Here is a 121,896-nt window from a genome sequence, read left to right on the forward strand (position 1 = left end):
TCACACAGAGGCCCCGTTCCAGCTCAGACCCCTCCCCAGCCGTCTCAGCCGGCTTCCTTCCACCTCCAAAGCAAAGGCAGACGGTGTCAGTGTGGGCCCGCCAGCCCCAGTGACCTCAGCTAGGAACCCATGTGCTGGGAGGCTGGGGAGTATCTGCTGTTGGGGCCACCAGACCTGCTGTGGTCTGGGGGAGGGATGGATGGCTGCGGGAGAGGGGGCAGATAGATGGATGGGACCCAGCTCTGCTATGGTGATGGTTGAGCATCACCTTGTGATTAAAGGTCAGTGACTCTACGTGCTCTAACATCGACCTGCAAACTCACATTGTCTTGACATTTTCCCACCCAGCTCCACATCTGAACCTTCATCTCCTTAGCCCTCAGTAACCCAGCTGTGAAATGGGGAAAACAGACCTCCCCTTGTCTAGTTAGATTGTAAACTCCTTGGGGCAGTGACTTGCTCTCTCTCCCTGTGTGTCTGGGCAGCGCCCGGCACAATGGGGCCCTGATCTTAGCTGGGGCAGGGACTGTCTCTCACTGTCTGGGCAGTGCCCGGCCCAACGGGGCCCTGGTCTCAGTGGGGTCACCTACCTGTTTCTCTAATACAAATATAGCAAGTGGTAGGTGAGGGTGCCGGGTGGAGTTGATGGGTTCTGGGTGAGTCTGACGGATTCAGGGAAGAAAGGGGGAGGGTGTGGAGAAAAAAATGCATTAAATTGAAGAGAGACCCTAGGATGTGAACCATTGTTACTGGCTGATGTAGAGAAGGCTCCATGCAGAATCAGGGCCCAGAATGGTCAGGTTTGTTAATGCCGTGTCTCTTACCACTCCTCTCCCCGGAGGCCTCCGGCTGCAAACTCTGCCCCATAGGCCCGCAGGGGAAAGTGCTTCTGGGTTGCTAGAGAGACCAGAATCATCAGTGAATGACAATTGCTCAGCAAAGAGCTCTCTGCTGCTCCCGACTCAGAGCGGGGATGGGACGGGAATAGGGTGACCAGATAGCAAATGTGAAAGATTGGGGCGGGAGTGGGGGGTATAGGGGTGTCCCTATATAAGACAAAGCCCCAACTAACGGGACTGTCCCTATAAAATCAGGACATCTGGTCACCCTAGACGGGAAAGAGAAGTGCAGCGGGGCTGAATTTCAATGGGAGGGGATCGGTCATTGGTTAGACGGTACCAGATGGGCATCCTCTTCCCCGGCAAGTTACGACAGCCCAAGGCTGGAGCCCCCTTCAAATCCCATTTGCACACCAACGCAGGTGCATGGGATGGCTAGACAAGGTGCATCATAGCCACCCTTCCAGCCCAGGCCCCAGCCTGCATCCAAAGGACTGCCCTGTGCCCCCGCAATGCTCAAGGGGCTGGTAAAATAGGCTCTGTCTCTTCCCACTGTCATCAAACAGCCCGGGGTCCTAGTGGCTGGGGTCCCAGTTGGGCTGGGAAATGTAAAGCCAAACAGGCTGCTCACTCACCTGGGGTGGGGGCTGCTGCTCCCAGGTATCAGGAAAGCCCGAGATCCAAGCAAGCCACAAACGGAGGCCGGGTATGGGACAGGGCGCTGGGGGCTATTTCTGGGCCGGTGCCTCATCTGGGACGAGACAGCTGGTCATGGAGTGGCAGGTGGCAGAGTGACGGGGACTGGGCTGGCGGGGAGGGATATGGGCACTGACATAGGAACAGAGACCGAGGCCTGCTCTGACAGAGCTAAAGCTGGGGGATGGTGGGCTGGTCCAAACCCTGCCCTCCCAGCAGGGTCCGTGATCAGTGTACAGTAGGAAGAGAGCTGGGGAATCGAGGGAAGCCTACTGGGACACAAGCGTAGCCAGAGGGACGCCTTAATCACAACAGAGCCTCTGGGGGTATGTCTACACTGCATTGTAAACCCGGATCTAGTCTGTCGGACCCGGCCTTGAGCATCCATGCTGCATTGTAAACCCAGATCTGGTCTGTGGGATCCGGTCTTGAGCATCCACACTGCATTGTAAACCCAGATCTGGTCTATGGGACGCAGCCTTGAGCATCCACACTGCATTGTAAACCCAGATCTGGTCTGTGGGACCCAGCCTTGAGCATCCACACTGCATTGTAAACCCAGATCTGGTCTGTGGGACCCAGCCTTGAGCATCCACACTGCATTGTAAACCCAGATCTGGTCTGTGGGACCCAGCCTTGAGCATCCACACTGCATTGTAAACCCAGATCTGGTCTGTGGGACCCAGCCTTGAGCAGCCACACCGCATTGTAAACCCAGATCTGGTCTGTGGGACCCAGCCTTGAGCAGCCACACTGCATTGTAAACCCAGATCTGGTCTGTGGGATCCAGCCTTGAGCATCCACACTGCATTGTAAACCCAGATCTGGTCTGTGGGACCCAGCCTTGAGCATCCACACTGCATTGTAAACCCAGATCTAGTCTGTGGGACCCAGCCTTGTGGACATGGTGTTTCCAAGCCCATGCTTTAGCATCCCCACTGCATTGTAAACTGGCTCTGGTCTGTGGGACCCGAACTTGAGCGTCCACACTGCATTGTAAACCCAGATCTGGTCTGTAGGCCCCGGCCTTGTGGACATGGTGTTTCCAAGCCTGTGCTTGCAGTGTAAACCTGGGCTGACAACTGCTAGCCAGTCTGTACTGCACCACACAGACCTTCTGACTCCTGTCTGTGGCTTGAACTGCGTCCACACTGCAAAAATGACAGGGGCTCGGGCACCCTTGAACAAAGAACATTGGCCACGCTGACAGGACCGGGGACTTTATCCTGGGAAGCAGTGACAGATAATTGTGGCAGATAACGCGCTGGACATGAGCTCCCAGGGTGATTCTGTGACCAGAAGAGCTAATGTGATCCTGGGATGTATAAACAGGGGGATCTCGAGCCAGGCGGTTATTTTACCTCTGAATTTCGCCCTGCTGTGACCGCAGCTGGGATTCTGTCCTGGTGCCCGCAGTTCCAGAAGGATGCTGATAAATTGCAGAGGGCTCAGAGAAGGGCCACGAGAATGATAAAAAGATTAGAAAACCTGCCTTATAGTGATAGACTCCAGGAGCTCAAACTATTTAGCTTAACAAAGAGAAGGTGAAGGAGTGAGTTGATCACAGTCTGTCAGTACCTACATGGGGAACAAATATTTAACAATGGGCTCTCAAATTGAGCTCACCTGACCTCTGTGGGACCTGAGAGAGGGCAGCTGGTCCCAGAGGGGAACAGAGAGAGGAAGCTGTGGCAGGGGCTGCAGAGAGCAGGAGGTTCTTGACCAAGAAGTTGGACCGGAAACATGGAGCGAGAGGATGGAGCAGCAGGGGAGTTTGGTCAGGGAACACAGAGCCAGAGGGCAGAGCAGCAGGGGGAATGGGCCAGGAAGATGTAGCCAGAGGGCAGAGCAGCAGGGGGGTTGGGTTGGGAACATGGAGCCAGAGGGCAGAGCAGCAGGGGGGTTGGGCCGGGAACACGGAGCCAGAGGGCGGAGCAGCAGGGGGGGTTGGGCCGGATACACGGAGCCAGAGGGCAGAGCAGCAGGGGGGTTGGGCCGAGAACATGGAGCCAGAGGATGGAGCAGCAGGGGGGGGTTGGGCAGGGAACATAGAGCCAGAGGGCGGAGCAGCAGGGGGGTTGGGCTGGGAACATGGAGCCAGAGGATGGAGCAGCAGGGGGGTTGGGCCGGGAACACGGAGCCAGAGGGCAGAGCAGTGGGGGGGTTGGGCCGGGAACATGGAGCCAGAGGATGGAGCAGCAGGGGGGTTGGGCCGGGAACACGGAGCCAGAGGGCGGAGCAGTGGGGGGGTTGGGCCGGGAACATGGAGCCAGAGGGCGGAGCAGCAGGGGGGGTTGGGCCGGGAACATGGAGCCAGAGGATGGAGCAGCAGGGGGGTTGGGCCGGGAACATGGAGCCAGAAGGCGGAGCAGTGGGGGGGTTGGGCAGGGAACACGGAGCCAGAGGGCGGAGCAGCAGGGGGGATGGGCCAGGAAGATGGAGCCAGAGGGCTGAGCCCCAGGGGGTTGGGGTGGGAACATGGAGCCAGAGGGTGGAGCGCTAGGGGAGCAGCATAGGGCTTGCCTGCTGCCTCTCAAAGCCAGAGACTAGTTGGCCCTGGAAGAGAGCTGGATCCTGTCCTGGAGAAGAAAGGGCACCAGGTAGAAAGATGGGGGTGTTCTCTGCTGGGAAGAGCCGGCCCATCCACTTGGGTACTAATATAGACCAAATGCATCAGTGTGTATCTGGTGTTTAAACATCATGAAAACGAAGGGGATGCTGCATGCACTGGGTTCACTTATCTGCATCCCGACGGACTGCAACGGCCAACATTCGCACTGTGTCTACCCCTCTCACGAAATAGCCCATCGCACGAGACGGACGCCGTGTGGCGCGCAAATGAAGAACTCGAACAGCGACAGTGCGAATTTCAAAGCAAGTCATGGTTGTGGGTGATGACGGGAGATCAAAGACTCTAAATGCAGTCCTCTCTCTTAGCCCTCAAAGAAAGACTCCACGCGGGTAGGGACCCTGTCGGCTTGTTTTCCGTGAGAAGAAGCTGTAAGTACGGACACGAGTTACAATTCTTCATCTCTGGGCTGTTTGGATTCCAGAGGGCCGAATAACTGAACGGAAAGACGGAGATCCCCCGCGTTCCTCTGGGGAGCCCTGAGAGGGTTTGAGAAAGTGCCCGAGGGCGACATCTCTGCTACCATTTGGATTTATAGACCGTGACTCACCTCTACATATATTTTTACTTGCTTTAACCGCTCAGTGACTCTCATTCCTTTTACTTGGCTAATAAACCTTGAGTTAGTTATGCTACTGGGTACCAGCGTTGTCTTTGGTGTGAGATCTGAGATGCAAATTGAGCTGGGGGAGTGAGTGGTCTCTTGGGACTGGGAGTAACCTGGAATATTTTGTGATTTTCAGTGTAAGCAACCGTTGATCACACAGTCCAGCTTGCCCGGGTGGGAGGATAGCCTGGCGTGTCGAAGGAGGCTGTCTGCGACTCCCTTGTAAGACAATTGTCAAACTTTGGGAGTTCACCTTCGGCACTGGGTTGGTGAAATTGAATCACAGAACGTACCACCAGTGTGGGGTCTCTGCCCTGCTTTTGACAGTCTGCCCTGAGGTTGACACTCAAGGTCGTGAGGCACTCCAGAGAGTGGGAAAATCTGTGCTCCCGACCGAGTGCATCTGTGCTGTAACTAAAAAGGGTTTCTTTTATCAGACCGCAAGCAGCTGCCGTCTCTACCTGGGCGGCACTTCCACGTAGGGCGGCCAGGTGTCTGGTTTTCGACTGGAAAGTCCAGTTGAAAAGGGGACCTGATGGTATCCGGTCAGAGCTACTGACCGGACACCCAAAGTCCAGTTACTGCGGGTGGGGGAGGCACCTGCACCAGCCCCTACTCAGCCGGGGCTGCTTCCTACCTGCCTTGGCCGGCTGCAACTCCCAGCCCTGGCTCCACAGGCAAGTCCCTCCTGACCCAGGGGGTGGGGAGGGGAGGGAGGAGAGGGGAAAAGCAGTGAGTGACGGGGAGGGGGGAAGAGGAGCAAATGGGGGCGGAGACTTGGGGAGAAGAGGCGGGGCAGGGGCGGGGCCTATAGGGGATGAGGCGGGGCAGGGGCGAGGCAGGAGAGGTTCTGGCATTCCGGCTGGAATGTCCGGTTTTTAAATATTACGTAGTTGGCAGCCCTACTTCCGTGCCCCTCTGGCCCTGAATACATTCTGCCGTCCCCTCCTACCAGCGGGCCAGGGAGTCCTTCGCCCAGCGCCCCCGGCGGGTCCCGAAGCAGTCTGGACTAAGGCAGGCTGGTGGGCATGTGGGCCGAGTCCCTGGCAGAGTCTGGGCCCCATGCAGGGGGCAGAGACTGCAGCGGGAGTCAGACCCTTTCTCAGCTGAGCACCACTGGCCCGGGCACACTCGGGTTCGGGGCTCCAGGAGAGTCAGAGCAGGAGTGATGGGGAAAACAATGGCCCAATTTGTCATTTAATAACAGGAGCCATTGCACCACGTGCTCGGGCAGCAGCTTTGGACTCCGGTCCCCCAGCCACTGCAGCTGCCCCAGGTGCCCTCGCGGCCTCGTCTCTTCCAGGCTACTGGCCTAGCTGCGCTTCTGGGATTCCTGCCGCACGGAGATGCCGAGACGCAGCTTTGATGGCTCCCATCATCGCTCTGGCAGGGGTGGTCCCAGCCCTCTCCCCCCCCACCCGGCTCCATGTGTACCATCCCCCCACCTCTGTCCGACTCATGTTCACTCCCCCCAACCCCCAGCTTCTCTGGATCAGTGCTTGGGTCATAAACTATTTATAGAGGAGCTGGTGTCCAAACTTCCCCTCTGTCTCTGGTTACAGCTGAGTCACTAACCCCTGTTGCTGCCTGGGGTTTCTCTGCTGAGCCCCTTGCCTGGCCTGGTAGGGGTGCCTCTTTAAACAACAAGTGCACCGAGTTAAAGCCGTCCTCAGAGCTGGTCACTCCCATCTCTGGGGCCACTGTGTGCACATCTCTGGCTCATGCTTCACAGGTAACAAAACCTTTGCCCACCCTGTCATTGCTCTAGCGTGGGTGTTTGCTGCTGGGCCCCTGCTCCTCTCTGCCCAGGATCTAAGCTCAAACATCCAATGTAGCTGGACAGGGGCAGGACATCAGCACTGCAGGGGAGGGGTGGGTGTGGCAGTGAGATCACAAGGGCCTTTGGCAGGACCTCAGCCTATTGGACAAAGGTGGTGGGGAGGCGATGACCTCACAGAGAGATCTTGACATCAGCCAGGCAGGACAGGGGGGCAGGACAGGGGCCACCTCGGAGATCCCTGTGGCTTTGCTTCAGCACGTCTCCTTCTCGAGGTCTCTCCTGGAGGACTGAGAGAGCATTCACTTTCACGTACGCGAGCGCAAGGAGGACCCTCTTCGGAGTTTTCTCCTTTTCTTTCAGTGGTTTTGCTCGAAAACAGACGTCCCTGTATAGAAGGTAAGAGCCTTGGAGAGGTTTGGAACCTGTTCAGTCTGATCCATCAGGTGCCGGCTGATTTTTAGGAATGGAAAACACTGGATTGTGGGGGCAGCATTTTATTTCCGACCTAGGACTTTGTCCCTTAGAATTACTGGGGACATTGGGGTTTCTCCTTTTTGTTTTCCCTTTTCCTGTCTCTCCCTCCTTTCTCGTCTTCTCTTGCATCTTTGTCCTTTTCCCCTGCTTTCCTTTCACCACCAGGACCTGTTTGTGCGTGTGGAGTTGGGGATGGAGAGGGGGCGGGGATGGGGGGTTGCACTCCAACTCGCATTGCGGGAGGCCCTCCCAAAGACATGTGGCTGGAATGGTGCTCTAAGAGTGACTCCCTCCAGTGGTGACCCGGGTCATCTGGTGAGAACTCTCAGCTTTCTGCTTCTCAGAGTCTCAATGCTGATTGGGGGAGCTTGGGGCTATTGTGAGGGAGGAGGCTCAGGTCCTTGTTACCCTCTTTTAAGACCAAGGAAATAGGTCGTAACCAAACATGTATTTGATTGCTCTTGCCGCTTTTCTCCATTCATTGTCTTTGAGTAATTCACGATTCTCTCTCTAATGGGCTAGTTCTTCTAAAATACTTACTAAATAAGTAGGTTTTAATAAAGCCAAATGCAACCCCATACCTCCAGTAACAAAGGAGTCAGGCGGCACCCTACAGAATTGGGGACAATCCGCTGGAAAGCAGTGACCCTGAAAAGGATTTTGGGGCCATAGTGGACAAGCTGCTCAACATGATCTGTCAATGTGAAACTGTGTTAAAAAAGGTTCAAGCCATTCTTGGCTGGATAGAGTAGTGAGGATGGAAAGAGAAGAGAAACAGCATTGGTGAGACTGATGCTGGAATGTTGAATCCAGTTCTTGTGTCCACATTTTGAATATTATGTTAAAACAACTGGAGAGGGTGCAGAAAAGATTCATAACTGAGTGATGGGGATGATGCCCTATAATGAGGCATGGATAAAGCTCAATCTGTTTAGTATATACAAGAGAAGAATGAGAAGTGAGTTGCTTGACTTCATGGAGAGAAAATGTTGAGTATAAAAGGGCTCTTTTATGTCGCAGAGAAAGGCATGACAAGACCCCATGGATGGAAGCAGAAATCAGAAAAAGCATAATGACAATAAGATCCAGATTTGTAAGAGGGTGGTTTGTCATTGGCACAAAGTACCAAGAGAAATGATGGCTTCTCCATCTCTTGATCTCTTTGAATAAAGACTAGATGCCTTTCTGGAAAATGTCTGAGTAAAAGAAAAGCCCAGCTCTTCTGACATACAGGAGGCCTTAGGATACGCAGGGGATCAGATTAAATGCTCGAACAGTTCCTTCTGGCCATAAAGTCGACTAACTTGTGAAAACCTAATTGCGGCCTGGGGAAGAACCTCTGTGTTCTACTATGTAGTCGGTGTCACCCCACAAGGAAGAGTCATTGAGTGGGGTGATCCAGGGGAAGCAGCTCAAACATCCAATGTGGCTGGACAGGGGCAGGACATCAGCACTGCAGGGGAGGGGTAGGTGTGGCAGTGAGATCACAAGGGCCTTTGGCAGGACCTCAGCCTATTGGACAAAGGTGGTGGGGAGGCGATGACCTCACAGAGAGATCTTGACATCAGCCAGGCAGGACAGGGGGGCAGGACAGGGGCCACCTCGGAGATCCCTGTGGCTTTGCTTCAGCACGTCTCCTTCTCGAGGTCTCTCCTGGAGGACTGAGAGAGCATTCACTTTCACGTACGTGAGCGCAAGGAGGACCCTCTTCGGAGTTTTCTCCTTTTCTTTCAGTGGTTTTGCTTGAAAACAGACGTCCCTGTATAGAAGGTAAGAGCCTTGGAGAGGTTTGGAACCTGTTCAGTCTGATCCATCAGGTGCCGGCTGATTTTTAGGAATGGAAAACACTGGATTGTGGGGGCAGCATTTTATTTCCGACCTAGGACTTTGTCCCTTAGAATTACTGGGGACATTGGGGTTTCTCCTTTTTGTTTTCCCTTTTCCTGTCTCTCCCTCCTTTCTCGTCTTCTCTTGCATCTTTGTCCTTTTCCCCTGCTTTCCTTTCACCACCAGGACCTGTTTGTGCGTGTGGAGTTGGGGATGGAGAGGGGGCGGGGATGGGGGGTTGCACTCCAACTCGCATTGCGGGAGGCCCTCCCAAAGACATGTGGCTGGAATGGTGCTCTAAGAGTGACTCCCTCCAGTGGTGACCCGGGTCATCTGGTGAGAACTCTCAGCTTTCTGCTTCTCAGAGTCTCAATGCTGATTGGGGGAGCTTGGGGCTATTGTGAGGGAGGAGGCTCAGGTCCTTGTTACCCTCTTTTAAGACCAAGGAAATAGGTCGTAACCAAACATGTATTTGATTGCTCTTGCCGCTTTTCTCCATTCATTGTCTTTGAGTAATTCACGATTCTCTCTCTAATGGGCTAGTTCTTCTAAAATACTTACTAAATAAGTAGGTTTTAATAAAGCCAAATGCAACCCCATACCTCCAGTAACAAAGGAGTCAGGCGGCACCCTACAGAATTGGGGACAATCCGCTGGAAAGCAGTGACCCTGAAAAGGATTTTGGGGCCATAGTGGACAAGCTGCTCAACATGATCTGTCAATGTGAAACTGTGTTAAAAAAGGTTCAAGCCATTCTTGGCTGGATAGAGTAGTGAGGATGGAAAGAGAAGAGAAACAGCATTGGTGAGACTGATGCTGGAATGTTGAATCCAGTTCTTGTGTCCACATTTTGAATATTATGTTAAAACAACTGGAGAGGGTGCAGAAAAGATTCATAACTGAGTGATGGGGATGATGCCCTATAATGAGGCATGGATAAAGCTCAATCTGTTTAGTATATACAAGAGAAGAATGAGAAGTGAGTTGCTTGACTTCATGGAGAGAAAATGTTGAGTATAAAAGGGCTCTTTTATGTCGCAGAGAAAGGCATGACAAGACCCCATGGATGGAAGCAGAAATCAGAAAAAGCATAATGACAATAAGATCCAGATTTGTAAGAGGGTGGTTTGTCATTGGCACAAAGTACCAAGAGAAATGATGGCTTCTCCATCTCTTGATCTCTTTGAATAAAGACTAGATGCCTTTCTGGAAAATGTCTGAGTAAAAGAAAAGCCCAGCTCTTCTGACATACAGGAGGCCTTAGGATACGCAGGGGATCAGATTAAATGCTCGAACAGTTCCTTCTGGCCATAAAGTCGACTAACTTGTGAAAACCTAATTGCGGCCTGGGGAAGAACCTCTGTGTTCTACTATGTAGTCGGTGTCACCCCACAAGGAAGAGTCATTGAGTGGGGTGATCCAGGGGAAGCAGCTCAAACATCCAATGTGGCTGGACAGGGGCAGGACATCAGCACTGCAGGGGAGGGGTAGGTGTGGCAGTGAGATCACAAGGGCCTTTGGCAGGACCTCAGCCTATTGGACAAAGGTGGTGGGGAGGCGATGACCTCACAGAGAGATCTTGACATCAGCCAGGCAGGACAGGGGTGCAGGACAGGGGCCACCTCGGAGATCCCTGTGGCTTTGCTTCAGCACGTCTCCTTCTCGAGGTCTCTCCTGGAGGACTGAGAGAGCATTCACTTTCACGTACGCGAGCGCAAGGAGGACCCTCTTCGGAGTTTTCTCCTTTTCTTTTAGTCGTTTTGCTCGAAAACAGACGTCCCTGTAGAGAAGGTAAGAGCCTCGGAGAGGTTTGGAACCTGTTCAGTCTGATCCATCAGGTGCCGGCTGATTTTTAGGAAAGGAAAACATTAGATTGTGGGGGCAGCATTTTATTTCCGACCTAGGACTTTGTCCCTTAGAATTACTGGGGACATTGGGGTTTCTCCTTTTTGTTTTCCCTTTTCCTCTGTCCCTCCTACCTTTCTCTTCTTGCTTCCTTTGTCCTTTTCCTCTGCTCTCCTTCCACCACCAGGAGTTCTGTGGGTGGAGCGGAGGCCGGGGGGGGGGCTGTGGGAGGCCCTCACAGAGAGGTGAGGCTGGACTAGTGCTCCGAGAGTGATCCCCTCGGTGGTGACCAGGGCCATTCTTTGGGCTATTTGATGAGAACCCTTAGCCTCCCACCCCTCAAAGTCCCAACCTTGATTGGCTGAGGAGGGGGCTATTGACAGGGAGGAAACTCTGGTCTTTGTTGTTCTCTTTTCTGACCAAGCAAATAAGTCACAACCAGTTAGATGTTTGACCAATGTGGATGCTGCTCTCCATTCATTGTCTCGGAGCAGTTCATGATCCTCTCGAACATTCCAATTCTTCTGAAATAATTGCTGAATAATTACTATGAACAATTGTTGGTCTGTAGCTAATTTGAGAGCAACTCTGCTACTGACTGGCTGCATCAGCTAAGACAAGTCCCTGCTCCTTTCTCAGCCTTCGTTTCTCCTTCTGTCAAGTACGAATAACAATCCTCTCCCACCTACCTCGCCATGGGTGGATGCTGGGGATCCACTGAAGAGTGTCACTCGGAGCAGTGCAGACTAGGGGCTGTCCTATCACACTGAGCCATAGCAGATTATGACCTAATATTTGATTTAATTTGTATTTTATTGTTTTGAAATTGTGAAAAGCAGCAACTGCTTAGCTCAGACTGAAGCATCTCGTCTAATTTTCCAGAGCGTCGTGTCTCCCCTTTGAGTACGACGAGACAGTTTAATGCGCTGTGAGGGACAGGAGATGCTCTTGTTTTGCAAACAAATATTTTTGCAAAGAATTTTCATCCTACTTGTTACGATTTCAAGAAACAAAGTGGTTTCGTCTGAATGGATTTTCTGACAGAAAACGGTTTCCATGCAAATGTTCACACCTTATTTCCTGGACTTTATCACTGCCTCCAGGGGGGTTGTTGTCTGTTAGAACAGGAGTCAGGACTGTTGTCTTCTCTTTCTGGCTCCGTCACCGCTTTGCTGTGTGACACCTTGGGTAGGTCCAATGGGAACAGGGTCAATTCTCGAACTCCAGGCAGCAGGGAGCCTGGGTGAGATAAGGGATGTTAAGGCCGTCTGCGAAGGAGAAAGGGATGTTTCCAGGTGCTGAATGTCAAGAACTCTAAACTTTGCTAAAATGGCTAGTCTCGAGAAAGAAGAACTAGTTGGGGCCAAACTTTAACCATTGTCTTTTTTAAAGCCCATTCAGGGATGTGAGTCCCAGAGAGCCATAGAGAGGGGGAGCAACTTGCCCAAAGTCCCACAGATGACGAGGCAGCAATGGAAGCAGGAGTGACCCTCCCTCTCAAAGTCAGGGGGACCAGACATTAGGGCCTGGTTGCAATTGCCAGCTGTGGGAGGGAGTGTGCGGCAGTGGTTAGTGAAGGGGTCCATCCATGGCTCTGACACTCGGTGTGACCCTGAGCTGGTAGCTGAGGCCCGTTTGCCATCAGTAGGGTTGGGGTCCCATCGCTCCAGCCCAGCGGGGTTGGGAGGCTCCAGGAAGGTGTGTAAAGTGCTGGGATGTCAGGATCCTGGAGGCGCTGTGTCACCTCTGCCCTAGGGCCGTGTTCTGCACCCCCCTGCTGCTGGCTGAGTTTCTCCGTCCCTTGGCAATAAGACAGACTCTTGTTTTCACAGCCGGTCGATCGCCCTCGTGTCATCACCCTGCCTGCTGGCTGGGCAGGGTAACTCCTGAGGTCATCACCCTCTCCAGCCTGCCTTGGGCTTGGAGAGTGAGGAGGAGGGCGAGGGACGTCTGCTGACCCTGAACATCCGCCATCCATCGTACCATCACTGAGAGCACGTGAGTGGCATTCGTGTTCCTCGGTGTCTTCCCCTGTCTGTCTGGGGAGAGGAGAAACAGGGGGAGAGACTATCTCCAAAGGGGGATTTCATTTGCAAACAGCCCCCAAGAGCCCCTCACTCTTAGGCCAGGCAGGGGCTTCTCCAGAGGGGTCTCCAGTGTGTTTGGAAAGGTTCCAGCAATGGGGCTCCCAGCCCTTCCCTTGTGGGACACTGTTCCCCAGGCTGAGAGTCTCTGAGCTGGGCCAGACCCTGTGAGCTGCTGAGCCTGGAAATCAATGGGGAACGAGGAGGGCCCTGGTCTTCCGGTGCCTGGGGTCTTTGTGACTTTGACATGGAGAATGGTTTCGCAGGAGAAGTCCGGGCTCCTGGGTTCTGTTTCTTCTCTAGCCTGGGTGGGAGAGTGGCCTGGGACGACAGGAGGGGGCTGCTTGTCCAGAGTAACCGATGGTCTTTGGGACTGACCCCATTGCTGGAAAAGGATGAGACTTCCTGGCTATTGCAGCAGCAGGGATTACGAGGGGGAACGTTGGGAGCAGATCGTGCAACGAACTCCTGCCCGTGTGTGTAGATGGCTCTCCCTGCACTCCTGTGGGGGCAGAGGGGGCGGCTGTGGTTGGAGCAGGGAGGAGGAGGGCCGGAAAAGGGCCAGGAGTGAAAGGCTGCCTTGAGCCCAGACTCACCCCTGCTCCCCGCTCGGTTCCAGGATGGCCAGGCTCCTGCGGATGTTGCGGAGGAAGGTTCTGCAGGTGACCCCAGAGCCTGAGGGAAGCAGCTGCCGCCTTCCCGAGGGGCAGAGCAAGCCCTGCGTCCCCGCTGGCGGGGAAGCAGGTCCCGTCCAGGCCAGACGGCGGAAGTGCCCGGCCTTCTGGAAAAGGACCCCGGCTCCCCGCGCAGGCGCCGAGCTGGGAGAGGCCCCGACCAGGCCCCGGTGGAGCTGGCCCAGGCTGCGGTTTTGCAGACGGGACCCAGCCCAGGAGGGGCGCCGGGCAGGGTGGCTCTGGGGCTGGTTGTGTGGGCAGCAGCGGCCCCAGGAGCCCAGCCCTCCTTCCCATCAGGAGGCCTCGCCCTGCCCGGTCTCTGAGGACCTTCCAGCCCCCGCCGGCCAGGAGGGGGAAGGTCCCTGTCCCAGCACCGGCAGCTCAGCCTGGGACCGCGGCAGCACCTGTGCCTCTGGCAGCAGCCAGGCCGATGGAGGCCACTGCTTTGTGCCAGGTGAGGAGCCGGGCTGGGCTCCGGGAGGGCTGAGGACGGGATGTGAACCCCCTGGGCCCAGACGCTCTCCCAGGGATCCGGGGGGGGGTCCCCAGCCCAGGTGTCTGGCCTGAGCCCCGCGAACCCCACGGACAGCAGCAGCCGTCACACAGCTGCCCCTTCGCACGGGGACCTGGGGGTGGGGGCGTGAAGAGCTGCTGCCACCTTGGTCCTTGCTGCTCCGGGCGGGGGGAACAGGCCCCTCCCCTGGGGTCCTGGGCAGGGGAGGGGGGCTCTGCTCTGGGCTTCGGCAGCTGTTGGGGGCTGACGGCATCCCTGAGAGGGAGGTCTGGGGCCCCATCTGCCCTGGGTGCCTGAGGTGGGAAGGGGGGTCTTGAATCCTGCTCTGCCCACCACGCCCCGTCCACCCCCCAAGTGGCAGCAGGCATCACCCTGTTCCCTTCTCTCCTGGGTGCAGGGAGCCCCCTGGATTCGGAGCAGGAGGAAGGGGTGGACGTGGCCAAAGATGAAGCTGCTCTCAAGGTCATCCGAGAGCAGCTCCAGTGCAGAGATAAGGTACAAATGTTCCCCACCTGGGCTGGAACCAAGATGGCCCTGTCCCTTCCCAGCATCCCCACCCCCTGCCGAGGGTCTTGTCCCTCCTGATCCACCACCCCTAATGGGGCCCTTTTACATCCATGATGTGGGACCCCCAGATGGGGGTGTTTGTCCCACAACAGCCGAGGTCGTCTCCCCCCACAGCCACTGTCCCGGTTCCTGATCCTGCTTGTGTAGGAGTGCGGGGGGATTTGGAGAATAGGCGGGTCCCCACAATCCCCCATTGAGGCCTGAGCCCTGGAGATGGTGTGGGTGGGGCAGGAAGGTCCCTCGCTAACAGGTTCTCTCTCGCTATCCCCCACTCCTGGTGGGTCCAGGATGAGGGGCAGCAGCTCCTGTTCCTTCAGGCCATCTACCCCGCCTGTCTGGCTGCACGGGAGAGAGGGGAGGACACGCTGGAGCCGCGCTGCTGCAAGGCGGCTGTGGTGAAGAGGATCGTGGTGAGTGAGACACGCCATACGGCAGCTGGCGGGAGGAGAGAGACATGGGATTGGCAGGGGTAGGGCCAGGCTAATGGGTGGGGGCTGGGTGGTGTTGGAGGGGGCAGCAGAGGGCAGGGATTGCTGGGGCTGAAGACTTGGGAGAAGAGAAGGGAGAAATTCTGAGATTGGTGGGTAGTGGGCAGGGGGGGAATTGTGGGGCTGAGGGCAGCTGAGAGTGGGGGACAAGGAATCCCATGGGCCCAGATCGGTCAACGGGATGGGGCTGAATGGGGGCAGTTTTGACAGGGAGGAGGAGAGAAGGGGATTGGGAGTGAGCTGGGCAGGAATCCGGGAAGGGGGACAAGTTGGATGGGCAGGAAGGAATCGGGGGAGCGGGAGGTGGTGGGGGATCCTGCTGGCCATGTGGGGCACTGGCTGTGTCATCTCCTCACTGGGAGGTGTCAGTCGGGCCTGAATCTCACACGCTCCTTTGTCTCCTTCGCGTCTCACAGGAGCTCATCGAGGAGCTTCCCGACGACTCGTCACCCAGCGCCGTCCTCGCCCACTCCCTGGCTGCAGTGGGCAACCTCTGGTACGGAGACAGCCCCACCCCCCACCCCGCCGGCTCCCCTCACCCCAGTGCTGCTCAGGCCCAAGGCTGGGAGTCACCGTCACTGTCCCACCCAGGTCACCTCCCAAGAGTGGCGCCTCTGGCAGAGATGGTGGGGAGGGAAGGGTCACTCCCTCCTGGCGGGGCTCTTCTTTTCACTCCCATCCCATGACAGGGGCCTTGGGGAGGGGCTCACTCCCGGGCTCAGATACAGGAGCGGCCGCAGGCTCCAGGGAACAGGAGCTATTCCTGTCCTGCCACTGTCTGTCTGGGACGCCTTGGCCTTGTCATTCCCGAGCTCAGTGCCTCAGTTTCCATTCTCGCCAGCCTGTGCCTCTATCCCTGTGGGTTGGTGTCCGTGTTGGCGACAGTCCCACCCCCATACTGCACAGTCTAATCCCAGCTCCTCTCTCTTGCCAGCACCATGAAACCTGCCCTGGAGCCAGCCCTAGAGACCCACCTCTTGCGAGCTGCCCTTCACTCCGTCTTCACCCTGGGCACGGAGAAGGACACCACCGACATCCAGGTACCTCCTCCTCCTCCATCCTCCTCCTCTTCCAGAGTGGTCCTCGGTCCTGCTCCCTTGATTCGCTGGAGCTCCAGATTTAGGGGTGGGGTAGCGGAGATGGAACAAGCTGCAGGGTTGGATTCTTCCCTCCAGCAGGGAAGAGATTACCCCTCTCTGGGGGATTTTTTTTTTCATGGATATTTAGGTCAGAAGGGACCATTATGATCATCTAGTCCGACCTCCTGCACAACGCAGGCCACAGAACTTCACCCACCACTCCTAAAAAAGACCTCACACCTATATCTGTGCTATTGAAGTCCTCAAATTGTAGTTTGAAGACCTCAAGGAGCAGAGAATCCTCCAGCAAGTGACCCATGCCCCATGCTACAGAGGAAGGCGAAAAACCTCCAGGGCCTTCCAATCTGCCCTGGAGGAAAATTCCTTCCCGACCCCAAATATGGCGATCAGCTAAACCCTGAGCATATGGGCAAGATTCATCAGCCAGATACTACAGAAAATTCTTTCCCGGGTAACTTGGATCTTACCCCATCTAAAAACCCATCACAGGCCATTGGGCCTATTTACCATGAATATTTAATTACCAAAACCATGTTATCCCATCATACCATCTCCTCCATAAACTTATCGAGTTTAATCTTAAAGCAAGATAGATCTTTTGCCCCCACTACTTCCCTCGGAAGGCTATTCCAAAACTTCACTCCTCTGATGGTTAGAAACCTTCGTCTAATTTCTAATCTAAATTTCCTAGTGGCCAGTTTATATCCATTTGTTCTTGTGTCCACATTGGTACTGAGTTTAAATAATTCCTCTCCCTCTCTGGTATTTATCCCTCTGATATATTTATAGAGAGCAATCATATCTCCCCTCAACCTTCTTTTAGTTAGGCTAAACAAGCCAAGCTCCCTGAGTCTCCTTTCATAAGACAAGTTTTCCATTCCTCGGATCATCCTAGTAGCCCTTCTCTGTACCTGTTCCAGTTTGAATTCATCCTTCTTAAACATGGGAGACCAGAACTGCACACAGTATTCCAGGTGAGGTCTCACCAGTGCCTTATATAACGGTACTAAAACCTCCTTATCCCTACTGGAAATACCTCTCCTGATGCATCCCAAGACGACATTAGCTTTTTTCACAGCCATATCACATTGGCAGCTCATAGTCAACCTATGGTCAACCAATACTCCAAGGTCCTTTTCCTCCTCCGTTACTTCTAGTTGATGCGTCCCTAGCTTATAACTAAAATTCTTGTTATTAATCCCTAAATGCATGACCTTACACTTCTCACTATTAAATTTCATCCTATTCCTATTACTCCAGTTTACAAGGTCATCCAGATCCTCCTGTAGGGTATCCCTGTCCTTCTCTAAATTAGCAATACCTCCCAGCTTTGTATCATCTGCAAACTTTATTAGCACACTCCCACTTTTTGTGCCCAGGTCAGTAATAAAAAGATTAAATAAGATTGGTCCCAAAACTGATCCTTGAGGAACTCCACTGGTAACCTCCCTCCAACTTGACAGTTCACCTTTCAGTAGGACCCGTTGTAGTCTCCCCTTTAACCAATTCCCTATCCACCTTTCAATTTTCCTATTGATGCCCATCTTATCCAATTTAACTAATAATTCCCCATGTGGCACAGTATCAAACGCCTTACTAAAATCTAAATAAATTAGATCCACTGCGTTTCCTTTATCTAAAAAATCTGTTACTCTCTCAAAGAAGGAAATCAGGTTGGTTTGGCACGATCTACCTTTTGTAAAACCATGTTGTATTTTGTCCCATTTACCATTGACTTCAATGTCCTTAACTACCTTCTCCTTCAAAATTTTTTCCAAGACCTTGCATACTACAGATGTCAAACTAACAGGCCTATAATTACTTGGATCACTTTTTTTCCCTTTCTTAAAAATAGGAACTATGTTAGCAATTCTCCAATCATATGGTACAACCCCTGAATTTACAGATTCATTAAAAATTCTTGCTAATGGGCTTGCAATTTCTTGTGCCAATTCTTTTAATATTCTTGGATGAAGATTATCTGGGCCCCCCGATTTAGCCCCATTAAGCTGTTTGAGTTTCGCTTCTACCTCAGATATGGTGATGTCTACCTCCATATCCTCATTCCCATTTATCATGCTACCATTATCCCTAAGATCCTCTTTAGTCTTATTAAAGACTGAGGCAAAGTATTTGTTTAGATATTGGGCCATGCCTAGATTATCCTTGACCTCCACTCCATCCTCAGTTTTTAGCGGTCCCACTTCTTCTTTCTTTGTTTTCTTCCTATTTATATGACTATAGAACCTTTTACTATTGGTTTTAATTCCCTTTGCAAGGTCCAACTCTACTTGACTTTTAGCCTGTCTCACTTTATCCCTACATATTCTGACCTCAATAAGGTAGCTTTCCTTACTGATCCCTCCCTTCTTCCACTCCCTATATGCTTTCTGCTTTTTCTTAATTACCTCTCTAAGATGCTTGCTCATCCAGCTTGGTCTACAACTCCTGCCTATGAATTTTTTCCCCTTTCTTGGGATGCAGGCTTCCGATAGCTTCTGCAGCTTTAATTTAAAATAATCCCAGGCCTCCTCTACCTTTAAACCCATAAATTCTTCAGTCCAATCCACTTCCCTAACTAATTTCCTTAATTTTTGAAAGTCAGCCCTTTTGAAATCAAAAACCCTAGTTGCAGATTTATTTTTGTTAATCCTTCCATTCAGTTTGAACTGAATTAGCTCATGATCACTTGAGCCAAGATTATCCCCTACAACCATTTCCTCTATGAGATCCTCATTACTCGCCAAGACCAAATCTAAAATGGCATCCCCTCTAGTCGGTTCAGCAACTACTTGTTGAAGGAATCCATCAGCTATCGCATCTAGGAAAATCTGAGCCCTATTATTATTACTAGCACTCATCCTCCAGTCTATATCTGGGAAGTTAAAGTCTCCCATGATCACACAGTTTCCATTAGTATTTACTTTATTAAAAACATTAAAAAGGGCTCTATCCATATCCAAATTAGATCCCGGCGGTCTATAGCACACCCCAAGCACTATCCCAGGGGAGGCTCTAATAGCTTTCTTCCCCAATTTAATTATTGCCCAGACAGACTCAGTCATATCCATTTCATCGCTTCTTATTTCTTTACATTCTATCTCATCATTGATATACAGTGCTACTCCACCACCTTTACCTTTATTTCGGTCTTTCCTAAACAGCACAGACCCTTCAATACCTGTAGCCCAGTCATGACGACTATTCCACCAGGTCTCTGTTATACCTATAATATCTGGTTTCACTTCCTGCACCAGTAACTCTAGTTCCTCCATTTTATTACCTAGGCTCCTTGCATTAGTGTACAAACATCTTAATTTTTGCTGTTTGGCCTCACTCACATTCTGTACCCTATTAGGCACGGTTATTTTACTACCAGTATAACCTATTAGACTTGTATCTACACTGCCCTTCCTCCTACCTACAGCTGTATCCACTCTTACTTCATTTTCTTTCCACTCTATGCTAAATTCTGGCGTGGAGATTACCTGGACATCTCCCAACCATCTCCCCCAAATTCCTAGTTTAAAGCTCTCTTAATCAGTTGTGCCAGCCTCCATCCTAGAAGTCTATTTCCTTCCCTACTCAGATGAAGTCCATCCCGAGAGAACTGTCCTCTATCCATGAATGCCTCCCAATGGCCATACATCCCAAAGCCCTCCTTATAGCACCACTGCCTAAGCCATCTATTGATAGTCATAATCTTGTCACACCTTTGTTGCCCTTCTCTAGGAACAGGCAGAATCCCACTAAAGATCACCTGAGCCTCAATTTCCTTAAGCGTCCTCCCCAGCCTAACATAGTCTCCCTTAATATTTTCCAGTGAGAATCTAGCCGTATCATTTGTTCCCACATGAAGGATAATTAGGGGATTCTTTCCCGCTCCCTTTAGAATCCTTTTTAACCTCAGGTCTACATCCCGTATCTTAGCACCTGGAAGACAGCACACCCTCCTATTTTCTGGATCAGCTCTGGTTACAGGCCTATCTATTCTTCTCAATAAAGAGTCCCCAATCACATAGACCTGCCTTTTCCTAGTGACGGTGCTATTCTCCAGTCTATCCCCTGTTCCCTCTGGCTGCAAGTTTTTTCCATTCCCATTCTCCCTTGTAATCCTTTTTAACCCATCCTGTATCCTCCTGGGGCTCATATTTGGTGTAATCTCCATTAACTCTTCCCCTTTTCCTATAGGACTAACCGCTCTTCTCTTCTTCCTTGCCCTGTCACCTTCAGTGACTACCTGCTGAGCCCCTTCTTCATTTTCCAACTCTGCAAACCTATTCTGAAGCTCTATTTCTCCTTCACTAGCCCGTCTTTTCCTCTGCCTAGTTCTTTTAGTCACATGCTTCCACTGACCACTTTCCTCACCCAGTCTCCCCTCAGAATTCCCTAGTCCTGCTTCCATCTGCAAGTCTGAGCTTTTCCCTTCAGATACCTCATGTCTTTGCTCCATAATCTGCTCAAACCCCTTCCTAAACTCTACCAGACTTTCCACCTGCATCTCCAAACCTCTGATCTTTTCCTCCATCAGCTCTATCAGACGGCATTTCATGCAGACAAAACTCTTACCAGGTGCCCCCTCCAGGATCATGTACATACCACAGCTTCCACATCCAGTCATCTTCATTGTGTCATCTGCTACATGGGTCACTCCCACTGCCACCTCTGAATCTGTCATAGCCTTCCCACCTAAATCCTGTTAATCTGGGAAACACAAACACAAGATTTCTTTCTTTCTTTCTTTCTTTCTTTCTTTCTTTCTTTCTTTCTTTCTTTCTTTCTTTCTTTCTTTCTTTCTTTCTTCCATAAGCCGTGTTTTGCCCAGAATCCCAGCTTCCATCCATAGCAACTTGGCTGTTTCATACTCTTCTGCCTACAAGGCCCTCTGCAGAGACCTCCTAAGCTCATGGATCAAAGGTCCAGGGGTCATCAATTCTTGCGAATTGCCTGCAGTGGGATGTGAAGGAGAGAGGCCAGGATATGTGTTTGGAGTCTCCCCAGTGCTTCCCAGCGACCCCTCTTCCCATCCTGTGGCAGGTGTAGGCCCAGGTTCCCTAACTCTGACCCATGCTTTGCAGGCTCTGCATAAAGTCATCCCAGAGGTCCTGGATGCCATGCTGGGGAACCTGCTGGCAGAGTCCCCAGACACAGACAGACTCCACTTCATCTTGGAGGTGAGCCCCGTTTCACCTGAACTCTTTGGGGGACTGGTAAGGAGAGACTGGAAGATCCATTTTCCACTCTGTCCTCCTAGCTGGGTCCCCAGTGGGCCGTCCTTGGTTGGGGAGGTCAGTGCAATGCAGTGTCAGGTCCTTCCTTCTTGAGGGACAGAGGAAGGAGCTGGGACTTCAAGCCAGAGCTCTGCCTGGTTCTGCTGAGCACTAACCACAGGGCTCCTGGCTGTCTTGGGGAGTGAGAGTCTGAAAACCCACCCTTCCCCCACCCCTCCAACACACACACCCCATGAGATTCGAGAGATGGTTCTCAGAGAAGAGGCACACACTCCTTCCTAGAGAAACAGGAGGACCCCAGGGAATCAGCCCTTCCCTCTGATCTGCTCTGAAATTCCTGGGGGAATTGTGTTCTCAGTCAGTCCCTACATCCCCCCAAGGATTTTCGTAGCAGGGAAGGGTCAAGGGTTCAGTCTCCTTTCTGGTGAACTGTTCAGGAATCAGGAGTTCTGGGAGGATGGGACCATCTGCCATCAAGGCCTCAGATATTCCCCCCTGTGCAGAATGTCTCAGGCCCCTGGGGCTGGGGGCATGGGGGGATCATTTGCAAAGCAGGTGCACCTGGCCACTGAGTCTGACCTGCCTCCTTTCCCCACAGGATATCAACTTGTGGGTCGTGTCCAGGGTGTCGCAGGAGCGAGCCAGGGCCATCAGGAGCAGCACAGCCCTGCTGAGATACACGGTCACCCTCCCTGAGTTTGACGTAAGTGACCTCCGATCCCAGCTTGCTGGCTCCAGGCGGAGACGGGCTGGCTCCAGCGGGCTGCAGGATCTGCTGCGGCCGGGGCTGTGGCTTAGGAGGGTTCTTCATGGGGAGGCAGAGGCAGAGCAGGGACTGAGCAAGGCTTGAGTCAAGTTCTTCTTGTCCTGGTTCAGTGTTGTCCCTGGGCCTTTAAGGAGCCCATGCTCCACCCCTGCTTGGCATCCCAAAGCAGCTCCAGGCTCCCTTGGTAGCAGAGCAAATGAAGGGTCGATCTCAAGCTCCTCTCCCCCAGCATCTCCTGCAGAGGAGCTAAGGGGAAGGAGCCCTCTGGCCCAGGGGGGCTGACAGGAAAATGCTGATGGAGTCCCCTCTCCTCTCCCTTCCATTAGATCTCAGCCGAGTTTCCTAGGATGGGGCACCATGTGGCCCAGCTGGCTCTATTTGTCAGCGATCCAGACAAGGACATCAGCCGGCAGGCCAGGGAGGGGACTTACCGGCTCTACCAGCTGCTGCTCCGACAGAGGGGTAAGGAACCCAGCTGGGACACGGAACCCAATAGGGAACTAAGAGTGACCACAGGTGGATAATGGGACCCCAGACCATTTCTCTCAGACTGACCCCAGCTGGAGGACAAGTCTCTCTCTGCCTCTGTTCTTCTCCACTCCACTGTGGAGCCACCAATGGGGTTGGAAGGACACAGAAACTGCAACCAGAAGGAGAAAAGTCTCTCTCTCTCTCTCTCTCTTCCAGGCCTGACCATACATGACGCAGAAGATCTCTGGTGCTATGATTGGCACCAGGACAGCAGGCTCTTGGGCTACAAAAATACAGCCAGAGTGGGGGAGGTAAGGGCACTGTGCCAGGGCATGACACAGCCCGGGGAGTGGGGCTGGCTGGGTTCCCTGCAGTGGATGCCTCCTGGAGACAGGAGAAGAGCCCGCTCCTTATTTCCAGCTCAGAGCTCCTCATCCAGCAACCAGTGGGACAGGCTGGTGCTAAAGGTCCCACATTGGAACCTCGCTAGTTGCCGTGATTTGAGTGTCTTACATGGCTGCATTGCTACGTAGCATAAGGAGGATCCCCGGGTGGGTGAGTTAATATAGGATTTTGGCTCTGGGTGTCTCTCTGCTCCTTGTCCCCCTGGCTGATCCCCAAGTGTCTGAGAGGAGAGCCCTGAGTCAGTCAGTCACGATTGCTTGATCAGACCCTTGTTTAATTCCCTGCATCCTGTAGAAGCAGAGAAAGGAGGTGGGCTTTGCCCAATTCCATTGCCGATTAGGAAGCAGAATGCCCCAACCTGGGAACTGGGTAGGGGACATAGTGAGCTCCAGAGCCAATATGGACCACATGCGCCCCCCTCATATCTCCAGACCCAGCCAGGGAATGGCAGAGTATCTGGACCTCAGCCACTGTTCCAAAGAAGCACATTGTCACTGACCCAAGTTGCGGCTACTTGCTGCAGAAGTAGAAAATCAAAGACACCCCCCCGCCCCCATCTCACAACTGTGGTGAGAATATCCAAACCTTCGAACACACCGTAACACAGTGCCCCCAGCCTGGAGTAAAAGGTGAAATGGGTGATTGCCACAACATCACAGAGGAGGCCCTGGAGCGGCTCCTGGATCGACAAGGGCATCGACAGAACGCTGCTCCACAGACGCCCCGTGAGAGAGACTGTGTGAGGTTGTCCCGCCTCCCACAAGCTGAATTGCTGCAGCGGAAGAAAAGTCTCCGAGGAGCGTCTGGGATGGGGACTGGGCCATGAGTCTCCTTGTCCTTGTCAGGCTGCAGGTTGGATTCCCCTTGAAGAAACCAAGGAGATGCAGAGGCCATTCCCAGCAATGAGAGAAATCACTAAGCTGGGGTGAAGAGACCTTTGGTCTGTCAGCTCCAACCCCCTCGCCCCCCACAACACACACACACTCCTCTAGCCGCTGAGGTGCAGGAGATCTCTCTGCTGGAAGCAACACAGGGTCCCCTGTCATCTCGGTGCCCTGCACAGCAGAGTGGGCCTGCTCACACACATTAGAGATCCATTTCCAGCCCATCCTGGCCCCTGCCAGAAATTGCCCTCCCGGAAGAGCCACTGGAGGCTTTGGTCCCTCAGCATCTACGACCTTTTAATAAAGGGGCTTCCCTGAGCCCTGGGACCCTGAAAGCCTCCTGGGGAATGAACTGCCTTGTCCACAGCAGCTCTCTTCCCCGCCCTTTGGGGCACTAGACGGTGATGCCATTGTACGGCCAGGACTTGGAGGCTGGCTCTGGCCAATCTGCTTGAGCCTCGTGTCCTCTTGGTTTTAGGTCTTTGGAAAATTCTTCTCCATCGGTCAGAAAAGATCCTTCCTTCAGACAGCAGTGCTGGCTATCCACGACCCCGTGCTACGTGTCAGCCAGGCTGGGCTGGTGCTCGTCTACTCCCTCCTGGGGGAAGCCCAGCAACTGATGGGGGTCACGGTAAGCAGCTGCAATCGACTCAGGAGCTTGGGGTGGAGGCCAGGGCCTCATTCCCATCTTATCGCCATTCGCTGGCCTGGTGGCAAGGAGCCTAGTGGGGACTTCTGGACTTCATGGACTTCTCTTCTTAGGATGTGGTGCTCTGCTATCACTCCTGGAAAGGACAGGAGAGTCCCCTAAGAGCCCTCTGGGAACCTTTCCTGCCCCACAGAGCTGCACCCATTTCCCCATAGCCTAGTGTCCATGTCACCTGAGCCACCATCGAGAGTTGCTCCCTTTCCCGGCAGCCTGGGAGGCCAAGGACTGACTGGTGATGGCGACTGACCAGGAAGAGCTGAGGCACATGGGCGTGGGAAGCTGATCTTGCTGCTGGTAGGGCTGGACCCGCTCTCGAGAGATTGGGAGGATTCAGTCAGCAGGGGCTGCTGACCTGCCTCGTTCACCAGGGCTGCCATCCTGTGGCTTCAGCTTTTGTCACTGGGGTGACTTGGGGAAAGGTCTCAACCTCTCCCCATCCCACTTTACTGCTGCCAGAATCCCTCCTGCCCCCCACCACCCTGCTAGAGCCCCCTCCCTGCCCTACCTGGGTGGGGATGGAGGTGGGGGTGGAGGAGAGGGTTCTACGAACTTGAGCGGTGTCCCCAGGTGGGTTGGAGGTGGAACAGCTGTCAGGGGCACTGATGGGGAGGTGGCAGGAGCTCACCCGACAAGGAGGGGGGTTGGCACTGGAGGTCACTAGAGAGGACAGCAAGCCTCCATCCTGGGGGTCGGGAGGGTGAATCCACCACTCAGACATGAGCAGCTGCTGGGTGGAAATGATGGTGCTGGTTCCAGGTGCCCTTAATCCTCCCTGATTCCTGGGGAGTGTCTCCGTCTCTGACATGTTCTCGTTCCCCTGCAGCACGAGGATGTCACAGCCAAGGTCATGGGCCAGCTTCACATCATCAGGCACTTGCACCAGATGCCCGAGGCGCTGCAAGGGCTGTGGCTCCTCTGATGCTCTGAAAGGTTCCCCTCCCTGTTCAGCAAGTCCCGCTCCCTGCTGCAGGTACTGCTCTGTCTCACTGTAAATGCGGGGCTAGTGGAAGCGGAAATGGAGGCCCCTGGCACTCACAGAAATTCTCTGCCCTCTCTGTGGAGCCGAGTCCTTCCCTTGGCCCCCCAAATTCCTTCATCTGGGGCAGGAGCTCTTTCCCTCACACCCATACCCCTCCCCTCTTTCCTTGATCTCACCCCCATCCCATTCCCCGTGCTCCCAGGCAGAGATCTTCCTGCCCCATATGGCGCAGAAGGACCTTTGGGTCAGGGCTACAGACTGTCTGCCCAACTGAAGCTCAGGAAGCTCCACATTTGAGGAGGTGAGGATGGGACAGAGGCTCAGGGCTAGCTTCATCTCCTGCCCTTTATTCTTCCTTTGGCCCCTCTATGGGCTCTCAGAGTCTGACATGAAGAGGAGCCTCCTCCGCCCATGTCTTCTAGGCCCTGGAGCGTCTGACAGCCTCCCAGATGGGTGTAGTCAGAAGCTGAACCACCTCAGGGAGCAGTGGGGGCAGGTCCCTTGTCCGAGGAAACCAAGCAGTGGTAGTTCTCAAAGAGGCTGAGAGGGAAGACCCTGCTCCCTCATGGAGGTAAGAGCCATTGACTTCTTTGGGCATATGGGTTTCTTGGGGGAGAAATGGGATCCCTGCTGCATAGCCTGGCTGGGAGCTTCCCCCATCCCTGGGACAGAGACATCTCCAGCAATGTGCCACCCTTGTTTTTTTCCTAGCAAGAGGCTCCCCAGAGAACTCCTCAAACCTGTTCTCCTGGGAGCGTTTCTGGGAGGAGGCTCCCGTCCCTCAGTCTCCAACTCCATCATGCAGTCTCTTTCACCTAACATCTCCGCTCTCCAGTTCCACTTCCCGCAGCAGGACAAACGGACCTTCAGCTCCTAGAGAAAAGACTCTGACCTCCTTCTGATCAGCAATCGGGTTTCACCATCCCCTCAGCAAACCTGTCAGCCGGGCTGGACCGGATTTGAAGGAGGAGGATATCTAACAGGGTGGCTTGGCCTATGGCTGCCTAGCCTGGGGCTAGGCCAAATTGATGACCAAGTGAGCCCCACCTGAGAGGAAACAAGGGGAAACAGCAGCAAAAGTACAGAAGCAGAGGGAACTGTTCAGTTGACGGCCTTGGGCCAAAACCTGGAGTCCAGGGTAGGACTGGGTTCTCTCACCGTCCCTAAGGAAGGGGACACAGAAGACCATAGAAACCCAAGAAGGGCAGGCCGAGCCAAAATCAGGCTGAGGAAGAACTCCCCACGAGGGTGGAAGGCCTTGTTTCTGTTCAAGACATTTTTGGACTTTGTTTGGAAGGAGCACGACTCCAGGAAGGGGTAGACTAAAGGCCAATCACCTGGTTGGAGGGCTGAGTTCCCAGACAACAAACTGCAAGCGTGAGTATCAGCGGGGTTGCTAGCCCAGCGAGAAAGCGGTGACACGAGGCCTGGCCAGCATCTAGCGGTGAGTGAACTCTGGTACGCACCTGCTTCCATTCTGGAAACAGCCTGGTATTGGAGAGTGGTTGGGGAGAGCAGGGAGGTGGGAGGGGTTTCTGAGGCTGGGGTGAGGAGGAAGCTGTGGGGCTGGAAGGGGAAGGACATGGCCCAGCTTGTGGGAGGGATCCTGCTGGCTGTGTCTGGAGCCCAGTGTGGCCTCTTCTGTGAGAAGTTCCCATGGGTCAATGGGGCCTGAATCGCTCCTGCTCCTTTGGTCCCTTTGGGCTTCACAGGAGATGTCTGGTGAACTGCCCTTGGACTCTGGGCCCAGCACCGCTCAGAAATTATTCGCTACCTTCAGAGAGACAGGGCACAGCTCAGCCTGTTGGGTAGGCTGGAGACTCACACTTCACTCGAACACACGACACTGAGGTGCTTTGGGAAGCACAGTAACAAAGAAGAGATTTAAGTGAAACTAAGCAAGAGAAAAAGACAAATTTCAAACAGAGAAACAAAACAAAAAACACTTTGTAGTGACTTAAACTGAACGTTAACAAGTCACAATCTTTGCCTTAGCAGTTTCCAGACTAACATCTCAGCTTTCCTAACAGACCTTCTTTGATGTCCCTGTAGGGTACAAAACTTCTCTGTCGAATCCGCTGATTTGATTGCTTCGTCTTCTGGTTTCAGACCCTCTGTTCTCCTTCTGGGCTGCCCGGACCCTGACTGTAACATCTCTCTGGCCCAGCCTCTTACACAGATGCGTGCTGTAGCCAGCCCAGCGCAGGGAGCAGGGGGGACAGATGGTCTCATCCTGTCAGACCAAGAAACAGGGGTCCCAATGAGGCTTAGATGGAAGATCCCAGGCATCTCCTGGAGGTAAGAACCGTCCACTCTTCTGGGCACTTGGGGCTGTTGCAACAAAGAGGGGGCTCCTGTTCCATAGCCTATTTGTCCTCATGACTGTGGTTTTTTTTTCTCAGAGGATGCGTCCGGGACCCTGCAGACTGTTTCGTGCAGGAGGTTTGGGCGGGGAGAGATCAGTCACTGTCATGACCCATGGGTCATTAACCCGGGTCTGCAGGGTTCCTGGGAGCAGCCACCCTCCAGCACGCCACCTGGAAGCCTACGAAAAACTGCTTACCTAGGACTGATGAAGTCCAGACCCAGTTTGAGGCTCTGTTGGCGGAGTCCCAGAGCAGCTAATCGGCCCCCAGGACCTCCTTAAACCAGCAGCAGGAACAAGAAGCTGTCTGAACACCCGAGCTCCCACCCGCCCCCTCTGGACCGTGTTGGCTGTTCCTGCTCCCGGTCCCCAGGCTTGATTTCCTGGCATGCGGACTCGGGGTGACTCATCTGACTTGAGGTGCTGAACACAATTTGGTCTTTTGCTTCTGCTCTTCCCGTGTCCTGACCCAGCTGACTCTCAACTCCTGTCTTGTGAGTGTGGACTCTGCCTCTGACCACTAGGTCTGGTTGCCCATGACCTGGCCATCACACTGACTTTTCTACAGTTCCTCCAGTGCCCTTTTCTGCTCTCCAGCTCTTCTCTCCCAGCAAGACACACCGATCCCTGGCTCCCAGAGTCCTGCTTGCCTGCTAGTCAAGGGCTCAGGGGTGGAGCTTGTCTTGCCCCCTCCCGCACCAATGGCTGCTTTTCCTCGGGGACTCTCCCTAGCGCAGAGGAGAGTCCGCCCTGGCAGAAATTCAGGAAGTCACGGAAGGGACGGTCTGCTCAGCTCCCTCTGCAATGCCACTGCCCGAGACCATTAGGAGTGGGTGCCCAGTGACTGCGCCAGCAGCTCCTTGAGAGACTCCTGGGGGCAGGGCAGTCGTGTTTCCCGGTGACCGCGGGAAGCCATGCAAAGCATGCGGCATTGAGGAGACTCTCCTGCTGTCCCAAAGGGTTTCTGTTCTCCTGCACGGTCAGACCGTGGGGCCGGCTGGCAGAATGGGGAAGAGCTGGTTGGTGATGAGTCGGAGGATTCACCATAGAGGTGGCAGCAGCTGCAGATCCTGGAGTCCCTGTGGTCGGGTTACCATGCGTCCGGATTTTCCCGGACATGTCCGGCTTTTTGGGTTTTAAATCGCCCTCCGGGAGGAATTTGTAAAACTCTCCAAAGGTCCGGGATTTCCCTCCCAATGCAGCACTCTGGGAGTGGGGGGGGGGGAGCTGTGCGCTCTGCGGGGGAGCGTGGCTCTGTGTCTGGCTCCGCACCCCAGACACACTGCTCTGAGCAGCAGGGTAAGGGGGTCGGGGGGCTGGAGAAGGGGCACGGGGTCCCAAGGGGCAGTCAGGGGACAGGGAGCAGGAGAGGTCGGATGGGTCAGGGGTTCTGGGGGGAGCCTGACAGGGGGTGGGCATATGGAGAGGGGTTGGGGGAGACAAGGGACAGGGAGCAGGGGGGGTTGGATGGGGCGGAGGTTTGGGGGCAAAGTCAGGGGCAGGGAGCAGGGGGGGTTAGATGGGTCGGGGGTTCTGCGGGGGCAGTCAGAGGACAGGGAGTGGTTGGATAGGTGTGGGAGACCCGGGGGTCTGTCAGGGGGCAGGGGTGCGGATAGGGGGCGGGGCAGTCAGGGGACAGGTAGAGGGGGAAGTTCTAGGGGGGTAGTTAGGTTGGGGGGGTCTAAGGAGAGGGCAGTTGGAGACAGGGAGAAGGAAGGCTTAGATAGAGGACGGGGTCCTGGGAGGGGGTGATCAGGGGACAAGGAGCAGGGCGGGTTGGATGGGTTGGCAGTTCTGTGGGGGGCAGTCAGGGGGCAGGAAGTGGGAGAGAGTAGATAGGGGGCAGGGCTACCACTCCCTCCCCCCCAGAGTGTCCCCTTTTTTGAAATTTCAAATATGGTAATCCTACCCTATGGGTCCAGCCTCCACTCCTGAGAGTTGAGGCGAACCTGCCCCTGTTCTCAGGGAGTCTTTGGCTTTGGCGGCTGGGCCTGCCTGCCGAGACAGAGGACTCAGTGTTTCCATCAGGCTGCTCAGCTGCAAATGCAGCCACCCAAAGACGTGAAGAAAGGAAGCGAAAGAGCAAAGCTGGACCCTCCGCTGAGCTCCTGCAATCAAGTGAGCCCAGCCTGGGAGAGACGAGGGAAAGCTCCAAGGTGGCTGGTGGCTGCAGGAATCCAGGGGAGGAGAAATAAATAGTTCATGATGAATCCTACAGGCTTTGTCTTGTGTGGTGAAGGGTTTAAAATGGGTCTAGTTACTATCACATTCAACTTTACAATCGCTGTGTCTGATTGAAGGGCAGGTCTGGAAAGGTCAGAGGTCACTCGAGGAGCTTCAAGTCTCCGATTCTGTCCCTATTGCCTGCTTTGACCAGCTGATCTCACCCCAACACATCCCTCAGGTGGTCGCAGTGGTGAGCTCTTTCCCTCTTTTTCTGGATTAGCCGCCAGCAAGGGGACAGGATACATGTGGCCAAGGAAATGGAGAGGCATGGGGGTCACTGGCAGAGGCATGCAGAGAATTTGCAGAGTTGCCTGTTAATGCAGCTCCTCTGGGGGAAGCACAGTAGGGTCCCGTGTACTCAGGGCACCATTTCAAATTTTGGTGGTGGCGGGGAGGATAATTTCACCATGATTCCAGGGGCTATTTAGGCACCTGAAAACTCTAGTGTTTTGGCAGATAACCTAGCAATGAGCTGACAGGAACACTTGCCAGACTGCTTTCCGGGGAAGACAGCTGTAAGAATGGATCCAGGGAATGGTTCTGTATCTCTGAGCTGTTTGGACACTTTCAGGGAACATTGCAGATGCAAGACAGAGATCCCCAAAGTTGTCCTGGGTGACCCTGAGAGACTTATGGAAAACTAGCAGATACCACATCTCTGCTGTCACTTTGCACTGACAAACTTGGACTGTCTGAACCTGTTCATGTATTTTACCTGCTTTAACCTCTCAAGAACTTTCACATATAAAAGAAAGAAAATTAAATAAATGACGTAGTTACACCGATATAGGGCTGTAGCCTAAACCCGACCTCAGAGTTGTCCCATTGAAATGGAATTATTCACAGCAGTCATTAAAGTTAAACATGCACGTAAATGTTTCCAGGGCCGAGATTAAGGCCACAGCTTATGAGAGGTGCAGACGCAAGAAGAGAAGATCTGTGCAAAAACTGAAATACCACTTGCAACTTGGCCCAAACAATGCAGCATGAAAAATAAACTCATCTTGTTATACAGTAATAGAGCTGGTTCAAAATGGTTTTACACTCACAATGCAACCTTTTAACTAGAAATGCCACTTTGGATTACATTGATCATTTGAAAAGAGTTCCCTTTTTAAAAAAAACATTTTGGATTTCTCTGCCCACTTGAGAGAGAACGTGGAGTTTTTCCCACCAAAACTAAACAAAACTTTGATCATTAAAAACATTTGCAAATAAGTTTGAAGAATATCGTGGGGGGGGAAGAGTGGTTTCTTCTTCCATTTTCATGACCCTCCCCACCCCCGCTATTTTTGACCAGTTCTAATTATGAATAAATGTCTGTCTGTCCATGAATGATAAATATGTCTGCTACTGAAACATTTACAAACAATGGCTCTCAGCAGGAGCGCTGAGGTCACATTACGTAGAGAAACACCCAGGCCTGCAGGGTTCACATTCTCAAAGACATAAACCGCCCCAGGACGGGAATGTCACACATAACACAGCGTGACTGGCCCGGGTTGGTTAGGTGCGTGTTTTGCTGTTGCTGGCGAATTGTGCTTTTGTGAGGTGGGGGGAGTTATATTTGAAATATTTCATCCTCTCCCACTCTCATGCATGGGAGACCAGGGCCCACCACTTTTTACTGGCCATAAGTGTGAGCGACTGGATGAGGGGGGAGAGAAAGGAGCGGGGGGGCGGTGTTTTGGGGGCAAGGGGCAGCGTGAAGTGGGAGCTCAGGGAGAAAGGCGGCGTGAGGGGGAGGCTTCAGGGAAAGGGGCAGTTTGAGGGGGCAGGACCTCGAGGAGAAGGGCTGGCACAGGGGCTGGGCCACAGTTTGGGTGCCAGCAGCCCCCCCACTTTTAGGAAGCTTTTGCCCATCCTGCCCTCATCCCAAATACATTTGTTACGGTAAGAAAACTTTGAGCAACAAGGAGACTCAGAGACCCAAAATATAAACCACTAAAATCCTCACCTGCCCCTAGAGCAGGTTGAATAAAACTAAAATTTTTCCAAGTTTTTGATGAACCGAAAAGCTTTAAAAAAAAAAAAAAAGACCCAGGAACATTTCAAGGGTTGTAACTTTTTGAATTTTTAAAATAAAACTGAAGGACTTTTTTAAACAAAAAATTGTTTCAAGCTGAAAAATCAAAATGGTTTGTTTGGAAAGTGTCTAAACGAAATGCTTCGACTTTTTAAGAACTGGGGGGAAGGGCTGGACGTGAACAATTCAGCAGACCAGACATGAATTCGCAAACTGCTGAATTGGCATTTTTCACCTAAAAAAGGCATTTTTCACCTAAAACTGGCCCTTGATACAGACCTCGCATGCCCCCTTTGGTAAACTATTCTGTAGACCACTGGTTCTCCACCAGGGGAACATGTACTCCTGGCCATACGCAGAGGTCTTCCCGGGGATATATCAACTCATCCAGATATTTACCTCGTTTTAAAACAGGCTGCATAAAAAGCACTAGCGAAGTCAGTACAAACTAAAATTTCAGATCGTGACTTGTTTACACTGCTCTATATCCTATACATTGAAATGGAAGTACAAGATTTATATTTCCATTGATTTATTTTATTATATACTAACAATGAGAAAGTCAGCCATTTCAGTGATAGTGGCTGTGACGATTCTGTATTTTTTATGTCTGATTTTGTAAGCGAGTAGTTTTTAAGTGAGGTGAAACCGGAGTCGCACTTTTTAAGTGAGGTGGCAAATCAGACTCCTGAAAGCGGTACAGTCATCTGGAAAGGTTTAAAACGACTGATGTAACAATCAGACCCAGGGGATTCCTGGAAAACCTTCTGCGCTGCCTGCCACTGGCACCAAGGGGTCCCTGGGTCACATACATCTGTCCCCCAAACTCCATCTCTGGGCAGGCTCAGCTCCTCTCTCCTGCAAGGAGGGAACTGGAGCCAAGGCCGTGCAATAGCACTGTCTGCAGTGTCCTGAGAGAGTGGCGCCAACCTCAGGGCAGACTGCTGGGAACCAGGGCACAAATCCAAACTGGCTGAGAATTCTAGACCTAGATTTCACCAACCAAACATGCAGGGTAACCTCCTCCGGCATCCTAACAGCCTAGCCATGCAGTCCCCTTCGGTACTGTACCGATCTGTCTCGCAACCCAGGTGAGCCTGCCTCTGAGAGACAGATGGTCTCTCACACTCAGAATCACAACAGTATTCAGGTTACTCCCAGTCCCACAGGTCCAGGCACCCCAGGTGAACTGCACCTTAGACGTCACACCAAAGACCGCGCACGTAGCCAGTCTGATTATAGGACAATTTATTAAAAAGGAAATAAGATTTATTTACAAGGCTAAAGCAGGTGAACATACGCACACAACTAAGCTACAAAGTTTCAAAAGGTAACAGAAGCATCTATTGCAGTGATGCTCCGAGCTCAGTGGTTCAGGAGCAAAATTAGTGATCAGCCGTACCCAAAAGAGCCACAGTAGCGGGAATTCATTGTTTCATTTACTATAGTATTACTCCTATTTAAACAGGACGGCCGGGGAAATATTTAGGTTTTTATATAAATGCTCGCAGCAAATAACTTAGTGGCTAATAACATAGTAAAAGCATCCTGACTGGTTAACAATTAAATCACAGTGTTTTAATATCATGTGCTACAAAGAGTGGCAGGAGACACATTAAAGAGTCACTTGCAGCTCGTGAGCCGCAGTCTGTGTATCACTGGTCCATTATAAACTCTGTGTCCTTTAGGGCTAACCCAGGCTAAGCAGCTGGGGATCTCTTGCTTATGCCTAGAAAACCCTGCCCCCAGCATCAACAGGCTATATTCAGTTCCTTCTTGTATCCCACCTCCTCCCCTGTGCTCTGAGCTGCTGGAGATCAGCACTTCACACTCCTGAATGCCTTAATTCACTCTCCTGTCTGGTGATTTACACAGTCAGAGACTCCCAAAACAAATGCTCCAATATTACCTTACAGTGTGGGATACAGAGGTCAGAAGAAATTAGATTAATGCTGCAGCAGCTCACAAGCATTCAATAAAGGCTAATAATAAATAATAATAATAATAATATAATGCTAATTATAATAATAATAATAATAATAATAATGCTAATACCTATTTTAAAACACACAGCTGAGCCAGCCTGATCCCAGCTGTGCATTTCTCAGGGTCATGGAGCATTTTCTAAAGTAAAAAGCTTCTGTGGGGGAATGTCAGGGCAGTGAAAGCTGAGGCTGGTGCCTTGGCTCAGCTAGGCAGAGCTCCTGGTCCAGCTGAGGGAGGTTGGAAAGGCTGGATTTGAGCCGTTCCACTGGCAGAAAAACAGACGGCACGAGTGGGGGGACAAGATGTGCAAATAGCATCTCTCATTTTCACCTGAGTCCACAGTGCTCTGCCCAGTGATGCGCAGAGCATTCCCCGATATTCCGGAATTGCTCAGATGTGATATTGTAAAGAGATCAGTCCGGCTTTTCCGGGACTAATTCCCCAGTACTCTCCTTACGAGCCCCCTACCACAGCAGCCTCCTGTGCCTGTGTAAATGCATCGGGTTTGGTGCAGATCCAGTGTCTCTCACTGGTGCATCGCAAGCTGCTGACCTCATTCTCATCATTCAGATACGCGCACTCTCCTCCTCCTCTTATCGGAAACCTGCAAGACAGAAAGCTGGTGTCAGGTAGGAGTTGGACACTTCCCATCAGTCACAGGCAGGGAGAGATGCTCTCGCACAGTGCAGGGACCTGCTGCACTCACAGCCCCTTATGACTCCCCTTCCTGCACCTGCCACAGGCCCCAGCTAGAAAGGGGGCAGTGGGGCAGCAAGGCCAGGAAAGGTTTGAAGATCAACTGACCTCCATGGAGCATTTATGCCAGGTGGGTATTAACCCAGTTCCTACTCCCTCCCCCAGCCCCGCACACCCAGCTGGGTCTGGATGGGCCCCTGCAGGCCCAACCCACCCAAACGGCCCTGGGCGCAGGTTCCAGGTGACTCTCAGCATGGCGAGGACCAGCAGTAACGCCGCACAGAAGAGCTGGGTCCAGGGCTCCCTGGACAGTTTCCATCAGCTCTCAGGCCAGAGGCCTGTCAGGACAGGCTGTATTGCAGGGGGCGGCTGGAGTGAAATGCCAGCAGCACAAACCCAGCGGCCATGGGGTGACCCCAGCCACTCACACAGAGCTTCCTGTGAGAGCTGGAGGCCAGCGCTTCCCACCTGGGAACAGGGTGGGATCCAGGCCCACAGGCAAATCCTCCCCCATGGTCCCATCCTGGCTACTCACAGTAGGCATGTGCTGGGCTAGGAGGAGGCCCAGCACTACTCTTTGGGCAGGCCGGGATCTCCCTGCCCTCAGGCTACCAGCCTCTGGCTCGGGGTGAGGTCTGTCCCAGAGAAGGGAGAACCCAGCTCACAGCCAACTGTGAGCATCTCCCCCACCAGCATCACCCCGGAAGAGGTCTGAGGGGATGGCAATGATGCACCCAGAGCCTTCTGCTGGGGTGGGTGTCCACGGGGTGGCAGATTTCAGGGTTAACACCCCACTGAGATGCCTGTTTACCCAGTTCGGGTAAATTGGCATCACGTTAGGTATCCTCCAGTCATCAGCTACAGAAGCGGATTTAAATGATAGGTTACAGACTACAGTTAGTAGTCCTGCAATTTCACATTTGAGTTCCTGGTCCTGGTGACTTGTTACTGTTTAGTTCCTCAATTTGTTCCAAAACCTCCTTGAATGACACCTCCATCTGGGACAGTTCCTCATATTTGTCACCTAAAAAGAACGGCTCAGGTTTGGGAATCTCCCTCACATGCTCGGCCACGAAGACTGCTGCAAAGAATTCATTTAGTTTCTCTGCAATGGCATGGTGCCCGCTGCCGTGTAGACAGACCCCAAACAGGCCTGCTAACAGATGGGCTCATGATGCAATCACAGAGACAGACTGCTGCCGACATCAGGGCATCCTTGCTGGAATATGTGAAAGTATTTGACTGGGATCAAACAACAGGTCATCAACTGACTTGTTTTCTAAGCCTCCTCTGGGCACATTTTCCAGCTTCCCATCAATCGCAAAGGGCTTTTTTAAAAATGCCATTCGGCTGTAAGTACCTAAGACTGGTCACACTGGGTCAGACCAATGGTCCATCTAGCCCAGTGTCCTGTCCTCCAATACTGGCCAGCGGTAGGTGCTTCCGAGGGAATGAACAGAACAGGGTCAGTATCGAGTGATCCATCCCATTCACACCCAGCTTCTGGCAGTCAGATGTTTATGGACACTCAGAGCATGGGGCTGCATCCCTGGTCGAGCTATCCTCGGTGAACTTATCTACTTCTTGTCTGAACAGAGTTATACTATTGGCTTTCACAACATCCCTGGCAACAAGCTCCACAGGTTGACTGTGTGCTGTGTGAAGAAATACTTCCTTTTGTTTAGACCTGCTGCCTATTCATTTAATTGTGTGACCGCTAGGTCTTGTGTTACGTGAAGGAGAGAACAACACTTCCCTCTGCCCTTTCTCGACCCCACTCATGATTTTATAGCCCGCCTATGTCCCCCGCCCCTTAGTCATCTCCCCTCATATGGAAGCTGTTCCACATATCTCATCATTTTCGTTGCCTGTCTCTGCACCATTTCCAATTCTAATAGATCCTTTTTGAGATGGGGCAACCAGATCTGCACACAGTGTTCAAGGTGTGGGTGAACCATGGATTTATACAGTGGCATGATGATATTTTATGCCTTTTTCTCTATCCCTTTCCTAATGTTATTTAAAAGGATGCTCGTTTTTTGCCTCTAACCACCTCTTTTACTCTGCTGTTTAGCTATGGTGGCATTTTTTGAGCGTTTTTTTTTAATTGGGGGGGTATACATTTAGTTTGACCCTCTATTATGGTATTTTTAAATAGTCTCCATGCAGTTTGCAGGCTTTTCACCTTCTGACTGTTCCTTTCAATTTCCATTGAAGTAGCTTCTAGTTTCCCTTTCTGAAGTTAAATGCTACTGTGGTGAGTTTCCTCTGGCATTTCCCCCCACACAAGGATGATAAATTTAATTACATTATGGTCACTATTACTGAGCAGTTCAGCTACATTCACCATTTGGACTGGACCCTGTGCTCCACTTAGGCCTAAATCAAGAATTGCCTCTTCCCTTGCGGGTTCCAGGATTAGCTGCTCCAACAAGCCGTCACTGAGGGTGTCTAAAAATCGCATCTCTGCATCCCATCCAGAGGGTAAATGTCCCTAGACAATATGGGGATAGTTGAAAACCCCCATTACTATTGGGTTTTCTGCTTTTGTAGCCTCTCTAATCTCGGTGAATTTCACAGTCACCATCCTGGTCAGTAGTATACTCCTGCTGCTAGATTCTTATTCTTCAAGCGTGGAATTTCTATTCTGAGACATGCTAGCATACAGTTGGATTCGTTTAAGATTTTTACTCTAATTTCCTCTATGCTCTCCTGGACATATAGTGCCACTCCCCCGCCAGCATGACCGACTCTGCCGTTCTTTCAGTGCTGATGGTCCAGGGTCAAACCCTGCTATCGGCTCAACTGGGGTTTGGTTATTTGATCTCACCCACATCCCACTGAAATCCCTCTTGGGATGTCGTCTGGGCCATCTCTACTGTACCCAGTTCTCATGGCAGCCCCAGGCACTCAGCATTTGTGACTATCAGGCATCTTTAACGCACATGGCCCCACTAAAGCCAGACAGATCTGAAAGCTTTGGCCAGTCTCCCAGCAGACAACACTTGCTTCCACCCATCACTAATACGCAGAGTACATAGCACGGACTGGTGAGTCGGCCTGAACTCGCTATCTCAGACACCAGGGACCCAAAGCCCAGGGAAATCACAGAGGACTTACAGGTTGTTGAATTTGGTGCCATTGGCCCATTTCCAGAGCTGCCCAGGGTCCCTCCGGAGGCCAATCCAGTGGTCAAATCCGCCTTTATAGCGCAGCAGGAAAGCCTAAAAACAGCAGAGGTAGAGGTGGGGTCAGAGCACAGGCTCTGTGCACCAGAGAATCACAGGGACACACTGAAGGGCTCTGTTTTCAGGGAACGGCTGGGGATTTTCGCCTCCCTCTTGTCCAGCTCTGGGTAATTCAGTATTAACTTTCCCATCCCAAACCCAGCTCCCCCTCACACCAATCTGCCCGGGGCTGGAGCAGCTCTTGGGTGTTGCTGGGTCTAAGCTGCCCCCGCACCTCTCTATAGAAGGCCACATTCTGTGTCAAAGCCTCGCCTTACAGAACAGCTGAGCTCCCCTCCCCATCACAGGGGAAGGAGAAGGAAAGAGCCCAGCTGAGCTCAATAAGGGATGCTGGGAAGGGCCAGGGATGAGAGTAGAGCCACCAAATCCTCAGCCAGAAGGGGCCAGGGCTAAGAAGAGCCCCCCCATCCTCATCTGGCTCCCCAAGAGCACTGGCTCTTCAAGTCAATCTGGGATCTCAGTACCCCTTTGGCCCCATGCCACCCAGAAGACACTCAAGCCAGCCTAGCCCGAGATAGGGGCGGTCTCCTTTTGAGAGGGCTGACAGTGAGTGATCCCTGCAGTCAGACACAGACACTAGAGGTGTCCCGGGCCAGCCAGCCAGGCCTGGCATTCAGCAACGGGAAGCTCATTTACTCAGAGCTGCTCCTCGAGCCCAGGTTCTCCTGCAGCAGCTGCTGAGCCAAGACCAGAAGGTTGCAATTGGAGCATCTCTCACCATTTCCTGCTCACTGTTGATCTCAGCCAGGGAGGCACTGAGCGCAGAGCAGTAGGTCAGGCTGTAGGTCCAGTTCCTTTCGGCCTCAGAGAAATAGTAGCGTTTCCCTTGGTATACGATCCAGCCGTCTGGGCACGCGGGGCCAGCAAGGAGGCCCAGATCAGCTGACGGAAGCTTAGGTCTCCACACTGAGAATGAGACAGCGACACGTGGTGTGAGCGAGACCCGCCACCCGCCAACGAGGAGAACATGGGGAGATCAGCCCCTGCACCCCAGGCTTCTGAGACACCTCGAACCAGGGTGGGTACTGAAAGGCCGTGAGGGAGCCAGGAGGATGCTGGGAATCCAGCCCCAGAGGGGGGTTATCTGACTCTGGTCTCCCTCTCTTGGGTTCACATTCAACAGGGATGCAGCTGACAAACCGCTCATGCCATGAAGCCCAGGACAGAGAGCTGGGTCCAAGCTCCGTGTTACAACACGGGGTGGGCAGAGAGCTGTAGAGGGAGGGGACAGTTACAAGGGGGCCAGCAGGGGGGCAATAATTAATGGGTAGGAGATTAACTTCAACATGATTTGCCAGGTCTAGTACCCCAAGGAGTTCTGCTAGCCTGGACTGCTGCCCCCTCCCCCTGCTCTGCGCTTTGCTTCCCTGGAGAGGCAGGTTGAGATGAAGAGGGGAACAAACTCCCTTCCCTTCAGGAGACCGGACGCCCGCTGCCCGGCCTGTCCAGCGCAGCCAGCCAGGTTCACGGTCACCACAAACAGCTGCCATCTGCGCTCGCACACGCTGTCTGTGCAGGCGGGGACGTCAACAGCGCGACGAGACCCTGCCCTGCCGAGGTCACCAGTGGGTGGGTTTCACACTGCGTTAACGGGGCTGTCGGTACTGCGTTCCACGGCTCCTTTCAGTGACACGCCAGCAACTGCCCAGCACTGGGCACGACCCGGCGATGCAGGAAGGCCAGGCTGGCACCTCAGGGCGACACGCTGCAGGCAGAGGGCCCAGCTCATTGCTGCCCTGCACCGTCAATCACCCCCACTCTGCACGGGTATCCGTGACCGTGCCTGGGGCCCGGCAACAGTGACTTGGACCCAGAGTGCTCAGAGGTGGGCTGGGGGGAGCTAATTTCAGTCCCAACACAGAGAGTGCCCAGGTGCAGGGGTCTGGGAGGGAGCAGGAGGGAGGTCTTGGAGGAACATCCCCCAGGAATCCTCTGTCCCAGGGGCACAAGCCAGACAGGCCAGGAGGAGAGACTGACTGTGGTGGCTCCAGGGGCAATGGGATGTGCAGAGAGGGGGAAAGGGAAGGGTGAGAACTCACCTGCCAGGACAATGATGAGAACTAAGAACATGGTTACGAGGGCGACTGCGAGCACAATTGTACCTTTCTTGTAGTTACATTTCCTGCAGTTGCGATGAGGGTCTGAAACAGAAAGACGCGTCAGGCAGGGCCGCGAGGACACGTCTCCCTGACGGCACCAGGGCTGGAGCTGCCTTAGAACAGTGGTTCTCACCCACCGGTTCGTGTACCCCTGGGGGTAAGCAGAGGTCTTCAACGGGGCACATCAACTCATCGAGAGATTTGCCTCGGGCTACAACAGGCTACATAAAAAGCACTAAGTCAGTACAAGCTAAAATTTCCTACAGACAATGACTCGTTTATACTGCTCGATAGACAATACACGGAAAGGTACAGCGTTGATAGTCCAATCGATCTATTTCATAATTAAATACGCAACAATCAGAGAGAGTCAGCAATTTTTCAGGAATAGTGGCTGTGACACTTTTGTATTTTTATGTCCCATTTTGGAAGCAAGTTGTTTTTAAGTGAGATGAAACTTAGGAGAGTGCAAGACAAATCAGCCTCCTGACAGGGCGACAGTCCTCTGGAAAGGCCAAGAACCACTGGACTCGAACATGCACCGTTCTGTCGATTGCTCCTTCCCTCAGATGCTCTGGGAGAGGAGCCCGGAGGGTCAGGCCGGCTGGGGCTGGCAGAACAGCCCCTCCTTCCCCTCAGCTCAGTGCCCTCCCCTGGGCACTCCCAGCCAGGCTGCCAGGAGGCCTGGTGAGCTCAGGGGCGCAGAGATAAGGACCCGCATGTCCTGGTGGCAGTTGCTCAAGCTGCCCCCCATCCCCACTTCTCCTCTGCCCTGTGCGGAGCGGTGGCTGGGCCCACACTGCCGAGTGCCCCTGTCCCCACACACTGGGGTCTCACATTGGCCATACACAGCAGAAGGGGGGAGAACAAACCAAGCAGAGATGGGCCAGGGCTGTCACAGGGGGTCTGACACACCCAGCCCAGGAGGGCCCTGCACAGCCCCACGGCCACCGCTGTGTCTGCCAGACAGCAGCTGTGTGCCAGGGATCGGTGCCCTGAGAGCCCCTGGGGGTGATCCAGTCCCTGCTGCCCACAGACGGGGGGTTGCTGGGCACTGGCTGCTGCCACTGAGAGCCTGGCCCCATGTGGAGCAGCCTCAGTGTCTCTCTCCAACTTGTTCCCAGGCAGCGACACCCCATTACCTGGCTCCCCTCCAGTCTCCAGGTGTCCCTTGCCCTCAACAGGCCACTCCTGCAGCGGCTCTTTGCTCTCAGCAGGTCCAGCTGCTGGCCCCATCGTCTCTCTCAGCGACACTCGGGCTGCACGCTGCTGGAGACGCTGGGCTGGGGTCGGCTCCTCTCTGTGACTGGGTCCGATTCTGCAGCAGCCGCCGAGCTGGGGCGGGGGTCCTGGCCCTGGCTCCCCGCACACCCTGCTCTGGACTTTCCAGCCGATCTGAAAGTCGAGACAGACCCAGGAGGACAGGTCAGTGGGGGGTGGGGCACGATTTGTGGTTTCCTGTTCCATGCCCAGCAGCCCAACCCCCTGCCAGAGGCGGTGCCATGATGATTAAACCCCCATAAACCCCATCGGCCCCTCCAACCCCAGGGCTTCAGAGACCTGATCTGCTACAGACCCCACCCACCGGGCCACACCACCCACACGTGACAGGCACCCAGCTGGGGTTGACAGGATGAAAAAACCCTCCCTCCCCACTCATACCTCCTGCAATCGAGAGCAAGTCGAGAATCCTAACAGGAGTGGGGAGTTGGTGGGCGGGGGGAGAGAACCAGGATGGATTGAGTAAAATCAAGGCAATTAAATCACCAAGTCCAACGCCTCAATTGAAATGATCAATTTTAATCAACTTTTCCATTTACACTTCAGTAATTTTCTAAGGCCAAGTGCCCACTCAGTGGGCAACAGAACCATTAAAACTTCATGTCCAAAACTTCCCCCACAGGGGGGTGGGGGGAGGCGGGGAAATTGTGGGAGGGGCCCTTTCCTTCCCCCCTTTTCTTTGCGAACACAGGCAGGGGGAGGATGCCCGTGGGAAGCCCGGCCTGGGGCCCCCAAGGTTGGGGGTACAGGGAGCAACAGTGCGCTGATGCGCCCCCCCCCCCACTGGCTTGGGGCCACGGGAGGGGAAGGGCCCAGCTAGCTCCATGCTGCACAAAGTTGCCCCATCCCTGGCGAGCAGAGCAGGGGGGTGCGGAGAGCCACCAGACACCTAAGACAGGCCCTGCCCCCAGAGGAGAAGGAAGGAGGAAGGGGGCCGCCGCGGGGGGGGGAAGGGGGGGCCGCGTGCCCTCACAGCCCCTTAGAGTTGCCCAGCCCAGAGAGGGGGAAGACCCCGCCTGGGCGGACTCGCTGGGGGAAGCGCACGGAGGGGCAGGGGAGGCTGAAGGCTCCGAGGTCAGACCCAGGAAGGTGGAAGCTGGGTGAGCTGGGTGTCCTGCAGACAGGCTGCGCCCAGAGAGGAGACTGCCCCAGAGTCCTGCCTGGCTTCCTGGGGAGCAGCTCCAGAGCATCCCCCCCAGCCCGGAGAGACAGAGGCGGGGGGTGTTCGGGGGGTTCTAGCCCCTGCCCCCGTGTCCCGGCGCTCCCCCGACAAGCCCGGCGCGGGTGGCACGTTTCTCACCGGCTCAGCAGTGACCGTCCGCGCCCGGAGCCGCCGCGCCGCGCCGCCCGGCTGCGCTTTAAAGACCGTGGGCGCTTAGCTCAGCTTAGTCCGCACCCCGCGCACCTTCAACCTGCCCAGCTCTGACCTGCCTCTGCGCTCCGGGACCTTCGAAAGCCTCGCGGTGACTCCACCCCACCCCGCCCATCCTGGTGCTGTGGCCAATGGACAGAGAGAGAGTGGGGCCTTATTAGCATATAGGAGGAGTTAGCATGAACGAGCACACATTTTACGGGAATTCATTGGCCAGCTGCCAGTTTTCACCCTAGAATGACTCCGACCCGCCCATTCGAGAGAGAGGCCTGAGCAAATTTCCTGTGACTCCTTGTGGCCAATGGAGAAAGAGAGAACAAAGAACCGAGCTCCGGTGACTCCAGGCCCCTCCCTCTCCCTCTCCCTCTCCCTCCCCCTCCCCCTCCCCCTCCCCCTCTCTGGCCTGGGTGGGGGAGGCCTCCCTCTCCGGGCTGGGGGGTGTCACGGAGTCCCCGGGGATGCTCTGCAGCTGCTCCCCATGAAGCCAGGCAGGACTCTGGGGCAGTCTCCTCTCTGGGAGCAGCCTGTCTGCAGGGCACCCAGCTCCCCCGGCTCCACCTTCCTGGGTCTAACCTCGGAGCCTTCAGCCTCCCCTGCCCCTCCGTGCGCTTCCCCCAGCGAGTCCGCCCAGGCGGGGTCCTGGGGGGGCCAGAGGGTCCTGCCCCCCAACTCCGCAGTCAGACGTGACTCTCAGCCAGACAGTAAATCAGAAGGTTTATTAGACGACAGGAACATGATCTAACACAGAGCTTGTCGGTGCAGAGAACAGGACCCCTCAGCCGGGTCCATTTTGGGGGGGCAGTGAGCCAGACAACACATCTGCCCTTCACTCCATGTCCCAGCCAGCCCCAAACTGAAACTCCCTCCAGCCCCCCCTCCTCTGGGCTTTGTCCCTTTCCCAGGCTTGGAGGTCACCTGATTCCTTTGTTCTCCCACCCTTTAGCTCTTATCTTGCAGGGGGGAAGGGCCTAGGCCATCCGTGTCCAGGAAACAGGGTGTCGGCCATTGTCTGGGTCCAGACCCCTGCACACACCTGCCCTCTAGGGCTCTGCAATGATCATACACCCTTATTCCACCCCCTGGATACTTAAGAACTGCTTAAGGGAAACTGAGGCACCCCCACACTCTTCAGAGGAAACATTAAGAGCAGTCCCACTTCGTCACATCTCTCCCCCCTTCAAGATCGAACTGAGCGGGGTCACTTTAGCCAGTGACCTGGGGAAGTTCGAAGCCACCAACGTTCCCATGGATGCCCCAACATCTCTCCCATTCCTTGGTGGGAGTTACACCAGGCCCTTCCAGTTTCACGCCCTCCCTTAGGTCGGGGGTGTTCGATAGCACTCGCAGGCCGCATGTGGGAAGGTTTATGCAGCCAGTGCCCTTTGGCCACCCCAAAACTCCAGGGGGTCAAACTGGAATTGGGTCTTCTCCCAGCATTCCAGTCTGGAGGCCTGCAATTCGGGCTGTCTTGGTTAAGAGCCCCCCTCTTGACCTGGGCCACATACTGTTCGCTGACAGAACTCGCATGGAGACATTCCTTTCTCCACAACCTTGTCTCCCCAACAAGTTAGCCAAACACAGCCACTTGGTTAGAGGACTGTTTAACTTTCTTAACGGCTTTCACTCCATCTGAGACCTTCTCAAATCTCTCCACCCTGGATCTTTCAAGAGGAAAGTCAGTGGCTTCATTCACAACAGAAAATTTCTGGCTGTTAGGAACAGAGACTTTCGTGCTTAAATCACTTTCACACCCTTCAGTGGCAGTAAACTGCTTGCAAAGACTCCATGAGTATTCCTTTCCCTAGGGCTTGTCTATGCAACAATTCACCCCTTACAGAAATTCTGCCTTTACCCTCTTCACTGAGGCTTGCTCTAGAGGAACACTTTCCTGAGCAACAGACTCTTTCTGGGTCTCACTTACATCCAGAATCACCTCTGGCCCATCAGGCGGATTCCTACCCAATCCCCTTTCAGGCAAACTTACAGACTTCCTAGATAAAAGGTCAGAAGCATTCTCCTTCCCTTTGCCACACACGAGCAACAGGCAAAACACAAGCAACAGAATGGTCTGGGCTCTGGGATTTTACATAGACACTGACTGGATGCGACCTAGTTACAGGGTCATTCTCCCGAGCAGACACAAACTTAGGACCCTTCCCTTCCTGGGCTTTAGCTGAATCCAGAACCAGCTCTGAGACAACTGCACGACCCTCAACCATCACAGGCTGAAAGGCCCCTTCTGTCTGCTCCACAGACAAAGAAGAGCCGGACACACTTTCTCCTTTCCCAGACCCACAGCTTGGGATCTCTTTCCCCTTGTCCCAGCACACAAGGCTGGTCACAGACAAGTGCTTGGAGATCAGGGTAGCTCCCTCCCTAGGCAAGTCAATACCCCTGACAGACACAGGCCCTTTTCCTTCACTGTCACAATTCTCCACCCACCTAACAGGTAAGGGCCAGGGACACTCATCTTCCACTCTCCTCGCCTTCCCACCCTGCTGCCTAGACAAAGCCATCAGCTCACAAGGCTGCCTAGGCTCATCCAGACTTTCCTTACCAAGCACCTTGCCACTCCCAACAGATCCCCTGCCCTGCCTGTGTCTCCCCCCACTCAGCTGGGGTCTCAGCTCCCACTGTGCTCAGCGCTGCCCTTGCTGTCCCACTGGGGATAGGCAGCGAATTCGCTGCTTTCCTCACTGCATCAGAGCCAGCCTGAGCCCCCTCTCCGGTGTGCAAGGGGGTGGGGAGCATCTCTCTGTCCCACCCAGCCCCAGGGGTCTGGTTATAGGCAGGCAGGTAGCCTGAATCTAGCAGCTCCTCCCTGCTGCCAGCCAGGTCATCTGCATTTTTACAGACCATTTCCCTCTCCACCGATTGGTTCTCTGGATTCAAATTCAAACCCTCGGCAGTTACAGGAACAGGGCCTGGATCCTGTCCCAAAGAGACACAGTCACCCCACAACAGGGTCACGCAGCTGGTATCCTGGAGCACCCCAACGGCCAGCCAGCCCCACCCCTCCTGGGTCTGCACAGGGATCTGGGCCATAGGTAGGGCGAGGGGCTTCATCCCTGGGACCCTCACCCAGCTCACCCAACCCCTCAGCCTCTGAGGCTGCACCACCCAGGGCCTGACAACAGTTCCCTCTGTCCCAGGATCTCCTCACCCCAGGAATGTCTCCCCATTGACCATCACCTTCCGCTCCCACTGGAGGTCCAAGGGGCCTGGCCCCAGGAAACTCCACACAGCCATATAGGTTGGGGTCAGGAGTGGGAGCCTGTCCACCTCCCCACCCATCTGGCTGACGGAGTCTGTGGCCTTGGGACCCAGCAAGGGAGCTAGACACTGGGGCTTTTCCGCAGGGTCCCCCTGGTTCAAATCGCCAGCCTGCTCAAAGGCAGTGAGGTGGCATCCACATCCCCCCCTCCTTAACAGGGGCAGCAATTTAGTCTCGAGGTTCCCTGCGGAACTGGCCCCCCGGGGTCTATCCCCACTCGCCCCTGGGAGGTCCCCTATGCCTCTCCTCTCCACCATCGCCAGTTCATGCTGCTGCTGCTTCTGCAGCTCTTTCTCGGGCTCTCGCTGTCTCTCACAGTCCTCTTCCTCTCTCGGACTCAGCTCCAATCCCGTCCTTCTCCGATCCCCGGATGGGGAACCTGATCGTGAAGACCCTCGTCTGGTCGGGAGCAGGAGTCTTGGGGATGCCTGGCTACCACTCCAGCTGTTCCCAGACCCTGCTATAGCCCCATTTGGGGTCAGGAATCTGTTCCTTAGAGCGGTCATCCTCCTCCAGCTGCACGATTAACTGGGCTTTGGTGAACTTTCCAATGCTCAACCCTCTCTTTCTGCACAGGGTTACAATGTCCTTCTTAAGGAGACGGTGACAGGCCATCACTCCGCTCTTCCTAAGTTGTTGTGGACTCACAGGCCTGTGTGCTCTCAGCTCCCCACGGTCTCCAGGGAGACCCCCTAGTGTGCCAGCCCTTCTCGAGGTCACCACCTCTTTGCCAGGGTCGAGCTGCAGACTGCTCCGCCCCTGGGACCGCTCGCTGCAATCCCCAGGGGAACCCTGTTACTGCAAAAGTCCTTCTCTCTCCAAGGGCCAAGCCGCAGGCTCCTCCGCCCCTGAGACTGCTCACCGCAGTCCCCAGGGGGACCCCATTACTGCACAGTCCTTCTCGCTGGTCACACACTCCCAGGGGTTAAGCGCCCCCTGAAACTGCTCCTCTGAGCCTTCAGCACACCTGGTCCTCATCAATCCCCCTTCGTGTTACTGCTCCCCAGTCACTTACTGCAGGAAGTGCCATCCACGGGGTGCAGTAGATCCCACCCTGCCACCAGTTCTCACGGAGTCCCTGCGCGATGCTCTGGAACTGCTCCCTATGAAGCCAGTCAGGACTCTGGGGCAGTCGCCTTCCTGTGAGCAGCCTGTCTTCAGGACACACAGCTCACCCAGCTTCCACCTTCCTGGGTCTGACCTCGGAGCATTCAGCATCCTCTGCCCCTCCGTGTGCTTCCCCCAGCGAGTCCGCTCAGGCGGGGCTCCTGGGGAAGCCAAAAGGTCCTGCCCCCCAACTCCACAGTCAGACATGACTCTCAGCCAACCAGTAAAACAGAGGTTTATTAGATGACAGGAACATGGTCTAAAACAGAGCTTGTAGGTGCAGAGAACGGGACCCCTCAGCTGGGTCCATTTCAGGGGGCAGTGAGCCAGACAACACGTCTGCCCTTCACTCCACTCCCCAAGCAGCCCCAAACGGAAACTCCCTCCAGCCCCTCCTCTTCTGTCCCTTTCCTGGGCCAGGAGGTCACCTGATTCCTTTGTTCTCCCACCTTTTAGCTCTCACCTTGCAGGGGGGAAGGGCCCGGGCCATTAGTTGCCAGGAAACAGGGTGTCGGCCATTCTCTGTGTCCAGACCCCTGCACTCACCTGCCCTCTAGGGCTCTGCACTGATCATACACCCTTATCCCACCACCTAGATACTTAAGAACTGCCTAGGGGAAACTGAGGCACCCTCACACTATTCAGAGGAAACATTAAGAACAGTCCCACTTCGTCACAGTTGCCTCACCCTGAATGTCACTGATCCCCCAGTTTATAATTTGTCTCCCCGGCCGCTTCTCCTGCTAATTTGAACATCAAAGCTCTTTCCTGTCCCCCACAGCTGCTGGGTTTGGGCCACTGCTAGGGCCCTCTACACTGGGGTTAACATCTGGATCCTGGCCAAGCTGGTTCTAGCCCATGTGGCCAACCCCCAGTGACCAAAAATCACAAGTCAGAGCCCCCCAAAACCATCAGATTGGCTTAAACAAGATGAGATTTTGAAAACAACTTTGGGTTCTGTTCTTGATCTCCTGGTGGTGGAGCCTTTAGGGGTCACCTTTTCAAGCTTTTCTCCCCATCCAGGAGGGCTAGAACAAGAAAAACGTCTGACAAAAATGGCCAACCCCGCCAAAATCTTCTACCAGAATCAGAAAAAATTAGTTCAGAATGATTGAAAACAGAACAAGTTTTGGTTTTTGAATTTTCCAGGAAGACAGTGAATGTTTTCTATTAAAGCTGACACTTTCCACAAAAGGTTGCCTTTAATCAAACATCCAATTTTTCCTAAAAAAAAAAGTCAATTGAACCATTTCAGTCCACTGGTTACAGCTGCTGTGAAATCCCTCATCCCACCCACCCCAGTTCCCACCCCCCACCCAACTCCAGCCCCTGCACCCATTGCACACACAGCTGTGCCCCCTGCCTGGCCATAGGGCCCCTTCCCTGTCCCCCCAAGAGCAGCTGCAGCAGATCCCAATGGGGGGATCCGCACAGGGACCAGCCAGCTGCACCTGCTGCCGCTCAGCCCTGCAGGGTCCGTGTTGAGCCTCTCCCCGTCCCCGTCCCCGTCCCGGGCAGAGAAGTGCGGTACCTGGGGCTGTGCCAGGCCCATCCCTGCCATGAAGATGCCCTGTGGGCTGCAGTGCCTCAGCAGAGGGAGAAGCTGCTGGATCCATCTGGGCTCCGTGCGAGCACTGGGTTGGGATCAGGCTCCTCTGGGGTGGCTGGGCAGCTGGTTTGCAGGGCCGGTCACCTCCTGGCCCCATGCAGATTGTCTGAACGTGGCAAGCTTCTCTCTAAGGGGAGCTCGGACAGTTCCTCCCAGACCTGTCAGTCAAGACATTCCCTCCATTGTTTAGAACCGGTTGTGGGGTCCCCGGATCAGGATTCCCCCATTATATCCCCTCACCAGGCCCTGGAGGGACCAGATGGAGGGATCTCACTTCAGTCCTTGGCCCTGGTCTGCTGGGATCCCTCAGGCACATGGTGACATTCACTCGTGTTCATCCAGTCCCCACTTACAGGATTGTGACCAGTGGTGTCTCTCCCAAGCACCCCTGTCCCAATGCCACCCCAGTGGGCTCCGGAGCTGTTGCCCCTCCATTCCCCACCCAGTTCTCTGGCTTCAGACCCTCGCCCATGCTCCTGGTGTCACACCCCACAATCTGATTGGCTGAGAATTCATTCCCAGTGCTTCCAGCCCAGGGTCCTTGTCCCTCCCTTCCCCCTACCCAGCCTGGGACAGGGGCAGCAGCTACCCCTGCAGCCCCACCAGCCGGAGCAAAACAGAGAACACGAGAAGCAAAAGCGGGTGCTTCTCCTTTTAGGTTTGTGTCTCCAGCCCAAGAACCAAATGGATTATCCAGTGGTTCTCAAACTTTGTCCTGGTGACCCCTTCCACACAGCAAGCCTCTGAGTGCAACCCCCCTCCCCCCGTTATAAGTTAAAAACCACTTTAATATATTTAACACTGTTATAATGGCTGGAGATGAAGCAGGGTTTGGGGGTGGAGGCTGACAGCTCGTGACCCCCTATGTAATAACCTCACGACCCCCAGTTTGAGGACCCCTGGACTACACTGAGCATGCACAGACAGAGAGCCAGAGGGTTGAAAGGCCGCTGGGATGGACAAGACTTGTGGGGCTCCGAGAGACTGTCCCCCCCGCCACCCCGCAGCAGTGTGAATTCAGCTCCAACCAGGGGCAGGAATCTGAAATCAGTTAAACAGCAAAGACTTCATGCAGGCAGAGGTCCAGCTTGCCCGGCAGGGACAGCTCCTTCCCTTCCAGGACGTGGGCATCAGCAAAAGTCAAGCATCAGAAACCTGGGAATTACAGAGTTACGGTCCATGCCCAGGTAACCTCAACTCTGTTCCCTGGAGCAGGCAATAGGCACTGGGATTATCGGCATGTACAGCAGCTGCACTCACTATGGGACCTGTAGCTGTACTGAAGGGTGGGGCAGGTCGAGAGAGGTGATAGGCGCTAGTTTGAGGAGTGTCCGAGCTGTGACTGGGCTACGAGGAAACCAGGGGTTGCCCCCACCCCATCAAAGTGCAGGAAGCCTTGTACCTTGAGGATCCAGTCTGCTTCATTTTGTTGCAAACTTGTGTATGTTGTCTCAGTGGCAAGGCCCTGGGGGGGTCTTGCCACGGGGATTGGCAGCAGTGAGGTGGGATGCCAGAGCAGGCTGTGGGTTGAATGGTGGGTAAGGGAAAGTCTAAGGTTAGATGGTATCCAGTGAGTGAGTGGGAAGTGGTTGGTACATTTCACATGTGCAGTATTGTGCAGGGATTATGCTTAGTGTTTGAGCACTGGGCAAGCGGAGGTAGCTCCTGTCCATGACAGTGAAAAGGCCGAGTGTGAGCGTATGATGGACCTGTTGGGACATCATTCAGAGGGCGGAGTTACGGCTACCTGGGCACGTACCTGTATTTCCTGGCTTTTAGGTGGCTGAGATTTGCTGAACTCGATATTCTGGAACTGCTCCATTCATGGCCGTGGATATTCTCATCCCCACTGCTGGAGAGCCTGGGATATGCACCAAGCGTGCCCGGACTCAGCTCCTCACCCTGGTGTCAGCGGTGTGTTCTTGGAGCATGCTCTCAGTATGCCTGTTCTCCGCTCCACACCCACAGTGGTAGGGCTTCCCCACATACTGGCTCACAGGGGGTGCAGGAAGAGGTGCTCAGACATCCCCAGAGGGGCAGGGACCCACAGAGCCCAGCTCACATGAGGGGGTCGAGGATCATTGGGAGGGAGGGGGCTCAGGACCCTCCCTCAAAAGCAATGGCCCCCCAGAACCATGCTCACATAAGGATGGAGGGCACAGAGGGTGGGGTCAGAACTACAGAGTTGGCCAGGGTCCTCCCCCCTCCCCCAGATCCTGCCACTCGCACAAGGGACAGGCACACATGGGAAGTTTTAGGGAAACAGGCTCAGACTCCTCAAGGACAGGCCAAGGCCTTCCAGCTCCCAGATCCCATGGGGGTGTCAGCCATATATGGGCTGGGAGGTGCCAGATCACGGCCCACACACCCCTGCTCCTATTCTCCCCCAGTCCCCATCCCTCTCCCCCACTCCTCCCTTCTCAGTGCCCCACCCCACCTAGCCCCCAACCTCAACCCCTCTCTGCCCCTATTCCCAGCCACTCTTCCATCCTTCTCACCCTCTGCTCCCAGCAAGCATTTGCATGTGGAATTCATTGTCATTTCAAAGACAGGGTTAGCACCTTCTGAGTATTCTGCTGTATTTGGATTAAGTTTCCCCAAAATAAATAATAATAATAATAATAATAATAATAATAATAATAATAAATACCCTTGGAGAGAGGCAGATTAGAGCAAGATGCCTCCTTTTTTTAAGATACAGATTTCCTACCAAGGCTTGGATTTGAACTCCTAAGAGCATAAGACCTGCCACACTGGGTCAGCCCAAAGGTCCATCTAGCCCAGTGTCCTGTCTTCCAACAGTGGCCAGTGCCAGGTGCCCCAGAGGGAATGAACAGAACAGGGAATCATCAAGTGATCCATCCCCTGTTGCCCATTCCCAGTGTCTGGCAGAGGCTAGGAACACCATCCCTGCCCATCTTGGCTCATAGCCATGGATGGACCTGTCCTGCATGAATTCATGGTGCCCGCTGTGGTTCAATGGCTGGACCATTCCCCCTGGGGTCATAACTAGCTTTCAAGCTCCTTCCCCTCTCTCCTTGCACGGGCACAGTGTGATCTGCTTAGCGTGTGAGTCTCACACCGGCTGAGCAGCCGGCCAACCTCGAATCAAAGTGGTTCATAACGTGCTCATTTGATCTCCCCTAAAGGGCTGGGGGATGCCCTGAACTCTGCTGGGAGAACTCTCAGCCATCTAAAAACAGAACAGGAGGACTTATGGCACCTTAGAGACTAACATTTATCTGAGCATAAGCTTTCAGGAGCTACAGCTCACTGCATCGGATGCATTTAAAACCCTGGTGCAGTGACCTCAGCCCTGGCTGTATGGAAAGCAGGTCAACTTTAGCTGGTTGGGGGCTTTGTTTGGGGGAGGAGGGGATCTCAGAAATCCCTTGTCCAAATGGCCCTGTTGTGAGGATGTGACACAGCAGGGAGGGGGGAGTGTTGACCTGGGAATGTGCCCTGGGGATGGGAGACCTGAGAGCCTGTAACCTGAGACAGGAGGGGGAGTGGGAGGTAACACCTCTGCCCAGGAATGTGGACAGAGGCAGCAGAAGGGAACCTGCTGGCGAGGGTTTAGTTTCAGTTCAGGGCTGGGTGGAGGAACGCAGGGAACCCCAGGGCTGGGGTCTAAGCTCCCTGCTCCCCCAGAAGGACTTGACTGAGGGGTCCTGGGTGTACCCACAAGCTCTGTTTTGGACTGTGTTCCTGCTATCCAATAAAACCTTCTGTTTTACTGGTTGGCTGAGAGTCTTAGTGAATCCCAGGAAGAGGGGTGCAGGACTTAGACTCCCTCACGCTCCGCGACAACTGGTGGCAGTGGTGGGATGTACTGCACCCCGCGAACGGCGCTTCCTGCAGTAAGTGACTGGGGAGCAGTAAAACGAAGGGGGATTGACGGGGACCAGGTGTGCTGAAGATTCAGAGAGAGACAGTTTCAGGGGGCAGTTAACCCCTGGGAGTGTGTGACCAGAGAGAAGGACTTTTGCAGTAACAGGGTCCCCTGGGGATTGCAGTGAGCGGTCCCAGGGGCGGAGGACTCTGCAGCTCGACCCTGGCAAAGAGGTGGTGACCTCAAGAAGGACTGGCACACGAGGGGTCTTTCCTGGAAACCGTGGACAGCTGCCCAGCCTGCGAGTGGCTGGCAGGGAGATGTACGCTAAACGCCTTAAGAGTGACCTGGTGGAGCTGTGCAGGCAGAGGGGAATCCAGGAATTCCCTCTGAAGCACCTGGAATAGTCATTGTCGGAGACAGGACACTGGGATAGATGGACCATTGATCTGACCCAATATCGCCATTCTTACATAAAAAATAATTATAATAAAAAAAAAAAGTTTAGTACAGAAACTCCCCAAGATAATGACCTCTTGAGATAGCGATGATGTGAGATAATGACGTTGGCAAATAACGCATTTTAAAAATCTTGGCCTACTAGGGAACATATATATATGTAAGTTTCCCAGTCCCAAGTCTAGCTTCTGGAGAAAGGTCACTAAAACATAGTCCAGTGCTCTGGCCGCTGTTGTTTGTCAGGCCACCGTTCACCCTATTGCTCTGCCCTAATAGCCCTGCGCTGTCACCTTCTGCTGCCACCTGGCACTGGGACCTCTGTGAGCTGGTCTCTCGTGGTTCCACCCAGCTCTCAGTGGGGGAACCTCCCTGCTAGTGCCCCCTCCCCCCAACGCATTCAAGTGATTTGTAACCCAGACCCAGACAAAATCTATCGCTTGGGCAACACAGCTCTGTTTGCTGGATACTGAGGTAGATTAGGTGTGAATGTAAATACAATATGGTCCTGAAGCCTTTCCCCCCAGTCTCCAGCTCATCACTAGCTCTCAGGGAGAGCTCATTTAGACTTTGCTTACAAATCATCATTTGAAATTACTAGGTTGGCCAACGTCACTGAAATGAATGCGCTGACATCGCCACCAAAAACAACAGCTGTATAAGGAAGCTAGTCTATGTTCATACTTTTCAAATCTATTATATTTTTTTCAGATACACGTATTTTCTCATACACTCTATATGCTTTTAAAGTGGGTATTAACGTTTCAATTTCAATTCAAATTTCCAAACAATCACTAAAGTGGCAACGCTGCAGGTAACTAGTTCACAAAACTGTGTGTGGGGGGTGTTGGGAAAATTCGGGGGGCGGGGGGTGTAGGGAAATCCCTGCCCCCAGCTTTCTCTGTGAAAAGTTTGCTAGGGCTGTGAGAAGAAAGCTGGCATTATTTCGAATCCCGGAGCTGTGCTCCACCCATGCGGTAGGAACGGGAATTGCACCTTTCCACGTTGCTTTTGAACACACAGTTGCATGAGCTGGCTTTCAGCACCCCCCACTATAAAACCGGATCGAGCCCCGCTGCCCTTTGCCCCCTTGTAGCCCCTGTAAAGAGCAGGCAGCAGAATCTGATTCCGAGTAAGGGCAGGCTGAGGTCTGCGGCTTCAGCAGATGTTACCGAGCATGCTCAGGGACAATCTAAGCAGCAAATTCTGTCAGGGAGCAGTTTTTTGACAGGACACCTGCCCACCCCGCCCCGTGGGTGGAGTCTAGAGGGGCGGGAGGGGGTGTGGGCGTGAGGTGTTGCAAATTTTATTACAATCTTAGACGAAGAAAAGACAATTTCCAGGGTGAAACTGGGGTGGCCAAACCCTGGGGCGTTGGCGAGATCCGATGTCGTCGCTGTAGCCGGGGTGCAGGCTCCTGGCGTCGTTAGCACTGACACAGGGTTTACTCTGACTTGGACAGGAAACCTCAGGGCGTTGGGGCATTTTTTAGTGTGAAGGGGGGATCGCCAGCCTGAAAAGGCAGGAAACCAGTGGTCTGCATGATGAACAGAAAGGCCGAATGGAGGAGGGAGAGGCAAATGGGGAGGGGCATGGTCAAGGCCGTGAGGGAGAGGCTCGGTGTGGTGGGGAGGATCCAGGGGCACCATTTCAGATTTTGGAGAGGGGGCAACTCCAAGTCCATGAGGGAGGGGGGAGAGGAGCAAACGATGGGGGTTTGCTTCTGTCTAGTGGTACAAAACTATGGCCACCCCGGGGGAATCAAAGTATGAAACCTCTGGGGAATTCAACTCCTTCCCTATGGGGTCCATCTCCTTTTAGGGGGGCCAAGAAAAGGCAGCACAAAAGAGCTGCCCCTCGCTCTCCTGGGCAGGGTAAAGGGAGCCGATGCCAGGGTGAGTCACTCCCTGTGGGTTCCTGTGCTATGGGAAGTATTAGGACAGGCCGGGCTGGGCCTGACCAAAGCTAAAGGCCCTGTCCCTTGACAAAGGGGGAGGAACCACTAAGTCCAGGCTCCAGTTGATGGTGGGGGACAACAAAGGAGAAAACAGGAACAGGAGCCTGGTCTCAGGTGGAAAATCAGGGATCCGGAGGGGGATGCTGAGCAGAGAACCCCCAACAGTCCCCACCGCTCCTCCAAGGCGTCCAGGAGTCAGTGGGCACTGCCCAGAGGAACTCTGTCTGGAGACAGGAGCAGACAAGGGACCGGAAATAGGCCCCACAGTCGCAGGGCAAACCCCATCCAGCTTTCTGCTCCTGGAGTGACAGATGGCCATCGGGCCAGCGCCAGGAGGTGGTTGAGGGGGGGATCTTATGGCTTTGTGGGGCGGCCAGGGCATGGGTGCAGCTCAGGAGGTGCAGGGAGAAATGCAGAGAGGTTTTGGAGGAGCCGGAAGAGGGGCTGCAACAAAAATGCCGTGTGCCTGGGTCTCTGTCTCCACAAAAGGGAGAGGCACCGGGGGAGCTGGGGAGCTGTACCAGGTACACACCCCTGCTTTGGCTCCAGGGAGGAGCCACCAACTAGTATCCTCGGCTGGCCGTGCGGCCGGACAGCGGTACTGGCCCCCCGGGGTTCCTCACACTCTCAGGGGGCAGCAGGCCCTGCCACCCCCTGTTGAAGCAGGACGCGAGGGCGAGGACATGGGTGGAGTGAACATGAGAGGATACAGATGTTCTCTGGTGCAGTTTGGAGGCAGAACATCTGGCTGTTCTCCAGCCGGATCAGGTGGAGTTTTTCTTAAGGGGAGAATTCAGGTTAGATACACAAGGACATTGGGAAGATAAATCCATCCAAAGATTGTGAGATGCTCCCGTACTACAGTGATGGGGTGCAGGGGACATAAGTGCCATAGATCGATGTATAGCCTTTGTCTTCACAATCCACACCCTACCTGGCCTCTCTCATTCGCTATCACCCCTAGGAGGAGCTCCCCGTCAACATTTGCAAAGCCTTTGCATTGCCCTCTTTCAAATCACCCCTCAAAACCTCTCCTGTGCCAGGAAACCTGAAACCAACTTGACACTGGTTAGGTTACTGGGGTGTTGAGACCACAGCCTCTATAGAAATCCATGGTACAACCACATCTTGAATACTGCATGCAGATGTGGTCGCCGCAACTCAAAAAAGAGATATTGGAATTGGATAAGGTTCAGAAAAGGGCAACAAAAATGATTAGGGGTATGGAACAGCTTCCATGTGAGGAGAGATTAATAAGACTGGGACTTTTCAGCTTGGAAAAGAGACAACTAATGGGGGATAAGATAGAGGTGTATAAAATCATGACACGTGTGGAGAAAGTAAATAAAGAAGTGTTATTTATTCCATCTCATAACACAAGAACTAAGGGTCACCAAATAAAATTAATGACAGGTTTCAGAGTAGCAGCCGTGTTAGTCTGTATCCTCAAAAAGAAAAGGAGGGCTTGTGGCACCTTGGAGACTAACAAATTTATTTGAGCGTAAGCTTTCGTGAGCTACAGCTCACTTCATCGAATGCATGCAGTGGAAAATACAGTGGGGAGATTTTATATACACAGAGAACATGAAACAATGGGTGTTACCATACAGACTGTAACAAGAGTGATCAGGAAAGGTGAGCTATTACCAGCAGGAGAGCTTGGGGAGGGAGGTGGGGTGAACCTTTTGTAGTGATAATCAAGGTGGGCCATTTCCAGCAGTTGACAAGAACAGTAGGGTGGGGGGGGGGGATAGTTTTACTTTGTGTAATGACACATCCACTCTCAGTCTTTATTCAAGCCTAAGTTAATTGTATCCAGTTTGCAAATTAATTCCAATTCAGCAGTCTCTGGTTGGAGTCTGTTTCTGAAGTTTTTTTGTTGAAGAATTGCCACTTTTAGGTCTGTAATTGAGTGACCAAAGAGATTGAAGTGTTCTCTGACTGGTTTTTGAATGTTATAATACTTAACGTCTGATTTGTGTCCATTTATTCTTTTACGTAGAGACTGTCCAGTTTGACCAATGTACATGGCAGAGGGGCATTGCTGGCACATGATGGCATATATCACATTGGTGGATGCGCAGGTGAATGAGCCTCTGATAGTGTGGCTGATGTGATTAGGCCCTATGATGGTGTCCCCTGAATAGATATGTGGACACAATTGGCAACGGGCTTTGTTGCAAGGAGAAGTTCCTGAGTTAGTGGTTCTGTTGTGTGGTGTGTGGTTGCTGGTGAGTATTTGCTTCAGGTTGGGGGGCTGTCTGTAAGCAAGGACTGGCCTGTGTCCCAAGATCTGTGAGAGTGATGGGTCATCCTTCAGGATAGGTTGTAGATCCTTGATGATGCGTTGGAGAGGTTTCAGTTGGGGGCTGAAGGTGACGGCTAGTGGCGTTCTGTTATTTTCTTTGTTGGGCCTGTCCTGTAGTAGGTGACTTCTGGGTACTCTTCTGGCTCTGTCAATCTGTTTCTTCACTTCAGCAGGTGGGTATTGCAGTTGTAAGAATGCTTGATAGAGATCTTGTAGGTATTTGTCTCTGTCTGAGGGGTTGGAGCAAATGTGGTTGTATCGTAGAGCTTGGCTGTAGACAATGGATCGTGTGGTGTGGTCTGGATGGAAGCTGGAGGCATGTAGGTAAGTATAGCGGTCAATAGGTTTCCGGTATAGGGTGGTGTTTAAGTGACCATCGCTTATTAGCAGCGTAGTGTCCAGGAAGTGGATCTCTTGTGTGGACTGGTCCAGGCTGAGGTTGATGGTGGGATGGAAATTTTCTATTCCTGGCTTTTTGACCATGAGCAAATCTCTTTACTTCTCTGTGCCTCAGTTTCCATCAATATAAAATAAAGCTAATCAAGGTTCTGTTTTTTTCTCTCCTGTTTCTCAAGGCGGGACACTTAGATACATTTGGGGCCTGTCTACGCTACCGGTCTAGAGTGTATTTGTAAGCTGATGACCTCCACATGTTGTTCAGAAGCTATGGATGACACAAGCTCCTAAGGTTGTTCTGTGCTTAGCCCCTATGGCACAGCTGGGCTGGACGGCCTTTTCTCACTGTGCTGTGTGGAGCAGGTTCTGGGCACTAGGGATATGAAGAGGCTCTCAAGGACTAATTCTTGAAAATAAATATCAATGAACTGCAACCCAAATAAAAAATCACTGCTGCTAACATTGGTGGGTGATAAAATAGTAGCAGAGTGGTAATTAATGATGAGGACAGGGCAGTGACACAGAGCAATCGGTTTCCTTGAGAAGCTGGACCCATTCAAAGAAAACAAGTTTGAAAATAACCAAAGGAAGGGTCCTATAACTAGCAACAAAGCATGCAGGCCACACCTACAGAGTGGGGAAGTGTATCCAGGAAAGCACTGACTGTGAAGAGGATTTTGGGGCCATGCTCGGCAAGCCATTCAACATGAGCACCCAGGGTGATGCTGTGGTGAACAGGGCTAAAGCCATCATTAGATGTATGAAAAGAGCAGTGAGGCGCATAGGGAGGTGACACACCATGAGGAAGACTGATCATGGAATACTGCATCCAGTTTTGGCGTCCACCTTTGAAAAAAGATTTTGAAATATTGGAGATGGGGCAGCAAAAAGCAATGAAACATTTTGAGGGCTGGAGAAAAATGCCTGCTCGTGAGCCATTGAAAGACCTCAGCCTGTTTAGATGATAAAAAAGATCTGGAGGTGACGTCATTGAAGTGTTGAAGTGACTTCATGGAGAGAAAATATCGGGTATTAAAGGGCTCATTAATCTAGCAGAGAAAAGCATAACAAGACCCAGTGGCTGGAAACTCAAAAGAGACCAATTCGTATTCGAAAGAGGGCACACATATTCAACCATGAGGATGAATCACCAAAGGAACAAACTAGAAAGGGAAGTGGTGGGAATTCCCCACCTCTTGATGTCTTCTAATGAAGACTAGATGCCTTTCTGGAACATGTGTAGTCAAAAACTAGCTCCTATGCTCTACAGAAAGCATGTGATATGCAGGGGGTCAGATGACATGCTCTAATTGTCTCTTCTGTCCATAAAGTCTGCTAATTTATGAAAAACTGAGCATAGCACGGGGAGAAGCCTCTGATGTTTTACTATGTTCGGCTTGAGCCCACAATGAACGCTCATTGAGAGGGGTGATCCAGGGGAAGCGGCTAAAACATCCAATGTGGCTGGACAGGGGCAGGACATCAGCACTGCAGGGGAGGGGTAGGTGTGGCAGTGACATCACAAGGGCCTTTGGCAGGACCTCAGCCTATTGGCCAAAGGTGGTGGGGAGGCGATGACCTCACAGAGAGATCTTGACATCAGCCAGGCAGGACAGGGGGGCAGGACAGGGGCAACCTCGGAGATCCCTGTGGCTTTGCTTCAGCACGTCTCCTTCTCGAGGTCTCTCCTGGAGGACTGAGAGAGCATTCACTTTCACGTACGTGAGCGCAAGGAGGACCCTCTTCGGAGTTTTCTCCTTCTCTTTTAGTGGTTTTGCTCAAAAACAGACGTCCCTGTATAGAAGGTAAGAGCCTTGGAGAGGTTTGGAACCTGTTCAGTCTGATCCATCAGGTGCCGGCTGATTTTTAGGAATGGAAAACACTAGATTGTGGGGGCAGCATTTTATTTCCAACCTAGGACTTTGTCCCTTAGAATTACTGGGGACATTGGGGTTTCTCCTTTTTGTTTTCCCTTTTCCTGTCTCTCCCTCCTTTCTTGTCTTCTCTTGCATCTTTGTCCTTTTCCCCTGCTTTCCTTTCACCACCAGGACCTGTCTGTGTGTGTGGAGTTGGGGATAGAGAGGGGGCGTGGATGGGGGGTTGCACTCCAACTCTCATTGCGGGAGGCCCTCCCAAAGACATGTGGCTGGAATGGTGCTCTAAGAGTGACTCCCTCCGGTGGTGACCCGGGACATCTGGTGAGAACTCTCAGCTTTCTGCTTCTCAGAGTCTTAATGCTGATTGGGGGAGCTTGGGGCTATTGTGAGGGAGGAGGCTCAGGTCCTTGTTACCCTCTTTTAAGACCAAGGAAATAGGCCGTAACCAAACATGTATTTGATTGCTCTTGCCGCTTTTCTCCATTCATTGTCTTTGAGTAATTCACGATTCTCTCTCTAATGGGCTAGTTCTTCTAAAATACTTTCTAAATAAGTAGGTTTTAATAAAGCCAAATGCAACCCCATACCTCCAGTAACAAAGGAGTCAGGCGGCACCCTACAGAATTGGGGACAATCCGCTGGAAAGCAGTGACCCTGAAAAGGATTTTGGGGCCATAGTGGGCGAGCTGCTCAACATGAGCTGTCAATGTGAAACTGTGTTAAAAAGGTTCAAGCCATTCTTGGCTGGATAGAGTAGTGAGGATGGAAAGGGAAGTGAAACAGCATTGGTGAGACTGATGTTGGAATGTTGAATCCAGTTCTTGTGTCCACATTTTGAATATTATGTTAAAACAATTGGAGAGGGTGCAGAAAAGAGTCATAACTGAGTGATGGGGATGATGCCCTATAATGAGACATTGAAAAAGCTCAATCTGTTTAGTATATACAAGAGAAGAATGAGAAGTGAGTTGCTTGACTTCATGGAGAGAAAATGTTGAGTATAAAAGCCTCTTTTATGTCGCAGAGAAAGGCATGACAAGACCCCATGGATGGAAGCAGAAATCAGAAAAAGTATAATGACAATAAGACCCAGATTTGTAAGAGGGTGGTTCATCATTAGCACAAAGTACCAAGAGAAATTATGGCTTCTCCATCTCTTGATCTCTTTGAATAAAGACTAGATGCCTTTCTGGAAAATGTTTGAGTAAAAGAAAAGTCCAGCTCTTCTGACATACAGGAGGCCTTAGGATACGCAGGGGATCAGATTAAATGCTGAAACGGTTCCTTCTGGCCATAAAGTCGACTAACTTGTGAAAACCTAATTGCGGCCTGGGGAAGAACCTCTGTGTTCTACTATGTAGTCAGGGTCAACCCACAAGGAAGTGTCATTGAGTGGGGTGATCCAGGGGAAGCGTCTCAAACATCCAATGTGGCTGGACAGGGGCAGGACATCAGCACTGCAGGGGAGGGGTGGGTGTGGCAGTGACATCACAAGGGCCTTTGGCAGGACCTCAGCCTATTGGACAAAGGCGGTGGGGAGGCGATGACCTCACAGAGAGATCTTGACATCAGCCAGGCAGGACAGGGGGGCAGGACAGGGGCAACCTCGGAGATCCCTGTGGCTTTGCTTCAGCACGTCTCCTTCTCGAGGTCTCTCCTGGAGGACTGAGAGAGCATTCACTTGCACGTACGTGAGCGCAAGGAGGACCCTCTTCGGAGTTTTCTCCTTCTCTTTTAGTGGTTTTGCTCAAAAACAGACGTCCCTGTAGAGAAGGTAAGAGCCTCGGAGAGGTTTGGAACCTGTTCAGTCTGATCCATCAGGTGCCGGCTGATTTTTAGGAAAGGAAAACACTAGATTGTGGGGGCAGCATTTTATTTCCGACCGAGGACTTTGTCCCTTAGAATTACTGGGGACATTGGGGTTTCTCCTTTTTGTTTTCCCTTTTCCTCTGTCCCTCCTACCTTTCTCTTCTTGCTTCCTTTGTCCTTTTCCTCTGCTCTCCTCCCACCACCAGGAGCTCTGTGGGTGGAGCGGGAGCGGGGGGGGGGGGTTGTGGGAGGCCCTCACAGAGAGGTGAGGCTGGACTAGTGCTCCGAGAGTGATCCCCTCAGTGGTGACCAGGGCCATTCTTTGGGCTATTTGATGAGAACCCTTAGCCTCCCACCCCTCAAAGTCCCAACCTTGATTGGCTGAGGAGGGGGCTATTGACAGGGAGGAAACTCTGGTCTTTGTTGTTCTCTTTTCTGACCAAGCAAATAAGTCACAACCAGTTAGATGTTTGACCAATGTTGATGCTGCTCTCCATTCATTGTCTCGGAGCAGTTCATGATCCTCTCGAACATTCCAATTCTTCTGAAATAATTGCTGAATAATTACTATGAACAATTGTTGGTCTGTAGCTAATTTGAGAGCAACTCTGCTACTGACTGGCTGCATCAGCTAAGACAAGTCCCTGCTCCTTTCTCAGCCTTCGTTTCTCCTTCTGTCAAGTACGAATAACAATCCTCTCCCACCTACCTCGCCATGGGTGGATGCTGGGGATCCACTGAAGAATGTCACTCGGAGCAGTGCAGACTAGGGGCTGTCCTATCACACTGAGCCATAGCAGATTATGACCTAATATTTGATTTCATTTGTATTTTATTGTTTTGAAATTGTGAAAAGCAGCAACTGCTTAGCTCAGACTGAAGCATCTCGTCTAATTTTCCAGAGCGTCGTGTCTCCCCTTTGAGTACGACGAGACAGTTTAATGCGCTGTGAGGGACAGGAGATGTTCTTGTTTTGCAAACAAATATTTTTGCAAAGAATTTTCATCCTACTTGTTACGATTTCAAGAAACAAAGTGGTTTCGTCTGAATGGATTTTCTGACAGAAAACGGTTTCCATGCAAATGTTCACACCTTATTTCCTGGACTTTATCACTGCCTCCATGGGGGTTGTTGTCTGTTAGAACAGGAGTCAGGACTGTTGTCTTCTCTTTCTGGCTCCGTCACCGCTTTGCTGTGTGACACCTTGGGTAGGTCCAGTGGGAACAGGGTCAATTCTCGAACTCCAGGCAGCAGGGAGCCTGGGTGAGATAAGGGATGTTAAGGCCGTCTGCGAAGGAGAAAGGGATGTTTCCAGGTGCTGAATGTCAAGAACTCTAAACTTTGCTAAAATGGCTAGTCTCGAGAAAGAAGAACTAGTTGGGGCCAAACTTTAACCATTGTCTTTTTTAAAGCCCATTCAGGGATGTGAGTCCCAGAGAGCCATAGAGAGGGGGAGCAACTTGCCCAAAGTCCCACAGATGACGAGGCAGCAATGGAAGCAGGAGTGACCCTCCCTCTCAAAGTCAGGGGGACCAGACATTAGGGCCTGGTTGCAATTGCCAGCTGTGGGAGGGAGTGTGCGGCAGTGGTTAGTGAAGGGGTCCATCCATGGCTCTGACACTCGGTGTGACCCTGAGCTGGTAGCTGAGGCCCGTTTGCCATCAGTAGGGTTGGGGTCCCATCGCTCCAGCCCAGTGGGGTTGGGAGGCTCCAGGAAGGTGTGTAAAGTGCGGGGATGTCAGGATCCTGGAGGCGCTGTGTCACCTCTGCCCTAGGGCCGTGTTCTGCACCCCCCTGCTGCTGGCTGAGTTTCTCCGTCCCTTGGCAATAAGACAGACTCTTGTTTTCACAGCCGGTCGATCGCCCTCGTGTCATCACCCTGCCTGCTGGCTGGGCAGGGTAACTCCTGAGGTCATCACCCTCTCCAGCCTGCCTTGGGCTTGGAGAGTGAGGAGGAGGGCGAGGGACGTCTGCTGACCCTGAACATCCGCCATCCATCGTACCATCACTGAGAGCACGTGAGTGGCATTCGTGTTCCTCGGTGTCTTCCCCTGTCTGTCTGGGGAGAGGAGAAACAGGGGGAGAGACTATCTCCAAAGGGGGATTTCATTTGCAAACAGCCCCCAAGAGCCCCTCACTCTTAGGCCAGACAGGGGCTTCTCCAGAGGGGTCTCCAGTGTGTTTGGAAAGGTTCCAGCAATGGGGCTCCCAGCCCTTCCCTTGTGGGACACTGATCCCCAGGCTGAGAGTCTCTGAGCTGGGCCAGACCCTGTGAGCTGCTGAGCCTGGAAATCAATGGGGAACGAGGAGGGCCCTGGTCTTCCGGTGCCTGGGGTCTTTGTGACTTTGACGTGGAGAATGGTTTTGCAGGAGAAGTCCGGGCTCCTGGGTTCTGTTTCTTCTCTAGCCTGGGTGGGAGAGTGGCCTGGGACGACAGGAGGGGGTTGCTTGTCCAGAGTAACCGATGGTCTTTGGGACTGACCCCATTGCTGGAAAAGGATGAGACTTCCTGGCTATTGCAGCAGCAGGGATTACGAGGGGGAACGTTGGGAGCAGATCGTGCAACGAACTCCTGCCCGTGTGTGTAGATGGCACTCCCTGCACTCCTGTGGGGGCAGAGGGGGCAGCTGTGGTTGAAGCAGGGAGGAGGAGGGACGGAAAAGGGCCAGGAGTGAAAGGCTGCCTTGAGCCCAGACTCACCCCTGCTCCCCGCTCGGTTCCAGGATGGCCAGGCTTCTGCGGATGTTGCGGAGGAAGGCTCTGCAGGTGACCCCAGAGCCTGAGGGAAGCAGCTGCCGCCTTCCCGAGGGGCAGAGCAAGCCCTGCGTCCCCGCTGGCGGGGAAGCAGCTCCCGTCCAGCCCAGACGGCGGAAGTGCCCGGCCTTCTGGAAAAGGACCCCGGCTCCCGGCGCAGGCGCCGAGCTGGGAGCGGCCCCGACCAGGCCCCGGTGGAGCTGGCCCAGGCTGCGGTTTGGCAGACAGGACCCAGCCCAGGAGGGGCGCCGGGCAGGGTGGCTCTGGGGCTGGTTGTGTGGGCAGCAGCGGCCCCAGGAGCCCAGCCCTCCTTCCCATCAGGAGGCATCGCCCTGCCCGGTCTCTGAGGCCCTTCCAGCCCCCGCCGGCCAGGAGGGGGAAGGTCCCTGGCCCAGCACCGGCAGCTCAGCCTGGGACCGCGGCAGCACCTGGGCCTCTGGCAGCAGCCAGGCCGATGGAGGCCACTGCTTTGTGCCAGGTGAGGAGCCAGGCTGGGCTGAGCCCCGTGAACCCCACGGACAGCAGCAGCCGTCACACAGCTGCCCCTTCGCACGGGGACCTGGGGGTGGGGGCGTGAAGAGCTGCTGCCACCTTGGTCCTTGCTGCTCCAGGCGGGGGGAACAGGCCCCTCCCCTGGGGTCCTGGGCAGGGGAGGGGGGCTCTGCTCTGGGCTTCGGCAGCTGTTGGGGGCTGACGGCATCCCTGAGAGGGAGATATGGGGCCCCATCTGCCCTGGGGGCCTGAGGTGGGAAGTGGGGTCTTGAATCCTGCTCTGCCCACCACGCCCCCGTCCACCCCCCAAGTGGTAGCAGGCATCACCCTGTTCCCTTCTCTCCTGGGTGCAGGGACCCCCCTGGATTCGGAGCAGGAGGAAGGGGTGGACGTGGCCAAAGATGAAGCTGCTCTCAAGGTCATCCGAGAGCAGCTCCAGTGCAGAGATAAGGTACAAATGTTCCCCACCTGGGCTGGAACCAAGATGGCCCTGTCCCTTCCCAGCATCCCCACCCCCTGCCGAGGGTCTTGTCCCTCCTGATCCACCACCCCTAATGGGGCCCTTTTACATCCATGATGTGGGACCCCCAGATGGGGGTGTTTGTCCCACAACAGCCGAGGTCGTCTCCCCCCACAGCCACTGTCCCGGTTCCTGATCCTGCTTGTGTAGGAGTGCGGGGGGATTTGGAGAATAGGCGGGTCCCCACAATCCCCCATTGAGGCCTGAGCCCTGGAGATGGTGTGGGTGGGGCAGGAAGGACCCTCGCTAACAGGTTCTCTCTCGCTATACCCCACTCCTGGTGGGTCCAGGATGAGGGGCAGCAGCTCCTGTTCCTTCAGGCCGTCTACCCCGCATGTCTGGCTGCACAGGAGAGAGGGGAGGACACGCTGGAGCCGCGCTGCTGCAAGGCGGCTGTGGTGAAGAGGATCGTGGTGAGTGAGACACGCCATACGGCAGCTGGCGGGAGGAGAGAGACATGGGATTGGCAGGGGTAGGGCCAGGCTAATGGGTGGGGGCTGGGTGGTGTTGGAGGGGGCAGCAGAGGGCAGGGATTGCTGGGGCTGAAGACTTGGGAGAAGAGAAGGGAGAAATTCTGAGATTGGTGGGTAGTGGGCAGGGGGGGAATTGTGGGGCTGAGGGCAGCTGAGAGTGGGGGACAAGGAATCCCATGGGCCCAGATCGGTCATCGGGATGGGGCTGAATGGGGGCAGTTTTGACAGGGAGGAGGAGAGAAGGGGATTGGGAGTGAGCTGGGCAGGAATCCGGGAGGGGGGACAAGTCAGATGGGCAGGAAGGAATCGGGGGAGCGGGAGGTGGTGGGGGATCCTGCTGGCCATGTGGGGCACTGGCTGTGTCATCTCCTCACTGGGAGGTGTCAGTCGGGCCTGAATCTCACACGCTCCTTTGTCTCCTTCGCGTCTCACAGGAGCTCATCGAGGAGCTTCCCGACGACTCGTCACCCAGCGCCGTCCTCGCCCACTCCCTGGCTGCAGTGGGCTACCTCTGGTACGGAGACAGCCCCACCCCCCACCCCGCTGGCTCCCCTCACCCCAGTGCTGCTCAGGCCCAAGGCTGGGAGTCACCGTCACTGTCCCGCCCAGGTCACCTCCCAAGAGTGGCGCCTCTGGCAGAGATGGTGGGGAGGGAAGGGTCACTCCCTCCTGGCGGGGCTCTTCTTTTCACTCCCATAACATGACAGGAGCCTTGGGGAGGGGCTCACTCCCGGGCTCAGATACAGGAGCGGCCGCAGGCTCCAGGGAACAGGAGCTACTCCTGTCCTGCCACTGTCTGTCTGGGAAGCCTTGGCCTTGTCATTCCCGAGCTCAGTGCCTCAGTTTCCATTCTCGCCAGCCTGTGCCTCTATCCCTGTGGGTTGGTGTCCGTGTTGGCGACAGTCCCACCCCCATACTGCACAGTCTAATACCAGCTCCTCTCTCTTGCCAGCACCATGAAACCTGCCCTGGAGCCAGCCCTAGAGACCCACCTCTTGCGAGCTGCCCTTCACTCCGTCTTCACCCTGGGCACGGAGAAGGACACCACCGGCATCCAGGTACCTCCTCCTCCTCCATCCTCCTCCTCTTCCAGAGTGCTCCTCGGTCCTGCTCCCTTGATTCGCTGGAGCTCCAGATTTAGGGGTGGGGTAGCGGAGATGGAACAAGCTGCAGGGTTGGATCCTTCCCTCCAGCAGGGAAGAGATTACCCCTCTCTGGGGGGTTTCTTTCTTTCTTTCTTTCTTTCTTTCTTTCTTTCTTTCTTTCTTTCTTTCTTTCTTTCTTTCTTTCTTTCTTTCTTTCTTTCTTTCTTTCTTCCATAAGCCGTGTTTTGCCCAGAAGCCCAGCCTCCATCCATAGCAACTTGGCTGTTTCATACTCTTCTGCCTACAAGGCCCTCTGCAGAGACCTCCTAAGCTCATGGATCAAAGGTCCAGGGGTCATCAATTCTTGCGAATTGCCTGCAGTGGGATGTGAAGGAGAGAGGCCAGGATATGTGTTTGGAGTCTCCCCAGTGCTTCCCAGAGACCCCTCTTCCCATCCTGTGGCAGGTGTAGGCCCAGGTTCCCTAACTCTGACCCATGCTTTGCAGGCTCTGCATAAAGTCATCCCAGAGGTCCTGGATGCCATGCTGGGGAACCTGCTGGCAGAGTCCCCAGACACAGACAGACTCCACTTCATCTTGGAGGTGAGTCCCGTTTCACCTGAACTCTTTGGGGGACTGGTAAGGAGAGACTGGAAGATCCATTTTCCACTCTGTCCTCCTAGCTGGGTCCCCAGTGGGCCGTCCTTGGTTGGGGAGGTCAGTGCAATGCAGTGTCAGGTCCTTCCTTCTTGAGGGACAGAGGAAGGAGCTGGGACTTCAAGCCAGAGCTCTGCCTGGTTCTGCTGAGCACTAACCACAGGGCTCCTGGCTGTCTTGGGGAGTGAGAGTCTGAAAACCCACCCTTCCCCCACCCCTCCAACACACACACCCCATGAGATTCGAGAGATGGTTCTCAGAGAAGAGGCACACACTCCTTCCTAGAGAAACAGGAGGACCCCAGGGAATCAGCCCTTCCCTCTGATCTGCTCTGAAATTCCTGGGGGAATTGTGTTCTCAGTCAGTCCCTACATCCCCCCAAGGATTTTCGTAGCAGGGAAGGGTCAAGGGTTCAGTCTCCTTTCTGGTGAACTGTTCAGGAATCAGGAGTTCTGGGAGGATGGGACCATCGGCCATCAAGGCCTCAGATATTCCCCCCTGTGCAGAATGTCTCAGGCCCCTGGGGCTGGGGGCATGGGGGGATCATTTGCAAAGCAGGTGCACCTGGCCACTGAGTCTGACCTGCCTCCTTTCCCCACAGGATATCAACTTGTGGGTCGTGTCCAGGGTGTCGCAGGAGCGAGCCAGGGCCATCAGGAGCAGCACAGCCCTGCTGAGATACACGGTCACCCTCCCTGAGTTTGACGTAAGTGACCTCCGATCCCAGCTTGCTGGCTCCAGGCGGAGACGGGCTGGCTCCAGCGGGCTGCAGGATCTGCTGCGGCCGGGGCTGTGGCTTAGGAGGGTTCTTCATGGGGAGGCAGAGGCAGAGCAGGGACTGAGCAAGGCTTGAGTCAAGTTCTTCTTGTCCTGGTTCAGTGTTGTCCCTGGGCCTTTAAGGAGCCCATGCTCCACCCCTGCTTGGCATCCCAAAGCAGCTCCAGGCTCCCTTGGCAGCAGAGCAAATGAAGGGTCGATCTCAAGCTCCTCTCCCCCAGCATCTCCTGCAGAGGAGCTAAGGGGAAGGAGCCCTCTGGCCCAGGGGAGCTGACAGGAAAATGCTGATGGAGTCCCCTCTCCTCTCCCTTCCATTAGATCTCAGCCGAGTTTCCTAGGATGGGGCACCATGTGGCCCAGCTGGCTCTATTTGTCAGCGATCCAGACAAGGACATCAGCCGGCAGGCCAGGGAGGGGACTTACCGGCTCTACCAGCTGCTGCTCCGACAGAGGGGTAAGGAACCCAGCTGGGACACGGAACCCAATAGGGGACTAAGAGTGACCACAGGTGGATAATGGGACCCCAGACCATTTCTCTCAGACTGACCCCAGCTGGAGGACAAGTCTCTCTCTGCCTCTGTTCTTCTCCACTCCACTGTGGAGCCACCAATGGGGTTGGAAGGACACAGAAACTGCAACCAGAAGGAGAAAAGTCTCTCTCTCTCTCTCTCTCTTCCAGGCCTGACCATACATGACGCAGAAGATCTCTGGTGCTATGATTGGCACCAGGACAGCAGGCTCTTGGGCTACAAAAATACAGCCAGAGTGGGGGAGGTAAGGGCACTGTGCCAGGGCATGACACAGCCCGGGGAGTGGGGCTGGCTGGGTTCCCTGCAGTGGATGCCTCCTGGAGACAGGAGAAGAGCCCGCTCCTTATTTCCAGCTCAGAGCTCCTCATCCAGCAACCAGTGGGACAGGCTGGTGCTAAAGGTCCCACATTGGAACCTCGCTAGTTGCCGTGATTTGAGTGTCTTACATGGCTGCATTGCTACGTAGCATAAGGAGGATCCCCGGGTGGGTGAGTTAATATAGGATTTTGGCTCTGGGTGTCTCTCTGCTCCTTGTCCCCCTGGCTGATCCCCAAGTGTCTGAGAGGAGAGCCCTGAGTCAGTCAGTCACGATTGCTTGATCAGACCCTTGTTTAATTCCCTGCATCCTGTAGAAGCAGAGAAAGGAGGTGGGCTTTGCCCAATTCCATTGCCGATTAGGAAGCAGAATGCCCCAACCTGGGAACTGGGTAGGGGACATAGTGAGCTCCAGAGCCAATATGGACCACATGCGCCCCCCTCATATCTCCAGACCCAGCCAGGGAATGGCAGAGTATCTGGACCTCAGCCACTGTTCCAAAGAAGCACATTGTCACTGACCCAAGTTGCGGCTACTTGCTGCAGAAGTAGAAAATCAAAGACACCCCCCCGCCCCCGTCTCACAACTGTGGTGAGAATATCCAAACCTTCGAACACACCGTAACACAGTGCCCCCAGCCTGGAGTCAAAGGTGAAATGGGTGATTGCCACAACATCACAGAGGAGGCCCTGGAGCGGCTCCTGGATCGACAAGGGCATCGACAGAACGCTGCTCCACAGACGCCCCGTGAGAGAGACTGTGTGAGGTTGTCCCGCCTCCCACAAGCTGAATTGCTGCAGTGGAAGAAAAGTCTCTGAGGAGCGTCTGGGATGGGGACTGGGCCATGAGTCTCCTTGTCCTTGTCAGGCTGCAGGTTGGATTCCCCTTGAAGAAACCAAGGAGATGCAGAGGCCATTCCCAGCAATGAGAGAAATCACTAAGCTGGGGTGAAGAGACCTTTGGTCTGTCAGCTCCAACCCCCTCGCCCCCCACAACACACACACACTCCTCTAGCCGCTGAGGTGCAGGAGATCTCTCTGCTGGAAGCAACACAGGGTCCCCTGTCATCTTGGTGCCCTGCACAGCAGAGTGGGCCTGCTCACACACATTAGAGATCCATTTCCAGCCCACCCTGGCCCCTGCCAGAAATTGCCCTCCCGGAAGAGCCACTGGAGGCTTTGGTCCCTCAGCATCTACGACCTTTTAATAAAGGGGCTTCCCTGAGCCCTGGGACCCTGAAAGCCTCCTGGGGAATGAACTGCCTTGGCCACAGCAGCTCTCTTCCCCGCCCTTTGGGGCACTAGACGGTGATGCCATTGTACGGCCAGGACTTGGAGGCTGGCTCTGGCCAATCTGCTTGAGCCTCGTGTCCTCTTGGTTTTAGGTCTTTGGAAAATTCTTCTCCATCGGTCAGAAAAGATCCTTCCTTCAGACAGCAGTGCTGGCTATCCACGACCCCGTGCTGCGTGTCAGCCAGGCTGGGCTGGTGCTCGTCTACTCCCTCCTGGGGGAAGCCCAGCAACTGATGGGGGTCACGGTAAGCAGCTGCAATCGACTCAGGAGCTTGGGGTGGAGGCCAGGGCCTCATTCCCATCTTATCGCCATTCGCTGGCCTGGTGGCAAGGAGCCTAGTGGGGACTTCTGGACTTCATGGACTTCTCTTCTTAGGATGTGGTGCTCTGCTATCACTCCTGGAAAGGACAGGAGAGTCCCCTAAGAGCCCTCTGGGAACCTTTCCTGCCCCACAGAGCTGCACCCATTTCCCCATAGCCTAGTGTCCATGTCACCTGAGCCACCATCGAGAGTTGCTCCCTTTCCCGGCAGCCTGGGAGGCCAAGGACTGACTGGTGATGGCGACTGACCAGGAAGGGCTGAGGCACATGGGCGTGGGAAGCTGGTCTTGCTGCTGGTAGGGCTGGACCCGCTCTCGAGAGATTGGGAGGATTCAGTCAGCAGGGGCTGCTGACCTGCCTCGTTCACCAGGGCTGCCATCCTGTGGCTTCAGCTTTTGTCACTAGGGTGACTTGGGGAAAGGTCTCAACCTCTCCCCATCCCACTTTACTGCTGCCAGAATCCCTCCTGCCCCCCGCCACCCTGCTAGAGCCCCCTCCCTGCCCTACCTGGGTGGGGATGGAGGTGGGGGTGGAGGAGAGGGTTCTACGAACTTGAGCGGTGTCCCCAGGTGGGTTGGAGGTGGAACAGCTGTCAGGGGCACTGATGGGGAGGTGGCAGGAGCTCACCCGACAAGGAGGGGGGTTGGCACTGGAGGTCACTAGAGAGGACAGCAAGCCTCCATCCTGGGGGTCGGGAGGGTGAATCCACCACTCAGACATGAGCAGCTGCTGGGTGGAAATGATGGTGCTGGTTCCAGGTGCCCTTAATCCTCCCTGATTCCTGGGGAGTGTCTCCGTCTCTGACATGTTCTCGTTCCCCTGCAGCACGAGGATGTCACAGCCAAGGTCATGGGCCAGCTTCACATCATCAGGCACTTGCACCAGATGCCCGAGGCGCTGCAAGGGCTGTGGCTCCTCTGATGCTCTGAAAGGTTCCCCTCCCTGTTCAGCAAGTCCCGCTCCCTGCTGCAGGTACTGCTCTGTCTCACTGTAAATGCGGGGCTAGTGGAAGCGGAAATGGAGGCCCCTGGCACTCACAGAAATTCTCTGCCCTCTCTGTGGAGCCGAGTCCTTCCCTTGGCCCCCCAAATTCCTTCATCTGGGGCAGGAGCTCTTTCCCTCATACCCATACCCCTCCCCTCTTTCCTTGATCTCACCCCCATCCCATTCCCCATGCTCCCAGGCAGAGATCTTCCTGCCCCATATGGCGCAGAAGGACCTTTGGGTCAGGGCTACGGACTGTCTGCCCAACTGAAGCTCAGGAAGCTCCACATTTGAGGAGGTGAGGATGGGACAGAGGCTCAGGGCTAGCTTCATCTCCTGCCCTTTATTCTTCCTTTGGCCCCTCTATGGGCTCTCAGAGTCTGACATGAAGAGGAGCCTCCTCCGCCCGTGTCTTCTAGGCCCTGGAGCGTCTGACAGCCTCCCAGATGGGTGTAGTCAGAAGCTGAACCACCTCAGGGAGCAGTGGGGGCAGGTCCCTTGTCCGAGGAAACCAAGCAGTGGTAGTTCTCAAAGAGGCTGAGAGGGAAGACCCTGCTCCCTCATGGAGGTAAGAGCCATTGACTTCTTTGGGCATATGGGTTTCTTGGGGGAGAAATGGGATCCCTGCTGCATAGCCTGGCTGGGAGCTTCCCCCATCCCTGGGACAGAGACATCTCCAGCAATGTGCCACCCTTGTTTTTTTCCTAGCAAGAGGCTCCCCAGAGAACTCCTCAAACCTGTTCTCCTGGGAGCGTTTCTGGGAGGAGGCTCCCGTCCCTCAGTCTCCAACTCCATCATGCAGTCTCTTTCACCTAACATCTCCGCTCTCCAGTTCCACTTCCCGCAGCAGGACAAACGGACCTTCAGCTCCTAGAGAAAAGACTCTGACCTCCTTCTGATCAGCAATCGGGTTTCACCATCCCCTCAGCAAACCTGTCAGCCGGGCTGGACCGGATTTGAAGGAGGAGGATATCTAACAGGGTGGCTTGGCCTATGGCTGCCTAGCCTGGGGCTAGGCCAAATTGATGACCAAGTGAGCCCCACCTGAGAGGAAACAAGGGGAAACAGCAGCAAAAGTACAGAAGCAGAGGGAACTGTTCAGTTGACGGCCTTGGGCCAAAACCTGGAGTCCAGGGTAGGACTGGGTTCTCTCACCGTCCCTAAGGAAGGGGACACAGAAGACCATAGAAACCCAAGAAGGGCAGGCCGAGCCAAAATCAGGCTGAGGAAGAACTCCCCACGAGGGTGGAAGGCCTTGTTTCTGTTCAAGACATTTTTGGACTTTGTTTGGAAGGAGCACGACTCCAGGAAGGAGTAGACTAAAGGCCAGTCACCTGGTTGGAGGGCTGAGTTCCCAGACAACAAACTGCAAGCGTGAGTATCAGCGGGGTTGCTAGCCCAGCGAGAAAGCGGTGACACGAGGCCTGGCCAGCATCTAGCGGTGAGTGAACTCTGGTACGCACCTGCTTCCATTCTGGAAACAGCCTGGTATTGGAGAGTGGTTGGGGAGAGCAGGGAGGTGGGAGGGGTTCCTGAGGCTGGGGTGGGGAGGAAGCTGTGGGGCTGGAAGGGGAAGGACATGGCCCAGCTTGTGGGAGGGATCCTGCTGGCTGTGTCTGGAGCCCAGTGTGGCCTCTTCTGTGAGAAGTTCCCATGGGTCAATGGGGCCTGAATCGCTCCTGCTCCTTTGGTCCCTTTGGGCTTCATAGGAGATGTCTGGTGAACTGCCCTTGGACTCTGGGCCCAGCACCGCTCAGAAATTATTCGCTACCTTCAGAGAGACAGGGCACAGCTCAGCCTGTTGGGTAGGCTGGAGACTCACACTTCACTCGAACACACGACACTGAGGTGCTTTGGGAAGCACAGTAACAAAGAAGAGATTTAAGTGAAACTAAGCAAGAGAAAAAGACAAATTTCAAACAGAGAAACAAAACAAAACACACTTTGTAGTGACTTAAACTGAACGTTAACAAGTCACAATCTTTGCCTTAGCAGTTTCCAGACTAACATCTCAGCTTTCCTAACAGACCTTCTTTGATGTCCCTGTCGGGTACAAAACTTCTCTGTCGAATCCGCTGATTTGATTGCTTCGTCTTCTGGTTTCAGACCCTCTGTTCTCCTTCTGGGCTGCCTGGACCCTGACTGTAACATCTCTCTGGCCCAGCCTCTTACACAGATGCGTGCTGCAGCCAGCCCAGCGCAGGGAGCAGGCGGGACAGATGGTCTCATCCTGTCAGACCAAGAAACAGGGGTCCCAATGAGGCTTAGATGGAAGATCCCAGGCATCTCCTGGAGGTAAGAACCGTCCACTCTTCTGGGCACTTGGGGCTGTTGCAACAAAGAGGGGGCTCCTGTTCCATAGCCTATTTGTCCTCATGACTGTGGTTTTTTTATTCTCAGAGGATGCGTCCGGGACCCTGCAGACTGTTTCGTGCAGGAGGTTTGGGCGGGGAGAGATCAGTCACTGTCATGACCCATGGGTCATTAACCCGGGTCTGCAGGGTTCCTGGGAGCAGCCACCCTCCAGCACGCCACCTGGAAGCCTACGAAAAACTGCTTACCTAGGACTGATGAAGTCCAGACCCAGTTTGAGGCTCTGTTGGCGGAGTCCCAGAGCAGCTAATCGGCCCCCAGGACCTCCTTAAACCAGCAGCAGGAACAAGAAGCTGTCTGAACACCCGAGCTCCCAACCGCCCCCTCTGGACCGTGTGTTGGCTGTTCCTGCTCCCGGTCCCCAGGCTTGATTTCCTGGCATGCGGACTCGGGGTGACTCATCCGACTTGAGGTGCTGAACACAATTTGGTCTTTTGCTTCTGCTCTTCCCGTGTCCTGACCCAGCTGACTCTCGACTCCTGTCTTGTGAGTGTGGACTCTGCCTCTGACCACTAGGTCTGGTTGCCCATGACCTGGCCATCACACTGACTTTTCTACAGTTCCTCCAGTGCCCTTTTCTGCTCTCCAGCTCTTCTCTCCCAGCAAGACACACCGATCCCTGGCTCCCAGAGTCCTGCTTGCCTGCTAGTCAAGGGCTCAGGGGGAGAGCTTGTCTTGCCCGCTCCCCCACCACAGCTGCTTTTCCTCTGGGACTCTCCCTAGCGCAGAGGAGAATCCGTCCTGGCAGAAATTCAGGAAGTCACAGAAGGGACGGTCTGCTCAGCTCCCTCTGCAATGCCACTGCCCGAGACCATTAGGAGTGGGTGCCCAGTGACTGCGCCGGCAGCTCCTTGAAAGACTCCTGGGGCAGGGCAGTCGTGTTTCCCGGTGACCGCGGGAAGCCATGCAAAGCCTGCGTCATTGGGGAGACTCTCCTGCTGTCCCAAAGGGTTTCTGTTCTCCTGCACGGTCAGACCGTGGGGCCGGCTGGCAGAATGGGGAAGAGCTGGTTGGTGATGAGTCGGAGGAATCACCATAGAGGTGGCAGCAGCTGCAGATCCTGGAGTCCCTGTGGTCGGGTTACCATGCGTCCGGATTTTCCCGGACATGTCCGGCTTTTTGGGTTTTAAATTGCCCTCCGGGAGGAATTTGTAAAACTCTCCAAAGGTCCAGGACTTCCCTCCCAATGCAGCACTCTGGGAGTGGGGGGGGGAGCTGTGCGCTCTGCGGGGGAGCAGGGCACTGTGTCTGGCTCCGCACCCCAGACACACTGCTCTGAGCAGCAGGGTAAGGGGGCCGGGGGGCTGGAGAAGGGGCACGGGGTCCCAAGGGGCAGTCAGGGGACAGGGAGCAGGAGGGGTTGAATGGGTCAGGGGTTCTGGGGGGAGCCTGACAGGGGGTGGGCATATGGAGAGGGGTTGGGGGAGACAAGGGACAGGGAGCAGGGGGGGTTGGATGGGGCGGAGGTTTGGGGGCAAAGTAGGGGCAGGGAGCAGGGGGGGTTAGATGGGTCGGGGGTTCTGCGGGGGCAGTCAGAGGACAGGGAGTGGTTGGATAGGTGTGGGAGACCCGGGGATCTGTCAGGGGGCAGGGGTGCGGATAGGGGGCGGGGCAGTCAGGGGACAGGTAGGGGGGGAAGTTCTAGGGGGGTAGTTAGGTTGCGGGGGTCTAAGGAGGGGGCAGTTGGAGACAGGGAGAAGGAAGGCTTAGATAGAGGGTGGGGTCCTGGGAGGGGGAGATCAGGGGACTAGGAGCAGCGGCGGTTGGATGGGTTGGCAGTTCTGTGGGGGGCAGTCAGGGGGCAGGAAGTGGGAGAGAGTAGATAGGGGGCAGGGCTACCACTCCCCCCCCCGGAGTGTCCCCTTTTTTGAAATTTCAAATATGGTAACCCTACCCTATGGGCCCAGCCTCCACTCCTGAGAGTTGAGGCGAACCTGCCCCTGTTCTCAGGGAGTCTTTGGCTTTGGCGGCTGGGCCTGCCTGCCGAGACAGAGGACTCAGTGTTTCCATCAGGCTGCTCAGCTGCAAATGCAGCCACCCAAAGACGTGAAGAAAGGAAGCGAAAGAGCAAAGCTGGACCCTCCGCTGAGCTCCTGCCATCAAGTGAGCCCAGCCTGGGAGAGACGAGGGAAAGCTCCAAGGTGGCTGGTGGCTGCAGGAATCCAGGGGAGGAGAAATAAATCATTAATGATGAATCCTAAGGGCTTTGTCTTGTGTGGTGAAGGGTTTAAAATGGGTCTAGTTACTATCACATTCAACTTTACAATCGCTGTGTCTGATTGAAGGGCAGGTCTGGAAAGGTCAGAGGTCACTCGAGGAGCTTCAAGTCTCCAATTCTGTCCCTATTGCCTGCTTTGACCAGCTGATCTCACCCCAACACATCCCTCAGGTGGTCGCAGTGGTGAGCTCTTTCCCTCTTTTTCTGGATTAGCCGCCAGCATGGGGACAGGATACATGTGGCCAAGGAAATGGAGAGGCATGGGGGTCACTTGCAGAGGCATGCAGAGAACTTGCAGAGTTGCCTGTTAATGCAGCTCCTCTGGGGGAGCACGGTAGGGTCCCGTGTACTCAGGGGCATCATTTCAAATTTTGGTGGTGGCGGGGAGGATAATTTCACCATGATTCCAGGGGCTACTTACACACCTGAAAACTCTAGCGTTTTGGCAGATAACTTAGCAAAGAGCTGACAGGAACACTTGCCAGACTGCTTTCCGGGGAAGACAGCTATAAGAATGGATCCAGGGAATGGTTCTGTATCTCCGAGCTGTTTGGACACTTTCAGGGAACATTGCAGATGCAAGACAGAGATCCCCAAAGTTATCCTGGGTAACCCTGAGAGACTTATGGAAAACTAGCAGATACCACATCTCTGCTGTCACTTTGCACTGACAAACTTGGACTGTCTGAACCTGTTCATGTATTTTACCTGCTTTAACCTCTCAAGAACGTTCACATATAAAAGAAAGAAAATTAAATAAATGACGTAGTTACACCGATATAGGGCTGTAGCCTAAACCCAACCTCAGAGTTGTCCCATTGAAATGGAATTATTCACAGCAGTCATTAAAGTTAAACATGCACGTAAATGTTTCCAGGGCCAAGATTAAGGCCACAGCTTATGAGAGGTGCAGACGCAAGAAGAGAAGAGCGGTGCAAAAACTGAAATACCACTTGGAACTTGGCCCAAACAATGCAGCATGAAAAATAAACTCATCTTGTTATACAGTAATAGAGCTGGTTCAAAATGGTTTTACACTCACAATGCAACCTTTTAACTAGAAATGCCACTTTGGATTACATTGATCATTTGAAAAGAGTTCCCTTTTTAAAAAAAACATTTTGGATTTCTCTGCCCACTTGAGAGAGAATGTGGAGTTTTTCCCACCAAAACTAAACAAAACTTTGATCATTAAAAACATTTGCAAATAAGTTTGAAGAATATCGTGGGGGCGGGAAGAGTGGTTTCTTCTTCAATTTTCATGACCCTCCCCACCCCCGCTATTTTTGACCAGTTCTAATTATGAATAAATGTCTGTCTGTCCATGAATGATAAATATGTCTGCTACTGAAACATTTACAAACAATGGCTCTCATCAGGAGCGCTGAGGTCACATTACAGAGAGAAACACCCAGGCCTGCAGGGTTCACATTCTCAAAGACATAAACCGCCCCAGGACGGGAATGTCACACACAACACAGCGTGACTGGCCCGGGTTGGTTAGGTGCGTGTTTTGCTGTTGCTGGCGAATTGTGCTTTTGTGAGGTGGGGGGAGTTATATTTGAAATATTTCATCCTCTCCCACTCTCATGCATGGGAGACCAGGGCCCACCACTTTTTACTGGCCATAAGTGTGAGCGACTGGATGAGGGGGGAGAGAAAGGAGCGGGGGGGGGGGTGTTTTGGGGGCAAGGGGCAGCGTGAAGTGGGAGCTCAGGGAGAAAGGCGGCGTGAGGGGGAGGCTTCAGGGAAAGGGGCAGTTTGAGGGGGCAGGACCTCGAGGAGAAGGGCTGGCACAGGGGCTGGGCCACAGTTTGGGTGCCAGCAGCCCCCCCACTTTTAGGAAGCTTTTGCCCATCCTGCCCTCATCCCAAATACATTTGTTACGGTAAGAAAACTTTGAGCAACAAGGAGACTCAGAGACCCAAAATATAAACCACTAAAATCCTCACCTGCCCCTAGAGCAGGTTGAATAAAACTAAAATTTTTCCAAGTTTTTGATGAACCGAAAAGCTTTAAAAAAAAAAAAAAAAAAGACCCAGGAACATTTCAAGGGTTGTAACTTTTTGAATTTTTAAAATAAAACTGAAGGACTTTTTTAAACAAAAAATTGTTTCAAGCTGAAAAATCAAAATGGTTTGTTTGGAAAGTGTCTAAACGAAATGCTTCGACTTTTTAAGAACTGGGGGGAAGGGCTGGACGTGAACAATTCAGCAGACCAGACATGAATTCGCAAACTGCTGAATTGGCATTTTTCACCTAAAAAAGGCATTTTTCACCTAAAACTGGCCCTTGATACAGACCTCGCATGCCCCCTTTGGTGAACTATTCTGTAGACCACTGGTTCTCCACCAGGGGAACATGTACTCCTGGCCATACGCAGAGGTCTTCCCGGGGATATATCAACTCATCCAGATATTTACCTCGTTTTAAAACAGGCTGCATAAAAAGCACTAGCGAAGTCAGTACAAACTAAAATTTCAGATCGTGACTTGTTTACACTGCTCTATCCCCTCTACACTGAAATGGAAGTACAAGATTTATATTTCCATTGATTTATTTTATTATATACTAACAATGAGAAAGTCAGCCGTTTCAGTGATAGTGGCTGTGACGATTCTGTATTTTTTATGTCTGATTTTGTAAGCGAGTAGTTTTTAAGTGAGGTGAAACCGGAGTCGCACTTTTTAAGTGAGGTGGCAAATCAGACTCCTGAAAGCGGTACAGTCATCTGGAAAGGTTTAAAACGACTGATGTAACAATCAGACCCAGGGGATTCCTGGAAAACCTTCTGCGCTGCCTGCCACTGGCACCAAGGGGTCCCTGGGTCACATACATCTGTCCCCCAAACTCCATCTCTGGGCAGGCTCAGCTCCTCTCTCCTGCAAGGAGGGAACTGGAGCCAAGGCCGTGCAATAGCACTGTCTGCAGTGTCCTGAGAGAGTGGCGCCAACCTCAGGGCAGACTGCTGGGAACCAGGGCACAAATCCAAACTGGCTGAGAATTCTAGACCTAGATTTCACCAACCAAACATGCAGGGTAACCTCCTCCGGCATCCTAACAGCCTAGCCATGCAGTCCCCTTGGGTACTGTACCGATCTGTCTCGCAACCCAGGTGAGCCTGCCTCTGAGAGACAGATGGTCTCTCACACTCAGAATCACAACAGTATTCAGGTTACTCCCAGTCCCACAGGTCCAGGCACCCCAGGTGAACTGCACCTTAGACGTCACACCAAAGACCGCGCACGTAGCCAGTCTGATTATAGGACAATTTATTAAAAGGAAATAAGATTTATTTACAAGGCTAAAGCGGGTGAACATACACACACAACTAAGCTACAAAGTTTCAAAAGGTAACAGAAGCATCTATTGCAGTGATGCTCCAAGCTCAGTGGTTCAGGAGCAAAATTAGTGATCAGCCGTACCCAAAAGAGCCACAGTAGCGGGAATTCATTGTTTCATTTACTATAGTATTACTCCTATTTAAACAGAAGGGCAGGGGAAATATTTAGGTTTTTATATAAATGCTCGCAGCAAATAACTTAGTGGCTAATAACATAGTAAAAGCATCCTGACTGGTTAACAATTAAATCACAGTGTTTTAATATCATGTGCTACAAAGAGCAGCAGGAGACACATTAAAGAGTCACTTGCAGCTCGTGAGCCGCAGTCTGTGTATCACTGGTCCATTATAAACTCTGTGTCCTTTAGGGCTAACCCAGGCTAAGCAGCTGGGGATCTCTTGCTTATGCCTAGAAAACCCTGCCCCCAGCATCAACAGGCTATATTCAGTTCCTTCTTGTATCCCACCTCCTCCCCTGTGCTCTGAGCTGCTGGAGATCAGCACTTCACACTCCTGAATGCCTTAATTCACTCTGTCTGGTGATTTACACAGTCACAGAGGCTGCCAAAACAAACGCTCCAATATTACCTTACAGTGTGGGATACAGAGGTCAGAAGAAATGAGATTAATGCGGCAGCAGCTCACAAGCATTCAATAAAGGCTGAACACATTCTTATAATGCTAATACCTATCTTAACACACAGATGAGCCAGCCTGATCCCAGCTGTGTATTTCTCAGGGTCCCCTTGAGACATGGGGACTTTGGCATGACCTGGCACCTGGTCTGTCTGTGTCACACCAATCCCCTCCCTGCCCTTTTCAAACCCACTGGGCTCCAGGAAGGGAGAGAACAGACATTTCTCCTCTTACTCCTACGTTCCAGGCCCTAAGTGTCCCACGAGGAGTGTAACAGGGGGTCTACTCCCTTGGCAGGTGCAGCGCTCTTAAAACTAAAAATGGAAAATTAAAACCAGTTTAAAACGTTCATGCTTTTATCCAAAGCAATATCTGGCAACAACAACAACAAAAAAAAGGAACTGGAGGTGTAAACCTGTAAACTTCAAAATCAATTGGGTTTCCAAAAAAGACCCCAAAAACTGACCCATAAAAAACTTTGTTAAAAAGTTCCTGGGGAGGTACGGGGGGGCACGCGGGAATGTAGAACATCCCCCCTCAGCTCTATTCCAGACCACCGAATGGGAATGATGAATATTTTTCAAAGATTCCATAGATAATTTTCTAGAGTAAAAAGCTTCTGTGGGGGAACGTCAGGGCAGCGAAAGCTGAGGCTGGTGCCTTGGCTCAGTTAGGCAGAGCTCCTGGTCCAGCTGAGGGAGGTTGGAAAGGCTGGATTTGAGCCGTTCCACTGGCGGAAAAAGAGACGGCACGGGTGGGGGGACAAGATGTGCAAATAGCATCTCTGGTTTTCACCTGAGTCCACAGTGCTCTGCCCAGTGATGCGCAGAGCATTCCCCGATATTCCGGAATTGCTCAGATGTGATGGTCACAAGAAATCACAGTCAGGCTTTTCCAGGGCTAGATTCTAGAATACTCTTGTTACCAGCCCCCTTCCACGGCAGCCTCCTGTGCCTGTGTAAATGCATCGGGTTTGGTGCAGATCCAGGGTCTCTCACTGGTGCATCGCAAGCTGCTGACCGCACTCAGACCATTCAGATACGCGCAGTCTCCTCCTCCTCCAATCGGAAACCTGCAAGACAGAAGCCAGGGAGCTGGTGTCAGGTAGGAGTTGGGTGTTTCCGGTCAGTCACAGGCAGGGAGAGACGCTCTCGCACAGTGCAGGGAGCTGCTGCACTCACAGCCCCTCATGACTCCCCTTCCTGCACCTGCCACAGGCCCCAGCTAGAAAGGGGGCAGTGGGGCAGCAAGGCCAGGAAAGGTTCGAAGATCAACTGACCTCCATGGAGCATTTATGCCGGGTGGGTACTAACCCAGTTCCTACTCTCCCCCCCCGCACACCCAGCTGGGTCTGGATGGGCCCCTGCAGGCCCAACCCACCCAAACTGCCCCGGGCGCAGGTTTCAGGTGACTCTCAGCGTGGCGAGGAGCAGCAGTAACGCCGCACAGAAGAGCTGGGTCCAGGGCTCCCTGGACAGTTTCCATCAGCTCTCAGGCCAGAGGCCTGTCAGGACAGGCTGTATTGCAGGGGACGGCTGGGGTGAAATGCCAGCAGCGCAAATCCAGCGGCCATGGGGTGACCCCAGCCACTCACACAGAGCTTCCCGTGAGAGCTGGAGGCCAGCGCTTCCCACCTGGGAACAGGGTGCGATCCAGGCCCACAGGCAAATTCTCCCCCATGGTCCCATCCTGGCTACTCACAGGGCTGGGAGGAGGCCCAGCATTACTCTTTGGGCAGGCCGGGATCTCCCTGCCCTCAGGCCATCAGCTGAGAACCCAGCTCACAGCCACCTGAGCAGATGGTTGTGGGTGGCTCCCCCACCAGCATCACCCCAGACGAGCTCTGAGGGGATGGCAATGATGCACCCAGAGCCTTCTGCTGAGGTGGGCGCCCGCAGGGTGGCAGATTTCAGGGTTAACACCCCACTGAGATGCCTGTTTACCCAGTTCGGGTAAATTGGCATCACATTAGCTATCCTCCAGTCATCTGGAACAGAAGCGGATTTAAATGGTAGGTTACAGACTACAGTTCGTAGTCCTGCCATTTCACATTTGAGTTCCTGGTCCTGGTGACTTGTTACTGTTTAGTATCTCAATTTGTTCCAAAACCTCCTCGAATGACACCTCCATCTGGGACAGTTCCTCAGATTTGTCACCTAAAAAGGATGGCTCAGGTTTGGGAATCTCCCTCACATGCTCGGCCACGAAGACTGCTGCAAAGAATTCATTTAGTTTCTCTGCAATGGCATGGTGCCCGCTGCCGTGTAGACAGACCCCAAACAGGCCTGCTAACAGATGGGCTCAGGATGCAATCACAGAGACAGACTGCTGCCGACATCAGGGCATCCTTGCTGGAATATGTGAAAATATCTGACTGGGATCAAACAACAGGTCATCAACTGACTTGTTTTCTAAGCCTCCTCTGGGCACATTTTCCAGCTTCCCATCAATCGCAAAGGGCTTTTTTAAAAATGCCATTCAGCTGTAAGTACATAAGACTGGGCACATGGGTCAGACCAATGGTCCATCTAGCCCAGTGTCCTTTCCTCCGATACTGGCCAGCGGTAGGTGCTTCCGAGGGAATGAACAGAACAGGGTCAGTATCGAGTGATCCATCCCATTCACACCCAGCTTCTGGCAGTCAGATGTTTATGGACACTCAGAGCATGGGGCTGCATCCCTGACCTTCCTGGCTGACAGGAACTGGTTGAGCTATCCTCTGTGAACTGATCTACTTCTTGTTTGAACAGAGTTATACTATTGGCCTTCACAACATCCCCTGGCAACAAGCTCCACAGGTTGACTGTGTGTTGTGTGAAGAAATACTTCCTTTGGTTTGTGTCAGACCTGCTGCCTATTTATTTAATTGTGACAGGTTTCAGAATAGCAGCCCTGTTAGTCTGTATTCGCAAAAAGAAAAGGAGGACTTGTGGCACCTTAGAGACTAACCAATTTAGTTGAGCATGAGCTTTTGTGAGCTACAGCTCACTTCATCAGATGCATTCAGTGCAAAATAACAGTGAGTAAATTTATATATACACAGAACATGAAAAAATGGGTGTTTAAAACTATTTCCCCTTGTTTATTTCTCCCCCCCGCTCCCCCACTGTTCCTCAGACACTCATGTTAACTCCTGGAAATGTACTGGAAATGGCCCACCTTGATTATCACTTCAAAAGGTTTTCTCTCTCTCCCCCCACCCCACTCCCCTGCTGGTAATAGCTCATCTTAAGTGATCACTCTCCTTACAGTATGTATGTTGAACACCCATTTTTTCATGTTCTGTGTGTATATAAATTTACCCACTGTTGTTTTCCACTGAATGCATCCGATGAAGTGAGCTGTAGCTCACGAAAGCTTATGCTCAAATAAATGTGTTAGTCTCTAAGGTGCCACAAGTCCTCCTCTTCTTTTTTCATTTAATTGTGTGACTGCCAGTTCTTGCATTATGTGAAGGAGTAAATAACACTTCCCTCTTCACTTTCTCGACCCCACTCATGATTTTATAGACCTCTTATATCCCCCCCTTAGTCGTCTCCCCTCATATGGAAGCTGTTCCACATATCTAATCATTTTCGTTGCCTGCCTCTGTACCATTTCCAATTCTAATAGATCCTTTTTGAGATGGGGCAACCAGATCTGCACACAGTGTTCCAGGTGTGGGGGTACCATGGATTTATACAGTGGCATGATGATATTTTATGCCTTTTTCTCTAACCCTTTCCTGATGTTTTTTAAAGGATGCTCGTTTTTTGCCTCTAACCACCTGGCATTTCCCCCCCACACAAGGATGTTAAATTTAATTACATTATGGTCACTATTACCGAGCAGTTCAGCTACATTCCCCTCTTGGACCGGACCCTGTGCTCCGCTTAGGCCTAAATCAAGAATTGCCCCTTCCCTTGTGGGTGCCAGGATTAGCTGCTCCAACAAGCCGTCACTGATGGTGTCTAAAAATCACTTCTCTGCATCCCATCCAGAGGGGACATGTTCCCAGACAATATGGGGATAGTTGAAAACCCCCATTGTTATTCAGTTTTCTACTTTTGTAGCCTCTCTAATCTCTGTAAATTTCACAGTCACCATCCTGGTCAGTAGTATACTCCTGCTGCTAGATTCTTATTCTTCAAGCATGGAATTTCTATTCTGAGACATGCTAGCATACAGTTGGATTCGTTTAAGATTTTTACTCTAATTTCCTCTATGCTCTCCTGGACATATAGTGCCACTCCCCGGCCACCGTGACCTACTCTGCCGTTCTTTCAGTGCTGATGGTCCAGGGTCAAACCCTGCTATCGGCTCAGCTGGGGTTTGGTTATTTGATCACACCCAGATCCCACTGAAATCCCTCTTGGGATGTCGTCTGGGCCATCTCTACTGTACCCCAGTTCTCATGGCAGCCCCAGGCACTCAGCATTTGTGACTATCAGGCATCTTTAACGCACATGGCCCCACTAAAGCCAGACAGATCTGAAAGCTTTGGCCAGTCTCCCAGCAGACAACCCTTGCTTCTACCCATCACTAATACACAGAGAACATAGCACTGACAGGTGAGTCGGTTGAACTCGGTATCTCAGACACCAGGGACCCAAAGCCCAGGCAATTCACAGAGGACTTACAGGTTGTTGAATTTGGAGCCATCGGCCCATTTCCAGAGCTGCCCAGGGTCCCTCCGGAGGCCAATCCAGTGGTCAAATTTGCCTTTATAGCGCCGCAGGAAAGCCTAAAAACAGCAGAGGGGGAGGTGGGGTCAGAGCACAGGCTCTGTGCACCAGAGAATCACAGGGATACACTGAAGGGCTCTGTTTTCCTGGAACGGCTGGGGATTTTCGCCTCCCTCTTGCCCAGCTCTGGGTAATTCAGTATTAACTTTCCCATCCCAAACCCAGCTCCCCCTCACACCAAACTGCCCTGGGCTGGAGCAGCTCTTGGGTGCTGCCGGGTCTAAGCTGCCCCCAAAACTCTCCATAGAAGGCCACATTCTGTGTCAAAGCCTCGCCTTACAGAACAGCTGAGCTCCCCTCCCCATCACAGGGGAAGGGGAAGGAAAGAGCCCAGCTGAGCTCAATAAGGGATGCTGGGAAGGGCCAGGGATGAGAGTAGAGCCACCGAATCCTCAGCCAGAAGGGGCCAGGGCTAAGAAGAGCCCCCCCATCCTCATCTGGCTGCCCAAGAGCACTGGCTCTTCAAGTCAGTCTGGGATCTCAGTACCCCTTTGGCCCCATGCCACCCAGAAGACACTCAAGCCAGCCTAGCCCGAGAGAGGGGCGGTCTCCTTTTGAGAGGGCTGACAGTGAGTGATCCCTGCAGTCAGACAGGGACATTAGAGGTGCCCCAGGCCAGCCAGCCAGGCCTGGCATTCAGCAACTGGAAGCTCATTTACTCAGAGCTGCTCCTCGAGCCCAGGTTCTCCTGCAGCAGCTGCTGAGCCAAGACCAGAAGGTTGCAATTGGAGCATCTCTCACCATTTCCTGCTCACTGTTGATCTCAGCCAGGGAGGCGTTGAGCGCAGAGCAGTAGGTCAGGCTGTAGGTCCAGTTCCTTTTGGCCTCAGAGAAATAGTAGCATTTCCCTCGGTATCCGATCCAGCCGTCTGGGCACGCGGGGCCAGCAGGGGGGCCCAGATCAGCTGACGGAAGCTTAGGTCTCCACACTGAGAATGAGACAGGGACACGTGGTGTGAGCGAGACCCACCAACGAGGAGAACCTGGGGAGATCAGCCCCTGCGCCCCAGGCTTCTGAGACACCTCGAACCAGGGTGGGTACTGAAAGGCCGTGAGGGAGCCAGGAGGATGCTGGGAATCCAGCCCCAGAGGGGGGGTTATCTGACTCTGGTCTCCCTCTCTTGGGTTCACATTCAACAGGGATGCAGCTGACAAACCGCTCATGCCATGAAGCCCAGGACAGAGAGTTGGGCCCAAGCTCAGTGTTACAACACGGGGTGGGCAGAGAGCTGCAGAGGGAGGGGACAGTTACCAGGGGGCCAGCAGGGGGGCAATAATTAATGGGTAGGAGATTAACTTCAACATGATTTACCAGGTCTAGTACCCCAAGGAGTTCTGCTAGCCTGGACTGCTGCCCCCTCCCCCTGCTCTGCGCTTTGCTTCCCTGGAGAGGCAGGTTGAGATGAAGAGGGGAACAAACTCCCTTCCCTTCAGGAGACCGGACGCCCGCTGCCCGGCCTGTCCAGCGCAGCCAGCCAGCTTCACGGTCACCACAAACAGCTGCCATCTGCGCTCGCACACGCTGTCTGTGCAGGGGGGGACGTCAACAGCGCGACGAGACCCTGCCCTGCCGAGGTCACCAGTGGGTGGGTTTCACGCTGCGTTAACGGGGCTGTCGGTACTGCGTTCCACGGCTCCTTTCAGTGACACGCCAGCACCTGCCCAGCACTGGGCACGACCCGGCGATGCAGGAAGGCCAGGCTGGCACCTCAGGGCGACACGCTGCAGGCAGAGGGCCCAGCTCATTGCTGCCCTGCACCGTCAGTCACCCCCACTCTGCACAGGTATCCGTGACCGTGCCTGGGGCCCGGCAACAGTGACTTGGACCCAGAGTGCTCAGAGATGGGCTGGGGGGAGCTAATTTCAGTCCCAACAGAGAGAGTGCCCAAGTGCAGGGGTCTGGGAGGGAGCAGGAGGGGGGTCTTGGAGGAACATCCCCCAGGAATCCTCTGTCCCAGGGGCACAAGCCAGACAGGCCAGGAGGAGAGACTGACTGTGGTGGCTCCAGGGGGAATGGGATGTGCAGAGAGGGGGAAGGGAAGGGTGAGAACTCACCTGCCAGGACAGTAAGAGTGATGATGAGACTTAAGGACACAACTGCGAGGGCGACTGCGAGCACAATTGTACCTTTCTTGTAGTTACATTTCCTGCAGTTGCGATGAGGGTCTGAAACAGAAAGACCCGTCAGGCAGGGCCGCGAGGACACGTCTCCCCGACGGCACCAGGGCTGGAGCTGCCTTAGAACAGTGGTTCTCACCCACCGGTTCGTGTACCCCTGGGGGTAAGCAGAGGTCTTCCACGGGGCACATCAACTCATCGAGAGATTTGCCTCGTGTTACGACAGGCTACATTAAAAGCACTAAGTCAGTACAAGCTAAAATTGCCTACAGACAATGACTCGTTTATACTGCTCGATAGACTATACACGGAAAGGTACAGCGTTGATAGTCCAATCGATCTATTTCATAATTAAATACGCAACAATCAGAGAGAGTCAGCAATTTTTCAGGAATAGTGGCTGTGAAACTTTTGTATTTTTATGTCCGATTTTGGAAGCAAGCTGTTTTTAAGTGAGATGAAACTTAGGAGAGTGCAAGACAAATCAGCCTCCTGAGAGGGCGACAGTCCTCTGGAAAGGCTGAGAACCACTGGACTCGAACATGCACCGTTCTGCCGATTGGTCCTTCCGTCAGACGCTCTGGGAGAGGAGCCCGGAGGGTCAGGCCGGCTGGGGCTGGCAGAACAGCCCCTCCTTCCCCCTCAGCCCAGTGCCCTCCCCTGGGCACTCCCAGCCAGGCTGCCAGGAGGCCTGGTGAGCTCAGGGGCGCAGAGATAAGGACCCGCATGTCCTGGTGGCAGTTGCTCAAACTGTCCCCCCACCATCCCCATCCCCATTCTGCCCCCTGCCAAGCGCTGGCTGGGCCCACGCTGCCGAGTGCCCCTGTCCCCGCACACTGGGGTCTCACACTGGCCATACGCAGCAGAAGGGGCGAGAACCAACCAGGCAGAGATGGGCCAGGGCTGTCACAGGGGGTCTGACACACCCAGCCCAGGAGGGCCCTGCACGGCCCCACGGCCACCGCTGTGTCTGCCAGACAGCAGGTGTGAGCCGGGGATCGGTGCCCTGAGAGCCCCTGGGGGTGATCCAGTCCCTGCTGCCCACAGACAGGGGGTGTTGCTGGGCACTGGCTGCTGCCACTGAGAGCCTGGCCCCATGTGGGGCAGCCTCAGGGTCTCTCTCCAGCCTGTTCCCAGGCAGCGACACCCCATTACCTGGCTCCCCTCCAGTCTCCAGGTGTCCCTTGCCCTCAACAGGCCACTCCTGCAGCGGCTCTTCGCTCCCAGCAGGTCCAGCTGCTGGCCCCATCGTCTCTCTCAGCGACACTCGGGCTGCACGCTGCTGGAGACGCTGGGCTGGGGTCGGCTCCTCTCTGTGACTGGGTCCAATTCAGCAGCAGCCGCCGAGCATATAGGAGAGGGGCGGTTCAGAACAACTTTGAAATCCCCACCCCCTGCATAAAGCGTGTGTGAAAGGAAGGACTCCACCCTGACATCTGGCAGTTTTAACTTCCGTTCACGCTCCTCCGTTGCCTCTGTCCCCTCTCCCTCTCCCCCTCTCCGGGCTGGGGGGGGCTCTGTCCCCTCTCCCTCTCCCTTCCCCTCTCCGGGTTGAGGGGGGGAGGCCTCTGTCCCCTCTCCCTCTGCCTCTCCCTTCCCCTCTCCAGGCTGGGGGGGGGCTCCGTACCCTCTCCCTCCCCCACCCCGGGCTGGGGGGGGGCTCCGTACCCTCTCCCTCCCCCTCCCCCTCTCTGGGCTTGGGGGGGTGTGACGAAGTGGGACTGTTCTTAATGTTTCCTCTGAATAGTGTGGTGGGTGCCTCAGTTTCCCCTATGCAGTTCTTAAGTATCTAGGGGGTGGGATAAGGGTGTATGATCATTACAGAGCCCTAGAGGGCAGGTGTGTGCAGGCGTCTGGACACAGACAATGGCCGACACCCTGTTTCCTGGCAACTGGTGGCCTGGCCCTTCCCCCCTGCAAAGTGAGAGCTAAAGGGTTGGAGAACAAAGGAATCAGGTGACCTCCTGGCCCGGGAAAGGGACAAAGCCCAGAGGAGGGGGGGGCTGGAGGTTTTTCAGTTTGGGGCTGGCTGGGACATGGAGTGAAGGGCAGACGTGGTTGTCTTGCTCACTGCCCCCAAAATGGATCCAGCTGAGGGGTCCCGTTCTCTGCACCTACAAGCTCTGTGTTAGATCATGTTCCTGTCGTCTAATAAACCTTCTGTTTTACTGGCTGGCTGAGAGTCACGTCTGACTGCGAAGTTGGGGGGCAGGATCCTCTGGCTTCCCCAGGACCCCGCCTGAGCGGACTTGCTGTGGGAAGTGCAAGGAGGGGCAGAGGATGCTGAATGCTCCGAGGTCAGACCCAGGAAGGTGGAAGCTGGGTGAGCTGTGTGTCCTGAAGACAGGCTGCTCACAGGAAGGCGACTGCCCCAGAGTCCTGACTGGCTTCATAGGGAGCAGCTCCAGAGCGTCGCCCGGGGACTCCGTGAGAACTGGTGGCAGGGTGGGATCTACTGCACCCCGTGGACGGCGCTTCCTGCAGTAAGTGACTGGGGAGCAGTAAAACGGAGGGGGATTGATGAGGACCAGGTGTGCTGAAGGCTCAGAGGAGCAGTTTCGGGGGGCGCTTAACCCCTGGGAGTGTGTGACCAGAGCGAGAAGGACTGTGCAGTAATGGGGGTCCCCCTGGGGATTGCAGCGAGCAGTCTCAGGGGCGGAGGAGCCTGCAGCTCGACCCTGGCAAAGAGGAGGTGACCTCGAGAAGGGCTGGCACACTAGGGGTTCTCCCTGGAAACTGTGAGGAGCTGAGAACACACAGGCCTGTGAGTCCACAACAACTTGGGAAGAGCGGAGTGATGGCCTGTCACCGTCTCCTTAAGAAGGACATTGTAACCCTGTGCAAAAAGAGCGGGTTGAGCATTGGAAAGTTCACCAAAGCACAGTTAATCATGCAGCTGGAGGAGGATGACGGCTCTAAGGGACAGATTCCTGACCCCAAATGGGGCTATAGCAGGATCTGGGAGCAGCTGGAGTAGGAGCCAGGCATTGCCAAGACTCCTGTCCAGGACCAGACAAGGGTCTTCATGATCCGGTTCCCCATCGGGGGATTGGAGACAGACGGGATTGGAGCTGAGTCCGAGAGAGCAAGAGGACTGTGAGAGACAGCGAGAGCCTGAGAAAGAGCTGCAGCAGCAGCATGAGCTGGCTGGTGGGGGGAGCGGAGAGGCCCAGGGGACCTCCCCGGGGTGAGTGGGGATAGACCCCGGGGGGCCAGTTCCGCAGGGAACCTCGAGACTAAATTGCTGCCCCTAGTTAAGGAGGGGGGGATGTGGATGCCACCTCACTGCCTTTGAGCAGGCTGGCGATTTGAACCAGGGGGACCCTGCGGAAAAGCCTCAGTGTCTAGCCCCCTTGCTGGGTCCCAAGGTCGTAGTCTCCGTCAGCCAGATGGGTGGGGAGGTGGACAGGCTCCCACTCCTGACCCCAACCGATATGTCTGTGTGGAGTTTCCTGGGGTCAGGCTCCTCGGACCTCCAGTGGAAGTGGAAGGTGATGGTCAATGGGGAGACATTCGTGGGGTGGCGAGATCCTGAGACAGAGAGAACTGTTGTCAGGCCCTGGGTGGTGCAGCCTCAGATACTGAGGGGCTGTGTGAGCTGGGTGAGGGTCCCAGGGATGAAGCCCCTTGCCCTACCTATGGCCCAGATCCCTGTGCAGACCCAGGAGGGGTCGGGCTGGCTGGCCGTTGGGGTGCTCCAGGATACCAGCTGCGAGACCCTGTTGTGGGGTGACTGTGTCTCTTTGGGACAGGATCCAGGCCCTGCTCCTGTAACTGCCAAGGGTTTGAATTTGAATCCAGGGAACCAATCGGTGGAGAGGGAAATGGTCTGTAAAAATGCAGGTGACCTGGCTGGCAGCTGGGAGGAGCTGCTAGACTCAGGCTACCTGCCTGCCTGTAACCAGATCCCTGGGGCTGCGTGGGACAGAGGAATGCTCCCCACCCCTTGCACACCAGAGTGGGGCTCTCGCTGGCTCTGATGCAGTGAGGAAAGCAGCAAGCTCGCTGCCTACCCCACTGGGACAGCAAGGGCAGCGCTGAGCACTGTGGGAGCTGAGACCCCAGCTGAGTGGCGGTAGACATAGGCAGGGCAGGGGATCTGTTGGGAGTGGCAAGGTGCTTGGTAAGGAAAGTCTGGATGAGCCTAGGCAGTCTTGTGAGCTGATGGCTTTGTCTAGGCAGCAGGGTGGGAAGGCGAGGAGAGTGGAAGATGAGTGTCCCTGGCCCTTACCTGTTAGCTGGGTGGAGAATTGTGACAGTGAAGGAAACGTGCCCGTGTCTGTCAAGGGTGTTGACTTGCCTATGGAGGGAGCTACCCTGATCTCCAAGCACTTGTCTGTGACCAGCCTTGTGTGCTGGGACAAGGGGAATGAGATCCCAAGCTGTGGGTCTGGGAAAGGAGAAAGTGTGTCCGGCTCTTCTTTGTCTGTGGAGCAGACAGAAGGGGCCTTTCAGCCTGTGAGGGTTGAGGGTCGTGCAGTTGTCTCAGAGCTGGTTCTGGATTCAGCTAAAGCCCAGGAAGGGAAGGGTCCTAAGTTTGTGTCTGCTCGGGAGAATGGCCCTGTAACTAGGTCGCATCCAGTCAGTGTCTATGTAAAATCCCAGAGCCCAGACAATTCCGTTGCTTGTGTTTTGCCTGTTCCTAGTGTGTGGCAAAGAGAAGGAGAAGGCTTCTGACCTTTTATCTAGGAAGTCTGTAAGTTTGCCTGAAAGGGGGATTGGGTAGGAATCCGCCTGATGGGCTAGAGGTGATTCTGGATGTAAGGGAGACCCAGAAAGAATCTGTTGTTGCTCAGGAAAGTGTTCCTAGGGCTTGTTTCTAGAGCAAGCCCTCGGTGAAGAGGGTAAGAGCCGAATTTCTGTGAGGGGTGAATTGTTGCATAGACAAGCCCTAGGGAAAGGAATCCTCATGGAGTCTTTGCAAGCAGTTTACTGCAACTGAAGGGTGTAAAAGTGATTTAAGCAGAAAGTCTCTGTTCCTAACAGCCAGAAATTTTCTGTTGTGAATGAAGCCACTGACTTTCCTGTTGAAAGATCCAGGGTGGAGAGCTTTGAGAAGGTCTCAGATGGAGTGAAAGCTGTTAAGAAAGTTAAACAGTCCTCTGACCAAGTGGCTGTGTTTAGCCAGCTTGTTGGGGAGACAAGGTTGTGGAGAAAGGAATGTCTCCATGCTAGTTCTGTAAGTGAACAGTATGTGGCCCAGGTCAAGAGGGGGGCTCTTAACCAAGAGAGCCCGAATTGCAGGCCTCCAGACTGGAGCGCTGGGAGAAGACCCGATTCCAGTTTGACCCTCTGGAGTTTTGGGGTGGCCAAAGGGCACAGGCCGCATAAACCTTCCCACATGCGGCCTGCGAGTGCTATTGACACCCCCAACCTAAGGGAGGGCGTGAAACTGGAAGGCTCTGGGGTAACTCCCACCAAGGAATGGGAGAGATGTTGGGGCATCCATAGGAACATTGGTGGCTTCGAACTTCCCCAGGTCACCGGCTAAAGTGACCCCACTCAGTTCGATCTCGAAGGGAAGAGAGATGTGATGAAGTGGGACTGTTCTTAATGTTTCCTCTGAAGAGTGTGGGGGTGCCTCAGTTTCCCCTAAGCAGTTCTTAAGTATCTAGGGGGTGGGATAAGGGTGTATGATCATTGCAGAGCTCTAGAGGGCAGTGTGTGCAGGGGTCTGGACCCAGATAATGGCCAACACCCTGTTTCCTGGCCATTGATGGCCTGGGCCCTTCCCCCCTGCAAGATGAGAGCTAAAGGGTGGGAGAACAAAGGAATCAGGTGACCTCCTGGCCCGGGAAAGGGACAAAGCCCAGAGGAGGGGGGGCTGGAAGGAGTTTCAGTTTGGGGCTGGCTGGGACATGGAGTGAAGTGCAGACGTGGTTGTCTGGCTCACTGCCCCCCAAAATGGACCCAGCTGAGGGGTCCCGTTCTCTGCACCGACAAGCTCTGTGTTAGATCATGTTCCTGTCGTCTAATAAACCTTCTGTTTTACTGTCTGGCTGAGAGTCACGTCTGACTGCGGAGTTGCGGGGCAGGACCCTCTGGCCCCTCCAGGACCCCGCCTGGGCGGACTCGCTGTGGGAAGCGCACGGAGGGGCAGGGGAGGCTGAAGGCTCCGAGGTCAGACCCAGGAAGATGGAGCCGGGTGAGCTGGGTGTCCTGCAGACAGGCTGCTCCCAGAGAGGAGACTGCCCCAGAGTCCTGCCTGGCTTCATGGGGAGCAGTTCCAGAGCATCACCCAGGGACTCCGTGACACCCCCGCAACCCAGAGAGGGGAAGAGGGAGGGAGAGGGGATGGTGATCCCCCCCCAGCCCAGAGAGCGGGAGGGGGAGGGAGAGGGGACAGAGCCCCCCCCCAGCCCGGAGAGGGGGAGGGAGAGGGGACGGAGCCCCCCCCAGCCCGGAGATGGGGAGGGGGAGAAGGGACGGAGGCCGCCCCCCCCAGCCCGGAGAGGGGAAGGGAGAGGGAGAGGGAGAGTGGATGGAGCCCCCCGCAGCCCAGAGAGGGGGAGGGGTACAGGGGACGGAGGCCTCCCCCCCTAGCCTGGAGAGGGCGAGGGGACGGAGGCCTCCCCCGCCAGCCCGCAGAGGAAAAGGGAGAGGGAGAGGGGACGGAGGCCTCCACCCCCTAGCCCGGAGAGGGGGAGGGAGAGGGGATGGAGCCCCCCACCCAGCCCGGAGAGGGGGAGGGGGAGCGAGAGGGGACGGAGACCCCCCTGACCCCAGAGAGGGGGAGTGGGAGGGAGAGGGTGCCCTCACCCAGCCCGGAGAGGGGGAGGGAAAGGGGATGGAGCCCCCCCAAGCCCGGAGAGGGGGAGAGGGAGAGGGGACAGAGGCAACGGAGGAGCGTGAACGGAAGTTAAAACTGCAGCAGCCACAAGCTCCAGATGTCAGGGTGGAGTCCTTCCTTTCACACACGCTTTATGCAGGGGGGGTGGGGGGATTTCAAAGTTGTTCTGAACCGCCCCTCTCCTATATGCTCGGCGGCTGCTGCTGAATCGGACCCAGTCACAGAGAGGAGCCGACCCCAGCCCAGCGTCTCCAGCAGCGTGCAGCCCGAGCGTCGCTGAGAGAGACGATGGGGCCAGCAGCTGGACCTGCTGGGAGAGAAGAGCCGCTGCAGGAGTGGCCTGTTGAGGGCAGTGGACGCTTGGAGATTGGAGGGGAGCCAGGTAATGGGGTGTCACTGCCAGGGAACAAGCTGGAGAGAGACCCTGAGGCTGCCCCACATGGGGCCAGGCTCTCAGTGGCAGCAGCCAGTGCCCAGCAACACCCCCTGTCTGTGGGCAGCAGGGACTGGATCACCCCCAGGGGCTCTCAGGGCACCAATCCCTGGCTCACAGCTGCTGTCTGGCAGACACAGCGGTGGCCGTGGGGCCGTGCAGAGCCCTCCTGGGCTGGGTGTGTCAGACCCCCTGTGACAGCCCTGGCCCATCTCTGCCTGGTTGGTTCTCGCCCCTTCTGCTGCGTATGGCCAGTGTGAGACCCCAGTGTGCGGGGACAGGGGCACTCGGCAGTGTGGGCCCAGCCAGCGCTTGGCAGGGGGCAGAATGGGGGTGGGGATGGTGCGGGGGGCCAGTTTGAGCAACTGCCATCAGAACATGCGGGTCCTTATCTCTGCGCCCCTGAGCTCACCAGGCCTCCTGGCAGCCTGGCTGGGAGTGCCCAGGGGAGGGCACTGGGCTGAGGGGAAGGAGGGGCTGTTCTGCCAGCCCCAGCCGGCCTGACCCTCCGGGCTCCTCTCCCAGAGCGTCTGACGGAAGGACCAATCGGCAGAACGGTGCATGTTCGAGTCCAGTGGTTCTCAGCCTTTCCAGAGGACTGTCGCCCTCTCAGGAGGCTGATTTGTCTTGCACTCTCCTAAGTTTCATCTCACTTAAAAACAACTTGTTTCCAAAATCGGACATAAAAATACAAAAGTTTCACAGCCACTATTCCTGAAAAATTGCTGACTCTCTCTGATTGTTGCGTATTTAATTATGAAATAGATCGATTGGACTATCAACGCTGTACCTTTCCGTGTATAGTCTATCGAGCAGTATAAACGAGTCATTGTCTGTAGGAAATTTTAGCTTGTACTGACTTAGTGCTTTTTATGTAGCCTGTCGTAACACGAGGCAAATCTCTTGATGAGTTGATGTGCCCCGTGGAAGACCTCTGCTTACCCCCAGGGGTACACGAACCGGTGGGTGAGAACCACTGTTCTAAGGCAGCTCCAGCCCTGGTGCCGCCAGGGAGACGTGTCCTCGCGGCCCTGCCTGACGGGTCTTTCTGTTTCAGACCCTCGTCGCAACTGCAGGAGATGTAACTCCAAGAAATGTACAATTGTGCTCGCAGTCGCCCTCGCAACCATGTTCTTAGTTCTCATCACTGTCCTGGCAGGTGAGTTCTCACCCTTCCCTTCCCCCTCTCTGCACATCCCATTCCCCCTGGAGCCACCACAGTCAGTCTCTCCTCCTGGCCTCTCTGGCTTGTGCCCCTGGGACAGAGGATTCCTGGGGGATGTTCCTCCAAGACCCCCCTCCTGCTCCCTCCCAGACCCTTGCACCTGGGCACTCTCTGTGTCAGGAGTGAAATTAGCTCCCCCCAGCCCATCTCTGAGCATCTGGGTCCAAGTCACTGTTGCCGGGCCCCAGGCACGGTCACGGATACCTGTGCAGAGTGGGGGTGACTGACGGTGCAGGGCAGCAATGAGCTGGGCCCTCTGCCTGCAGCGTGTCGCCCTGAGGTGCCAGCCTGGCCTTCCTGCATCGCCGGGTCGTGCCCAGTGCTGGGCAGGTGCTGGCGTGTCACTGAAAGGAGCCGTGGAACGCAGTACCGACAGCCCCGTTAACGCAGTGTGAAACCCACCCACTGGTGACCTCGGCAGGGCAGGGTCTCGTCGCGCTGTTGACGTCCCCGCCAGCACAGACAGCATGTGCGAGCGCAGATGGCAGCTGTTTGTGGTGACCGTGAAGCTGGCTGGCTGCGCTGGACAGGCCGGGCAGCGGGAGTTCGGTCTCCTGAAGGGAAGGGAGTTTGTTCCCATCTTCATCTCAACCTGCCTCTCCAGGGAAGCAAAGCGCAGAGCAGGGGGAGGGGGCAGCAGTCCAGGCTAGCAGAACTCCTTGGGGTACTAGACCTGGCAAATCATGTTGAAGTTAATCTCCTACCCATTAATTATTGCCCCCCTGCTGGCCCCCTGGTAACTGTCCCCTCCCTCTGCAGCTCTCTGCCCACCCCGTGTTGTAACACTGAGCTTGGGCCCAGCTCTCTGTCCTGGGCTTCATGGCATGAGCGGTTTATCAGCTGCATCCCTGTTGAATGTGAACCCAAGAGAGGGAGACCAGAGTCAGATAACCCCCCTCTGGGGCTGGATTCCCAGCGTCCTCCTGGCTCCCTCACGGCCTTTCAGTACCCACCCTGGTTCGAGGTGTCTCAGAAGCCTGGGGCGCAGGGGCTGATCTCCCCAGGTTCTCCTCGTTGGCGGGTCTCGCTCACACCATGTGTCCCTGTCTCATTCTCAGTGTGGAGACCTCAGCTTCCGTCAGCTGATCTGGGCCTCCTTGCTGGCCCCGCGTGACCAGATGGCTGGATCGGATACCGAGGGAAATGCTACTATTTCTCTGAGGCCGAAAGGAGCTGGACCTACAGCCTGACCTACTGCTCTGTGCTCAGTGCCTCCCTGGCTGAGATCAACAGTGAGCAGGAAATGGTGAGAGATGCTCCAATTGCAACCTTCTGGTCTTGGCTCAGCAGCTGCTGCAGGAGAACCTGGGCTCGAGGAGCAGCTCTGAGTAAATGAGCTTCCAGTTGCTGAATGCCAGGCCTGGCTGGCTGGCCCGGGGCACCTCTAGTGTCCGTGTCTGGCTGCGGGGATCACTCACTGTCAGCCCTCTCAAAAGGAGACCGCCCCTCTCTCGGGCTAGGCTGGCTTGAGTGTCTTCTGGGTGGCATGGGGCCAAAGGGGTACTGAGATCCCAGACTGACTTGAAGAGCCAGTGCTCTTGGGCAGCCAGATGAGGATGGGGGGGCTCTTCTTAGCCCTGTCCCCTTCTGGCTGAGGATTTGGTGGCTCTACTCTCATCCCTGGCCCTTCCCAGCATCCCTTATTGAGCTCAGCTGGGCTCTTTCCTTCCCCTTCCCCTGTGATGGGGAGGGGAGCTCGGCTGTTCTGTAAGGCGAGGCTTTGACACAGAATGTGGCCTTCTATGGAGAGTTTCGGGGGCAGCTTAGACCCGGCAGCACCCAAGAGCTGCTCCAGCCCAGGGCAGTTTGGTGTGAGGGGGAGCTGGGTTTGGGATGGGAAAGTTAATACTGAATTACCCAGAGCTGGGCAAGAGGGAGGCGAAAATCCCCAGCTGTTCCAGGAAAACAGAGCCCTTCAGTGTATCCCTGTGATTCTCTGGTGCACAGAGCCTGTGCTCTGACCCCACCTCTCCCTCTGCTGTTTTTAGGCTTTCCTGCTACGCTATAAAGGCAAATTTGACCACTGGATTGGCCTCCGGAGGGACCCTGGGCAGCTCTGGAAATGGGCCGATGGCTCCAAATTCAACAACCTGTAAGTCCTCTGTGAATTGCCTGGGCTTTGGGTCCCTGGTGTCTGAGATACCGAGTTCAACCGACTCACCAGTCAGTGCTATGTACTCTGTGTATTAGTGATGGGTAGAAGCAAGGGTTGTCTGCTGGGAGACTGGCCAAAGCTTTCAGATCTGTCTGGCTTTAGTGGGGCCATGTGCGTTAAAGATGCCTGATAGTCACAAATGCTGAGTGCCTGGGGCTGCCATGAGAACTGGGGTACAGTAGAGATGGCCCAGACGACATCCCAAGAGGGATTTCAGTGGGATCTGGGTGTGATCAAATAACCAAACCCCAGCTGAGCCGATAGCAGGGTTTGACCCTGGACCATCAGCACTGAAAGAACGGCAGAGTAGGTCACGGTGGCCGGGGAGTGGCACTATATGTCCAGGAGAGCATAGAGGAAATTAGAGTAAAAATCTTAAACGAATCCAACTGTATGCTAGCATGTCTCAGAATAAAAATTCCATGCTTGAAGAATAAGAATCTAGCAGCAGGAGTATACTACTGACCAGGATGGTGACTGTGAAATTTACAGAGATTAGAGAGGCTACAAAAGTAGAAAACTGAATAACAATGGGGGTTTTCAACTATCCCCATATTGTCTGGGAACATGTCCCCTCTGGATGGGATGCAGAGAAGTGATTTTTAGACACCATCAGTGACGGCTTGTTGGAGCAGCTAATCCTGGCACCCACAAGGAAGGGGCAATTCTTGATTTAGGCCTAAGCGGAGCACAGGGTCCGGTCCAAGAGGGGAATGTAGCTGAACTGCTCGGTAATAGTGACCATAATGTAATTAAATTTAACATCCTTGTGTGGGGGGGAATGCCAGGTGGTTAGAGGCAAAAAACGAGCATCCTTTAAAAAACGTTAGGAAAGGGATAGAGAAAAAGGCATAAAATATCATCATGCCACTGTATAAATCCATGGTACCCCCACACCTGGAACACTGTGTGCAGATCTGGTTGCCCCATCTCAAAAAGGATCTATTAGAATTGGAAATGGTACAGAGGCAGGCAACGAAAATGATTAGAGATGTGGAACAGCTTCCGTATGAGGGGAGACGACTAAGGGGGGGATATAAGAGGTCTATAAAATCATGAGTGGGGTCGAGAAAGTGAAGAGGGAAGTGTTATTTACTCCTTCACATAATGCAAGAACTGGCAGTCACACAATTAAATGAAAAAAGAAAAGGAGGACTTGTGGCACCTTAGAGACTAACCAATTTATTTGAGCATAAGCTTCTGTGAGCTACAGCTCACTTCATCGGATGCATTCAGTGGAAAATACAGTGAGGAGATTTATATACGCACAGGACGTGAAAAAATGGGTGTTCAACATACATACTATAAGGAGAGTGATCACTTAAGATGAGCTATTACCAGCAGGGGAGTGGGGTGGGGGGAGAGAGAGAAAACCTTTTGAAGTGATAATCAAGGTGGGCCATTTCCAGTACATTTCCAGGAGTTAACATGAGCGTCTGAGGAACAGTGGGGGAGCGGGGGGGAGAAATAAACAAGGGGAAATAGTTTTAAACACCCATTTTTTCATGTTCTGTGTATATATAAATTTACTCACTGTTATTTTCCACTGAATGCATCCGATGAAGTGAGCTGTAGCTCACGAAAGCTCATGCTCAACTAAATTGGTTAGTCTCTAAGGGGCCACAAGTCCTCCTTTTCTTTTTGCGAATACAGACTAACACGGCTGCTATTCTGAAACCTGTCACAATTAAATAAATAGGCAGCAGGTCTGACACTAACCAAGGAAGTATTTCTTCACACAACACACAGTCAACCTGTGGAGCTTGTTGCCAGGGGATGTTGTGAAGGCCAATAGTATAACTCTGTTCAGACAAGAAGTAGATCAGTTCACAGAGGATAGCTCGACCAGTTCCTATCAGCCAGGAAGGTCAGGGATGCAGCCCCATGCTCTGAGTGTCCATAAACATCTGACTGCCAGAAGCTGGGTGTGAATGGGATGGATCACTCGAAACTGACCCTGTTCTGTTCATTCCCTCGGAAGCACCTACCGCTGGCCAGTATCGGAGGAAAGGACACTGGGCTAGATGGACCATTGGTCTGACCCATGTGCCCAGTCTTAGGTACTTACAGCTGAATGGCATTTTTAAAAAAGCCCTTTGCGATTGATGGGAAGCTGGAAAATGTGCCCAGAGGAGGCTTAGAAAACAAGTCAGTTGATGACCTGTTGTTTGATCCGGGTCAGATATTTTCACATATTCCAGCAAGGATGCCCTGATGTCGGCAGCAGTCTGTCTCTGTGATTGCATCCTGAGCCCATCTGTTAGCAGGCCTGTTTGGGGTCTGTCTACACGGCAGCGGGCACCATGCCATTGCAGAGAAACTAAATGAATTCTTTGCAGCAGTCTTCGTGGCCGAGCATGTGAGGGAGATTCCCAAACCTGAGCCGTCCTTTTTAGGTGACAAATCTGAGGAACTGTCCCAGATTGAGGTGTCATTCGAGGAGGTTTTGGAACAAATTGAGAAACTAAACAGTAACAAGTCACCAGGACCAGGAACTCAAATGTGAAATGGCAGGACTACGAACTGTAGTCTGTAACCTATCATTTCAATCAGCTTCTGTACCCGATGACTAGAGGATAGCTAATGTGACGCCAATTTACCCAAACTGGGTAAACAGGCATCTCAGTGGGGTGTTAACCCTGAAATCTGCCACCCTGCGGGCGCCCACCCTAGCAGAAGGCTCTGGGTGAATCATTGCCATCCCCTCAGAGCTCGTCTGGGGTGATGCTGGTGGGAGAGCCACCCACAACCATCTGCTCAGGTGGCTGTGAGCTGGGTTCTCCCTTCTCTGGGACAGACCTCACCCCGAGCCAGAGGCTGGTAGCCTGAGGGCAGGGAGATCCCGGCCTGCCCAAAGAGTAGTGCTGGGCCTCCTGCCAGCCCAGCACATGCCTACTGTGAGTAGCCAGGATGGGACCATGGGGGAGGATTTGCCTGTGGGCCTGGATCCCACCCTGTTCCCAGGTGGGAAGCGCTGGCCTCCAGCTCTCACGGGAAGCTCTGTGTGAGTGGCTGGGGTCACCCCATGGCCGCTGGGTTTGCGCTGCTGGCATTTCACCCCAGCCGTCCCCTGCAATACAGCCTGTCCTGACAGGCCTCTGGCCTGAGAGCTGATGGAAACTGTCCAGGGAGCCCTGGACCCAGCTCTTCTGTGCAGCGTTACTGCTGCTCCTCGCTACGCTGAGAGTCACCTGGAACCTGCGCCCAGGGCCGTTTGGGTGGGTTGGGCCTGCAGGGGCCCATCCAGACCCAGCTGGGTGTGTGGGGGGTGCGGGGGAGAGAGTAGAACTGGGTTAGTACCCACCCGGCATAAATGCTCCATGGAGGTCTGTTGATCTTCGAACCTTTCCTGGCCTTGCTGCCCCACTGCCCCCTTTCTAGCTGGGGCCTGTGGCAGGAGCAGGAAGGGGAGTCATGAGGGGCTGTGAGTGCAGCAGCTCCCTGCACTGTGTGAGAGCATCTCTCCCTGCCTGTGACTGACAGGAAACACCCAACTCCTACCTGACACCAGCTCCCTGGCTTCTGTCTTGCAGGTTTGTGATAAGAGGAGGAGGAGAGTGCGCATATCTGAATGATGAGAATGGGGTCAGCAGCTTGCGATGCACCAGTGAGAGACACTGGATCTGCACCAAACCCGATGCATTTACACAGGCACAGGAGGCTGCCGTGGTAGGGGGCTCGTAAGGAGAGTACTGTGGAATTAGTCCCGGAAAAGCCGGACTGATCTCTTTACAAAATCACATCTGAGCAATTCCGGAATATTGGGGAATGCTCTGCGCATCACTGGGCAGAGCACTGTGGACTCAGGTGAAAACCAGAGATGCTATTTGCACATCTTGGCCCCCCCACCCGTGCCGTCTCTTTTTCCGCCAATGGAACAGCTGAAATCCACCTCTTAGGAGGAGCCTCTCGCCACTGAGCTAGGGGACAGTCTGAGGTGGTGGTCGGGTGGGGGTCCCTTATTCTCTCCTGTTAACCCTGTTCCAGACTCGGGATAAAGAGTGATTGGAGCAGACAGACTAACTGTCACCTCGGGGCATCATGCAGAGAGATGATTTCTAGCCCCCACCAGTGACTGCTGCTTGGAGAAGTGGGCCCTGGCCCCCGCAAGGGGAGAGGCAATTCCTGATTTAGTCCTCAGTGGAGCACAGGATCTGCTCCAAGAGGTGCAGGGAGCTGAACTGCCCAGCAATAGTGCCCACAGTGTCATGACATTTAGTATCCCTGGAGGGGACGGAATACCAGCCCAGCCCACAGCAGTAATATTTCACTTCTAAAAGGGGAACCACAAAACCATGCGGATACTTGTTGGATGGAAATTGCACAGAGCTGTCACCAGGGTCAAATGTCTCCTAGCAGCACGGACACTCCTTAAAAACAGCATGAGGCTCGGACGAGGGGCTTGTCTCCACTCACAGCGCTGCAGGGAAGACGCTACCTACGCTGAGCAGAGAGCTTCTCCCATCAGCGGAGCCAATCCCCCTCCCCAAGGGCGGTAGCTATGGGGACAGGAGAAGGGCTCCCCTCAACGTGGTGCTGTCTGCACTGGGGGTGAGGTCAGGATACCGGCATCGCTTGTGGGGTGGATTTTTCACACCCTTGAGAAACATCGTTACACTGTCATAAGTCTGTAATGTAGACAGAGTCTAAGGGCAGGTCTCTACTACCCGCCGGAAGCGCAGGTAGCGATCTATCTATTGGGGGTCAATTTATCGCGTCTAGTCTAGACGCGATAAATTGAACCCCGAGCGCTCTCCCGTCGACTCCGGTACTCCAGCACTGCGAGAGGTGCAGGCGGAGTGGAGCGGGGAGCCCCGGGAAGATGCCAAGGGAAGTCGACCTGGAAGTCCACTTCAGCTATGCTAGTCTCATAGCTGAAGTTGCATATCTTAGGTTAGATCCCCCCCACACACACACACCCAGTGTAGACCAGGGCTAAGGGTGTACCCCAAATAAAAAAAGACAGGAGGAGGACCAAAAAAATGCTATCCTGGCTAAACAGCAGAATAATGGAGGCAATTAGAGGCAAAAAGCATCCTTGAAAAACTGGAAGTCTAAACCTAATGAGGAAACTAGGACGGAGCAAAACTCCAGCAAGTAAATTGTAAAGTATAAGGAGGCAGGCCAAGGAAGAGTTTGAGAAGCAGCTTCCTAAAGATGCAAAACCTAAAAAAATTAAGTACATTATCCACTGGATCTAATGGGGAACCGTCCACCCAGGTCTATTTCCCCCCGGGGGTGTCACTTTAAGGCCAATCCAGATGTCGTTTGCATCTTGTACAACATCTTGCATGAAATCCTGTGATGTGCAAAGCAGAGGGGGTGGGGATGAGTATCCTGTAACATGCTAGAATTCCCTTAGTGATCCCATGAAGTGCCTGCTCTCTCCTTCAGTAGCTCTGCCCATAATGCCAGCAGGAGACCCCACCAGCCCCTGAGTTAGTTCACCCTCTCCCCTGGGCGGGCAGGGTCCCAGTGCAGGTAAACGTGGCTCTCTCTATGCAGACATGGTAACGCCAGTACCCGTCCTTGGTGGCACAGGGTGAGCTGGCCCTTTAAGGAAGTCCTGGGTTGAGCCTCACCTGTGACTAGGTGCCCCTGGACTCAGAGGCAAAGGTGATGGAAGCAGGTGACCAGGAGCCAGGTCTGGTGGGGCTACAAGGGCAGCCAGTCTGGGCAGGGAGAGATTTGATGAGGTAGGAGGTTTGTGTGAGTAGCTCTATGCAGAAGGGCTCTGCTGAGCTCTCAGACAGAGGGCCTGGGAGTGAAACGCCTGCAGGAGCCAGCTGGGCAGTCTGGGGTGGGAAAGCTGTGGGGTTCTTGCTCTGAACTGTATGTTAATAAGCCAGACCCCCAGAAGGGGAGAAAACACCCCAGTGTGGAGTTTGATTCGGGGGCGGGGGGAAAGAGTCAGGCTACACTGGGTTTGTAACTAGTGACACAGGTCTTTCTCCAGCTGGAGTTGGATGAGCCTGTATTTTCTGTTACCATCTCCTCCCGGTTCTGGATCACGAGCATGCGAGAGCTCTTCCCCGAGCAGTCGTCACGGCTCCCAGTCCAGTCTTTACACTCCTTAGACAGCCAGTAGCACTTGTCCCCGTGCAGCAGCCAGTCCCTGGGGCAGAGTTTGCACCCGGATCCCTCTGGAGGGAGAGATGGGAACCGAGGTGTCATTAATCCTGAACCTTCAAACTACAGCTGGATGAAAACTCTTGTTCAAAGTTGTTTTTTAATGGAAAATGCCATTTTGACCCAAATGAAAGGTTTTATTTTGATTGCCATTTTTCATTTTTTGATGGGGGGAGTGGACTTAAAATGGAAATACTGGCTTTGAGGGTGGGAGGGAGGATTTCATTCAGTTTTGGAGGGGAAAGAAACATTTACTCTTAACAGTTCCCTCCATTTGAAAAGTGGCGGAGGACTTTCACTTTTCTACTTCCTTCAAAGGACATCAGACTGTCATTTCTTTTCACGTTTTTCATGACCTAGGCGTACACTCTATCAGCTCTAGTTCTAGACATTGCTGACGTTTCCCCTACAGTTGTGTAAAAAGCAGGGCTGCAAATTAATCGCCGTTAACTCACGTGATGAACTGAAAAAATTAACTGTGATTACAAAAATTAATCGTGATTAATCACACTGTTAAACAATAGAATACCAATTGAAATTGATTAAATATTTTTGGATGTTTTTCTACATTTGCAAATATATTGATTGCTATTACAACACAGAACACAAAGGGCACAGTGCTCACTTTACATGATTATTTTTGATTACAAATATTAGCACTGTAAAAATGATAAAAGAAATAGTATTTTTCAATTCACCTCATACAAGTCCTGTAGTGCAATCTCTTTATTGTGAAGTGTAACTTACAGATGTGGATTTTTTGCTTACATAACTGCACTCAAAAATGAAACAATGTAAAACTTTAGAGCCTACAAGTCCACTCAGTCCTACTTCTTGTTCAGCCAATTGCTAAGACAAACAAGTTCTGTTTACATTGACAGGAGATACTGCTGCCCCCTTCTTTTTTACAATGTCACCTGAAAGTGAGAACAGGCATTTGCATGGCACTTTTGTAGCCGGCATTGCAAGGTATTTATGTGCCAGATATGCTCAACATTCATCTGCCCCTTCATGCTTCGGCCACCATTCCAGAGGACATGCTTCCATGCTGATAATGCTTGTTAAAAAAAATAAATGCGTTAATTAAATTTGTGATTGAACTCCTTGGCGTAGAATTGTATGTCTCCTGTTCTGTTTTACCCACATTCTGCCCTATATTTCATGCTATAGCAGTCTCGGATGATGACGCAACACATGTTCATTTTAAGAACACTTTCACAGCAGATTTGACAAAATGCAAAGAAGGCACCAGTGTGAGATTTCTAAGGATAGATTCAGCACTCAACCCAAGGTTTAAGAATCTGAAGTACCTTCCAAAATCTGATCGGGACGGAGCGTGGAGCATGCTGTCAGATGCCTTAAAAGAGCAGCACTCTGATACGGAAACTACAGAACCCAAACCACCAAAAAAGAAAATCAACCCTTTGCTGGTGGCATCTGACTCAGATGATGAAAATGAACATGCCTCAGTCCGCTCTGCCATGGATCGTTATCGAGCAGAACCCATCATCAGCATGGACGCATGGCCTCTGGAATGGTGGTTTAAGCATGGAGGGATATATGAATCTTTAGCACATCTGGCACATAAATATCCTGTGCAGTGCCATGCGAACGTCTGTTCCCACTTTCAGGTCATATTGTAAATAAGAAGTGGGCAACATTATCTCCTGCAAATTGTAACCAAACTTGTTTGTCTCAGCGATTGGCTGAAGTCGGACTGAGTGGACTTGTAGGCTTGAAAGTTTTACATTGTTTTATTTTTGAATGCAGTTATTTTTTGTACATAATGCTACATTTGTAAGTTCAACTTTCATGATAAAGAGATTGCACTCCAGTACTTGTATTAGGTGAATTGAAATATTCTTTTTCTTTTGATTTTTAGAGTGCAAATATTTGTAACCAAAAATATAAAGTGAGCACCATACTCTTTGTATTCTGTTCTAATTGAAATCAATATATTTGAAAATGTAGAAAACATCCAAAAATATTTAACTAAATAATAGTCTCTTATGGTTTAACAGTGCGATTAAGCGTGATTATTTTTTTTAATCGCTTGCCAGCCCTAGTAAAAAGCCTTCAGGCTCAATGTACGAGTGAGGGCTTTTCTCAGGGTCAGCACTCAAACAGCCGGGCACTCTGTAGGTCAGGAAAGCAAGGTGCTGGCAGGCCAGAGAGGAGAGAATTCACTCCAAGTCTTTACACGGATTGCTCTCTTACGAATGGTCTGCTCTAACTCTGTCACAAGTTCTGGGCTCGATGTAGGAATCACTGGCTGGGAGGAATCTCTGGCTTGGTGCATTCAAATGTAATTCCTTGAGGTTTGCCCGAGTGAGCTTATAAAAGCTGAACAGAGACAGACCCAGGCTGTTTCCCAATGGGAAACGTCAAGGGAAACTCAGTGTTGAAACAACTAAGACGGATGACACCCCCGACTAAGGCAGAACTGAACCCAGAGACTCAACCTGGCAGCTGGGGGCGCTGTTACCTCTGCTGGTGTCAGGATTCAGCTGGGAGTTAAAAGCAAGGTCCCATTATGGTCATTACAAATCCTATGGCTCTTCTTTAACAGGGGAGACCTGAGTCGGTTCAAATGACAGTTCGGGGGAATACAATTTGCCTCCCTCAAAAGCCCTGTGAAATTCCAATAGGTGACAGGTTTCAGAGTAACAGCCGTGTTAGTCTGTATTCGCAAAAAGAAAAGGAGTACTTGTGGCACCTTAGAGACTAACCAATTTATTTGAGCATGAACTTTCGTGAGCTACAGTCTCTAAGGTGCCACAAGTACTCCTTTTCTTTTTCCAATAGGTGAGTGGATTCTGCTTCAACCATTCCCCTAAGACATCGTCTGCCCGTGTTGTGTGCTGCTGAACAGTTGTGGAGTTTCACCCCAGAGGTGGCTGCATGTCAGTAGTGGGGGGAAAGGATTCCCATAAGTACGGCATGGTTGGTAAAGCCCTTTGGGATCCAAGCTCTCCAGCAGTTGTATTCTTTATTACACTATTGTTATGATTGTCTGTGCTCCAGCAATGGGAATTCCTCTTCCCACTAGAGGTCACTGCTGCTCCTCTGCACAAGCGGCTGAGAATTACTTATTGTGCTTCGCCTGCACACTCCCTGGGGAAAGGATTGTCTTTTTGTGATGTGTTTTTTATGGCATCTGGCACAATGGGGCCTCCATCCCTGAGACAGGACTGCAGTGGAAAGAAATAGGGTAGAGCTGAGAGGTTCCTGTCCTGGATCGGGTTAGGGGTTGGTCTGGGGATGCTGCGCACAGAGAGTAAGACAATCTCTGCCACAAAGATCTCCCAGCCTGAACATCTGATGTGAAACGGGTGGCGAGAAAGAGGAGGACGGCAACAAGGCAAGAGAGAGACCAGCTGGGTAATTTCTGTTCCTGGACTAACTTCCAGTGGTGGAAGATACAAACTGGGAGCTCCACAGAGCTCGTCTTCAGGGCTGGGGGAGGACATCAGAGGAAACCCGAAGAAGAGCTCTATGGTGCTCCAGAGTTTGTACCTTTCACCACCAGAAGTTGGTCCAAGAAAAGCTATCAGCTCCCCGCCTTGCCTCTCTCACATTCTGGGACCAGCCCGGCCACAACACCCCTGCCCCCGAGGAGGGAGAGGAGCCCGGCCATCGGGGTACAGACAAAGGCAGCCACAGCCTGGGTCTTGCACCCACCCCCTGGGAGAGATGAAGTGAAAGAAGACAGGGTCGCTGGGGGTGACAGCGCATCACAAGGGCACCCAGAGCATTCAAGCAGATTTAAAGGTGTCTCTCCCCCCGCCCCCCCCAACTTAAACATCACCCTGGCGTCGGAACATTGTTCTCCGCTGGAGTTACGAGCAGAGCAAGCCCGCCCGCCCCAGCCAGGCCAAGGCAGGGTCAGACACCGTCTGCCCTTCACCCGGAGAGCTCCCCGCCACGCGGCCTGTTCGCGGCTCCTGCTCGCAGCCCCCGAGGGGCGAGCGCAGCGGTCGGGTTGCTCGGGTGTGAGCTTCTCTCGCGAAGGCTCCTGCAAAGACCCCGGCTGCCCTGTCCCCCAGGAGCCTGCCCCCCCCAGATGCCGTAACACCCCCCACCCCAGCCACGAGCATGGGACCCCAAAGGTTGGAGGGGCCGGGGCAGGAGGCCAAGCGATGCGCGCCGCGCTCTGGGCCAGGCTCCTCGGGAAGGGATAAGTGGCGTCTGCACACGGGGTTGATTTGTCCCCCGAAGGGAGGATTTGCCAGAAAACAGGAGCCCTTTCTGAAAGGCAGGACGTCTTGCCGACTGGGGAGCAATTCTGGGTTTTTTACTGGGTTTTCTGGTACGTCTAAAAGCTACTGTTCATTTCCTGGAAACCCCCCCGCCCCCCAGTCTCCCCTTAACCCAACGCCTCACTTTGGGGGAAAAGAAAATATTCCATCTCAATTTGTGGCCGAAGAATGGACACACAATTCAACAGCGGCTGCCGTACACATCGTACGTCATTCACAGACAGTGCGAGGCCCTGCGGCCTGCCTGTGGGGGCTGTAAAAATAATCACAGGGCTGCGATGACACTGGGATCTTCAGAATAACCCCCCATTTCCACCCTAACCCCAGTCCCTCCATTGTAGAGCCGGGGTGGGAGTCAGGTTCCCAGGGCACTGCTCTGGAGGAAGATCACAGCTTACCTCCTCCAGGGACTCCATGGCTGCAGCAGCCTTTGCAAGGCAGGTCCCTGCTCCATCTCCCCCACTCTGTGCATTAGCTGAAGCGGGGAGCCCCAACTCCCCCCTTCACACACATCATGTCTTCCCCCATGGCTCGTGCAAGGCAAAGCGAGCGGAAAAAGCCAGCCGCGAGGAGAATGAAACGACACAGCGCGGGGGAGATCATACGCCTTATTAGCATATTGCTTCTGATTGGACAAGGGGTGGGAGCCCCGGAGCGGGAGGAGGGGCCACTTGCTCTGGCCCAGGGCCCCAGGAAACCCTCGTCCGCCTCTGCGCGTCTCGCTATTGGCCTAGTTTTACAAGGGGCTGCCTGAAAGCACTGGTGACCTCAGTGCAAACCAACATTCCTGACAGTAAAAAGAAAAGGAGGACTTGTGGCACCTTAGAGACTAACCAATTTATTAGAGCATAAGCTTTCGTGAGCTACAGCTCACTTCTTCAGATGCATATCGTGGAAACTGCAGCAGGCTTTATATATACACAGAGAATATGAAACAATACCTATTCCCACCCCACTGTCCTGCTGGTAATAGCTTATCTAAAGTGATTTCCAGCACAAATCCAGGTTTTCTCACCCTCCACCCCCCCACACAAATTCACTCTCCTGCTGGTGATAGCCCATCCAAAGTGATAACTCTTTACACAATGTGCATGACAATTAAGCTGGGCTATTTCCTGCATAAATCCAGGTTCTCACATCCCCCCCACCCCCATACACACACAAACTCACTCTCCTGCTGGTAATAGCTCATCCAAACTGACCACTCTTCAAGTTAAAATCCAAGTTAAACCAGAACATCCGGGGGGGGGGGGGTAGGAAAAAACAAGAGGAAACAGGCTACCTTGCATAATGACTTAGCCACTCCAAGTCTCTATTTAAGCCTAAATTAATAGTATCCAATTTGCAAATGAATTCCAATTCAGCAGTTTCTCGCTGGAGTCTGGATTTGAAGTTTTTTTGTTTTAAGATAGCGACCTTCATGTCTGTGATCGCGTGACCAGAGAGATTGAAGTGTTCTCCGACTGGTTTATGAATGTTATAATTCTTGACATCTGATTTGTGTCCATTTATTCTTTTACGTAGAGACTGTCCAGTTTGACCAATGTACATGGCAGAGGGGCATTGCTGGCACATGATGGCATATATCACATTGGTGGATGTGCAGGTGAACGAGCCTCTGATAGTGTGGCTGATGTTATTAGGCCCTGTGATGGTGTCCCCTGAATAGATATGTGGGCACAGTTGGCAACGGGCTTTGTTGCAAGGATAAGTTCCTGGGTTAGTGGTTCTGTTGTGTGGTATGTGGTTGTTGGTGAGTATTTGCTTCAGGTTGCGGGGCTGTCTGTAGGCAAGGACTGGCCTGTCTCCCAAGATTTGTGAGAGTGTTGGGTCATCCTTTAGGATAGGTTGTAGATCCTTAATAATGCGTTGGAGGGGTTTTAGTTGGGGGCTGAAGGTGACGGCTAGTGGCGTTCTGTTATTTTCTTTGTTAGGCCTGTCCTGTAGTAGGTAACTTCTGGGAACTCTTCTGGCTCTATCAATCTGTTTCTTTACTTCTGCAGGTGGGTATTGTAGTTGTAAGAAAGCGCCACAGCAATGGTTCCCTCAACCCACCTAGCAATATTGTTAACCTATCCAACTATACTCTCAGCCCAGCAGAAGGAGCTGTTCTATCTCGGGGCCTCTCCTTCTGCCCCTCCACCCCCACGAACATGATACAGTTCTGTGGTGACCTAGAATCCTATTTTCGACGTCTCCGACTCAAGGAATATTTCCAAAATACCTCTGAACAGCATACTAATCCACAGAGGTCTCCCAACCAACACTACAGAAAGAGGGATTCTAGGTGGACTCCTCCTGAAGGTCGAAACAGCAGACTGGACTTCTACATAGAGTGCTTCCGCCGACGTGCACAGGCTGAAATTGTGGGAAAGCAGCATCACTTGCCCCATAACCTCAGCCATGCGGAACGCAATGCCATCCACAGCCTCAGAAACAACTCTGACATCATAATCAAAAAGGCTGACAAAGGAGGTGCTGTTGTCGTCATGAATAGGTCGGAATATGAACAAGAGGCTGCTCGGCAGCTCTCCAACACGAGTTTCTACAAGCCATTACCCTCTGATCCCACTGAGAGTTACCAAAAGCAACTACAGCATTTGCTCAAGAAACTTCCTGAAAAAGCACAAGATCAAATCCGCACAGACACACCCCTGGAACCCCGACCTGGGATATTCTATCTACTACCCAAGATCCATAAACCTGGAAATCCTGGGCGCCCCATCATCTCAGGCATTGGCACCCTGACAGCAGGATTGTCTGGCTATGTAGACTCCCTCCTCAGGCCCTACGCTACCAGCACTCCCAGCTACCTTCGAGACACCACTGACTTCCTGAGGAAACTACAATCCATCGGTGATCTTCCTGATAACACCATCCTGGCCACTATGGATGTAGAAGCCCTCTACACCAACATTCCACACAAAGATGGACTACAAGCCGTCAAGAACACTATCCCCGATAATGTCACGGCTAACCTGGTGGCTGAACTTTGTGACTTTGTCCTTACCCATAACTACTTCACATTTGGGGACAATGTATACCTTCAGATCAGCGGCACTGCTATGGGTACCCGCATGGCCCCACAGTATGCCAACATTTTTATGGCTGATTTGGAACAACGCTTCCTCAGCTCTCGTCCCCTAAAGCCCCTACTCTACTTGCGCTATATTGATGACATCTTCATCATCTGGACCCATGGAAAAGAAGCCCTTGAGGAATTCCACCATGATTTCAACAATTTCCATCCCACCACCAACCTCAGCCTGGTCCAGTCCACACAAGAGATCCACTTCCTGGACACTACAGTGCTAATAAACAATGGTCACATAAACACCACCCTATACCGGAAACCTACTGACCGCTATTCCTACCTGCATGCCTCCAGCTTTCACCCTGACCACACCACACGATCCATCGTCTACAGCCAAGCTCTGCGATACAACCGCATTTGCTCCAACCCCTCAGACAGAGACAAACACCTACAAGATCTCTGTCAAGCTTTCTTACAACTACAATACCCACCTGCAGAAGTAAAGAAACAGATTGATAGAGCCAGAAGAGTTCCCAGAAGTTACCTACTACAGGACAGGCCTAACAAAGAAAATAACAGAACGCCACTAGCCGTCACCTTCAGCCCCCAACTAAAACCCCTCCAACGCATTATTAAGGATCTACAACCTATCCTAAAGGATGACCCAACACTCTCACAAATCTTGGGAGACAGGCCAGTCCTTGCCTACAGACAGCCCCGCAACCTGAAGCAAATACTCACCAACAACCACATACCACACAACAGAACCACTAACCCAGGAACTTATCCTTGCAACAAAGCCCGTTGCCAACTGTGCCCACATATCTATTCAGGGGACACCATCACAGGGCCTAATAACATCAGCCACACTATCAGAGGCTCGTTCACCTGCACATCCACCAATGTGATATATGCCATCATGTGCCAGCAATGCCCCTCTGCCATGTACATTGGTCAAACTGGACAGTCTCTACGTAAAAGAATAAATGGACACAAATCAGATGTCAAGAATTATAACATTCATAAACCAGTCGGAGAACACTTCAATCTCTCTGGTCACGCGATCACAGACATGAAGGTCGCTATCTTAAAACAAAAAAACTTCAAATCCAGACTCCAGCGAGAAACTGCTGAATTGGAATTCATTTGCAAATTGGATACTATTAATTTAGGCTTAAATAGAGACTTGGAGTGGCTAAGTCATTATGCAAGGTAGCCTGTTTCCTCTTGTTTTTTCCTACCCCCCCCCCCCCAGATGTTCTGGTTTAACTTGGATTTTAACTTGAAGAGTGGTCAGTTTGGATGAGCTATTACCAGCAGGAGAGTGAGTTTGTGTGTGTATGGGGGTGGGGGGGATGTGAGAACCTGGATTTATGCAGGAAATAGCCCAGCTTAATTGTCATGCACATTGTGTAAAGAGTTATCACTTTGGATGGGCTATCACCAGCAGGAGAGTGATTTTGTGTGGGGGGGTGGAGGGTGAGAAAACCTGGATTTGTGCTGGAAATCACTTTAGATAAGCTATTACCAGCAGGACAGTGGGGTGGGAATAGGTATTGTTTCATATTCTCTGTGTATATATAAAGCCTGCTGCAGTTTCCACGATATGCATCTGAAGAAGTGAGCTGTAGCTCACGAAAGCTTATGCTCTAATAAATTGGTTAGTCTCTAAGGTGCCACAAGTCCTCCTTTTCTTTTTGCGAATACAGACTAACACGGCTGTTACTCTGATTCCTGACAGTGACGTCAGTAATAGTGGCTGTGTGACACTTTTGTATTTTTATGTCCGGCTTTGGAAGCGAATGGTTTTTAAGTGAGGTGTAACTTGGGGTCTGGAAATCAGACTCCTGAAAGGGGTACAGTCGTATGGAAAAGTTGAGAGCCACTGCAATCCTTGGGCGAGCAGGGGCAGAGACTGGTGGGACGGGGGGAGAAGGGGCAAAGAAGGGCCTCTCTGCCCCGGGCACAGACTGGTTTTTGAAGTCTTTTTGTTGTAATATAGCAACTTTTAGGTCAGAGATCGAGTGACCAGAGAGATTGAAGTGTTCTCCAACTGGTTTATGAACGTTATAATTCTTGACACCTGATTTGTGTCCATTTATTCTTTTATGTAGAGACTGTCCGGTTTGGCCAATGTACATGGCAGGGGGCATTCCTGGCACATGATGGCATATATCACATTGGTAGATGTGCAGGTGAACGAACCTCTGATAGTGTGGCTGATGTGATTAGGCCCTATGATGGTGTCCCCTGAATAGATATGTGGACACAGTTGGCAACGGGCTTTGTTGCAAGGCTAGGTTCCTGGGTTAGTGGTTCTGTTGTGTGGTTTGTGGTTGCTGGTGAGTATTTGCTTCAGGTTGGGGGGCTGTCTGTAGGCAAGGACTGGCCTGTCTCCCAAGATCTGTGAGAGTGAAATGGCCCACCTTGATTATCACAACAAAAGGTTTTCTTTTCCCCCCCTCCCCTCTCCTGCTGGTAATAGCTCATCGGAAGTGAGTGTGTATGGTCACACCCATTTTTTCACGTCCTGTGCGTATATAAATCTCCTCACTGTATTTTCCACTGAATGCAGCCGATGAAGTGAGCTGTCGCTCACAAAAGCTTATACTCAACTAAATTGGTTAGTCTCTAAGGTGCCACAAGTCCTCCTTTTCTTTTTTGCGGATACAGACTAACACGGCTGCTACTCGGAAACCTGTCATTATGCAAGGCACTGCATTTAGCCGTATGGAGTGGAAATCTATCAACTTCATGAAAAAACTCGTACAGATACAGACAGACATCATCTTCCTCTGCAAATGCAAACAGATGGACATCGTACCAAAAGGACTGAAGGTAAAAAATCCATTACAATCGACATACCACACAGACTGTGCTGACAGCTTGTGCCACACGCTCTCAAAGAAACTGCGGAATCACCTGATCAACATCCTCTACAGCAAACAGGGAAAGATTAAGAATGAGCTCTCAGAACTGGATCCTCTCATAAAAAAACAACCTTCCACACAAACCTCCTTGTGGCTGGACTTTACAAAAACGAGACAAGCCATTTACAACACACACTTTGCTTCTCTACAAAAGAAAAAGGACACTAAACGATCTAAACTACTACATGCCACAAAAGGCCACAGCAATGGTTCCCTTAACCCACCCAGCAATATTGTTAATCTGTCCAACTATACTCTTAGCCCAGCAGAAGAATCTGTCCTGTCTCGGGGCCTCTCCTTCTGCCCCTGCACTTATTCCCTTCACCTTGGGATAGGTTCAGTTGAGCTACTACCCCTTTCATGGCCATGTCACCCTGGGACAGCCTGAAACTGGAAACCTGGGCTCGAACAGTAACTGTTTGCTAGGAAAGGTGCTGAAGACACAATGGAAGAGGAAATCCTTTGGACTGGATTGAAATTATTCCAAAGGAAAGTAAATGAGAGAAAATGTCCAGTGTTACCCTCCTAGCGAAAGAAAAAAATGAAGGTCAGAAAGGACCATTCTGTCCATCTGCTGTGTAACACAGGCCCTAGAACGTCACCGAGCACTTCCTCCAGAAAACCCACGACATGGGACTGAGCCAGAGCACGTCTTCTGGAAAGACATCTCCATGTATTAGAGCCAGCTGGTCAGAAACAATCTTTCTTCTGCAGTGACGTGAAGTTAAAGGACATGGAGACGAAGAAAACCTCGACTCGGGTTGTCGCTGGAGCTGAAGCAGAGAGGCCAGGACAAACAGGGCTAGGGCCCAGGATTGACTATCAGCAGATATGCCATTTTCTATTCCTGGCTCTTTGACCATGAGCGAATCTCTTTGCTTCTCTGTGCCTCAGTTTCCACGACTATAAAATGAAGCTAATCAAGGTTATGTTTTTTTCTCTCCTCTTTTTCAAGGCGGGACACTTAGATGCATTTGGGGCCTGTCTACGCTACCGGACTAGAGTGTATTTGTAAGCTGATGACCCCCCACATGTTGTTCAGAAGCTATGGATGACACAAGGTCCTAAGGTTGTTCTGTGCTTAGCCCCTATGGCACAGCTGGGCTGGACGGCCTTTTCTCGCTGTGCTGTGTGGAGCAGGTTCTGGGCACTAGGGATATGAAGAGGCTCTCAGGGACTAATTCTTGAAAATAAATATCAATGAACTGCAACCCAAATAAAAAATCACTGCTGCTAACATTGGTGGGTGATAAAATAGTAGCAAAGTGGTAATTAATGATGAGGAGAGGGCAGTGACACAGAGCAATCGGATCCCTTGATAAGCTGGACCCATTCAAAGAAAACAAGTTTGAAAAGAACCAAAGGAAGGGTCCTATAGCTAGCAACAAAGCATGCAGGCCACATCTACAGAATGGGGAAGTGTATCCAGGAAAGCACTGACTGTGAAGAGGATTTCGGGGCCATGCTGGGCAAGCCATTCAACATGAGCACCCAGGGTGATGCTGTGGTGAACGGGGCTAAAGCCATCATTAGATGTATGAAAAGAGCAGTGAGGAGCAGAGGGAGGTGACACACCATGCGGAAGACTGATCATGGAATACTGCATCCAGTTTTGCCGTCCACCTTTGAAAAAAGATTTTGAAATATTGGAGATGGGGCAGCAAAAAGCAATGAAACGTTTTGAGGGCTGGAGAAAAATGCCTGCTCGTGAGCCATTGAAAGACCTCAGCCTGTTTAGATGATAAAAAAGATCTGGAGGTGACGTCATTGAAGTGTTGAAGTGACTTCATGGAGAGAAAATATCGGGTATTAAAGGGCTCATTAATCTAGCAGAGAAAAGCATAACAAGACCCAGTGGCTGGAAACTCAAAAGAGACCAATTCGTATTCGAAAGAGGGCACACATATTCAACCATGAGGATGAATCACCAAAGGAACAAACTAGAAAGGGAAGTGGTGGGAATTCCCCACCTCTTGATGTCTTCTAATGAAGACTAGATGCCTTTCTGGAAGGTGTGCAGTCAAAAACTAGCTCCTATTCTCTACAGAAAGCATGTGATATGCAGGGGGTCAGATGACATGCTCTAATTGTCTCTTCTGTCCATAAAGTCTGCTAATTTATGAAAAACTGAGCATAGCATGGGGAGAAGCCTCTGATGTTTTACTATGTTCGGCTTGAGCCCACAATGAACGCTCATTGAGAGGGGTGATCCAGGGGAAGCGGCTAAAACATCCAATGTGGCTGGACAGGGGCAGAACATCAGCACTGCAGGGGAGGGGTAGGTGTGGCAGTGACATCACAAGGGCCTTTGGCAGGACCTCAGCCTATTGGACAAAGGTGGTGGGGAGGCGATGACCTCACAGAGAGATCTTGACATCAGCCAGGCAGGACAGGGGGGCAGGACAGGGGCAACCTCGGAGATCCCTGTGGCTTTGCTTCAGCACGTCTCCTTCTCGAGGTCTCTCCTGGAGGACTGAGAGAGCATTCACTTTCACGTACGTGAGCGCAAGGAGGACCCTCTTCGGAGTTTTCTCCTTCTCTTTTAGTGGTTTTGCTCAAAAACAGACGTCCCTGTATAGAAGGTAAGAGCCTTGGAGAGGTTTGGAACCTGTTCAGTCTGATCCATCAGGTGCCGGCTGATTTTTAGGAATGGAAAACACTAGATTGTGGGGGCAGCATTTTATTTCCAACCTAGGACTTTGTCCCTTAGAATTACTGGGGACATTGGGGTTTCTCCTTTTTGTTTTCCCTTTTCCTGTCTCTCCCTCCTTTCTTGTCTTCTCTTGCATCTTTGTCCTTTTCCCCTGCTTTCCTTTCACCACCAGGACCTGTCTGTGCGTGTGGGGTTGGGGATGGAGGGAGGGCGGGGATGGGGGATTGCACTCCAACTCTCATTGCGGGAGGCCCTCCCAAAGACATGTGGCTGGAATGGTGCTCTAAGAGTGACTCCCTCCAGTGGTGACCCGGGTCATCTGGTGAGAACTCTCAGCTTTCTGCTTCTCAGAGTCTCAATGCTGATTGGGGGAGCTTGGGGCTATTGTGAGGGAGGAGGCTCAGGTCCTTGTTACCCTCTTTTAAGACCAAGGAAATAGGCCGTAACCAAACATGTATTTGATTGCTCTTGCCGCTTTTCTCCATTCATTGTCTTTGAGTAATTCACGATTCTCTCTCTAATGGGCTAGTTCTTCTAAAATACTTTCTAAATAAGTAGGTTTTAATAAAGCCAAATGCAACCCCATACCTCCAGTAACAAAGGAGTCAGGCGGCACCCTACAGAATTGGGGACAATCCGCTGGAAAGCAGTGACCCTGAAAAGGATTTTGGGGCCATAGTGGGCGAGCTGCTCAACATGAGCTGTCAATGTGAAACTGTGTTAAAAAGGTTCAAGCCATTCTTGGCTGGATAGAGTAGTGAGGATGGAAAGGGAAGTGAAACAGCATTGGTGAGACTGATGTTGGAATGTTGAATCCAGTTCTTGTGTCCACATTTTGAATATTATGTTAAAACAATTGGAGAGGGTGCAGAAAAGAGTCATAACTGAGTGATGGGGATGATGCCCTATAATGAGACATTGAAAAAGCTCAATCTGTTTAGTATATACAAGAGAAGAATGAGAAGTGAGTTGCTTGACTTCATGGAGAGAAAATGTTGAGTATAAAAGCCTCTTTTATGTCGCAGAGAAAGGCATGACAAGACCCCATGGATGGAAGCAGAAATCAGAAAAAGTATAATGACAATAAGACCCAGATTTGTAAGAGGGTGGTTCATCATTAGCACAAAGTACCAAGAGAAATTATGGCTTCTCCATCTCTTGATCTCTTTGAATAAAGACTAGATGCCTTTCTGGAAAATGTTTGAGTAAAAGAAAAGTCCAGCTCTTCTGACATACAGGAGGCCTTAGGATACGCAGGGGATCAGATTAAATGCTGAAACGGTTCCTTCTGGCCATAAAGTCGACTAACTTGTGAAAACCTAATTGCGGCCTGGGGAAGAACCTCTGTGTTCTACTATGTAGTCAGGGTCAACCCACAAGGAAGTGTCATTGAGTGGGGTGATCCAGGAGAAGCGTCTCAAACATCCAATGTGGCTGGACAGGGGCAGGACATCAGCACTGCAGGGGAGGGGTGGGTGTGGCAGTGACATCACAAGGGCCTTTGGCAGGACCTCAGCCTATTGGACAAAGGCGGTGGGGAGGCGATGACCTCACAGAGAGATCTTGACATCAGCCAGGCAGGACAGGGGTGCAGGACAGGGGCAACCTCGGAGATCCCTGTGGCTTTGCTTCAGCACGTCTCCTTCTCGAGGTCTCTCCTGGAGGACTGAGAGAGCATTCACTTGCACGTACGTGAGCGCAAGGAGGACCCTCTTCGGAGTTTTCTCCTTCTCTTTTAGTGGTTTTGCTCAAAAAGAGACGTCCCTGTATAGAAGGTAAGAGCCTCGGAGAGGTTTGGAACCTGTTCAGTCTGATCCATGAGGTGCCGGCTGATTTTTAGGAAAGGAAAACACTAGATTGTGGGGGCAGCATTTTATTTCCGACCGAGGACTTTGTCCCTTAGAATTACTGGGGACATTGGGGTTTCTCCTTTTTGTTTTCCCTTTTCCTCTGTCCCTCCTACCTTTCTCTTCTTGCTTCCTTTGTCCTTTTCCTCTGCTCTCCTCCCACCACCAGGAGCTCTGTGGGTGGAGCGGGAGCGGGGGGGGGGGGGGTTGTGGGAGGCCCTCACAGAGGGGTGAGGCTGGGCTAGTGCTCCAAGAGTGATCCCCTCGGTGGTGACCAGGGCCATTCTTTGGGCTATTTGATGAGAACCCTTAGCCTCCCACCCCTCAAAGTCCCAACCTTGATTGGCTGAGGAGGGGGCTATTGACAGGGAGGAAACTCTGGTCTTTGTTGTTCTCTTCTCTGACCAAGCAAATAAGTCACAACCAGTTAGATGTTTGACCAATGTGGATGCTGCTCTCCATTCATTGTCTCGGAGCAGTTCATGATCCTCTCAAATATTCCAGTTCTTCTGAAATAATTGCTGAATAATTACTATGAACAATTGTTGGTCTGTAGCTCATTTGAGAGCAACTCTGCTACTGACTGGCTGCATCAGCTAAGACAAGTCCCTGCTCCTTTCTCAGCCTTCGTTTCTCCTTCTGTCAAGTACGACTAACAATCCTCTCCCACCTACCTCGCCATGGGTGAATGCTGGGGATCCCCTGAAGAGTGTCACTCGGAGCAGTGCAGACTAGGGGCTGTCCTATCACACTGAGCCATAGCAGATTATGACCTAATATTCGATTTCATTTGTATTTTATTGTTTTGAAATTGTGAAAAGCAGCAACTGCTTAGCTCAGACTGAAGCATCTCGTCTAATTTTCCAGAGCGTCGTGTCTCCCCTTTGTGTATGACGAGACAGTTTAATGCGCTGCGACGGACAGGAGATGCTCTTGTTTTGCAAACAAATATTTTTGCAAAGAATTTTCATCCTACTTGTTACGATTTCAAGAAACAAAGTGGTTTCGTCTGAATGGATTTTCTGACAGAAAACGGTTTCCATGCAAATGTTCACACCTTATTTCCTGGACTTTATCACTGCCTCCGGGGGGGTTGTTGTCTGTTAGAACAGGAGTCAGGACTGTTGTCTTCTCTTTCTGGCTCCGTCACCGCTTTGCTGTGTGACACCTTGGGTAGGTCCAATGGGAACAGGGTCAATTCTCTAACTCCAGGCAGCAGGGAGCCTGGGTGAGATAAGGGATGTTAAGGCCGTCTGCGAAGGAGAAAGGGATGTTTCCAGGTGCTGAATGTCAAGAACTCTAAACTTTGCTAAAATGGCTAGTCTCGAGAAAGAAGAACTAGTTGGGGCCAAACTTTAACCATTGTCTTTTTTAAAGCCCATTCAGGGATGTGAGTCCCAGAGAGCCATAGAGAGGGGGAGCAACTTGCCCAAAGTCCCACAGATGACGAGGCAGCAATGGAAGCAGGAGTGACCCTCCCTCTCAAAGGCAGGGGGACCAGACATTAGGGCCTGGTTGCAATTGCCAGCTGTGGGAGGGAGTGTGCGGCAGTGGTTAGTGAAGGGGTCCATCCATGGCTCTGACACTCGGTGTGACCCTGAGCTGGTAGCTGAGGCCCGTTTGCCATCAGTAGGGTTGGGGTCCCATCGCTCCAGCCCAGCGGGGTTGGGAGGCTCCAGGAAGGTGTGTAAAGTGCGGGGATGTCAGGATCCTGGAGGCGCTGTGTCACCTCTGCCCTAGGGCCGTGTTCTGCACCCCCCTGCTGCTGGCTGAGTTTCTCTGTCCCTTGGCAATAAGACAGACTCTTGTTTTCACAGCCGGTCGATCGCCCTCGTGTCATCACCCTGCCTGCTGGCTGGGCAGGGTAACTCCTGAGGTCATCACCCTCTCCAGCCTGCCTTGGGCTTGGAGAGTGAGGAGGAGGGCGAGGGACGTCTGCTGACCCTGAACATCCGCCATCCATCGTACCATCACTGAGAGCACGTGAGTGGCATTCGTGTTCCTCGGTGTCTTCCCCTGTCTGTCTGAGGAGAGGAGAAACATGGGGAGAGACTATCTCCAAAGGGGGATTTCATTTGCAAACAGCCCCCAAGAGCCCCTCACTCTTAGGCCAGGCAGGGGCTTCTCCAGAGGGGTCTCCAGTGTGTTTGGAAAGGTTCCAGCAATGGGGCTCCCAGCCCTTCCCTTGTGGGACACTGATCCCCAGGCTGAGAGTCTCTGAGCTGGGCCAGACCCTGTGAGCTGCTGAGCCTGGAAATCAATGGGGAACGAGGAGGGCCCTGGTCTTCCGGTGCCTGGGGTCTTTGTGACTTTGACGTGGAGAATGGTTTCGCAGGAGAAGTCCGGGCTCCTGGGTTCTGTTTCTTCTCTAGCCTGGGTGGGAGAGTGGCCTGGGACGACAGGAGGGGGCTGCTTGTCCAGAGTAACCGATGGTCTTTGGGACTGACCCCATTGCTGGAAAAGGATGAGACTTCCTGGCTATTGCAGCAGCAGGGTTTACGAGGGGGAAGGTTGGGAGCAGATCGTGCAACGAACTCCTGCCCGTGTGAGTAGATGGCTCTCCCTGCACTCCTGTGGGGGCAGAGGGGGCGGCTGTGGTTGGAGCAGGGAGGAGTAGGGACGGAAAAGGGCCAGGAGTGAAAGGCTGCCTTGAGCCCAGACTCACCCCTGCTCCCCGCTCGGTTCCAGGATGGCCAGGCTCCTGCGGATGTTGCGGAGGAAGGCTCTGCAGGTGACCCCAGAGCCTGAGGGAAGCAGCTGCCGCCTTCCCGAGGGGCAGAGCAAGCCCTGCGTCCCCGCTGGCGGGGAAGCAGCTCCCGTCCAGCCCAGACGGCGGAAGTGCCCGGCCTTCTGGAAAAGGACCCCGGCTCCCGGCGCAGGCGCCGAGCTGGGAGCGGCCCCGACCAGGCCCCGGTGGAGCTGGCCCAGGCTGCGGTTTTGCAGACAGGACCCAGCCCAGGAGGGGCGCCGGGCAGGGTGGCTCTGCGGCTGGTTGTGTGGGCAGCAGCGGCCCCAGGAGCCCAGCCCTCCTTCCCATCAGGAGGCCTCGCCCTGCCCGGTCTCTGAGGCCCTTCCAGCCCCCGCCGGCCAGGAGGGGGAAGGTCCCTGTCCCAGCACCGGCAGCTCAGCCTGGGACCGCGGCAGCACCTGGGCCTCTGGCAGCAGCCAGGCCGATGGAGGCCACTGCTTTGTGCCAGGTGAGGAGCCGGGCTGGGCTCCGGGAGGGCTGAGGACGGGATGTGAACCCCCTGGGCCCAGACGCTCTCCCAGGGATCCGGGGGGGGGTCCCCAGCCCAGGTGTCTGGCCTGAGCCCCGCGAACCCCACGGACAGCAGC

General features: G+C 53.3%; 4 protein-coding genes, 2 long non-coding RNA genes and 1 pseudogene across 13 annotated transcripts; 5 read left to right on the top strand and 2 right to left on the bottom strand.

Annotated features, from left to right (window-relative positions):
• Positions 1–21,238: 21,238 nt before the first annotated feature.
• Positions 21,239–24,501, top strand: LOC140897536 (maestro heat-like repeat-containing protein family member 7). Its single transcript, XM_073310251.1, has 6 exons — positions 21,239–21,298; positions 21,954–22,058; positions 22,448–22,583; positions 22,809–22,903; positions 24,360–24,443; positions 24,490–24,501. The coding sequence occupies exons 1-6, from the start codon at positions 21,239–21,241 to the stop codon at positions 24,499–24,501; spliced, it is 492 nt and encodes a 163-aa protein (XP_073166352.1).
• A 1,399-nt stretch (positions 24,502–25,900) lies between these two features.
• On the top strand, positions 25,901–27,708 carry LOC140897943 (uncharacterized). The gene is made up of 3 exons (XR_012154890.1): positions 25,901–26,140; positions 26,281–26,946; positions 27,622–27,708. It is a non-coding gene; the product is annotated as an uncharacterized lncRNA (long non-coding RNA).
• A 5,724-nt stretch (positions 27,709–33,432) lies between these two features.
• LOC140897922 (C-type lectin domain family 2 member D-like) lies at positions 33,433–42,973 on the bottom strand. Of its 3 annotated transcripts, none has more exons than XM_073311218.1 (6): positions 42,797–42,973; positions 41,358–41,610; positions 40,219–40,257; positions 38,835–39,022; positions 37,989–38,092; positions 33,433–34,776 (listed from the first exon to the last, which is right to left on the bottom strand). In XM_073311218.1, exons 2-6 carry the CDS (start codon positions 41,449–41,451, stop codon positions 34,626–34,628), a joined length of 576 nt encoding a protein of 191 aa, XP_073167319.1. In that variant the 5' UTR covers positions 41,452–41,610; positions 42,797–42,973; the 3' UTR covers positions 33,433–34,625. The 3 variants fall into 3 exon arrangements, with proteins under 3 accessions (XP_073167319.1, XP_073167317.1, XP_073167318.1); XM_073311216.1 differs by having other exon boundaries at positions 40,156–40,257; XM_073311217.1 differs by having other exon boundaries at positions 40,156–40,257; positions 42,902–42,932.
• A 7,709-nt stretch (positions 42,974–50,682) lies between these two features.
• Positions 50,683–74,981, top strand: LOC140897537 (maestro heat-like repeat-containing protein family member 7). The gene is made up of 14 exons (XM_073310252.1): positions 50,683–50,772; positions 65,550–65,672; positions 66,167–66,246; positions 66,685–66,790; positions 67,324–67,419; positions 68,075–68,179; positions 68,569–68,704; positions 68,930–69,024; positions 70,481–70,633; positions 71,535–71,681; positions 72,071–72,261; positions 72,402–73,067; positions 73,800–73,988; positions 74,094–74,981. Exons 1-10 carry the CDS (start codon positions 50,683–50,685, stop codon positions 71,628–71,630), a joined length of 1,080 nt encoding a protein of 359 aa, XP_073166353.1. The 3' UTR covers positions 71,631–71,681; positions 72,071–72,261; positions 72,402–73,067; positions 73,800–73,988; positions 74,094–74,981.
• Positions 74,982–79,541: 4,560 nt separating this feature from the next.
• LOC140897912 (C-type lectin domain family 2 member D-like) lies at positions 79,542–108,715 on the bottom strand. Of its 6 annotated transcripts, XM_073311188.1 has the most exons (7): positions 108,495–108,715; positions 103,697–103,851; positions 95,758–96,226; positions 87,043–87,153; positions 85,729–85,916; positions 84,883–84,986; positions 79,542–81,335 (listed from the first exon to the last, which is right to left on the bottom strand). In XM_073311188.1, the coding sequence occupies exons 3-7, from the start codon at positions 96,137–96,139 to the stop codon at positions 81,185–81,187; spliced, it is 936 nt and encodes a 311-aa protein (XP_073167289.1). In that variant the 5' UTR covers positions 96,140–96,226; positions 103,697–103,851; positions 108,495–108,715; the 3' UTR covers positions 79,542–81,184. The 6 variants fall into 6 exon arrangements, 3 of the variants coding, with proteins under 3 accessions (XP_073167289.1, XP_073167291.1, XP_073167290.1); XM_073311190.1 differs by lacking the exon at positions 87,043–87,153 and having other exon boundaries at positions 95,956–96,226; XM_073311189.1 differs by lacking the exons at positions 95,758–96,226; positions 103,697–103,851; positions 108,495–108,715 and adding an exon at positions 88,261–88,588.
• Positions 88,298–103,983, top strand: LOC140897921 (C-type lectin domain family 2 member B-like; annotated as a pseudogene).
• A 5,057-nt stretch (positions 108,716–113,772) lies between the features above and the next one.
• Positions 113,773–121,314, top strand: LOC140897945 (uncharacterized). The gene is made up of 3 exons (XR_012154892.1): positions 113,773–113,968; positions 120,378–120,543; positions 121,249–121,314. It is a non-coding gene; the product is annotated as an uncharacterized lncRNA (long non-coding RNA).
• The last annotated feature ends 582 nt before the right edge of the window (positions 121,315–121,896 follow it).

This window comes from Lepidochelys kempii, chromosome 14 (genome assembly GCF_965140265.1).
Source record: "Lepidochelys kempii isolate rLepKem1 chromosome 14, rLepKem1.hap2, whole genome shotgun sequence".
In the NCBI taxonomy this organism is placed as follows: domain Eukaryota; kingdom Metazoa; phylum Chordata; order Testudines; family Cheloniidae; genus Lepidochelys; species Lepidochelys kempii.

Excerpts from the sequence above, each read along its gene's own strand:
- LOC140897912 (XM_073311188.1), bottom strand. The coding sequence starts at position 96,139 with ATGAAGATGGGAACAAACTCCCTTCCCTTCAGGAGACCGAACTCCCGC. Across the intron at positions 84,987-85,728 it reads TCAACAGTGAGCAGGAAATG|GCTTTCCTGCGGCGCTATAA; the intron begins GTGAGAGATGCT and ends TGCTGTTTTTAG. Across the intron at positions 81,336-84,882 it reads GGCTCCAAATTCAACAACCT|GTTTCCGATTGGAGGAGGAG; the intron begins GTAAGTCCTCTG and ends TCTGTCTTGCAG.
- LOC140897922 (XM_073311216.1), bottom strand. The coding sequence starts at position 41,451 with ATGGGGCCAGCAGCTGGACCTGCTGAGAGCAAAGAGCCGCTGCAGGAG. Across the intron at positions 38,093-38,834 it reads TCAACAGTGAGCAGGAAATG|GCTTTCCTGCTGCGCTATAA; the intron begins GTGAGAGATGCT and ends TGCTGTTTTTAG. Across the intron at positions 34,777-37,988 it reads GGCACCAAATTCAACAACCT|GTTTCCGATAAGAGGAGGAG; the intron begins GTAAGTCCTCTG and ends TCTGTCTTGCAG.
- LOC140897536 (XM_073310251.1), top strand. The coding sequence starts at position 21,239 with ATGCTGGGGAACCTGCTGGCAGAGTCCCCAGACACAGACAGACTCCAC. Across the intron at positions 22,059-22,447 it reads TCACCCTCCCTGAGTTTGAC|ATCTCAGCCGAGTTTCCTAG; the intron begins GTAAGTGACCTC and ends CCCTTCCATTAG. Across the intron at positions 22,584-22,808 it reads GCTGCTGCTCCGACAGAGGG|GCCTGACCATACATGACGCA; the intron begins GTAAGGAACCCA and ends TCTCTCTTCCAG.
- LOC140897537 (XM_073310252.1), top strand. The coding sequence starts at position 50,683 with ATGGCCGTGGATATTCTCATCCCCACTGCTGGAGAGCCTGGGATATGC. Across the intron at positions 65,673-66,166 it reads CTGTGGTGAAGAGGATCGTG|GAGCTCATCGAGGAGCTTCC; the intron begins GTGAGTGAGACA and ends CGCGTCTCACAG. Across the intron at positions 66,791-67,323 it reads AGGACACCACCGGCATCCAG|GCTCTGCATAAAGTCATCCC; the intron begins GTACCTCCTCCT and ends CATGCTTTGCAG.